Below are 128146 nucleotides of genomic sequence, written 5' to 3' on the forward strand. Positions count from 1 at the left end.
ATACAGACACAAGAGGACAGCTGTTGGGGAGATTATGTTTCAGAAGCCTGATAGGGGGGAAACTTGAGAGAAGTGGGGGAGGGTCTTCCAGGATGGAAGGCCAGCAGATGACAACAGACAGAGATCAAAGGGCCAGTTGACATGACTTTATGGCTTAAATGTGTTCCCCAAGACTCATGTTGAAACTTAATGACCCGGTGTGTTCGTTCATGTTAAGGGCTCATTTGATAGGGTGCTCGCCTAGCCTGCAGGGAGACTGGGATTCGATCTTCATCAACCAGTCGTGGTATTACAGGCCTGTAATCCTAGCCCAGGATGTAAAACCCTGGATTCCATTTCCAGCTCCACATAAAAAGATGCATGGTTGCAAAAGTGCTTTTCTTCCTTCCTTCCTTCCTTCCTTCCTTCCTTCCTTCCTTCCTCCCTTCCTTCCTTCCTCCCTTCCTTCCTTCCTTTCTTCCTCCTTCCTTTCTTCTCCTTTGCTGTGCTTAGGTGGAACCCATGATCTTGCACATGCTAGGCAAGGACTCTACTACCCTAGCTTTATGTTTTTGTTTCTTTGTAAAGAGAAATGTCAGAAAGGTAGTAGAGGTCAGAAGACAACTCTTAGGAATTGTTTCTCTCCTTCCACCAGTGGGTCCTGGGGATTGAACTTCAAAATCTCACCAATCCTCCCGTCTCAGCCTCCCAAATGGTACAATTATAGATGTGTGTCAACATACCAAACCTCATCTTTGTATACTGAGGGTCAAAAATCTGACTTAGTAAGTTCTCAGTGACTGTGTTCAATTATAAGGTAAAAGGCCATAGAACCAGCCTCTCTCTCTCTCACACACACACACACACACACTTGCTTTTTCACTCTTAAAAAAGAGAAAATATAAACTGAGTGCCATGAATTACTACTAATACTGTAACTAAGTTATTGTGTCTTGGCCAGGAGTATTTTTTTTTTTTTTAATGAATGTAAACAGAAATGATCAGAGTTCCAGTCTGGTCTACAGAGTGAGTTCCAAAACAGGTTCCAAAGCAATTCAAAAAAACCAACAAAAAAGAAAGAAACTAACAAAGAAAGGGTCAGAGAACATGTGGACATGTAGTAGTGTGTATTGAACATATATGAGCAGTACACGTATTTATTGTTTCAATATATTTTTAAAAGTAGATTCCAGTTAACTTTTAAAAAATATTTTTATTATATTATATGAGTATTTTGCTTACATGTATGTCTATGTGTGTGCCTGATGCCCTCAAAGACCAGAAGAGGGGACCTGATCACCCTGGAGCTGGAGTTACATGTGCTGAAAATCAAACCAAGCGAGTGCTCCTAACTGCTGAGCCATTTCTCCAGCCCCCTGGTTAACTTTTTTTTTTAAAGTTTGAAAGCTGAAGTCCTAGAGAAACTCTCACTGTTGGTTAAAGAAAAATGTCCACTGCGGTATCAAGAAACCTAGTCTCAAAAGAAAAACCAACAAAAAAGATAGTGCCTGGTTCCAGCTTCCACAGTCATTGCAATACACTGAGCTCTACCACCATGCAGTGGCAGGCAAGCAGAAGCTGGCCAAACCCTGGGTGACTCCATCCCTCCCTAATAAAAAGACTAAACCCTGACAGAGGAGATCCTGAGAATCCGAGATGCCATCCTATGCGCTCTTCATGCAAACCCCCGAGTCGGGCTCAAGAAGCAGTAGCTGGATGCTTCAGTCAGCTCCCCGAGTCTTCCAAACAGTGCTTGGAGAGGTGGGAGATCCATGTCTGGCAAAGAAAAGTGAGCGCCTGAGGGTACAGCAAAAGAGGGACAGGCTGTTAGGTTCTGAATATTGCCATCAAATCACATCCCTGCGCACCCGATGTAATGTGAGGAACTAGGAGAGATGGACTGGCACTGTACAACCAGCAGCTTCAGGAAAATAAGGATATTACTGTCTGCAGGGGGAAGGGAAATTCTGGTGAGTCAAAAAGGGGGAGGGGGACTGCCAAGGCTGAAAAGACTAAGAAAAAGAGGAAAGACCAGGAGGAGGAGGTGGTGATGGTGGTAGCCACTCTCAGTTCTAACCGTTATTTCTTCTTTTCTACAATTCCTCTGCACACAACTCACTAGTTTTAATGAAAAGAAACTTGAAATCAAAGACTTTTTTGTTTTTGGTTTTTGGAGACAGAGTTTCTCTGTGGCTTTGGAGCCTGTCCTGGAACTAGCTCTTGTAGACCAGGCTGGCCTCGAACTCACAGAGATCTGCCTGCCTCTGTCTCCCAAGTGCTGGGATTAAAGGCATGCACCACCACCCGGCTAAAGACTTTTTTAAATAGGTATCTTAGTTAAGGTTCCTACTGATGTGATTAAAAACAACAACAACAAAAACCCACCATGAGCAAAAGCAGCTTGAGGAGGAAAGGGTTTATTTGTCTTACACTTCTGTATCAAAGTTCACTACTGAAGGAAGGAACTCAAGTTAGGGCCAGAACTAAAGGCAGGAATGGAAGCAGAAGCCATGGAGGACACTGCTTACTGGCTCAATCCCCAGAGCCCTTATGAAACCTGCCTTCTTATACAACCCAGGACCACCCGCCCAAGCATGTGCCTTTAGTCCCAGCACCGGGAGACAGAAGCAGGCAGATCATTTGGGTGCAAGGCCCACCAGGTCTGCATAGGGAGTTCCAGACCAGCCAGGACTATAAGTGAGACCCCCGTCTTAAAAAGAAATAATAATAAAATTAGAAGCCAGATGTGGTCACACCTGTAGTCCTAGCATTCCTATGTCAAAATGGGATACAGGAACAGAAGAATTGGCCAGAAGCTCAGACACCCAGACACTCAGAAGAATCAAAGGTCAAAGGCAGCATGAGCTGTAGAGCTCCAAAGTTCCAAGCCATCCAAACTAAAATAAACAAATTAAGAAATAAAAACAACACAACAAAACCAAAACAGGTGGAGATGGGGACGGAGAAATGGCTCAGTGGTTAAGAGCACTTGCTGTTCTTGAAGAAGACCCGGGTTTGGTTCTGAGACCCACAGACCATCTATAACTGCAGTTTCAGGGATCAAACATCTTGTTCTGGCCTCCACAGGAACTGCATGCATATAGTGTTAACATAGACAAATAGCCACAAACACATCCAAACAAATAAAATAAATATCTTAAATGAATCACTGGGTAGATGTATTTATTTGTAAATAATACATTCATTGCAATAGCATTAATGTAAGATTTAAAAGCAGCCTGGAGATGGTGGTCCATGCCTTTAATCTCAGCATTTGGGAGGCAGAGGCAGACAGATATCTAAGTTCCAGACCAACCTGGTCTACAGAGCAAGTTCCAGGACAGCCAGAGCTACACAGAAAAACCCTGTCTCAAAAAGAAAAAAAAAATGTAAGCATATAAAGCTGGACATGGTAACACACTCCTTTAATCCCAGTTCTGGGACAGCCAGGACTACATAGCAGGAAAAAATAAAATAAAATCTTATAAAATAATACTCCATAGTGTTTCTAGATATACATAAAATATAAAGTATAAAAATAGATAAGGAATTGTTAAATACCCAAGGTCATAGCTGAGGATATAGGCCCTGGGTTCAATCCCTAGTACCATACTTTTTACATTTATTTTCTATTTATTTATTTAGTTTTTGGGTTTTTCTGCTTGTTTGTTTTGTTTTGTTTTTAGGACTGGATTTCTCTGTGTAGTCCTGGCTATCCTGGAAGTCCTTCTGTAAAACAGGCTGGTCTCCAACTCAGAAATCCACTTACCGCAGCCTCCAGGGTACTGAGATCAAAGATATTTGCCACATCTGGCTCACTTGTAAAATTTTTATTAGTGTGTGTGTACTCACATTCACTCGTGCAAATGTACATGATAAGTGTAAGTGTGAGTGCAGGCACACACATGCATGGAACATGTGTAGAAACCAGAGGACAACTTTTGGTTTTCTCTTCCCATCTTGAGTTTCAGGGGTCAAACTCAGGAAGTCAGTCTGGCTTTGCCAGCAAGTGCTTCACCAGCTGTGCCATCCCACAGACCTAGTATCGCCTAAAACCAAAAACACTCCATGATGAATATTCATAACAGTCAAGTGATTGACTAAAACCTTCAGTCTCAGATTAAGGAGGGGAGGGAAATGACATCAAGGTTACATCAGGCTCTTCGACTGTATAGGTCTTTTTTAGCAAGAGCTAAGTATTTCATATTAAAAATAATGGCAGGACTGGAGAGATGGGCCAGTGGTTCAGAAAGTGTATTGCTGTAGAAGACCTGAGTTCAATTCCCAGACTGTAACTTCAGACCCTGGGGAAAGGAAACCAGTCTCTTAGACATCACAGGTACATAAGTATAATTCAAAATAAGGCAAATCTTTTTTTTTTTTTTTTTTTTTTTTTTTTTTTTTGAGACAAGGTTTCGCTGTGGCTTTGGAAGCTGTTCTGGAACTAGCTCTTGTAGACCAGGCTGGCCTCGAACTCATAGAGATCCACCTGCCTCTGCCTCCAGAGTGCTGGAATTAAAGGCGTGTGCCACCACTAAAGCAAATCTTTTTAAATTAAAAATCAACGAATTTAAATAAATTATGGGCCAGAGAGACAGCTCAGCAGGTAAAAGCACTTGCCACCAAGCCTGCCAGCCTGTTTGGTCCACATGCCAAAAAGACAGACGGGACTCCTGCAAATTGTCCTCTGACCTCCGAATGTGTTCTGTGGCAAAAAGCTAGTTCCTCCTCCAAACACACACATAAGTAAATGTAAAACATGTTTTTCAAGAAAATCAAAGTGGAACATATAAAAAAAGGCAGTCTTCTTAAGCATGTGCAAAACCTAGTTTCAATTTCCCAGTATATAAGCGGCGGCAGCGGGAGGGAGGGGCGTAATAAAAAAAAGTACAAAGTGCTATGGAAATGCAAGCCATAGCTGAACTCTAATGACAAGAAATTGTGACTCCCTTTGTTATATACTCCCATAGAGTGTCACTTTCCCTGAGGCCACCGGTGGAAAGTGAGATTAGAAAACCACATGGGAAGAAAAGACTCAATACTTTCTATGAGTCAGGGGCCTTTACTGTTTGAACTTTCATCATTACATGCATTACTTAAGCGGTGGCAAAAGTAATCTAATTGTTAATTAAAACAGCAAGTGTTAAATAGGCTCTTTTTAATATAAATAGGCATATCCTAATTTCACTGCCTCCAGAGAGAAGGTCGCATTTTTCTGTAGGAAAGTTAAGGACTAAAAGATTATATAGCTTAGGCGGGAAAGGATGATCGTAGACCGGGTTCGATTCCCAGTACGGGAACAACCGAAAAGCACCCGCACGAGAAGAGCTACGTAGACTAAAAGAGCCAAACAGTGTTGTTGGGCCCCGGGGCTCCCCCAGACCCCTCGGGAAAGGCTTGGGGACTGCAGGACCCTCCCCAGAGGCGCCGTTAGGGGGCGCTCGCGAGGCGGCAGCAGGCATTCGCGCCTCTCCGTTACATGCCCCAGTAACCCCAGCGCCGGCGACCGAGAGTAACCTCGCGGTCTGGTGACGCCCCCGCACCCCCCCCGCCCCGACTCTCGCCTGCTCCTGTCTCAACCAATGGGAAGGCAGCGAGTGAGCGGACCGGACACCCGGCCGACCCACTCCTTCCCGGAGCCGTCAGGACCGAGTTGTACAGTCACCTCGCCTCGCGCTCCCGGCTGCTCCAATGGCAGCAGGGTCGCGATCGCAGGCCCCGCCCTGCCCCGGCCCGTTTCCCCTCCCCACGGGAGTCACCTTTGCCTTACAAACGCGCGGCCCCGCCCTCTTCCTACCTTGCTGCGCTAGGCCCCGCCCCCGGCTGGCTCGACCAATAATCGGGTGGGTCTAGAGGCACTGGGCGGGCCCGCAGCCAATGCGCACGCCGTGGGCGGGCCCCCGGCCGGAATTGGGGGTGAAGCCACCGCGTTCTGCCCACATTCGGGGCGCGGAGCTGGGGGTCCCCGGGGGGCGCCCGCAGTTAAGATGGCGTCTGCAGCGGACGGGGACGTGGGAGAGGCTCTGGAGCAGATGCGGGGGCTGTGGCCGGGTGTCGAGGATCTGAGCCTGAACAAGTTGGCGACGTCCCTGGGCGCGTCGGAACAGGCGCTGCGGCTCATCATCTCCATCTTCCTGGGTAAGGACCCTCCTGTCTGCCTCTGCCCCCTCGTGGAGTCCCAGGGAAATAGGCAGAATGGGGACGGGACCTGCCTGTGTGCCCCGAACCACCCGGGAGGGCTTTGGGGTGCGGTGTAGGTCCTCAAGCACACCAGCCAGCTATCGAGGGGAAGACACAAGTCTTGTCTCGAGTCTGGGGGCGCCGTACCTCTTGCCATTCTCTTTGGCCCATGTCGTGCCCTTCGGTCCCTCAGTCATCTCCCGCCTTGTCATACATATGCTGGACCGTGGCCCGGCGACCTGTGTCTATCTGTGGCTCTCTAGAGTTCGACTCTGGCCATGAGTACTGCTTATCTGTTATTAACAGCCCCCTTCATGCGCTCTTCTTGCAGTAGGCATATGCCTTCGAACTTACTATTTTAGCCCAACGGGCCTCCTCAGCCCCAAGCTCCATACTTAGGTCTTCTCAGTCTATGTGCATTGCCAACGTATATTGTATTTGCATCTCTCTTCTGTTCTGTTTCGAATATTTTCTTACACCATACTGCCCCCCCCTTAGCCACCCACCTGTCATTTAATCTGGAATATGTTCTTATACTGGGCTTGGGAAACAGGACTATAACACCCTTAGAAACTCCATGCTTGTTGTTCCAAGTGACTATTATTCATATGGTTCAAAGGATGTGATGTGTCTGAATGTATGTCACAGCAAGCTGTATTATAACTATTTTATAGGCTTTCTTTAAAGCTACATTCCTCGATGTTTTTAGCACATAGCGGTAGCATGGCATGATGAAACAGCATTAACTTTAAAGTCAAAGGAATCTGACCCACCCTTGTCACCGGTCACAAATGACAGGACCCTAGGAAAGCCATTGAATCTCTCTGCATCTGGTTTCTTGTGTATGAAATGAGGACAGCTGTGCCTAGTATAGGAGCACTGTGAAGTCTTATAACAATTGGCAAGTCAAGATCAGAGATTACAGACTCGGTTTGGTAAATTTGCGAGTAGCTGGAACTTTGGGGGAAGTACAGCTTTAACTTGAGAGAAGATTACGTGAGAGCTCTGGGAAAGATGGCGGGGGCAAGAGCAGAGGCTAACCTCTGAGCTGTAGGAAGTTTGTGATAAACTGGGTGTGGCGGCTTCTGCATCCCGGCACTGTGGTGCTGAGGCAAGAGACGAGTGAGTTTGAGCCTAGGCTAATGGTGTGAGACCCCATTTAAAAGAAGTTTGAGGTGAGATTGGGCTGGTGTGGACGGTTTTAAATCCCAGAAAGAAATATGGAATTTATCCAGGAGTCAGTAGAGACACTGACATATAATATCACCAGAGGGTGCTAACCCAATCTAGATAATGGCAGGAGCTTTAATTCATATTTAAACAACCATGGCCATTACCACTGTCATTTGCCCATTACATGTCATACCAAGATGGTCTTTCTTTCTTCTGATAAAGGTTATCTCCTTCCTTAGTAGGATCCTAAGGTTAGAGATGTGTGGGATCTTAAGTTGTGCAGTTTGCTAATACAGTGTCACTCAAACATTACCCAAATTTATCAGCATCCCACATCTCTGGCTTTATGTACCACAGCTTGGTTACTCTTTGAACCTTGCTTCTGACCCAGTTTGTTGGCAATTAAGAATGCTTATACTCATTAGGTAGGAGGTCCTCTGCTGCTTTCTTCCTAACTATGGATTGAAAGACTAAGGCAAGTAGCAACCATTTGTCAGGTCAGCCTGTTAAGTGGAACTAAGGTTGGACTTAGGACTTGAATCCATCTTTTGTATGCTGACATCAAATACTGCCTGGTGCTGCTATGTGCTGTCACAAAAATAAGCTGACTAGGAAATCATCTCCATATCCTACCCTACTTCTTTCATCTTCTGTCATTATGACGCATGATCAAAGTAATAAGTACCTGGAACATGAGCCACATTTCCAAGCCTTCTTGCCTATTCAGTCTGCCATTCCCAGGACCTCCCTTCCCATCGCCCATGTACTATTTCCTTTGGTAATTTGTAGGGTTTCTCGTTTTCTTATCAACTCTGGGCTGGTTGTTTTCTTTGCACTACCAGGGCCTAACCTAACTCATGCTAGGCAAGCGCTGTACCACTGAACTGCATTCCCAGCCAAATTACATATGTGTCTATATATGATGGTATTTCTAGGCTAAATGTATACGTGTAAATACAAATTGATATGGTTGGCCTGTACATGAAGAATATGTTTTGCCTGTAAATACATTTTCCTTATAGAGTTGTTTTTGTTAGGTTGATTGATTGGTTTGTTTTCTGTTTGGTTTTGGTTTGGTTTTTGGAAACATGGTTTCTTTGTGTAGCCCTAGCTATCCTGGAACTCCAGACTGGCCTTGAACTCACAGAGGTCCACCTGCCTCTGCCTCCCGAGTACTGAGATTAAAGGCGTGCACCATTACTGCCAGGCCCTTGTAGAGGTATTAACCTGGAATTCCAACACTTGGGAGCAGAGGCAGGGGTATCAGGAGTTTATAGTCATCATTTTCTGCACAGGAAATTTAAACCAACCTGGGCTGCATGGGACTCTGCCCCAAAGAACCGAATTTAAAACAAATTGGGACTAGAGAGGTAGCACAGAGGTTAGGAGTGTTTGCTGAGTGTCTAGAGGACCCAAATTTAGTTCCTAGCACCCACACTGTAACTGCAGCTCTATGGGATCTGGCACCCCTGGCCTCTGCCAGCACTTGCACTCACAAATACCCACACACAAGTACTGAGAATTCAAAGTAATAAAAGTTACTCTTAAACATTGGTAAGGCTGGGGAGATGGCTCAGCAGTTCCAGAGCAACTCACAACTATCTGTAACTCCAGTTCCAGGGGATCCTACACCCTCACAAAGCCGTAAATGCAGGCAAAATACCAATGTATATAAAATAAAAATGAATCACTACAATAATAAGAAAGGAACAGAGTGCTGGGGAGCTGGAACTGCATTCCAGCCCTGTTTTCTTTCTCTCCCTAAGCTCTGTGGTTTGAAGAGTTTTACAACGCTGGCTTTCTGGTCTTGCTGAAGACCTGTGATGAGAAATAATATTTTCCATGGTGTGAAAATGTATTGGAAACAAGTTTTGGGAAATGGTGTTGGCCCTTACTGCCTTATTTTTCATATCATTTATGCCTCCTACATTGAACTCATGATCTATTAATGAGTTTTAGAGAGCAATCTGAAAAGTCCTAATTCAGAGAATATAATTGGATAGAGGAAGGTAGACAGTGTTGGGAATCGAACCCAGGGCTTCACACGTGCTAAGCAAGCACTCTATCACAGGGCTACATCCCCCAGCTTGGTTTGTTGTTTTAGTTTTTGTTTTTGAAGCAGGGTCTTACTATGTATCCCTGACTCAGGCAGACCCAAACTCACCGAGATCTGCCTGTGTCTGGCTTGATTTGCTGGGATTAACTCACCACTTTATAATTTTAATATTTAGTACATAAGGCAAGAGTAAGGCTGTGTGGAGTGCTGTCTTGGAGTACTTTGAACAGCCAAAAGACTACTGATACGGACATTTGTGTTTCAAGGATGCTGAAGATGAATTTTGCTACTGGCCTGGTGCTGATAAATGCTATTGGAAAAAATACCCCTCTTTGACAACTTGGGTTTCATCATTCCGTAACATAACTTATAACACGAGTTCTTTAATAAGTTCAACAAGATGTACCTATTATGGCAAAGAGTGTTCTTGATGCCACAAGGGCAAGAGCAATGGATGCAGTGCATAATAAAGCCGTGCACACAGACATTATGGTCTGTCAGGGTAGCGAATGGGCATGAGATCAGTGTACTGACCCCAGTACAAGGCAGAAGTACAAAGCATCATGAGATTTAGAGGTGCAGTGTTTCATAAATAATGAGCTTTGGGTATTGAGGTAGGTTTCAGATGGCAAAACTTAGAAGGTACATGAACATTTTGAAGCCCTGATGCAGGAGGATCACCACTAATTCAAGGCCAGCCTGGGCTACTGAATGAGACTGTTTCACCAAAAAAAAAAAAAAGTTGATGTTTGAATTTTGAATGGGGAATTCTGTGCCTACAGCTGTAACTGGGAAGTTAATGTACCAAGGTGACTTAAAAGGAGGGGGAGAGATGGGTAGGACCGGTGGTCTGGGCTCAGTGACTTGGAGGCAAGGTGGATCCATTGAGAGGAGAAATGAAATCGCTGAGATTCGGGGAATGCAGAACTGTTTGAAAGGTGGGTTCTGAAAGTGCTTTTATCTACACGGCTGGTGTTGCCAGACTCTGCCCATCACTTCCCTGTCACTCCCTGTCCACACCCCAGTCACCAGTTCCTATCAGTGTAATCAACAAATTGTATCTCCAGTTTATCACCATCCACCCGTCATCAGAAACCGCCCACCCCCCACCCGGAGCAGCCTCCTGACTACTGTCTAATTCTCCTCTCTCCAATAGCAGCCAGACTCATCCGGTCCTGTGTGTGTCCTGCCCCGTACCACCATTCAGGGGATTCCATGCCTGTGAGCCCCTGAAAGCCTCTCCATCCTCGTTTCAAACAAGCGCATAACCTTTAGCCACCTTCAGTTCCTGCCCTTCCTGCCCTGAGCTTGTACACACTCTTACACACGGACCCTACTGGCCAGGAAGCTCTTCACTCCGTTACTCCATTTGACACCCGTCCGCCTTTTGGGTCTCACATCAGGTTGTTGCTTCTCAGGTTGTTGCTTCCTCTGAGCCGTCTTTCCCTGACTGGCATTTGGAGTCATTCATGTCCCTTGTTATATTTTCTTAGGCTGAATGAAATGTCCTTCCAACCATACATTATGACAGTGTACCCCGTAAATAGCTGTTGCCTTGGTGAATGTGTGAATGGATGACTTGGAAAAAGTGATCCCCCCTCAAAAAAGGCTGGGGCTGGTGCACACCTGTAATTCCAGCATTCAAAAACAGCATGAGTTCAAGGCCAGCTTGGGACTCTAAGCCAAGGACTGGGTTTGTAGCTCGGTGGGAGAGCAACAGTACTGGCTAAGGTGCACAAGGTCTTCAGTTCCTCCCTTAGCATCGAAGAGCAGAGCGTGACAGACAGGACCTTTCACCTTCTGTCTAGATAGTCGTTCAGTGCCCGGTTGCAATCTAGTTTGAGATTTAATTTCAATTCCAAAGAAATTGTAAAACCTGAGCATGAGTTTGGGAAAGAAGTTAAGCAGGTTCAGTCAGGGCCAGGGTTGTGGCTCAGTTTTTATGAGGCCTGAGTTTGGTCTCCAGGACTACATAAACAGGATGTGGTGGTCCACACTGTAAACCCAGCACCCAGGAGGTAGAGGACGGAGCCACAGGATCAGCCTCAGCAACCAAGCAGGTTTGAGTCCAGCCTGTGCTACTTGAGGGCCACATTGGGAGTGGGGTTAGGAGTAAGTTTGGCTTCATAATTGAATCATCTAGGAAATGATTTGCTGCAGGAAAGCTTATAAGAGGGAATCTAATCCCTTAGGTTAATGTCGATACCCCTTATCAACAACAGAAGAAACTACTGTTATCCTTTTTATTTTGTGAGATGGCATCCTACGCTGGCCTTGATCCTTCTACTTCAATCTCCCAATTGCAAGTGAACACCACCCACTGGGCTTTGCCGCTGCCAGTTATTAAGGCTTTGCTGTGTACCGACATTGTCCTAAGTGGCCCTCAGGCAGCACTGTGAAACCTGCCAGTTCTCATAAGATGACTACATCACTGTTGTGATTTCCCTTGTATAGATTAGCACCTGGGAACCAGAAAGGGTGACTGACTTAAGGTCACACTTCTCCAGCTCGTGATCGTATTGGGATTGATGGGGCCCATGTCCTCCATAACGTTTCTGTTGACTCTGGTTAACCAATGTGCAGTCGGCACATGGAATACCTCAGCATCCAGCGCTGGAGCTGGCCAAATGGAACAGATGGCCACCGCCTAGCATGGGGTTCTGCAGGCATGGTCATGGCCATAGCTTTCTTGACTGGCTGCTCAAAATTGCAGTTAGGAATAGGAATTCTTTCCTTGGAGGTTCAGGATGTGTATCACTAATTTAGTAATCTTTACCATAAAAACCAAACCATAAAACCTCGGGTTAGCTCCCCATGACCAGAATCACAGCTAGTCCTTCAGGGATAAACTCCTTTGTTCAGTGCAGTCTTTCTGGGGGTAGCATTGAGATCACAGCACAACGAGGTGGAATTTAAAATTGAGTCACATTAGCTAAACAACTGGGAGCTCTGACTATGTCACATAGTACTATAAAGTAGGGCCATGTCCTGAATGACTTTCATGGTCTATCATATTACTCGTGTGTTCCTGAACTTCATATACTGTTTCATAGCCACGGATTTCCCAGCATCTGGAGCTTGTGGCTTGAAAGTTATTTGTGAATGGCCAAGGATGACCTTGAACTCCTGGTCCTCCAGCCTCCACCTTCCAGGTGCTGGGAAGGCTACCACACCTGTCTCCGGTGTGAGCTGGTTAGATGTCCCATTGTACCCCAGGCTGGCCTGGAAGTAACCTGGTGGCCCAGGCTGGCATCTAACTCACAGGGGCCCCTGCCTCAGCCACCTGTCACACCTAACTTGCCTCTTGCTTGTTTTGTTTATTTTTAAGTCAGGGTTTCTCTGAATTGCTTTGGAGCCAGTCCTGGAACTCGCTCTGTAGACCAGTCTGGCCTCAAACTCACAGAGATCCTCCTGCCTCTGCCTCCCGAGTACCAGGATTAAAGGCGTGCACCACCAAGGCCGGGCTGCCTCTTGCTTTTTGTTTTATTTGATCCAGCCTTGCTTAATAGGCACTAGACTACGCTCACTTCATTAGGAAGGCTTTGAATTTGTTCCACTCTTGTCTCAGCCTCCAGAGTATCTGATATCGCAAGCGTGCACCACCAGGCCCCAGTTGAGTAATCTGGGGCTATTGTTTGAGACTGAGTCTTGTCTTCAGCCCAAGATGGCTACAGACTCAAAGTCCGCTTGCCTGCACCTCCAGGTGCTGGGATCACAGGCTTGACAGCACACCTGCCTTGATCTGCCTGTTCACAAGCCTTCAGGGTATGGTTGCTGCCCTAGAGCTTAAAGGTGACTGTTGAGAGTGTTTCATCATCTATTTTGTAAGACTTGATGTCTGGATTGTCTCCAGCTTTTGAAATGTCAGTGTAAACTAAGATCTTTGGCAAAACAACTCTCAGATTCTTTATGGCTTAGTATTCCTCACTGGCTAGCATGCCTTGCCATTCTTCAAATCCTCATTATGAATCATTTTGTTAAAAGATCCTGAGCATCAGTGTTGTAAACATTATCGTTACAGGAACTTCAAATGAGAGGGTTAGTTGCCAACTTCCTCATAGCAGGACTGGGCCACTGTTGCCATTTTTGCTCTTGTATCAGATCAGCCACCTTGAGCAGTATAGCATTTCTGTTCTGTTGTTTGCTTATTTGTCTTTCTGAGACAAGGTGTCTTTAACCCAAGATGGCCTGGAACTCATGTGGCCTGTAGGCTTGCCTTGAACTCAAAGCAATGCCTTATCGTTCTTCAAATCCTGGATTATTGAACCATGTCTCAACTCAAAACTTAACTGATGTTACATTTATTAAATGCAATTATGAAATTGACTTATGGCTTTAACAGGAATTAGGTCCCTGTTGCACCTGCCAAGGAAAGCAGTTTTGCTGTCGGTTCTCATACCTAAAGGGTTTAAAGTACAAGTGTGTTACAAGTGTGTAGGTGAGGAGTGTGTGTGTGTGTCTGTGTCTCTGTCTCTGTGTCTGTGTCTGTGTCTCTGTGTCTGTGTTTGTGTGTCTGTGTGAGTTCCCAGCAGATAAGAAATCAAAGACCAGGAGTTTTAAAGTGAGGACGAGTTCTCTTGTGAAACTCTTTGGAGACCATGAACCCTTATCTGTTTGTTATTTTGATACTGGATCTCATATTGTAACCCAGGCTGACCTGGAACTCACTATTTAGCTCAGGATGGCCTGGAACTCAGCTTTTCTCTTAGCTCCAGCATAAGACAATACACCTAGTCTGTAACTTGTTTATTCAGGAAGTGTCACGTGTGTCATTTCCCTCTCCTTGTTTTCAAAACATGAAAGGGTTGGTGAATAAAGCACTAGGAAAAAAAAGTAAGTAATTCCTGGTGACAGCGTTCTTTTGGCTTGAAATGCACTGTTTTTAAGATCTCACTTCCTTTCTATTCAAGTCACAGCTTTGAAGATCAGTCAGAAGAATGAGCTCTGGGCACCTTGAATGAACTGTCTATAAGAATCACAAATACAGTAATTGTTAATGATAAAGTCTTCCGGTATGTGTGTCATTGCATCATAACTAGAGGGATGCTTTGTCAGAGGTGGGCAACTAAGCCAAAATAATTATACTCAAGTTTTAATTTGGGCTCAGCACATAGTCCCTTTTGAGTTACAAAGTAGCCCTGGCTGGTGTGGAATTCATAAAGATCCACCTGCCTCTAGCTCCAGAACGCTGGGATTAAAGGCCTGTCTCACCACACCTAGCAAATAAGATAGTCTTCTCAGTTTCCAGTGATGTCCCCAGGCCAGAGCTTATGCTCTCTTGACTTGAAGAGCCTAATGGACATCTGTCGATATTGTTAACACTCCCACCACACCACACACACACACACACCACACACACACATACTCTTAAGTGGTAACCCTAAAATCATTTAGGAGTCAGACCGTGGATCAGAGTCCCCAAATCCATTTCTGGCCTCTGGCAAAGAAGAAGCTGCCAAGAGGCTGAAGGATGTTTCTGGCCTTTAGTCAAAAAAGAAACTGGTTCCATTTCTTGGGGTCTTTTTACCCTGCTAGTTCTTACCTCCTGCTCTCTTCCTCCCTTCCTCTGAAATAGTAACCCTAACTGCCAAGGGAGGTATGTGTGAGTGTGTGCATGCATGTGAGTGCCTGTATGTGTCTGTGTCAGCCAAAGGGGTGTGTCGGTCTGTCTGTGTGTCTGTCCACCAAAGGTAGGTAGGTAAGTGTGTGTGTGTTCTTGCAAGTACCCACAGAGGTCATAGGATCCTGTAGAGCTGGAATTACAGGTGCTTGTGAGCTGCTGTGTGGATGCTGGGAACTGAACTTGGATCCTCTGCAAAAGTAGCAAGGGTTCAGGGGCCACTACTCCATCCCTTCAGCCTGGACAGGAAAAGGTTGTTGCTTTTGTTTTTGTATGGTTTGGTTTGGTTTTTTTGAGACAGGGTTTCCCTGTGTAGCCCTGGCTGCCTGAAACTTACTCACTTACTTACAAGCTGGTCTGGAACTCAATTACACCTCACTTTGCTGGGACTAAAGATGTGCACCATCACACCCTGCTTGAAGAGTCTTTGCTTGAGAAGTCTTAAGTAAGCTATTTAAATGTCTCAGTCTAACTGCATGCTAAATTTAAATTAAGAATAAAAAGCCTACACCAAGCATGGTGGTCCTCGCCTTTAATCCCAGCACTTGGGAGGCAGAGGCCAGCCTGGTTTACATAGTGAATTCCAAGACAGCTAGAGCTATGTAGTGAAACCCTGTCTCAAACAAAACAAAACAAAAAATTAAAAAGCTTTTATCAATTAATTTTAGTATATGTGCTGTCGAAGTGAGCACAGCTTTTATCAATTAAAGATGTTTTCATTACCAGACACTCATATTGCTATGACATTTTGTAAGAAAACCATAAAATGAGAGGGGAGTGGGTAGCAATGTGACATTCGTGCCTTGGGAGTCAATGGCAGGCAGGATCAATGTGAATTTGAGGCTAGACTTATTTTATATACGGAGTTCCAGGCTAGCCAGGGCTACACAGTGAGACCCTATCTCAAAGCAAAGCCAGATGTGGTCCTATCTGCTACATAAAAGTTATACAAAGTGAGGCACTAGTTTTTGGAAGTAACAAAGAATTTACTATAAAAATAAAGGATTTATATACATATGCAAATCCTGTTGTTATGTTGGATCTGTGCATGCTATACTGAGAAATGACTCTCTTACAGCTATGGTGAATGCCTTCTAGATCTTGAGGTTGTCACTTTGCTATGACCACAGTTCTAAACTCAGATCAGCTGGACACCACTCTAGATTACACTCCATAAATAGGAAACAGCCGTTCCCAAGCCAGCAAGCAGAAGCCAGCTGGCACAGTGCCCCTTAAGGCTCCTGGCATACACCTTGGACAAAGTCAGACGAGACAGATGCGAGCTGGAATATGGACACAGGACCTAACCAAGTCACTGAACCATGACGGCCAGTAGAATGCTCCTTCTTGTTTTTAATCCACATTCTTTACTGAAAGGATAGTCAGTCTTATTTTGTTTGTTTATTTATTTATTGTTTTGGGGTTTTTTGAGGCAGGGTTTCTCTGTGTAGCCCTGGCTGTCCTGGAACTCACTCTGTAAACCAGGCTGGCCTCGAACTCAGAGATCCACCTGCCTCTGCCTCCTGAGTGCTGGGATTAAAGTTGGTGTGCCACCACTGCCTACAGTGAGCTTGGGTTTTCTTTTAAGACGGTATTTGCTAAGTTACCCAGGCTGACCTGGAACTTACTGTCTTGCCTAGTCTAGCCTCAAACATACAGTGATCCTCCTGTACCAATCTACCAAGTAGGCAGATATCACCAAACCTGACTGACTCCAATTTTACATTGATTGGCCGTCTGGAAAACTAGGAAATAAAAGCAAACAGGAACTCGTGGGTAGCTAATGGTGTTTAACTTGGGCTGTGTGACCCGGAAGAATAAGACCTCATGTTTTGTGCCTGAGCCACATCCCCAGTCCACGTGGGTTTGGTTTGTTTGTTTGTTGGGTTTTTTGTTTGTTTTATTGCTGTTTTGAGACAACTTTGTTAGATAGCCCAGGCTGACCCTGTGAGATTTAGACTGTACCTTCTCATCTCTGACCCCCTGCATGCTGGGAAGGCCAGCACATACTCCCAGCCATAGCATTTATTTTAAAACATACGAAGTCAAAGTCAGCATTTGTTTATGCTGTCGTATAGCAGAAGTACCAGTACTTGCCTTTCCATTCAGAACACGAAGACCCTAAGATCGTCAGGGGTCCAGGCTGTAAGTCTTTGTTGTTTTGTTTTGGGTTTGGGACCTTTCTGGTATAGGGGATTGAATGCAAAGCCTGCCTGTGCCAAACAAGAGCATGCCCTCTGTCACTGACCCACATACCCCACATTGTTTATATGGAAATGCTATTTTATTGATTTCTAAATAAAGGCTCTATACATTTTCTAAGTTTCTTCCCAAACCAAATAATAATTAAGATGCAAATATAGAAAGCAGCAAGTCATTTCTGACTGGAGTGGTCAGCAATTAACTTGATGAACTATTAATAACCCTTTTTTACATCAAAGGGCAGTGTCATGGAAATGAAAAAATAACACAAAATAGGAGAATATATTTGTAAATTGTGTATTTTGTAAGTATCCAGTATATCTGCACACACTCTTAGAACTCAATAATAGAAGAGACCCAAATGAAGAATGGGCAAAGGTTGCAGGTACAGTGGCTCACACCTGTAATTCCAGCATCCAAGAAGCTACAATAGCAGGGATACACCAATCTGAGTGCGATTGTGTGTCCAAGAAGACAAGTGAAGGTTGTTGCCAGAACTCAGGAAATTGAGCCAGGAGAACTATCTCAAGTTCTAGACCAGCCTTTGGGTACATGGTGAAAACCTGTCCAAAAAAGTAAATACATACATACATACATACATACATACATACATACATACATACAAAGGCATGTGCCTATAAATTCCAGCATTTAATGTAACCCCAGCATTTGGGAGTTAAGGCAGGAGGATTAGGTTCACTGCCATTCTCAACTAGATACCAAATTCAAGGTCAGCCTGGGGTTCACAAGACTGCCTCAAGAAGATTTTTAAGAAATGGGCAAAAGAGCCAGGAGGTGGTGGCTCACAACTTTGATCCCAGCACTCGGGAGGCAAAGGCAGGCAGATCTCTTATGTGAGTTTGAGACCAGCCTGGTGGTCTACAGAGCAAGTTCTAGGACAGGCTCCAAAGCTACACAGAGAAACCCTATCTCAGAAAACCAAACAAACAACAGGAAAAATAAAAAATAAAAAACAAAAACAGCAAAGGTTCCGATCAATACTAACTGCTGCATGAGGTGTTATACTCCTGTAATCCCAGACTTAGAACCCAAGGCAGAAAGACTAGGAGACTGAAGCCAGCCTGGCTCATACAGCGAGACTGTCTAAAACAAAAGAAGCAAACAGCCAACTTAAGCCAAATAACTTGTTTCAAAGGAATTAACAGAACACATAAAAACAGCAAGCACTTGGAGAAGCTGGACCAGTTCACACTGCTAGTAAGAATATAAAATACTAGTCTGCAGAGTTAGGCAGTTTCTCAGGAAGTTAAACAAATAGCATACAAGCTGCAAAAAGAAGTTCCAGAAGTAATTCTTACCTGTGCTGCAGGTTGAGAACCAGTTCAGTGTGTCTAGGAGTAGACTCAAGAGAACATAAAGCATCTTTTCACATAAACCAAAGTAAGTTATAATAGTTGAGAAGTGGAAACAGTCCATTAGTCTACCAACCGATGAATTAAGAAACAGTATCTTACTCATATAATAGAATTGGATTCAACCACAAGAAAGAATAAGAAAGAAATAGGATCCTGGGCTTGAGGATACCATCAAAGTGTATCTCATGCGTGAGTGTGAGTGTGTGTGTGTGTGTGTTTGTGAGTGTATGTGTGTGTGTGCACATGAATTACTCCAGAATAATTATAAAGGAATAACTTTTAAAAGAGAAGGAATGAGAATCTGGAGAGATGGCTCAGTACATAAGCTCACTAGCTGATCTTATAAAAGAGCTGGGTTCAATCCCAGCATCAATATGGTGGCTCACACCTGTCTGTAATCCAGTCTCAGAGGACCCAGTACACTCTTCTTGCCTCCACAAGCACCAGACATGCACATGGACACAGACATACGTGCAGAGAAATCGCCCATACATATAAAATACAATTTTAAAAATTACAATAGTAAAGGGGATGAGAGCTATTCGGTTGTATTTAACTTACCACATGAGGTGTGAGAAAAACTGAAAACCAGTTAATAATGATAGAATGTGTTCATGTAGTAAGAAAGAACAGTATTTGTGCTTAGTAGAATTAGATAAAACACCTAATCTCTATATACTCCGTAAATGCTGCGGGTCATGAAAGAAGAGCATTTTGTGGTAGAGATTCTCCCCTGAGGAGCCTGAACCCACACTTGTGGGTTCCAATTGCTATTGTCCTAACCCTTGTCTTAAATCTGTATTTAAAATCATTAGGAAGATCTCCAGCTCTGTCTCATTAAACAGAAGCATTTGATGAAAATAAAAATTGGGAGGGTACTGCTGGTACGTGTTAGGTGGTTTTTAATTAGACCAGTTTCAAGTTTTTTGTTTTGTTTAGTTTTGCTTTTTGGTTTTTACGCGACAGGGTTTCTCTATGTAGCCTTGGCTGTCTAGAACTCACTGTGTAGACCTGGCTGCTGTGGAGCTTACTGGGTAGGACGGTTGGCCTTGGGCTTCTTTCCTTACTATCTCCATTACTTGAGTGCTAGAATCACAGGCATGCGTCATCATGCCAGCTTAGGCAGTAGTGGGGATTGAACCCAGGGCTTTATGCATGGTAAACAAACTCTCTGCTTAATGAGTTGTAACTCTCTCACACACAAACACCTGTCTTGGAAAATATTTTTATAGAACTCAAGCTCCTGGGTTTATACTAGAAATCCTCCTGCCTCCACCTCCCTAATGCTATGATTACAGGCCTGCACCACCACACCCACCCAGCTCCTCTTTATCTATTCGTTTGTTTAGTTTTGGCTTTTTGAGGTAGATTTCTCTGTATGTCCCTGGCTGTCCTGGAACTCATTCTGTAGGCCAGGCTGGCCTCAAACTCAGAGATCTGCCTGCCTCTGCCTTTCAAATGCTGGAATTAAAGGCATGTGCCACCACCACAAGCTCTTTTTATTTTCTATTAAAAACATGCAGAGGAGAGCAAGAATCAGACAGTTCTGGCTACTTTTTCTCCTGGCAGCATCATAACTAGGCAACACGGAGCTTATTATTTTATTAGCAGAGACACCTGTTGAACAAAGGCATTTCACCTACCTTGTTTGTGTTTGCAAAAGTCCCTAGTAAAGGCAAGGACGCAGTGTTAGGGAAAGTTGAAAAGAATCCATGTGATTAATAAAACCTGGCAGTGAGACAGACCAAGCAGGCCTTAAGCAGTTCTAGCCCGGAACAGAGCAGAGAGACTGGAATGGACTTTTCCCTGGAAATCAGGGCTGTAAATAAAGAGAGCAAAGCCTTGGTTAGACTCTTTGAGAGAGAACAATAACCCTATAACCTAAGAAGCAAAATTGGGCATAAAAGCCAGACAGGGATGGTGAACATCTTTAATATCTGCACTTAGAAGGCAGAGACAGGTGGATCTCAGTGAGTTTGAGGCCAGAAGAATCAAGGCTACACATAGACACTGACCCTGTGTCAAAACAAAACAAACAAGAAACTGTTCACAAGGGCCAGAGATGGCTCATGCAGCCACTAAGAGTGCTTCTTGCTCTTCCAGGGGACCCAGGTTCAGTTCCCAGCACCCACATCGGGCAGCTCACAACTGCCTGTAAGTCCAGCTCCATGAGGATCTGGTCTCCTCGGGCATTTGCACTCATGTGAACATTCCCACACACAAACACACACAATCTTTTTAAAATGGGGTAAAGCAATTCCAAGAGGCGAGAAGGCAAAGGTGGGGACAATAAGATATGAGAGCGATGAGTAAGCCGAAGTAGACTGGCTCCTCTCAGGGCCACTGACTTGAGTTTTACACCTAAGCATGTTAATAATGAGCAAGAAGAGCAAGGGTCCCTGTGCTGTGACACTTCCCCATTCTGAGCCCGTGAGCCAGAAGTAACTGTTTATCCCCAAGTGCAGACGACTCATCCTGCTGCCTCTCCCTTCAGATTTTCTTGGGAGGTGACACCCACATCCCAGCTGGCTTCCCTGGGAGTCACATCCCTGGCAGAGTCTTCTCAGACTGGCCTTGCTAGGGCTAGTATCCTTCCCTGCCTGACCATAGATTTATTGTGTGACTTTCAACTTGTTTTGTTTTGTTTTAATGCAGGATTTTTGGTATCTGAAGATTATACATAAGAGTCTTGGGTTTTTGTTTTGTTTTTCTTTCTTTGTTTTTCTTTTTGTTTTGTTTTGTTTTGGTGGGTGGTTGCCACAGGGTTTCTCTATTTAACAGGGTTGCCTGTCCTGGAATTCGATTTGTAGACCAGGCTGGCCTCAAACTCACTAAGATTCTCCTGCCTCTGCCTCTGCCTCCCAAGTGCTGGAGTTAAAGGCATGCACCCCCTCACCCCCCCCCCCCGCTTGTTTTTTGTTTTTTAAGGAAAAGTGACATCAAGGCATGATGGCACACACTTTTAAACCCAGCCCTCAAGAGACAGAGGCTGGAGAGATGGCTCAGTGGTTAAGAGCACTGACTGTTTTTGCAGAGGACCTGGGTTCAGTTCCCAGCACCCTCACTGGGCAGCTCACAACTGTCTGAAACTGCAGCTCCAGGGGATCTGACACCCTTTGACCTCCTCCCAGACAGACAGACAGACAGGTAAATAAACACACAAATAAGTAATAATTAACATTTTAAAAACAAACTTTTTAAAATGGCTTTTTAAAAAGAATAGGCTGAAGGAAGCAGATAGATCTCTGTGAGTTCAAGGCCAGCCTGGCCTACAGAGCAAGCTCCAGGACAGCCAAGGCTGCAGAGAGAAACCCTATCTCAAAAAAACAGAGCAACAAACAAAAGCCAGACATGAAACAAAAAAATCAAGGTTTAAAAGAACACAAAATCCACTGGGAGTTGGTGACTCACACCTTTAATCCCAGCACTCAGGAGGCAGAGGTAAGCCTGGTCTACAGAGTGAGTTCCCGGACAGCCAGAGAGAGCTGTTACACAGAGAAACTCTGTCTCGAAAAACTAAAAAAATATAAATTAAAAAAACAAGGCAAGTTGATTGTGCATGTCTGCAATCCCACCATCCTGTAGACTGAGCTGGGAAGCCATCAGAGCCTAAAAACATTTCAGACATTACCCAGTTTTTAATAAGTTGGGTATCAATGTGCTTATATGAAATATTTGAACATTTATGAGTATATATCTTCAAGTTATTTAAAGTGTAATATTCTCTCACTAATGCATAGGGCTGCAGTCTGAGTGATTCCCATCAAACCTTGTGTCTGTTTCTATACATACACACCAGTGATGAAGCTTAATTGTTAAATTAGGTACAGTGAGGATCAGTAATAATAATAAAGGAGCAATTATAAAATTGTACTATGCCTTAGTTAGGGTTTTATTGCTGTGAAGAGACACCATGACTGAGGCAGCTCCTATAAAGTAAGACATTTAATTGGGGTGACTCGCTTACAGTTTTAGTTGTTCAGTCCATTATCGTCATGGCATGTGGGCAGACATGGTCCTGGAGAGGGAGCTGAGACACCCACATCTTGTAGGCCACAGCAAGTTGACTGAGACACTGGTCGACATCCTGAGCATAGGAAACCTCAAAGCCCACCCCCACAGTGACACACGCTTCCTCCAACAAACCGTGCTTCTTAGTAGTACCAGTCCCTATGAGATTACGGGGGCCAGTTACATTCAGACTGCCACACACCATAATAAAAATTGTTATACATGTAGATACATACATAGATACATATCTTACTGTACTGTAACTCTTCAGCTACCCATAGTGGCTCACACCTATAATCCAGCACTTGGGAGACTGAGGTAGAAGGACTGCCATGAGTTTGAGGCAGCCTTGGCTCCCTCAGTCAGAGCTACAGCATGAGACCAGCCTCGATAAGTAGGTGGGTGGGTAGGTAGATGGATGGATAGATAGATAGGTAGGTAAGTAGATAGGCAGATGGATGGATGGATGATAGATAGATAGGTAGGTAGGTAGGTAGAAAAACAAACTTCCGCCTTTTCACCTGAAGGGAGTGGTTTATGGCTTCTCTGGCATGTCTCAGTAGCCAGTGTCACAACTCTCACGCTTTGGTTAAATAAGATGTAGGTTACTCTTGTTTGTATACGGACACTAATGTGAATCTGCCGTGTGACATCCAAGTGTTACATGACTGATAGGTGGGTAGCATATACAGCATGGACGCCCTAGGTAAAAGGCTGGAGAGGCCATGTCAGTGTAAGGGTTATTCACACTCCTCAGAGTAATATATATAATTTGGAGATTTGTTTATTCTTGAAATTTTCCATTCAGCAAAATGTTGTGTAGCAACTGAAACCGTGGAGGGGAAAGCCTGAGATAAAGGGTTTTCTGTAATTGTACGGTGCTCTGACAAGCTTTCTTTCTTTATTATTAGTGTAGGTAGGGGTGTGCATGGCACTCCTTTGGAGGTCAGAGGACAACTCTGATGTCTGTTCTCTTGCCACCTTTGTGTGGGTTCAAGGGATCAAATTTGGGTCATCAGGTCACACTTAAGTCATACCACAAGGACTTTTACCCCTGAGCCGTCTCTGCAGCTCAAGTATTGTCATTTAATCTGCAGAATGACCTGCAAGATGCCTGGTACTTCCGTGGTTCAGAAATGAATATGGTAAGGTACAAACAAAGAATGTGAGTAGCTTTCTCAGACTGTAGATCTGAATCTTGACTGGACCACTCTGATTCCAGTGCCCAGATAATCTGGCTGGAAGCTGCTGGAAGCTGGTGTAATTTGCAAAGAATTAAAATGTGATTAAATGCCCAGATTAGTAGCGACAGGAGGGTCATTTATCTTTCCTAGGCAGATAGGGTCTTTGAGTGTCTCAAAGTCAGTCTGAATGTCATGTCACACTTCTACTAAGATGGAAAAATAACATTGTGTCAGTCCTTGTATGTTACTGTTGTAGGGAAACACTGCAGTCTAGATGGCTGGCGGGAAGACACTCTTGAGTTTGCCTTTGCTGTCTGATCAGCCTGGAAGTACTCCTGAATGAATAAGCTGGTGATGGAGAGCCTAACCCCGTGTCCGCACCCTTCTCTCATTCAGCTTTTGCTGATACTGGTCAAGCCACCAGGTTTCATTGATCAGCCATTAGCTTCCCAAGGAGAGCATTGGGCTTGAATGGAAACAGTAAATACTTTGGGGAAGTTAGGGTTAGATTGTTTTGATGGCTTGAGGAACCAAAAAAAAAAAAAGTACTTTTTATAGTTGGTTTTGTTGTTCTTGTCTGAAACTGGGTCTCATGTAGCCCCAGCTGGCCTGAAATCCTGCTCCTCTGCCTCAGCCTCCCAAGTACTGGGATTTAGAGATATACACTATCTATCCTTGGTTTTAAAAATTGTTAACATTCACAAAAATACTTTTTCTTTTCCACCATTCATTAGTTCATCTTCAAAATATCACCCTTCAGCCCCAGGTGTGGTAGGGCACGCCGGGAACCCCAACAGTCCCAGCACTAAAGAGGCAGGAGGATCGATCGGGAGTTAAAAGTTTAGGAATAATTAGCCTTGGTTCCCTTGTAAGTTTCAGCCAGCATGGGCTATATAATACCAAGATCCTGTCTCTAAAATGAGTAAATCAAAATCATCACTAAATCCCCAGCCCAGAGCTGTAGCTCAGTGGAAGAGCTAGCTGTCGGCCTAGCACACATGAGACCCAGGTTTCAATCTCCAATGCTGCAAAATAGCAATAACTTCTCCTATTCCTCTTCATTCCCAGGACGCTTGACCACTTGTCCTGGTTTCCTCAGTCCCTTGTCACTGCTATCAAAATGCTGGAGATACTCAGCCCCAGGGTAGAGAAGGGAACTGAGTACTCAATAATTAGACTAACGAAGGACAGGAAAGCACTTACGTGTTGCATTAAAACGAAGCGACTTTGTTTTGATATTGTGGGTCCTTGAGTTCCTGGGCTCAAACCATGTAGCTTCCCAACTAGCTGGGACTGCAGGCAGATGTCACCAGCACTGCGCCCACCTTAATGTTTTAAAGTGAGGAGTTAAGCAAGCATAAAAATGGGTGTTAAGCAAGCATGAAAATGGGTGTGTGTGTGCCTGTGAACAAATGCAGATTGTTATCTAAAGCCCAGAGACTGTAGCTGCAGTTTTAAAAGGGAACAGTTTGTTATATTAATGACACTGCTCCTAGGTCACTGCCAAGTTCCAAGGCATGTGGCAAGAGTTTTAGAATGAAGTCAGGTGCAGCGGATTCTAATTTGAGTCCTGCTCTATTAACTTCAGCACACCAGTTATCCCCTTTGGGGCTCAGTTTCTTATCTGTCTAATGAAGGGTTTGAGCATGATTTCCAAGGTTTCTTCAGTTCGAGGAATCTGTGACTCAGCTGAAGATTTGCAAGGTTGCTGGAGTGCGAAGGTACAGTGGCAGCTTGCCGAGACTACCAGGCAGGCTTAATCTGGTGATCACAAAGAAACTTTCTGAGCATATCCAGAGCTGAGCGACAGTAACCAAAAGGATGCCAAAGAGCCAGGCTTGGTGCCTCACTTTTCTTTTTGAGAGTGACATCTCTCTACATAGTCCTGGCTGTCCTTGAACTCACAATGTAGCACTGGGAGATCCATCTAGTGCTGGGATTAGAGGTGTGCTCCAGTTTGCCCAGTTTGGTGCCTCACATTTGTAATGCCCTCCATTCGGGAGTTAGAGGCAGGAGGATTAGGAGCTAAAAACCTGACACAGCTACATAGTGAGTTTGAAACCAGCCGGGCCATCATGAGACCCTGCCTCAAAACAAACAAAAATCAAAAGAATGTCATAAATTTCCAGCTCTGGTCTCCGTGGGCAGCTACACTTACTCCCACAGTTCTGTAATTTCCTTACGTCTTCACTCATTTATTTGTTGTGTACATGAATATATTCAAGCATTTGAGTGTCGTGGCACACACGGCGGAGTGCAGAGGACCACCTGTAGGAGTTGGTTCTCTCCTTCCACCATGCAGGCCCCAGGAATTCCACTCAGGCCCTCCGGTTACCCACTGAGCCATCTGAATGGTATCTGTGACATCTGCTGTGAATAAAGTGTGTGGGAGTTAGGGGGGGCACACAGGGTTTCTCCCCGACTGTCCTGGAACTAGCCCTGTAGACCAGGCTGGCCTCTAACTCAGAGATCCGCCTGCCTCTGCCTCCCGAGTGCTGAGATGAAAGGTGTGCACCACCACTCCCCAGATGAATAAGTTTTTCCAGGTCTGACACGGCCTTCCTTCTCACACGTGTGGGAGCCTGATTTGCTTCATTGTTTTTTTCTGGGGGCTCTTTGTTTCTTCCTCAGGCTCTTTGGCCTCCATTCCCTTAAATTAGGCATTTGCCAGCATTCAGCCTTTGGTGTGCTTTTTTTTTTTTTTTTTTTTTTTTTTTTTTGGTCTGATCTTTATGTTTATCTTTCTTCCTGGTTTTATCTATTACCAACAATACCGTGGTAGCCAGCCAATCTCCGTGTCACTCTGAGTGGCACCACCTTCTTCCTAACCCCCAACCAAGTCAAGCGACACAGGACCTTGAGATAAGGAGCTGAAATCAAGTCAGGTACAGATGAGTGTAGTGAGACTCATGGGCAGTGGGTTCCATGCTTTCAACACACATCGATCTCTGCCTTTTCTCTAAAACGGGTGAGCTTGTGTCTGCACTGTGGACTTTATCCTTTCCCATGTCTCTCCTGATCACACCTTTAAAAGAAAAAGGGCTGAGTGTCAGGTGGTGCATGGCTTGAATATCAACACCCAAAAGGCAGAGGCAAACAGATCTCTATGAGTTCGAGGCCACCTGTTCACACAGTCAGTTCTAGGACAGCCAGGGCCACACAGTGAACCCTTGTTTTTATAACAAAAAAAAAAAAAAGTAAGGAGGCTGAGCTGGGGCTGTTAGAATACCTGGGGAACACACACACAAGGCCATGGGTTCAATCCCAAGCACCACAAAAAGCAAAAGGGGGTTTGAATTGCCTATGCTGAACAGTATCCCAGGATACCACAGAAGTAAAATACCGCGTACCGTATGTGTGTGAGAGAGAGAGAGGAGAGAGGGAGAGAGAGGGAGAGATCTCCAAGTGACAAGCTCATGGGGGCCTCTGCCTCATCTAGGATTCAGAGGGGAGAATATCATGAGTTACATTGCAGGGTTCATTAGAACCGAAAAAGTCAAGACCAGGCATACCTGTAATCCTGGCACTTGGGAGGCTGGGGCATGATTACAAGTTTGAGTTCTACAGAGTTCCAGGCTAAACAAACAGCAAGATTCTGTCTCAATATATATATATATTTATATTACACACACACACACTCACACTTGGTTAAGGTGATTGGTTTGCCATGCAGTGTGTCAAGAAAACTTACAGCAGTTTAGTTAATTGGCTTTATCTTTGACTCAAAGAGCAGGGAATCCACACAGTGAGAACAAAGGTTGATTTATAAAAGGGCTGGCTGGCACTTGACTCAAGCCTGAAAACCAAGTACAGGTAAAAGCAGGGAACTTTTTCCTGAGCACCACAGAGTATACACACCACCACATGACTCACAGGTGTGCACACCACCACACAAACACTAAAGCAGATTCTTTTTAATGTAGATTGCCTGGTTTATTTAAACTGGCTGTCCGAGGCCCCTCTGCAAAAGGAGGCTGGGAGGCTAAGCCAGTCAGGGAGCTCCGGAAGTCAGAGGGTAAAGGAGCTAACTGAGCACCCAGAGCAGCCCTACTAGGGACAGCTTCACTCTAGTATCCAGGCCGCATGAAGCCTGCTCCACTCATGGCCTGTGCATAGGACCTGACACCTCCTTGTTGGTGTTGCGCTGGGCTGGATTGAACCACGAGCGTTTGGTGCTCAGCCAGCTACCCCCTGTGCTGCAGTTGCTGACCTTTTAGGAGTGACTCCAGAGTTCTCTGCACAAAGGAGCAGGAAAGCAAATGTGGAAAGGCAGCAGGTGGCTCTGCCCTGAGGTCCTGATCCAGCCCTCGAGCCACAGTTGCTCTTGTACCCTAATAACTTCTTTTTGAGATGTATTTTTATGTTGGGGAATCTGTGCATCTTCAATGCACTTCCCTGTTTCCTTGTCTTGGCCTCTTGCTCCTGGAAATGCCTTTTTCACCTCAACTCTGGCCATGATTGGTCTCGTCTCTAAACCCTATGGTATTGACATGTCCATACCATTAGCACTTGCCACAGAACATAATTGACACTTCTCTTACCTCTAAAGGCAAGCTGCAAGCTCCTTAAGAGTAAAAAGTGCAGGGCAGGGGTGGCGCACACCTTTAATCCCAGCACTCACGAGGCAGAGGCAGGAGGATCTCCTGAGTTAGAGGCCATCCTGATCTACAGAGCAAGTTCCAGGGCAGCCAAGGCTACACAGAGAAACCCTGTCTCTTGGAGGAAAGAAAAGAAAAAAAGGTGTTTCTAAGTTTGCCATATTCCTCTTAATGCTTAAAGTGATGTTAGCTACGGTGGCACACACCAAACTTTAATCCCAGCACTTGGGAGGCAGACGCAGGTGGATTTCTGAGTTTGAGGCCAGCCAAGGCTACACATTGAGGCCCTGTTTAAAAATAAAAATAAGATAAAATACCATGGGGAAGGCGCCAAGGGGCACAGGTTTTGCTGTGCAGCAGCTCAGCTTGCACCTAGCGGGTCCAAGCTATCCCCGAGCAGGCACCCACGAAAGATGACGAGTGGGTACCAAATGTGAAAGTCAAGAGCAGGGTCTAAGCCAGAGAAGACATCTGATGGGTAGACTGCGTATGGATGGGACTAGACTGTACAACTGTCTGAGATCACTGGATACGTCACTGTTCGGGCAGAGGTGACAGAGCTACAGTAGATGCTCATTTCACTCATGAGAGCACACCTCAAAACGACTGCATCCACGAAGCTTGAAGTGACAGCAGAGCAGCAGGACAAGGGTTCAGATCAATCTGTTTCCCTCTAGTGTCCCCAGATCGGCTACCAATGCAATGCCTTAACTTAGTAACACACAGCTGCAACCCAGAAACTCCTAGATCGATGTAACTCCAAGGCTGGACTTGGACTGTGCCTCCAACGTAAAAGAGAGCTGTCGGGTGCTGGACGGACGGCTCAGGGTGAAAGGACTTGGCAACCTGAGTTCAGTCCTCAAAACCTATGTAAAGGTGAAAGGAGAGAACAGATACCACAAAATTGTCCTTTGACCTCTGCACAAGCACTGTGGCACACCAGTGCCCACACGCACACTCAACGCAGTAATGATAAGAGCTATCTTAGAATGCTTGCCTAGCATCTGTGAGGCCCCAGGGTCAAACTCTGGAGCCAAGAAGGGGGAAAGGCATGGTATGATTGACAGAAAAGCACTGGGGGATGACCCTGAAGGTAAAGCGCCTGTGTGCAACCCTGACAACCTGAGCCCCATCCCTGGAACCTATGTAAAGGCCACATGATGTGGTTAGTGTGTGTAAGGAAACCGGTGCAACATAGGAAACAGCCCCTGGGGGTCAATAACTGTTGGCCAAACACACAAAATATAAATGTGGAGATGGAGAGCTGAATCCACAGCTCAGTGTGCTTGCTGCTCTTCCGTCCCTAACTCTAGTTCGAGGAGATCCTACACCCTCTACCAAACTCTGCAGGCACCAGGTACATACATGGTGTACATACATATATTCAGGCAAAACACTCTTATACATGAAATAAATCTTAAAAATTTTTATCTATGTAAAGTACAGCGGAGAGCATGTTGTCAGATATCCAAAGGCATAAAATAAAAGATGTATTATATGCAGTAGTATGTAGTGACTTGCCAAACGAGTCTTACCTTATGTGCCAGACAATTAAGTCCTAAATCCATAATACATTAAGACATGCGTTCACTGCAGTCTGAAGGACACATTTAACTGAGTTTTGAAGAATGGCCAGCATTTTGCTTTGTAGAGGTCAGAGGAGGCTGTTTCAGATAGAAAATCAGCTTTAGTTATACGACATTTCAGATAGTATGAATATCACACTAAAAATGACCAGGGAGGAGCCAGGGGATATGGGACTAAAATAGGGAAAGTTGGGACTGGTGGTTTGGCATGAAGATCATATTAAGTTGTGTGCGCATAGCAGAGTTTCCACAGAGGCAATATAGCAAACATAGGTAAGTTTGGGTGTTTTAAGAGCCAGGAAAAATTCTTCAGTGGGGTGTGGCACAATTTAGCTCTTGCCTAGCTTGTGTGAGGCCCTAGGGTCCATCGTCCCCCCCAGGGGGGTGTTCTGTGGAACTGATAGCAACAGCTGTCCAGCAACACATAGCACTTGGAATTCCATCTTCTTCCTCTCACTTGACAAACAGTGTATTTTCTTTGGCCTCCCCCATGTGATTTACTGACTGACCCAGTGGGGCCATATCATATGCCTGAAGAGTTCATAAATGGCTACTACAGGGATGGAAGACAGAACGTGTCCGATTTTAATGAAAACAGTTTGCTTCTGTTCTCTTCAAATGGAGCCTCGCGACTTTAGATGAATGAGTAACTGTACAAGAGCTACACAGGAAATAGGAACATTTTCAGTGTGACATCCCTAGTCCCAAACACACAGACCACAGTGACCAGGAAACCCAGCCTCACAGTGCTGCTGACCTGCTGTACCCTTAGTCCATGTGCCTAGCTGCAGCCCCAGGAAGAGCCACCCTGAGCCTGTGGCAGCAGCCTGACGTACAGTACACGGCACGTCCTGGACTCAGCGATCTTGTTAGACCGAGGCTTCTCATCCACGTTCTTTGGCCAAGGGTGTGCATTAGAGCCTGAGGCTTTACTTCTGAAGGCCCTCCTTAACAGTCACAAAGGAGAAAGCTGAAGTAGTACTGCCTCAGGTTCTCTGAACCCTCTGGGGTCATTGAAACCAGTTTGGTGAGATGAACCACTGGCCTGTCAAACTGAGAAGTCCCTGCTTGAGGCCCATCTTTAGGATTTTAGCAAGGTGGTGCTGAAGCTGGCTGCTCATCAGTTGCTTGCAGCTCGTTTTCAAATACACACCCTTCCCAGTTAGACTCTGATGGGCAAACAGGTATGCTGAGCTTTGATGTTCACCACTGTATCAAGTACTAGTTCCCACAAAGAAGGACTTAAGAAACAGCTTGTAGGACACCACTCTTCCTAAAAACAGTACCTCCCTGAAGGGATGACCCAGCCGCCAGGCCAAAGCCTGCTGAGTTAGTTGAGAGGCAGCCAAGGGTAAGGTTTGGTGTTTACATACCCACCATGGGCAGGGGTGGTCACAGCAACTCACCCAGCAGTTCATCCCCTGCTTCCCTTGGCAGCTTCCGCTGGCTTTGCCCTTCTCTCTTGTGGCCTTGGGGCTCTTAGTGACTCCGCTTGTTCTTTCTGTTTGCCAGGTCCTCAACTTCTCACATTTTCTCGAATCTGCAGCAGTACTTGACTGTGCCGGACTGAACAACCTGCACCCTTCCCAACTTCCCAGACCGGAAGGTAGCAAACAGGTCCCTTAAGCAGCCAGAGCCAAAGCTACCAGGCCTATATGCTAAGTCCACAAGAGCACACGCAAGACCCATGGTTCCTGTCATGTGTCTTTTCTTGGTCTTTCTAAAGCCCATGGGAAGTTAGAAATAGGGAGAGGAACTATTCTTGGCAGGCCTGTTGAAAGCTCACGAAGTGACTGTTGATCCCAGAATAGCAAGGGAAAGGACAGAAAAACTGGGAGGGAGATGCAAGAACTCAGGACACTGTGAGTCCTCTACTGTTGAAGCAACTTCCCACACGCCAGGGGGCAGAAAGTCAGCAAGACTCTGCTCTGAAATAGTGACACGTCATCAAGAAATGCTAGATTACGCTGGTGAGCCCCAGCACTCTGGAGGCTTGCTGGGGCTGGAACATGGCCTCCTCATTCAACTATTCACCAGCTTTCTGTTTTCGATGGTTTTCTTCACTACCTGAGCTTGGCTGTCCTGGAACTTGCTCTTTAGACCAGCATGTCCTTGAACTGAAATCCACCTGCCTCTGCCTTCTGAGTCCTAGGATTAAAGGCTCACTACCACACCCAGCTCTAAACTTTTCTCTAATTCCTTTTCACAAGTTGGAAGCTTAGCTTGGTGGGGTCTTGCCCTGAGATCACCATTCCATTCATTTTATCTAGAATCAGCGCCCCCCCCCCAACCCCTGGGTTTTTTTGTTTGTTTGCTTTGCTTTGCTTTTTGAGACAGGGTATTGCTTTGGAGCCTGTCCTGAAACTCTGTAGACCAGGCTGCCCTCACAAAGATCTGCCTGCCTCTGTCTCCCAAGTGCTGGGACTAAAGGCGTGCGGCCAGGCTTTTTAAAAATCTTTTTATCTCCTGGAACACTGGGTTTAGCTCCATTAAACTCCCTGGTACTCCTATTCTCCTCAAGCTATACATTTTGTATTTTTCCTTGCTCAGCTTTCTACTTTTCATTATACATCTGTATAAAGACTGGCCACTAATAGCCACATGACAGTCAATGCTAGGCTGTTTTGAAATCCTTCTGCCAAAGCTTTTATCCATATCTCTTCAATTTAGCCTCTGGAAGATCTTTTTGGACAAAGAGAAAACATAGCCACATTCTATGCCAAGCTATCACAAGAACAGTGTACACCGCTTACAAATATTCTCCTCTGAAAACTCTTGAACCAGCCCCCCACAGTTCAAATCACCCTCAGCACCGTTGCTACTAGTGTGGCCCATTAAGCCTCACTAAAGTGTCCAGTTGTTTTCCTGCTCCAGAGTCCCAAAGTGTTCTATACTCCTCCTAGCAAAAGCATGGTCTGGCCTATCACAGCAATACCCCACTCCTGGTGCGAACTTCTGTCTTAGGGTTTATTGCTGTGAAGAGGTAGCATGACCTTTGAGGACTTTTTTTTTTTTTTTTTTCTCTCTCAACATAGGGTTTCTTTGTGTGGTCCCAGCTATCCTAGAACTTGCTCTGTAGACCAGGCTGTCCTCATACTCAAGAAACCCACCTGCCTCTGCCTCCTGAGTGCTGGGATTAAAGGTGTGTGGGCTGCCACCGCCCAGTTTATTTTCATTCAAGCCACCACACTGGGGAAGCACTCTACCAACAGATAGGTATTCACCTGTGTAGTCTAGGCTGGCCTCAGACTTTAAGATTCTCCTGCCTCAGTACCTTGGGTGCTAAGATTAGTGTTAGCCACTATAGTGGAATCAGTTTTATATTGCCTCACTTAAAAAAAAAATACTTGCAGTTCAATAGGCAGTGGTGGTGCATTCCTTTAATCCCAGTACTTGGAGGACAGAGGCAGATGGATCTCTGAATTGAACGCCAGCCTGTCTAGAGTGAGTTCCATGACAACCAGGACTTTACAGAGAAACCCTGTCTCAAACAAAGCAAAAAGTTGTAGTTCTAAATTATATTTACAAAAAGAAAATTGGTTTGTGGGAGTACTGTTTTGTGTTCTCTGTTAGCATCCATACAATGTATTTCTTTTGAGTGCCAGAGAGATGGTTCAGTGGGTAAAGAGCACTTGTCAAGTAAGCATGGAGCCCTGAGTGTGACCCTGAATTCACTTACAGGGGAGACAGCGGACTCCACAAACATGGTCTGACACGGCATACGTGCATGAATGTACCCACACACATATACACACACACAATAATACGGTTTCCTTGACCCTGTTTTTCCCTCTCTGGCACCAGGCACAAGTAACCCTTTTCCTGTTTTTCTCCCATCTAGGATACCCCTTGGCTCTGTTCTACCGGCATTACCTTTTCTACAAGGACAGCTACCTCATCCATCTCTTCCATGCTTTGACAGGCCTCTCAATTGCTTATTTCAACTTTGGTAAGTGAGAGGATTGAGCAGGGACACTGCCTTAAGAAGCTAGCTGGAAAGGAATGGGCCAGAACAAAACCCCCTTGAGAGAAACTCGTAAGATTCTGAAGTTCTGATTCTTAAAGCATATATATATATATATATATATTCTTAAAGCATATATATATATAGCATATATATATATATATGGGTCAGGAGAGGTGGCTCAGCAGTTAAGAGCACTTGCTCTTCCAGAGGACTCAAGTTCAGTCCAGCATTCGTGTCAAGTGCTCAGAACCACTTGTAACTCCAGTTCCAGGGGACATGGTGTGCTCCTCTGACTACATGGGCACACACATGTATGTATGCACATAAATAAGAATAAAGATTTTCAAACATTTGGATAAATAGTCTTTTAAATAATTCAAAATAAGATACACTAATATTCTTCTCCTCTGACAACTCTTGAGCCAGGTCCCCACAGTTCAAATCATCCTTGGCACCACATATATCAAAACATCACTTGGTGTAGCTCATCAGGATGTACATTTTTATGTACCAGTTACGAAGTAAACTTTGTGTTAGGCATTGTGGCGCACACCTTTAATCCCAGCACTCAGGAGGCAGAGAGGGCCAGCTTGGTCTACATAGTGAGTTCCAGGCCAATCACGGCTACATAGAGAGACCCTGTCTCAAAAATAATAATGATAATATATTTACCATACTTAGGGACTGATGAGATGGCTCAGTAGGTAAAAGCACATGACGACCTTCTCACACGGTGGAAGATCACCAACTCCCTCTAGTTGCCCTTTGACCTCCACACTTACCATGGCATACCCACACATAAATAGACCCGTGCTGACCTCAGACAATGATGATCTTGACCCTCCTGCCTCTACTCCCCACGTGTTGGGTTGCAAGCATGGAACACCATGCCTGGTCCTTTGCAGCTGGGGATCGAAGCCAGGGCTTCCTGCTTGCTAGGCAGGCATGCTACCAACTGAGCTACATCGCCACCTCTGGCGTTGCTTTCTGTGTTCTTTTTCTGTGGTTGGGAATGTCAGGAGGAACGGGCACCAAGACCCTGAATGCTGCTCTCTTCTCTGCACCCAGGCCACCAGTTCTACCACTCCTTGCTGTGTGTTGTACTTCAGTTCCTCATCCTGCGACTCATGGGCCGCACCATCACTGCCATTCTCACTACCCTTTGCTTCCAGATGGTAAATTTTTCTCGTAGCAGCTCAGGTCACATCCGACAGAAGGTGTGGGGAGGGGCAAGGCAGGGTGGTAGCACGGTGACCTAGGAGATGTAGCCTGTGATTCCTCCTCCCAACGCACAGCAGTCTGGCTGTGGGCAGGTCGCTCATCACAGGCAGAAACTCATCCCTGGTCTCAGGACTGTGCCATCGGGTGCCTTGGTTCTCACCAGGTTTAGTCCAGCTGAGCATGAGGGCAGTCACTCAAAGGCAAGGCAGAAAACTAATTTAGAGGAGCTGAAGGAGCGAAGCATGTAATGTCCATCTGTCGCCCTAAGCAAGTCGACCCTCACTGCAGTTAAAAACATTTGTGGGTTTCGTTTATTGAGGTGGGTCTCACTATGTACCCGAGGCCAGATTCAAACTCTAGCTCAAACTGGCTTTAGTCTCTCTCAAGTGCCAGGGTTCTAGGTCTGCACCAGCAGGCCAGGCTCATAGGAACTTCCTAACGTTCTAAATGATGGGACCAGAAGAAAGGAAAATGAAGGAATACAGAGAATTCTGAGCAAGTAGAAAATTAAGAAGTTGGGCATGGTGGCATGGGCTTCGAAGGCTAAGACAGGACTATGAGCTGGAGGTCAAAGACCACCACCGAATAAAGAAAGAAAACATGGGGAGAGAAGGAAGGAAATAAAGCTTCTCCTCGCCTAGGCCTACCTTCTTGCTGGGTATTACTACACAGCCACCGGTGACTATGACATCAAGTGGACAATGCCACATTGTGTCCTGACGTTGAAGCTAATCGGTAAGTGCAAAGGTACTGCCTTCCTCCTTTACAGCTGGACCCCTCCCCCACAGAGCCAAAATAAACTCTACTCATGTTGCTGCCATGCTGGCTACAGTCTGTCCACAGACCACATCCTCATGTCTACTCCCCTCTTCCCTTCTGTCTTTGCTCAGGTCTGTGTATTGACTACTATGATGGAGGCAAAGACAGGGTAAGTATCCACTCTGGCAGAAAGGCTAAGGATTAACCAGGTTAGGAAAGGCTGTTGTCTCCCAAAGACTGGACCTGCCACCAGGGTGGCGCCTCTGCCTCACTCCCTCACCTGTGAGCTATCTTTCAGATAGCAACCGGGCAAGGAGCAACCAGGGTAACTTGTCCAGAATCCAGCTTTTGCACAAGTTCAAAGATCAAGGCCAGCAAGGCATTTGTCACAGCAACCACAGGCAGCCATTAGCTAAGCTACCCCACACATTTGCACATAAAGAAACATTTCCCCACCCTCGCCCCACAAGAGACACCTACTGCTGCCCCAGGCAGTAGGGCACAGGTTGGGAATGCTCAGGGTGGCTCTTGGTAAGATTCAAGGCAGTCCTGAACCGTGCATTCTCTTATTGGCATAGGATTCCCTGACCTCTGAGCAACAGAAATATGCCATTCGGGGTGTCCCTTCCCTGCTGGAAGTTGCTGGCTTCTCCTACTTCTATGGCGCCTTCTTGGTAGGACCGCAGTTCTCAATGAACCACTACATGAAGCTGGTGCAGGGACAGTTGACTGACGTGCCAGGGAACATACCAGACAGGTAATTCCCCTCCTGCTCAGGTCCTCTCCGTGTGGATATGGCACCCACACAGTCACTTCTGAAGTGACTTCATTTCTTAAAGGCCAGCTAGCACATTGGCCCCATCGCGAAGTGTCACGTGAGCAATGTCTCCACACTCCTCAGCTTAGACTGCCCCAGCCATTCTTGCTGACCCTCAAGTACCAATTTAAATGCCTCAGGGTTTTGCCCACCAGTTTTGCCCCTCCCTTTAAAGCCCCCTCTTACATAGGGAGACCCTGTTCAATATACAAGATGTATACTTAATCAAAGATATTGCAAAAAAGCCACTAGAATTCCTTCAGTGAACTGAGTTTAGAGGAGTTGAAATTGCTAGCTGTTCTGTACATGGCTTTTTTAGCCTTAAGCACTGAGAAGCCCAGTGCCCTGAAGGCTAAACACAAGCCCCCACACTGGCCCTCCTGCCCTCACTCCTGCAACTCAGGTTCGCAAGTAGCCAAGCACACAGAGCTTTCTGGAAACAGCTTTGGGCACAGGGACCCTGGTGCCACTGCCTGTGCTGCCACGCCCTGAAACGCTCCTTTCCGTGACTGCAGGTCAGAGGGTGAAGGGTGAGGCTCTGCTGTCTGTGACCCACTTCTTCTTTCCAGCACCATAGCTGCTCTCAAGCGCCTGAGTCTGGGCCTTGTGTACCTGGTGGGCTACACCCTGCTGAGCCCCCACATCACAGAAGACTATCTTCTCACCCAAGACTATGATGTGAGTGGCCGGCTTCCCAGTGTGACTCCTGCCTCACAGAAAGGGAGAAAGAAGCAGAGAGGGCCCTGCAGGTAGACAAGTAGGCCACGCCATCTACAGATGAGTGCCCAGGCCTTCAGCAGCAGGGACAAACCTTCGTAGGTCCAGGGCAGCGCCAGGGGTACTTTAGCACAGCCTTTGCCTTGCTTTATGCCAGGTGACTTCTTACTGGTGGCTCTGTAGCCTAGTGTTTTATTTTTAGCTGACAGACCTATGGACTTGTCTGAAGAGTTTGTGCTCGGGGATTTGGGGGGAGGGGGGAGTGATTGCTCCAGTCTCCCTGAAAAGCTCACAGCGGCTCCATATCCATTCTGGGTAGCTGACTCTGAAAATGAACACCAGCTGTGGATATATAGACTAGGTCCATCTGTACAGGCAGTATAAATGCCTGCTGTGAGTAGAGGGCAGGTGGATGTTGGTGCCTCCTGGCTGGGTATAGACAGGTAGGCACACGTTGCATGGCACACGTGCCATCAGGAACTGGTAGGAGTGAAGTTTGGGGGACAGTCCCATCCTTAATGCTCATGTGCTCTCTTCTCAAGCACCGCCCTTTCTGGTTCCGCTGCATGTACATGCTGGTCTGGGGCAAGTTCGTGCTGTACAAATACGTCACCTGTTGGCTGGTCACAGTAAGTAGGAACGATAAGTCATATTTAGACAAGCTGGGGGTGGGGGACTGAGAGGACAGTGACAAGACCCAAAGCTGCCTTTCCCCTCAGGAAGGAGTGTGCATTTTGTCAGGGCTGGGCTTTAATGGCTTTGAAGAAAATGGGAATGCAAAGTGGGATGCCTGTGCCAACATGAAAGTATGGCTCTTTGAAACAACTCCTCGATTCACCGGCACCATCGCCTCTTTCAACATCAATACCAATGCCTGGGTAGCACGGTAAGCATTGGGGGGACTGGGCCCAGACTCCTTCCTCCCTGCTAAGCTTATTCTCACTGAGGCAACTCCCTCCCCACCCCACCCCCCAAAAAAGAAAAAATTCCTCAAGCCTTGGCTGCAAATCCGGGTCTTGCCATTGTTTATGCCCTCCCTTGTAGTGCTGTTCATATAGTATCATAGTGATGCCCATCGTTGGCATAGCCTTGCACCACTACACCTTTGGTGTCAGGCACTCAGTAGGTCCTCGGTTCTACCTGCTAAAGCAGGTGGCTTGTCCCTATTTACTCATCTAAGCCTGGAATCTCTGTTGTACCTGAACTATGACAGCTTTCCTGTTAGCACCGTTTCCCATACCCTCAGTGGCCACAAGTGGGAGCCCGTCAGCACTCCACTCAGGAACCTAGAGCAGGAGTCCAAGTCTGAGGTTCATCTTTACCCACCCTCTTCTCTAGTTACATCTTCAAACGCCTCAAGTTTCTTGGAAATAAAGAACTCTCACAAGGCCTCTCCTTACTGTTCTTGGCCCTCTGGCACGGCCTACACTCAGGATACCTGATTTGCTTCCAGATGGAATTCCTCATTGTTATTGTGGAAAAGCAGGTATGTATGTCTCAAGGGTGGTAGGAAATGGGTTGGGGATAAGGACAAGACTGATGACCTCTCTCCTCCCTCCCCAGGCCACCAGCCTAATTCAGGAGAGCCCCACCCTGAGCAGCCTGGCCTCCATCACTGCCCTGCAACCCTTCTACTACTTGGTGCAACAGACCATCCACTGGCTTTTCATGGGTTATTCCATGACTGCCTTCTGTCTCTTCACATGGGACAAATGGCTTAAGGTATGAAGACCTGACTGCAGGGCTGCCAGGGTCACCAAAACCTCCAGTAGTAAGAGACAACTGTCTCACCACATTCCCACGTCTCTGTCTCTGCAGGTGTACAGATCCATCTACTTCCTTGGACATGTCTTCTTCTTGAGCCTACTATTCATATTGCCTTATATTCACAAAGCAATGGTGCCAAGAAAAGAAAAGTTAAAAAAAAGGGAATAATACATTTCCCTGGTAAGTAAATAGTCCTCAGATGATGGGCAAGGGGGCAGGGTATGACACTGGAGATTTGGGTGAATCAACATAGCTTGCCCACTAGGGAATGCTCTGTGGGACACTACTTGTTAAGAAGGGACAGGGCGCCGTTCTGGCCAGCCTTCTAAACTATTATCTTGCCCTTAGGTGACCGCGAGCTGGACTGGTGCAGAGACTACTTGTCCCCTTCTCACAGCACTCCTCACCCCAGAGCAGATGCCGGGAGCTGGAAGTCACACTCCCCACGGTGCCTCTGCTACAGCCAAGTCTTCACCGGGCCAAAGGGGAAGCTCTTGTGGGAGGAGCAGAGGGGCTGCACCCCCTTTGGACTCCCCCATGCACGTTGCCTTATCTCTTCCCTCTAGCCAGGAACTTGTTGTGTTTCTCTTCTGCCAATCTACTACGATTGTATCGTGCCGATACCGCCACCCCCCCATGGGGGGAGGGAAGGGTACAAGGCCCTGCCTGCTCCACTTTTTCTATCTTGGAACTATACCAGATAAAAATCACTTCTGTTTGTTCAGTTTTTCACTGCTAGCATCCCTGACTGCTTTCTTTCATATGTGTTCTCTGTGCTTGCCGAAGCTGAGCTCATCAAGGTCTCTCCTTGAAGGCACAACTCACGCCTATCTTCAAAGTCCAGAACACCAGAACCCAAGGGGACAGTTTACACTACCATGTACTGCTAAGTTTAAAAAGCCTCGAAACAATCAGGTTTGCAAAAAAGAAAAGCACAGTCTTTATAGGAAAAACAGAAAATTAAATAGTGTTGGCTCCCACTCTACCATCTCGGTACAGAAGATTATCTTCCAGCAGACATCGTAGGAGTCAATAGAGCAAAAGCCAAGAGTCCTGTCTGAGAGCTAGGCTCTGCCGCTCTCACACAATGCCCCACACTTCTTCAAAGGCTGTGGTAAGTTTGGCACAGGTCAGGGCAGCAGAGAGTGGATAGTTGCTGATGGACACCATCTTCTCTGTATACTCCACACTGACCTGACAAGAGAAGGAGAGCTGATCAGGCAACTCTTACCTGCAGCAAGCTCGCAGGTGAGCTAACGTCTCCCAGCAGTGCCATTCAATACCAAACTTGTGCAGACACCGGGGATTTTAGCTCTGTCTCTAGAGACATGCCAGAGTCGTTGAAGAGCACAGGCTGGGACAGGAACTCAACTGCCACTTGTTTCCCAGCTCTGTTCACACCCTGTACTTTTAACATGCTAACTGCTCATGGTACCCTGCACTGAGCTTCAGCTCCATGAAGAACCTAAGAACTGAGCCCAGACTGTACCTTGCCGTGGGCAAAGGCCCCAACCACGAAAACAATTGGGTCACTGCTGGGCACCAGGTCTCGCACGTCACTGACATCTGCCATGGCAAAGGAAGTGCCAATTTTCATACAGCCAACTGGGAAGTGGTCGGACACCGGATTCTTAATCACCTAAAGAGAGAACAAAGTCAGCCCCAGAACAGCCCCAGAGCCTACCAATAGGTTTCCCCACCTCACCTTCAGAAGCTTCTGAGGGCCATCAGCTGCTCGGACACTGAGTTTGTGTAAAAGCTGAACTAGGAAGGGGAAAAACAAGAGTTAAGGACTGGGAAGAAACCATATTCATCTGCCCAGAGCCCCCTGGAAAAACTAGGCTGTGTGTCCTTTACATCTACACTGTACAAATAATGTCAGGCTTGTCAGGCAAGCTCAGATGGCTTTATTCCTCACACAGAAGCTTAAGATAACAACAGAGCTGAATTTCCATGGATGTGGAAAAATCCCAGGGGTCTATCCTGGCAGCAGCTTGCCACAGCTGAAGGACTGAGTATGTGACACCCCCACACACACACACACCCATTTCCTCTCCATTCAGAACTTAAGTCCTAAGGCTTCTCACCCATGAGGCCACAAAAGCGGTCAAAAGTCCTAGGAATTCGAGTCTGAGGGTTCACTTCAATCAGCACATTCTTCTGTGTATGGATATAAACCTGTAGCAAGCCAGCTCGGTTCAGGGGGCTGTCCATCAGCATCAGTAAGCTCTGAGGGAGACAGCAAGCACAGGGAAGCTTGAAAAAGAAGCACTTGCTGCCTCCTGTAGACAGCTCAGAGGCTCTACCCCACAGTTACCTGGTGGGTGATGTCTGGTCTGACTTCCCCTGGGTCCCGTCCATTCTTTAACAACATGGACTTGTGCTTGTCACAGTTGAGTAGTTCATAAGTTTTGCCTACCTGAAGAACAGAGAACATGACAAGAGCAACGGAAATCCTATTATCAAGCCCTGTAGTTCTCAAAGTGTGGTCCCTGAACAATCAGCATCATGACAAATTCAAGCCCACTCTAGACCTATGCCAGAAACACTAAGAAAGGGCCAGAAAGCTTCTCAGGGGATTACCATATGGCCACATTTAGCTTTATCTGTTAGAGACAGACACAGAACCAACTACCTTATAGCCAAAAAGGAGGGGCACACTTCATACCACATGAGTTTTAAATGCCTGTGGCTATCAGGCAAGGTCACAGAAGTCCTAGAACCAGACAAGACTCATCCCAAGAGCAGTATGTATGTGCTGAGGAAAATGCCAGCTTGGGATACAGCAAGATCCTGCCTCAAACAAACCATTGAGAAAAGGCAGGTGGACTGTAGCTCAGGGCTCAGCAGGGGCCTGATTTCCTCCCCAGCACTACAAAATAAGAACACAGAAAAAGGTTGGACAAGAAATGGGAAGGTACTGGAGGACTGGGATTATACATGAAATTGCCTTGTAACCCAAGAATCCTCTCAAGCAAAGAGCCAAAAACTCCAGTGTCAGGAGAACATGACACCTGAGAAGTCTCCTGACAAGTTTACGCAAGTGAGGGCTACTCAGGGCTAGATTCTGAAATAACTGTCACTTGCAATTTCAAATCTCAAGGGACATTAGGACGGTCAGTAAGATCTAGTCTAAACATGGCTGGAGAGAGAACACAGCAGACATGGGTACTTGCCACCAAGCCAGAAGATCTGGGTTCAATTCCTGTGACTCACATGGTACAAGGAGTTGTTCTTTGACCTCCACACATGTCCAAGTACACATACACATCCCATGCAAAAAGAAGTCTATAAGCATGGCCTTTGAGATGGGTTGCTGTCAAGCCTAACCTGAGATCACTCCCATAACCCACATGGTAGGAGAACCTACCCCCTCAGGTTGTCAGTGAGTGAACACACACATGCTGGGAAATTTTTTGAAAACAGTGAAAGGCTGTGTATCACTAGACCTTTTTATTATGTCTAGAGACAAAGTAATAATACATTTGAAAATATTTGGGGGATTTTAAGTTTTGAGATTAACCAAATAGTATGAGATGAGTCAGTGGTTAAGAGATATTACTCTTACAAAGGACCCATATTTGATTTCCTAGCCCATGTCAGCGGGCTATAACTCCATCTCCACACACACAGTTACATGTGTGCTTACTATGTCTGTGCACCATGTGTATACAGTGAAAGCCAAAAGGTCTCTGGATTGCCTGGAACTAGAGTTAATATGTGAGCCACCATATGGGTACCGGGAACTGAACCTGGATTTCCAGGTTCTCTTAACTGCTGAGCCATCCATTTCTGCAGTGCCACTGAATATTTAAAAAAAAAAAAAAAAAAAAAATAGGGGCTTAGTGGTTAAGAGCACCTACTGTACTTGCTCTTGCAGAGTACCTGGTTTGGTTCCCAGTACCCACCCCACATGGCTCACAATCCTGCTCCAGTAGTACATATAGTACACATAAACTGCAGGCATACACATAAATAAAAACCTTAAAAAGAATGTCAGAGCAAGGAGGTGGTGCTGCAGCCTTTAATCCTAGCACTCGGGAGGCACAGGCAGGCAGATCTCTGTGAGTTCGAGACCAGCCTGGTCTATAACAGCCTCCAAAGCCACAGAGAAACTTTGTCTGGAAAAACAAAACAAATCAGAATAGAACAAGTGATCAAAAACTAAGGACATCCTTAATGAACCTTCTGTATGATCCAATTTCAGTCCATTAGTATGATAAAACTAAAGGTTTTGTTTTAAGATTCACTTAATTTTACATGTACACGTGTTTGGCCTGCACATACGTGTGTGTGTGTGTGTGTGTGTGTGTGTGTGTGTGTAGGTAGGATATGTGCACGCGTGAAGTGGAGAGGTTAATGTCTGGTTATCTCCCCTCTGTCGCTCTTCTGAGACAGAGTTCCTTACTGAACCTGAGCTCACCAATTCAGCTAGGCTGTCAGGCCATCGAGCCCTGTCTCTCCAATGCTGGAATTACAAATTAAGCTGTTTTTTTTTTTTTTTTCTTTTCTTTATTTATGGTTTATCTTTTTTAGTTTTTGAGGTAGGGTCTCTCTATGTAGTCTTGGCTGGCCTGGAACTTGCTTTGTAGGCTAAGCTGTCCTCAAGCTCCAGAGATCTGCTTCCCTGTCTGTCTGAAAGTGCTGGGACTAAAGGCATTCACTAGCATGCCTGGCATGGACTGGGCTTTTTTACATAGGTGCTGGGGTTGGCAAGCATTCTACTAGCTAAGCCATCTCCCCAACCCATGATGGAGCAGTTCCTCAGTCTAACCACTAATAAGAGGAAGCAGCATCACAAACTGAATGTGGGAGCTCACATCTGTAATCCCAGCATTCAAGAGGTCATCAAGTGCCAGGCCAGCAGGAGGTATAGGGTTAGACCCTGTCTCAAAGTAAAATAGAACAGCAACTGATACTCAATAATTAGATGGACATGGTGCCCCTGGCTTACAATTCTAGCACTCAGGAGGCTAAGGCAAAGGCAGAAGGATGGCAAGTTCTACACCAGTCTAAGTTAGACAAGCAGACCCTGTCTCAGAATAATGAAGTAGTAGTAGTGATACATGAGTTTGCAGAAAATCTCAACCAGCTATCTATCACCTTTGAAATACTGATGATAACCTGGCCTGAAATTCTTGTAGAATATACTTTAGTAGAAATCACTATGCAGACCTAGCTGTCCTGGAACTCACAGAGATCCATCTGCCTCTGCTTCCCAAGTACTGGGATTACAGGCATGTATCACCATGCCCAGCTATATGTTTGTCCATTTTATGTATATGGGTGTTTTACCTGCTTGCCTGCATGTATGTTTACATCACATAGGTGCAGTGACTGTGGAGGCCAAAAGAGGTCATTGGATCCTCTAGACCTGGAGTTAAGACAACTAGAAGCCACAGTGTGGGTGCTGGGAACCAAACTTAGGTCCTCTGTAAGACCAAGTGCTCCTAACCACTGACCTACCTCTCCAGCCTAGCTCCAGGCAATTTGTTTGTTTGTTTGTTTGTTCTTTGTTTTTGGAGACAGGGTTTCTCTGTATTGCTTTGGAGCCTGTCCTGGAACTCACTCTAGACCAGGCTGGCCTCGAACACACAGAGATCTGCCTGCCTCTGCCTCCTGAGTGCCGGGATTAAAGGCATTTTGACTTCTCATAAGTAGCCTGAAGTAATTTATTTCAATGACCTGACACTAACCTAAACAAACCCCTTTACTTCTTCCAACCTTTACAATTGCCTACTGACATCACAAAACTGTTATACAGATGGACTAGAACCCAGGCAATTGCTGTATCTATATTAACACTGAAGGTTTCCACATTAGCAAATTACTATTATTATGGGATTGCTAGCCTAAAATTAACACTGATAAGCAGGCAGCTATAGTGGTGTACGACTTTAATCCCAGCAACCAGAAGGCAGAGGGGAAATCTCTGTGAGTTCCAGGCCAGTCAGAGCCACATAGTGAGACCCTGTCTATAATACTAATAAGGGTGGGAGAGATGACTCAGCAGTTAAAGAGCACTGGCTGTTCTTCCAGAGGACCTGGGTTCAATCTCAGTACCCACATGGCAGCTTACAACTGCCTGTAACTCCAGCTCCAGGGGATGTGGCATCCTCACATGCAGGCAAAACACCAATGCACATAAAAACTAAATTTTAAAAAATGATGATGATGATGACAGGCAATTACTTAGGCAGGAACACAGAAATGCCTGTCATTAGGCTAGAAATAGCAATTTCTGAAGAAAATTTAAAAATCTAATTGGTCGTTTAATGAAAAAGGTTTAGATTTTCAGCCAGGTGTGACGGTGTACACCTTTAATCCCAGCTCTTGAGAGGCAGAAGCAAGCAGATCTCAGTGATCTCAATGTCAGCCTGGTCTACAAAGCTAGCTCCAAGTAAGTCTCTGTACACAGAGAAACCCAATCTTGAAAAACAAACAAAACAGGTTTTCTCACTGCAAGTTTAATAAAGTGCAAATGAAAAACAGATGGAAAAAATTCTCACCTGGGGTTATTAGGAAACACTACTTTTAAAGGACTGCCAATAGAGTTCCTGTGTGATTTAGTACACAACACTTTACAAAGCGATGGCAAGCTTGTTTTCTTATAATCACTAAATAGAGGTTAAGGACCAAAATTAAAATACAGGTCAGATCTGCAATGGTGACACTCACCTATAAATAATCCTAATATTTAGGAGGCTAAGAATAGAGTTCCAGGCCAACCTAGACTCCACATCAAGACCCTGACTCAAAACCAACTGAGGTGTGTGTGTTTTTGTATGTGTATAAATTCTGGGCCTACACACTGAACAAGTTTAGCTCTGAAAAGTAAGACACAAGAAAGACAGAATGAAGGGGCTGGAGAGATTGGGGTGGGGGCTGTTAAGAACGAGTTATCTTGCAGAGGACCCAAATTGAGTTCGCAGCGCTGACATGAGATGGCTCGCAGCAAAATGTAGACCTGCACACGTTAAGTACAAGTAAAGTAAATCTTTAAAGGGTGTGTGTGGAAACATTTCACAAGGGTTAAGACAAGGCACTGTTCATTTTACTACTCAGGGGAATGAATGATAGGTTGTAAAAAGTAAAGACGAAGGCTTATTAAGTTAAGTGACCCAGACATGTTTCAATTAAGCCGAAATACAGAACAAGCTGATAGTAGAAATCCTTTTAACAAAATAAAATGTCAAATCCTTAGATAAAAGGCTGGGGAAGTATAGGATGTGGACGATAATCCCTCCCTCACTTTACATTTTCTATCACAGCCTCCCTGATAAACGAGGGCTGGAAGGAGAGTCAAGAAGAGCAAATAAAAATATTTTCAACCGAGGATCTCAACAGCCTGAAAAACCAGGTCATCCTTCAAAAGCAAATGTCACTGCTCAGTTTTTTTCCATCCATCCTGTGTCCCCGGTCCCCACAGAATCTAACCAATCAATTTACTACTTCCACACTCTGTTCCAAACTACCTTGACTGTCTCCAGGCTGGCCCCTTCCAGCACCACAATGAGCCTTCGGCCTGCGCTCTTACTTCCTGCCCCAAGCCGGGGCCTCTTAGGCGGCGCATTATCCCAGTCCTGCTCCTGCACTGCAAAACGCCGTTCACGAGGTTGGAAACCGCCACTGGGCGCAGCCATCTTGTTAGCAGACCGGAAATTGCGCTGACGTCCTTAGGTTAGACCCTCGCGCTCCTCCTCACGGCAAACTTCCTTCCAGCTGCCATTTTGAAAGAGGGCGCTTGGAAATGGCGACAGCCGTCGTCCTGAACTACCGAAGCCTCTCTAGGAGGACACGCCTCCAAAAGAGGCGGGACTTCCGGACGCGCTTTTACTGTGCGCGACGTTCGGGTCCGCCTAGGCAAAGGGGGCGGGTTCAGAAGGAAGCGCACTTCCGGTGCCCTTTCTGCCGCGAGCACCGCGGCCCCCAATCCTCGTGTACAGGGCGAGGTCTGTAAACTGGAGTGGGCTAGAAGCTGGCGGCCACCACCTCCTGACCGCAGGTGCCGCCACTTTCCGGAGGATCAGACATGGCCCAGAACTTAAAGGACTTAGCGGGACGCCTGCCCGCCGGACCTCGGGGCATGGGCACGGCGTTGAAGCTGCTGCTGGGGGCCGGGGCCGTGGCCTATGGCGTCCGCGAGTCCGTGTTCACCGGTGAGCGACCTCCTCCCGCTGGCTGGACTTGGGGTCCGCACCCCACTGGCCTGCTCCCCAAGAGTGCGCGCCTGCCTTCTCCCTCATCCCCGACCGGTACTCTGATCAGCAGCAGCTTGCCCTGACTCCCACCCCTCCCTCTCTCCACAGTGGAAGGTGGTCACCGAGCCATCTTCTTTAACCGGATCGGCGGCGTGCAACAGGACACAATCCTGGCCGAAGGCCTTCACTTTAGGTAATGGCGGGCAGAACGCACGGGCCCTGACCCTTCACCCTTGACGGCTGTAGCGAGACTTACAACAGGATTCGGTGCTGCTTTTTCCCTTCCTCAGCCCCGCTCCTAGGACGATAGGTGCTCCGAAACTCCAGCAGTGCATAAAGGGCTGTTCTCCAAAGGGAAAAGAGAAATCTCCTTGTCTGGTCATGGGGAGGAGCAGGCCCAAAGACGAGTGGTGAGGGGAAACTGGTCAAAAGCAGTGAAAACTACAGCTTCCCAATCCCTGTCCCTGACCTCTCCTCTCCAGGATCCCCTGGTTCCAGTACCCCATCATCTATGACATTCGGGCCAGACCCCGAAAAATCTCCTCCCCCACAGGTTCCAAAGGTGAGTGTGGGCATTTGGGAGCTGCGTGCAGGTGGGGATACAAGTAAACATAAAATGAGCCTGATGAGGCCACCAGAGGCCTTGGTTTCTACATCTTCAAAAGAGCATGCCTCGTGGCTTAACACGTACATTCCAGCACTCGATGAGCTTGCACGTTTTAACGTTACTGTCTGCCTAGCATAAACTGAATCAAGAGTTGCCTTTCTTCACGGTCTTCCCTAGATCCAAGCCTTTTTCAAGGCCCTTTTCTGTTGACTTGTTGATTACTTCTGAAGTATACCTTGCTCTGGAGAGACTGCCCAGCTCTTCACTAGCTGTTTCCTTCTAGACCATACTTAGAAGCCCTGCCTCTGCCTCATTCACATGTACACACGGAGGCAAGTAGCACACAGTAGTGTGCTTTCTTTCTCTGTGCTGTTTATTCATTCGCTAAGCCTTGGAAGTAAAAACCGATAATTCTGGTTCTCGAGTCCTTAGGGTCTCGGGAGACCCACAGTTGTGGTGGTGCCCACACTGGAGGTTGCACCAAGGCTAGTAGCAAAAAAAGAAAAAGAAAAATAGAAGTCACCTGTACTAATAGAAGGCCTGTGGAGAAGGCTTCCTAGCAAACAAGGATCTTTTTCACCTGAGTTGTTGCCTCTTCCTTGTTGACATATCGTCAGAGGAGTGTTAGGCTCGGCATGGTGGGAAGCATGGGAGAAAATGCTTGGAGAAGGGGAACGTGGCCTTAACCGGTCACTACTGGCCTCACCCTCAGACCTGCAGATGGTGAACATTTCCCTGCGTGTGCTGTCTCGGCCCAATGCCCAAGAGCTCCCCAGCATGTACCAGCGCCTAGGGCTGGACTATGAGGAGCGAGTGCTGCCGTCCATCGTCAACGAGGTGCTCAAGAGCGTGGTGGCCAAGTTCAATGCCTCGCAGCTGATTACCCAGCGGGCTCAGGTCTGATTCCTATCACTCTGCATGGCAGTGGCATATCTCGCCTTGGTGCAGGGTACTGGGGGGGGGGCGTTTTATATAATAGAAGGATGGAGGGCACTATAGTTCAGTTAGTAAGTGCTTGCCTAACAGGCACAAGCCCTGGATTTAATCCCAAGCATTTAAACCAGGTGTGGGACATGCCTGTTATCCTAGCACTAAGGAAGTAGCAGCAAGAGTGTCAGATGTTTAGCGTTATCCCTGGCTGCATGGCCAGTTTGACGTGGGAAAGCTGTGCTGATTGTCACTCTGGGAAAGGAGGAGAAACAACTGTAGAACCTGATACCAGTCAGGGTTAAGTAGGAAGCATAGACGAACACAATGGCGATGTAGTCTTACCCACATCTCTAGAGGAGCCCTTTCCTTGCTTGTCAGGAAGCTAGGCAGATATGTATAGACATTTACGTGGGCTAAAGGGAAGATTAGGGGTCAGTGTGACATAGGGCAGTCATGCCACCTTCCCGGTGCTGCCTCGTCTGTCACATGAAGACACCGAACAGGGTTTTTTCTAGCAAATGCTTGAGGACTTAAGTGGTGGGTTGGCTGCCCGTACTCAGGAGCTCCGGGATTCGGATGGTTACAGCGATACTACCTTCCTTTCAGTTCTCTGATCCCCTCAAGCCGCCCCTCCCTTCCCCTCTCCACCCTTGCTCCCAGGTGTCCCTATTGATCCGAAGAGAGCTGACAGAGCGCGCCAAGGACTTCAGCCTCATCCTGGACGATGTAGCTATCACAGAGCTGAGCTTCAGCCGAGAGTACACAGCAGCTGTAGAAGCCAAGCAAGTGGGTAAGTCCCCGCAGGAGTAGATCGGTGGGCGGAGGAGCCCCGTGGGGTTGGATTCTTACCAACCCACCGCCATAACAACATTCACTTCCCACCACAGCCCAGCAAGAAGCCCAGCGGGCCCAGTTTTTGGTGGAAAAAGCAAAGCAGGAACAACGACAGAAGATCGTGCAGGCTGAGGGGGAGGCTGAGGCTGCCAAGATGATATCCTTCCGGTGCAGAGGACTTGGCCTGGTCCCTTGGACGCCCACTCCCCATCCTCCCCAATGGGCCGGCTGATGAAACTAAGGCGAATGCGACTGCCTACTGACCCTTGGCTTCTGGGGGGGGGGGCGGGGTGACTGGTGAGATCTGAAATCTTGGTGGGGGTAACTGAGGCCTGACCCCCACTGTAAGGCCAGATCGAGAGCATTTCTGGCCTTGCCCTCATGTCCGCTGCCACCAGTTTTTGGCAGCATCCTACAGGGAGGGCCCACAGCAAGTGGCCAGAGTGTGAGTAGCCATGTGAGCGCAACCTTGAATCTGACAGCCCAGAGGACTCTTCGGGGGTGGGATGGGCACTGTTGGCAGATGTAGCCCTGGCCTAGATGAACCCTTAACTCTATCTGCTTACCTTGGAGAAGCACTGAGCAAGAATCCCGGCTATATCAAGCTCCGAAAGATCCGGGCTGCCCAGAACATCTCTAAGACGGTAAGAGAAAGGCCTCGCTCTCAGGGCTGCCCATTGAGAGGGAAAGCATTCAGTTACACAGCCACACAATGGCATTAGAACCTTACTTGAGTCTTAGCTTGAACAGTTTCCTTGGGCACCTTTCCTCCCCCAGAGTAACTCCCTAGAGGTTTTGTGTTTCTGGCTATTATGAAGTGTAACACCAAGGGTGTTCTCGATGCTTGGATCTTTGTGCTAGACCAGGAGCCTCCATTACTGTACTCCGCTGGGCCGGTCACTGAGTCACAGGGACCAGACTGGAGGCCTCTGCTAACACAGGCATCCATTCCTTCTGTAGATTGCCACATCCCAGAACCGCATCTATCTCACAGCTGACAACCTTGTCCTGAATCTACAAGATGAAAGCTTTACTCGGTAAGCTGCCACTGTGCAGAGCAGAGCGCCTGCATCTGGTCCCGTGGGCTCTAGAGTCCATTCAGAAGTCACGGGGCCCTTGACAGTTTCTCTGAACACCAGTCAGAAAAGTAGGTGCTGCTTGGGAGTCCTGTGTTAAGTGACATCCTCTAGAACTGACTTTGTGAAACAAAATAGGATGTCTTGTGTAGAAGGCACGTTATTTATAAATAGTTAAGTGGAAAGTGATGACAGTATTCCACATTCTTGCCTAAGAACCTGAATGCTGCTCCGCTGGTAATGTGAGTTGGGATGTTGGGATCCTGCAGAAATCCGGCCAAAAGAGCGGTTGTCATGGGAGGAAGGGGAGACACAAGGGGCTAGAGCAGCTGGGGCTGAACTGAACTGACTAATCCTATGTCTGTTTTCTGTTTCTTGTTCACGCCGTGCCATGCTGCTTGCTGTAGGGGAAGGTAAGTGGCTGCATCCATGTTGTGGGATCCTGGGGGGGCCACCTGCTCCCTGGACCTGCCTCTATTACCTCCCCTCCCCACACTGAGACCTTCATTTGGGAAGAGGGGATAGTTTGGCACGTTCTGCATTCACACATCAGAAATGTTTTCCCTTTGTTCTACAGTGACAGCCTCATTAAGGCCAAGAAATGAGTTGTGGCCATCAAGAACTCCACCAACGGAGAGAGTAGATGCATTTCTCATCCAGTTTTGAGGAGCCAGCTAGTGAGGTCAAGCACACCCCACCCTGACCCAAGCATCATGTGATGGATTTGGTTCCTCTGTACTTGCCCTCTTGGATTAAGGAAGACTGAAGACCAACCCTTTCAGAGGGTTTTCCTCCTCCCTATATTGACCTGGGAGATGGGGTGGGGGGAGACAGTGTGATTTCTCAGTGATTTCCTACATTGTTGCCCCTCCCCCAGAATGGGGGAGATAACCACCATCCCAGAAATTCTCAATAAAATTTTTATTACTTAAACAGAAGTCAAGGTTTTGTATCTGAGTGGGTCAGATAGGGTGGGTGCACTCTGGGTCTCTGCCAGCAGAGGGCACAAACAGTCTGGGCTGTAGAGTTCCGGCTGTTTGTTAGGTCCTCAGAGCCTACTGGCTCCAAAACAGGACCTAAGCTGGGAGCAGCAGACCTCAGCCAAGGGCTGCACCCTCCATGTCTACAAACGAACCCGCTGATTTAATGATATCTTGTTCAAAGCTGGAGCAGCTGTGGTTTTGCTGAGCCTAACTAAAAATCTGATGACCCCCGACGGGAGCTGCTTCCCCGGTAACCAGCTCTGGGTAGCTATGGGTAGCTATGGGGAGATCGTGTGTGTTCTCCCGAGGGCTTCGGGGTTCCAAGGCCCAGTGGGCTACCCGTGCTGTTCCTTAGTCACCATAGTCACCAGGTACGATGAGCTATTTGCTTGTAGGGTTATCCCTAGGGAGGTGGGTTTTCCACCCCATGAGCCCAACTAAACAACCTATTTTTCCACAGATGATTCTCATTCTGAAGACAGTACATTGAGTACTGGAAAATTAAGCCATTACTCATACCCGTAGCTCACTAGAAGCTTTGACATCGTTTTCCCTTCTGGGTAGATAAGTGTGTGAAATAGAAGAGGTGAGCCTTGAATGGGCTAGAGGGTGCGGTAAAGCTTCAGCTCCCTGGGTTCTGGAAGGAAGTGGGTGGATCTCTCCTGAGGTCTAGGCAGCCTAAGACAGGCCAATATCCATAGACATTAACGTTCCCAGGCGAAAAGACAATGGAAATACCTAGAGTCCAAACAGTTTCCAAATCTTGCCGATCCGCAGGCAGCAGCCATTTTGTCTTTCCCATTGTTCCCCCTTGCCAAGTGAGTCACACATACACACCCCATCCAGAAGGTTAAAGGTCAGAGGTTGTTGGTCTGGTGGCCTCCGTGGTCTTCAAGGCTCCAAGAAGGTCACTGCTGATGGAAACGGACCCGGGGGCCATCTTTACCAGACAGTGTTAGGAGCTTCATACGTCAACCATCCAACACTGCACTGGAAGATGGACCCAAAGCCGGCCACATAAAACCAGACTACAGCTTAGCAAGTGCTAGGGCCAAGAGCTGCTGGATGGCTGACAGCGGCCCCGAGTGGTAGACAATCCCAAGGCCAAGGTCGGCTTCAGGTAGGTTCTGGATCTACCAGATGACAAATCACACTGGGTTGGAGGAGGGGCTGGGGCCATTGTGTCCCTCCAGTGGGCGAGCGGCCAACCCGAGAGCCACTTCTGCAGAACCCTTAACGCAGGAGAAGGGGCTTTCAAGCGTGTGCGGGGGAGGAAGGAGTTCGCTACCGGATTGGGGCCAGGGGCCTGAAGCAATGGACGACGCTGACACAAGGACAGGGGCCTCCATCATTACCCGGCAGTATTAGAGACTCCCAACCAGCACCCAAACACTGCTGGGTAAGACGAGGGCCCCTACCCAACCAGTCCACCTCCAAGAGCAGTCCGGCGACACCCAAGCACCCTGGGAGAAGCTGCAGATCTCTGGCTCCCATCCCCCACCCTCGCGTCTTTTGGGACACTTCCGGGTGAGCCTTGCCGATCACCACCTAGCGTACCCTGAGTTGCCCCCCACTGAGGTCAAAATCAGCTGTAGCAACCCTTCCTCGCCCCTCTGCTGTCTGCCTGAGAGCCAGTCCCCTACCCCTCCACAGCCCGTCCCTGCCCCCAGCACACACCAGTTCACTGCGCTCTACAGGTCCCAGCGCAGCCCCAGGACCCCGATCGGTGGCCTTTACCTGGCACCAGACCTCCCTGACCCTCAGAGTGGTGCAGAAGAAAGGAACAGGTATCGAGGCCCCGGATTCAACCGCCTAGAGCCAGCCGGGCCTCCTCTCTTCCTCTTCCTTCTCCACCTGCCGGGCAGCACTGGCGCCTCACCTGGGCCCCGCCCGCCTACTGCCCTGCGCACAGGTGTGTCCTCCAGCCATAGGCTGCCCCTCTCCGCCTTAACTCCTTCCCTCCCAGCACCAGCCCTGGGCACCTCCTCTTGAGACCTGGCCATCCCGCCAGGCCTCCCGCCCTTTCTGGCGGCCTTTCTTCTCCTGCCTAGTCTTTTCCCTGTTTCTAAAGGAATAAAGGGAGAGGCCATCTTTGGATCCTTCCAGTGGCTCTCTCCCCAAGCTAAAAGTCCTCTTCTCTGAGGTCTCCAGTCCTGCCCTCAGGCCGAGTCAGAGGAGCTCCCGAGGTCAGTGTGGGGTCAGCGAGGCAGGCATTGGTCTGGGTCCCTCTCCAGTGCTAAGCCAGAGTTGAACAACCCCTTAGGAACCGGGAAAGACGGAAGCCCCGCCAGACCTGTGGCTCACCTAGCCTCTGCAGCATGCCTCCAGGTTTTACCTTGATGTTGAAGTGTCCGTCCCGGCCAAAAGGCCCCAGCCCCCACCCAGTGAGGAAAGCTGGAACCCGCTCGCTCGAGCCCTGCATTTGCTATGCCCCCATTCCCACTACTCCCCACCCCCACCAGAACCCACCTCTCTGCAGAGCCTTCTCAGTTGGCCCTCGAAGAATTAGCCCAGGGCAGTTAGAGGAACAGGACCTGCCTTTCTCCTGTGTGGTTCTGTGTTGCTGGGAGAGGGGCCCTGCGCAAGCAGGTGATGGCCCCACCCATGCACCCCCTGGAGGGCCATATCTCCAGGGAGCTATCGTGTTGCTCACGCCCAGAGCTGTCCCTTTCCTTTTTGTTCTCCATATTTTTCCCGTTGTAATTATTTTTGTGAACTAATTTGGGCTTGGTCTCCTAGACGGCTTCTGAGTTCCAGTGGGATAAGCTAAGGTGTCACCCTCAACTGCTCCCAGCACTACCCTAGGACCCATGACACAGCAGGCCTCAGGCCAATGTGCTATCCTTCGCTTTTCCCATGGTGGCCGGAGCCGGCCCTTCCCAAGGTACAGCTGGCACACTCAACTGACCAAGAGATTCAAGTCATATATAAAGAACCCAACTCTAGACAAAAGGAAAGGAAGGGGGACAAAATAATACAATGAATGACCTTCAGTGACCAAGAAGGTGGGGTCCTCAGCAGGGGGATGCCCCCCTCCTCCTTCCCCCTACTGTGTACGTTGGGAACTGCAGATCTGGGGAAGCTAGGCTAGATCAGTCCCTCCTAAGAATCTTCCTAGTTGTTGGATCTAGCAACTAACAACAGGTTGTATGGCAAATCTTTCTGGGGTGGACCCTGCTGAGTCTGTACAGTAAGAGGACATGGACTCTGAATGCCAGTGGTCCTGGAATGTTGATCTCCTGTGCCTCAGTTTTCTCCAATGTAAAAGCAGGATAATAAAGGTACCCAAAGAGCCAGGGGTATAGCTCAGGGACAGAGCTGTTCACTCCCCGGCCTGTGGGAGGCCTTGAGCATTGTCCCCAGTACCGTGAAAAAATAAATAGAACAGAAACTGAAGTACCTAGGAGTAATTAATTCTAGAGTCTTTTAAATAGTTCCTGGGCCTGTTGCCAGTGTGTAATGTAGCAGCGGCCATTATTATTGGCACTCACTGTCACCATAACTTCACTACAGAGCCAAGGCGGGCAGATGATTCCAGATCACACTATGCTGTAGAAAGGCTGAAGCACTTGCCAAGCATATAGGAGACCTAGGTTCTATCCCCAGCATGAGTGAGAGAGAGAGAGAGAGAACACAGAGCAATCTAAGCCTTAGGAACACCACAGGCCGCTGTGTGAAGCAGCATCCAGAACCAAGTCTCTCTGACCCACAAGGCTGAGCTTCTATACAGTCACACATAACATCCCGGTCCCACCCTTCCCAGAGTCCCTGGATGCATGGGGCACACAGAGTTGGAGGCAGCACACAGTGGTGGTCTAGGGGCTTTATTTACAAGAATAGAAGTCTGGCTTTGTCTGGGGACTTGCTGGGCTATATACAAGTTCAGAGGACCACAGCCATTTAAATACACGAGGATGGGGTGCTCCTAGAGTCTGGTGCATGTGGGCCACAGGTCTTGATCTGCCCAGTGGAGGCCTCTGTGGGATCGAGGCTGATGCTGATGCTGCAGATAGAAGAGAGGAAGTGGGTCAGAGGGTATCTGGGGCCTGGGGAGGGGATACAAGCCGATGTATCACCCTGGCAGGGCAGTGTGAGATTGTGGCCACCCCATGCATGGGAGAACTGGGGTGGTGGGAAGTGGAGCAGGGAGGGAAGGGGCCATGCAGAAGGGGCCTCACTCACCACGGCCACCTGCAGCTGGGTGCCCAGCTCACTTCCTCTTGAGGGAGCCTTTGCTCTTCTCCTTGTCTGCTGACCGCTGCTTCTTCACTTTCTCTTCCTTCTTGCTCTTGCTGTGCACGTTTTCATACACCTCCTCCTTGTTTCTGGGCGTGGGGGGTGGGGCAGCAGGGGGTGGGGGGAAGGCACTTGGAGACTGCTGACCCCATTACTAGCAGCCACTCTCCACACTCAACCGTCCCTTACTGAAGCCAGGAAAGTGAGATAACCTGCTCACTGTCCATTCACTGGACCCAAAGCTCCCAGGGGCAGAGACTGCACTCACACCAGTGCACAGCGGGCCCACACATGGTAGCAATGTGCACTTCAGAAAACACTTAAGAACAGAGGTAGTAGGAAGAAGGTTGCCCTCGAACCAGGGTCCCTCCAACCTCCACATTAGCCCACTCCAGAAAGGACAGTTAAGGCTGGGCAGGAGGAGGGGAGGGCAAGCAGGGCCACTCACTTGGAAGAGGTACGGGAGGCCTTGGCATGGGCAGTCTTCATGGCAGGGGGGTAGGTGATATTCCCATACTCCGACTCCTGGCCCTTCCGGGACTGTGGGCAAAGGTGTGGTGGGAAGATGGTGGCACCAGCAGGACTGGGTGTCGCCCACTCTCCCCGCCACCCATCGGCCCCACTCTGGACACACTTGTATGATCTCCAGTTTCTTCTTGGTGGTTTCAATGAACTGGGCGATCGCCACATAAATGAACTTGTACTGTGCCTCCGTCTGCACCATGCCAGAGCGCTGAGCCCGCACCATCTGGATGGTCTTCTGGATGTCAATGTCACAGTCTAGCCCTGGACAAAGGTGGCAGTGGGACTTCAGGGTAGGCCAAGGCCAGGGGATTGCTTGTCCCTCCCCCACACCCGCCGTCATTCCCCAGGATCCTCACCCTTGGTGGAGATACTCTCCATGAGCATGTCAATGACAATGATGGTGCCTGTTCGGCCAATGCCAGCGCTGAAGAGAGAAGGCACCACCATCAGAGGCCCTGCCCTGGAAATGGGGAGCCCAGGGGTAACCCCAGCTCTAGGCAAAGCATAAAGAACCTAACGCTCCAGTCTCAAGGGTTGGTAATGCATACAGGTCATTAGGCCAGCAAAGAGGGGGTATCTCATCTCTGTACCCATTCTGCCCCTGTCACAGGATGGACAAGCAGGTGTCTGTTTTGGAGGTACAGATACCATTTACCTCCTTCCCAGCATTTGCCCCCCATTTCTACTTCTACTCCTCATTCTTCCGATCGACGGCTATCCTCATCCCTTGGAAAAACAGAACTTTTGTTTTTGCCATTGTCCTGCCTGCTCCTTGGGCCATTCCAGCCTTCAAGAGTTACATTTGAGTGGAGCTATGGTAACACAAACCTTTAATCCCAGCACTCAGGAAGCAGGGTCAGGCAGATCTCTATGAGTTCAAGGCCAACGGGGTCTATAGAACTAGCTCCGGGACAAACAAAGCTACACAAAGAAACCCTGTCTCAAAAAACCAAAACCAAACCAAACAAACAAAAAGTTACATTTGAAGCTAAGCAGTGAGGCACACGCCTTTAATGCCAGCATTTGGGAAGCAGAGGCAGGTGGATCACTGTGAGTCTACAGAGTGAGTTCCAGGGCCAAGGCTATACAACACAGTGAAATCCTGTCTCAAAAAACAAAACAAGAGTTGCATTTGGAGCCAGGCATGGTAGCATATGATTTTAATCCCTGCACTCAGTTGGCCAGCCCAGTCTACACAGAAAGACAAACAAATTACTTTTGGAATGGGTGTGATGGCTCGGTGACCATCATGCAAGCAAACATGGGAACCTGATATCAGATCCCCAGTGCACACAAAAAGGCCAGGCACAGTGGCCATGTAACCCCCTTACCAGGAAGTTAAGTTGGCTCATTGGCCAGCCAACCAAACTAAAGTGATAAGCTCCAGGTTCAGAGAAGGACCCTGTCTCAAAATATAAGGTGGAGAGCCTGATGTGTTAACTCCAGTACCAAGGAGGCAGACAGAAGTCAACCTCTGTGAATTTGAAACCAACCTGGCCTACCTAGCAAGTTTCAGGCCACTGAGCCACATAGGATAGGACACATATACACACATACACTATTGACAGATAGACAGTCAGACTGATAGATGGATACAGATATAGATACATAGATGGAAGAGAACCATATAAAAATACTAGGACCTCTGGCCTCCACAGACATGCCCACACATGTGCATACACCACACACAGTTACATTGTACTTAGGGTATGCCTTGGTGGTAAAGCATGTGTTTAGCATACTTAAGGCCCCGGGGTCCCACCCCCAGAACCACACACACAGAAAGAGAGAGAGAGAGAGAGAGAAAGAGAGAGAGAGAGAGAGAGAGGTGCCATTTGGCCTCTCTCTATGGAGCTTCATTTCTATTTTCTTTAACACAGCAAAAATGTAAGGGCTGGCCCAGGACACATGCAGTGGAGACAGTACAGTAGCATGCTCCCTTTTCCCACCTCCCTCCCCCTCCCTGAACTCCCCACCCCTTGAGCAAACAGATGATGCAGACCCCAGATCTGCCTACAGTCCAGTTCATGGCGCTGGTACCACAAGTTGAGATGTCTAATTTCAAACCCAGATTGTCAAAAATAAACCCCACACCACTTCCTCCCTGTAATTTCTAAATAAAGGCCATGGGGATTTCAAGAAGTGTGTGAATGGGGGAGGGGTAGCAGAAAGGTAGTTCTTGGGGATGAGCTGTCCCGGAGATGGTAGAGTGCAGAGTTTGGCCCCCAAGACAGTATGGGGATACTCCGAGATTAGCTGTAAGACAGTTGTGAGTGGAGAAAGGAGGAAGTCTGAAGCCTGGGGCTATAGGGACAGAAGAGGAACGGAACAAAATTGGTTCCTGTTTCCCCAGGCCATACATTAAAAGCATCAGGCATCAATGGTGTCCACACAGAAACACACACACTGACATACACACACAGATATACATATACATATATCCATACATACCCAAGACACACAGATATACACATATGCACACATATACACATACACACAAAAGCACAGACAGAGATATACACATATACATAGAGACATACACAAGTATAAAGACACAGATAAAACACATACACAGAAACTTTTTTTTTTTTTTTTTTTTTTTTTTTTTGGTTTTCCGAGACAGTGTTTCTCTGTGGCTTTGGAGGCTGTCCTGGACAGCCAGGCAGAAACTTTAATTTTAAGACAAGGTCTTATGCCTGGTGTAGTGGCACATGCCTTTAATCCCAGCACTTAGGAAGCAGGGCCAGCTAGATCCCTGTGAGTTCGAGTCCAACCTGTTTAGAGTTTAAGAGAGCCGGGGCTGTTACACAGAGACGTCCTGTCTAAAAAAGGAAGGAAGAAGAGAAACGATCTTATGTGGCCTAGAACTCATGATCCTCCTGTCTGTTTCCCAAATGCTAGACTATAGGTTTAGCCACCATGCCCAGCAATGAGCAGTGAGAGGAGAAACCCAAGGACTCACAACCTGGTCCACCCACCCACAGGCCTGGAGTAGTGAGGGAGCCCGGAAGAAACTGGGGGTCAGGGGAGGCATTCTGTGAGTCCCTATCCGTGCTGCTGACAGTGCTGGTCACTGCTGTTGTGTCGAGATAGGGGGTTGCCTGTATGAATGTCTGTACACTACGTCCATGGTCCATGCGGTACCCCTGTAGGTTATAGGGGGTGCTGAATCCCCGGGGACTGAAGTTATAGAAGGTTATACATCACTGTGTAGGTGCTGGGAATCAAGCTGGCTCTCTGAAGCTCCAGCTGCCGTATTTTTACACTACCTCCGAGTTACACCTCTCACCTGCAATGCACAATGATAGGCCCTGCATGAGGTAAGCGTTCCTGTCGCTGGTTGATCTGGTCCAAGAAGCTGAGGACACCCCCAGGCTCACTGGGGACCCCATGGTCAGGCCAGCTCAGGTACTGGTAGTGCCATATCTCCCGAACCAGGTCCCCCTAGGCCAAGGACAGAGTCAGTGCCCGCTGCTTCCACACAATCCCCTTGTCCTACCCACCCAAACTACAGAACCAATCCAAGGAGAGGCTCCTGGGGTGTCCAGGGACACTCACATTGTCCAGTGGGGAGATCTGTAAAGTGCGAAGTTTGTATTCTGCTGTGTCATGCTCTCCACAGTTGGTTACAGAGTAGAGCCCATAGACTCGCTGAGTGCCCACCTCTGGCCAGTATGGGACACATTTGTTCTGAAAAGAGAGATGGGAAGGGGTAAAGCATAGAGCAGGGCCCTGGGGCTTCCTGGGACCCAAGGCATAGTGAATTCTTTTTTTTTTTGCACATGTGCATAGGTGCAAACGTGGGGATGGGGGATGGTATGATGTGGAGGCTTAAGAACGAAGCTGGAGTCCTTCTCCACTCCCCTTCCACCTTACTCATTGAGGCAGGGTATCTCAGTCAAACCCAGAGCTCACTAATATGGCAAGTCTTGCTAGCCAACTTGCTCTGGGGATCCCCTGTGTCCCCCTCCCAAAGCTGGAATTGTGAGTAAGCCCCACTGCCCATCCAGAATGTACAAGAGTTCCTAACGACCCGGACTCCATTCCTCCTGCTTTTCCACAAACACTTGCCAACTGAGGCTTCTCCCCACCTCTCACCAGACTTTTCCTAAAGATGGATGAGCCCGCTCAAAATCAAACCTGGGATCTGGCCTCAAGCTAACTACCACTAGATAAGACCTGATCAGCCATCTAACCGCATAATCTATCCAGTGACCACTGACGCTGTACCTGCCGAGCTGTGGTTCAAACTTAAGTGGACAGTTCAGCGAGAGCTCATGTGCTTAGCATGTACAAAAGCTAGGAGTTACATCCCCAGCGCTACAAAACCCAGAAGACCAAGTCAGACACTGTCCGTGTCCTAGGACAAGGGGTGATACATAGACAGGTGACACAGGCAGACAACGCATGTCTCAGGAGCAGGGGGGTAGGGAAGGAGCCAATTCTCCCACAGGGCTATGGAGGCAATACAGGATAGCCTGTGAGGCATGCGGTCCAGGAGAGCCATTTCCTAGCAAAAACCGTCCAGTGCCTTCAGAAGCCTGACACACAGACCAGCAGAGGCATGAGGGTTGGAAGGAAGCCACCAGGCTTGCAGGGACAGCTCTTTATTCCAGAAGCATGGGAGCCATGGGAGGGTTTTCAGAGAGAGCAGCTGAAAACCTCCCACTGCAAAGGGGCTGACATTAAAGACTTCTGTGGTGCTGAATCAAACCCGGTTCCCATACTGGGCAAGTGCAATGCCACTGGGCTATATCATCACTCTGGAGCATCTGGAGCTCAGGAGGGCCAGGTGTCCGCGAGTCACAGTGTATTCTGGAGGCTTTATCTCAGGCCTCAGTTTCCTAACAGGCACTGGGCCTTTGTCACTGAGGTGTGTATATGTATGTACATCTATAAAATTAGATTTCTGTGTGAGTATACACGCATAGGTACACATGTACCACACAGCATGCATGCGACAGTCAGAGAACTTTTGCAGAAGTTGGTTCTCTCCTACCTGGGTCCCAGGAATTGAACTCATGATGTCACGCTTGGCTGCAAGCACACGGCTTGTGAGCCATCTCACAAGCCCCTGCTCTTACTCTTGTATGGTAGTTAACAAAGACTGAGGAGGAAAATGTAGGGGTCAGGAAGGTGAGGCTTTGCCCTACCCGGCCTTTCTCCACCTCCCGGGTGGTCATGACGATGATGCGGGTGTTCTCCTGCCAGGTCATCTGCCAGAAGTCATTGACTGTGGCCTCCAGACAGCCCTGGCTGGCGATGTAGGTCTTAGAGTTCTCATCTGGACCTAGCAGCTGGTTCTAGATGAAGCACAGAGAGACCCACCCCAGGCCTGAATCGCTGGCCATAGGATGTGTCTGTACCACCATCACCCCTACCCAAGATTTTTCCCAGAAGCACTGCACCCATGGACCCAAGACACAGGGACATGCGTGCCCCACGTGGCTCACCCCACTTACCCTGACGTAGTTGGCATTGATGTAGTCAGACCCAGGGATGTTACTGTCCCGTCCCTGCAGGATCACTCGGCTGTGGTCAACTGGCGTGGGGAGAGAAAAACAGCTTGGGCCACACCCTGGGGCAGACCCTTCCCAAGCTAACAACTGTTAGTGTCTCCAAAGCCATGGACTCATAGAGGATACGACAGCAGGCAGGGACAAACATGTCTGGATGTCTGGGGTGGGGGCGGAGGTTTCGTGGGCAGAGGGTGGCGGATTACTGCCTGGTGGCTGTGGAGATCTTGGAAAGTGAAGAGGTTTCCTGGAGGAGGGGAGCTCTGCGGGGCAGTGAGGGGCGGAGCTTCTGAGGAGAGGATGAGATGGGTAGGGATGGACCGAGTTTCTGCAGAGGCTGAGGTGGGGTAGAGGGTCTGCGGGGCAGTGAGGGGCGGAGCTTCTGAGGAAAGGGTGGGGTGGGGTAGGGGTGGCGGGGCAGTGAGGGGCAGAGCCGCGGTGCTCACAGGGAAGGATGTTCTTGTAGCGGTTCTTGCTCTTGTTCTCCGGCCGCTGCCCTTCCAGGCGCTGGTGCAAGTTCTTTACCTCCTGTTTTTGCAGACTCTGAAATGTGAAAGAATTGAGCCCCCGCCCCGGGGCAGGCACATCCACGGGTGGAAAGGTCATGGGTCACAGATCAGAGCCATGTCAGAGGCACATAAAGAGGGCAAGGTGACCCAGTCCCACTGTCCCCAGAACACACCTCGAACTCCTCCCAGAAGCCGGCCTTGGCTGTGTCCTCTGACTCCTGCTTCTTGTTAAGTTCCAACACCCGGTTCTCGATGTCGGCAGCATTCACCCGAGTAGCATAGTAAGGCTGGGGTGACAGAGGGCAGGAAGTCAGTGTCTGAGAGACCTCAGAAGTCCACATCTCTGACGGCTCAGGGGAAAGGAAGGGCCCCTCACCTGCCGCAGGTACACAAAGGCACCTGAGGCCTCCTCAATCCCAGTCTTCCTGAAGTGCTCCACCAGGTCTGTGAGGCTGTCGAAGGTCTCTGAGCCACCCACAGTATAGCGTCCACCCTGAAGGACATCGAGTAGGGCCACCCCTCAGGACTGAGTCCCCCTCTTCACACCCCAGTCTTAAATCCAACCCAAGAAGACCCGCCCACTGAAGTTCCAGGGAGAGGCCTTCCCCACAGCTCAGCTGACTTACCTCACACATAACCTTGATGTGAGTGACCTTGAGTGGAGAACCTGGACCAGCTTTGGGCTGGTCATTGAGCACAGACAGCACGAAATCACCAGGCTGGCTGAGACTCTCACGCACAAGAAATGTCCAGGGTTCGCCCTTGGCCTGAAGCAGTGTCTCTGCCTGCCCTCCAGACATGTGGCCATGGTACCACCTGGGGATATTGAAAAGATGGTGGCCAGGCCCCTCACACCTGCTGCCTGCCAGGTGTGAGATACATGCAAGCTTTGAAATCCACCAGGACATTTAGATCCATTACAAAAATGCTGGGAGGAAAAAGCCAGGCTTGGAGCTAGAATCCCAGCTCTCCAGGAAACAGGGGACTCTAGTAAATTTGAGGGCAGCAGGCTCTACGTAGTGGCATGCACCTTTAATCCCAACACTCAGATAGAAGCAGGCAGATCTACAGAGTGAGTTCCAGGGCAGCCAGGGATAAACAGCAAAACCCTGTCTCACAAAACAAACAAACAAAAAAGACCCACCTGCTTTATTTCTATAAGTAAATAGATGGGTTATGACGGCTCACTTCTATTTTGGTTTTTTGATTTTGTTTTTTGTTTGTTTTGAAGATATCATTCGTTTCTCTGTGTAGCCTTCGCTCACATTTATAATCCCAGCATTCAGAGGGCTTCAATGAGGCTGGCTATGGTAACTTTTAGGCCAGCTTGAGCTACAGAAAAAAGATCCCATCTCAAAAACAAACAACCAGCATGGTGACACATACCTGTAATTCCAGCCCTGGGTTGGCAAAAATATGGATAACTGTAAGCATGAGGCTAGCCTGGTCTACATAGAGAATTCCAAGCCAACCTGAGCTACAGAGTAAAATCCTGTCTCAAAAAGAAAGAGCAGAGCCAGGCGTTGGTGGGACAGCCTTTAATCCCAGCACTCGGAGGCAGAGTCAGGCAGAGCTCTGGGAGTTTGAGGACAGCCTGGTCTACAAAGTGAGTTGAGAGAAGGAAGGAAGGAAGGAAGAAAGGAAGGAAGGAAGGAAAGGACTTTGGGTGAGATGGCTGAGGGTAAAAATTTTTGCTCTCAGCCTCACAACCTAAGTTTGATCTCCAGGACCCACATAGTAGAGAGAGATAACCAACTCTGACAGGTTGTCTTCTGATCTCTATGTGCACACATAAGTGATATTACAAAAATCTTTTAAACAATAAAACAAGACAAAAGCTGAGAGATGGCTATTTTCCCTACTTTACAATGAGAAAATGGAGGTAGAGCGCTTGCATACCGGTCCTAGGGCCTAGACTGATAAGCGAAAAGGCTCCACAGAGCTCACAGCATGGAGACTGAGGCTACAGCTCAGTAGGACATGTAAGACCCTGGGTTCTGTCCCCAGCACTGAAATAAAGAAAGGGGGATGGAGGAGGAATGGAGGGGAGAAAAAGGAAGGGGGGGTGTTCTAACAAAACCCCAGAGCCTCTTCCGACTGTTTACGACAAACAGGCAAGCAAAACCCAGAACATTTGGAGGGACAAAAAGAACTGTCCCCATGAAATGCAGACTTGGACTGGGTTAAAGGAGGAACAGTAAAATGTAGGTGGACCCAAAGTACAGAAGGCAGTGGCTGCTGGAGGAGGCAGAAGCTGGGAAGGACCAATGGAAAACTCCTGTGATGAGGGGCACAAACACTGAGGTGGGTAGTCTCAGGGTTCCGGGGAGCCCAGGATGGTGTGACTCAAGGGGCTCTGAGGGGCTGTAGGGCAGAAAACAGAACTAAGGACCTTTCCGTGAAGCACCCCTTCCCAGGAGGAAACTGTAGCCCCACAATGCCTAGCCTCACAGGAAACCACGTGATGGAAAAAATACAAAACTCCTTCTGGGGAGAGAGTGAGAAGTGAGGTTTCCTCAGCTCAGGGACAGGGGGGGGCAGCATTTTCCAACCGCAAGGATTGGGGTGTGGGGAGTGGGGGCTCAGTCCCGGTCCTTCTCAACTCTGCCCAGAGGACACCATAGCTCAGGGCCCTTCAGAGGCTCCTACCCCAACTCAGGTGTCCTGGGCTACCCCAGCCTACCTCGGGGACAGACAGGCCAGGGTCCTCAAGCAATGTGAGGGGGCTTAGCTCCTTCCCTCAGGGGACAGGATGAGGAAGTCTCCATGCAAATGAACTGACCACAGGCAGAGTTCACCACTGAGGGGACAAATGCAAATTTCCAAGAAGAGGTGGGGCAAGGACACAAGGAGAGTTGGGCCTTGGCTTCCCCACACCCTAGGGTTAGGGATAAAGCTGCCCTTCTTAGTTGGTCATCCGAGCGCCTCTTGGAGTCATCCAAACCCCCCTCGGTGGCGTGTCACCCATGTAGTGCTGCTAGCTTCTTTCTCCATCCTGTCCTACCCTGCTCCTACCTCCTCCCTATCACAGTGAACATACCAGCTACAATTCTGCTATGTCTCCATAGTCCGTCTCCTCTAACAGAGCAGATCCTGGCTTGACAGCAACAAGGGAAGACAAGGAGGTAAAGGCGCATCCGAGAGGCCCAACCACCTTGAGTGTTGCAGGTAGGAGGGGGAAGGAGCGAGCATGAGGTGAGGGGTGCCCTCCCATTCTATTCACCGCCAGAAGAGGAAAATCTTCAAGGAAGTATAGACCACCTTCTTCATGTTGGCTGCAAAGGGCTCTCCAGAGATGGCCTTTTCCCCCAATCTTTCAAGTTCTACCTTTTTTTTTGTTTCAGTTCTTTAGGTCAGGGTTTCATGTAGCCCAGGCTGGCCTCAAAACTGCTGTGAAGTTGAGGATGGACTTGAACTGGTCTTCCTGCCTATGATTGCACTCATATGCTACCACACCAGGTTTATGCAGCACAGAGAAGCAAACCCAAGGCTAAATGCAAGCTATGCAAAGCATTTTACCAACTGACCCACAGGCCTTAGGCCTCCAGTTCTAAGTTTTAATCAGTGACGACCAAAAATATTGGAAAAAAAAAAAAAAGACTACAAACTGCGGGTAAGTAGCTCAGTGGCAAAAGCACACACCCAACAAGCCCAAGGTCCAGGGTTCAGGACCCAGCAGAGGGTCTGGAGTCGGGGGAGGTCAAGGCTCAGAATCATTTCAACTGTAAGTGCCACAAACACAGACGTCCATGAGAACCCTTACTGTTACTCCACTGCCCGGTACAGCTGAGATGAGTTGCAGTATAATGAAGGACTTCTATGTGCCTCTCCTTGCGCATGCTCTGTGGAGACCACATGAGAACAGCCAGCCCAGGTATGGAGGCCACATCCTTGCAGCTCTAGGGAGGGCTACCCTGAGTGTTTCCTGGAGCCAGGTAAGCCTGGGCCCTTACCCCTCTATAGCTGTGACCAATACCAATGACTTTGCCTCATCCAAACTCTGCAACCCATCCTCACAGTGTTGCTGAGATAAAGCCCTGAGTAGCCCAATTACAGTGGATCTTCAAGACCTTCCTAACATAGGCACCTAAGAGAGCCAGACCCTGGAGAGCTGGGGGAGGGCAAGAGTCCCATAGAAGGAAGAGCTTTCTAGCAATAGGGCCAACCTGATGGGAAAACACCAGCCACAGGAGTGGCCTCACTGTCACTCTCAGGACTAGGCTGCTAGACAGCAGGAACCCTGCAGAAAGGGTGGAGTGGGGAAGGGATGGGCAGAGCTTCTGAGGAGAGGATGAGATGGGAGCGCTTCCCTTGCTTCCTCGGAGGGACAGGGCATGGGCTAGTCATGGGAGTCAGCAGGTATAGAGGAAAGCAGCTCAGAGCTCTGAGATAGGACAGGGGAGGAAGAGCAGGGATGAGGGACCGACTGTGAGCATGTCACCCGGACCAGGTACTCCCGTCCTTTACACCGACCTCAAGGGAGAGGGTCAGCCTGCAATGTGCATGCCTCACCTCTCACTGGTGGGGTCCGAGCAGTTCAGTGGGTACTTGAGGTGGATGATGGTGCCATCTCGGTCCTGAAGGATACCCTGTTGCTGAGTGTAATACTCCACCAGCTCTGTCAATGTTGCAAACTTCTCCCCTCCATACAGGTCATAGAAGTCCCCAGAGTTCTGAATCCGAATATGGGTCACCTGGTCATCCACCCTGCAAGGCACCAGGAAGTGAGGCCGCAGGTACGGGAGCCGGCCGAGGGGCCTGAATGCAAAAGCACACAGGGCTGGGGTAGACACAGATAGTCATGGGGACACACTAGGTCTACAGGCAGGAACGCAAGGGAAGCAATGCAGCAAGAGAAGCCAAGGCAACCTAGGGAACGGAAGATCGCTCAGGACCCATGAGATGAACTGGGAGGACCACTCACCTGACTGAGAGGGAGAAGTCACCCTGGTTCTTGCGACTGGGCCGAGCCAGGAAGCTCCCAGGGACTCCCCGGCCCTTGAGCAGGGTCTCTGCATCAGGCCCACTGAGGTCCCGATGAAACCACCTGAGGGCGCACAGGGCGGTGAGGTGACATCCCCCGGGCGCCAGGTCACTCTTCACTCCTACCTCCCAGGGGCCCCGGGCCCTTACCTCACCATCCTGGGGCTCTTGCTGAATTGGCTGCAGAGAACGTGGAGGAAACAGCCTGTCTGGACAGGTGGGAAAGCTCTAGGGTTGAGCCTCAAGCAAGGCTCTCAGAGCCTAAGCCTCCTACAACCCCAACCTGCTGTCCCGCTGCCAGGCTACCACTCTGCTGGCCTGGGGCAGCCAGCGGGGCGGAGACAGGAAGGGGCGCGGCCGACCCCTTGGGGGAACTCACTTGTACTTCTCTTTTCAGAGCAAGGGAAGAGAAGCAGAAGGGTGGCAGGGTGGGGGAGGGCCCGCTTCCCACTGTCTCTGAGCAAAGGCGCAGGAGCATGGCACTGAACATATCAAGAGATAAGGACACATGTGTATGCCCCTCAGCCCCTCCAGGCCAAGGTTCACACGTGTGACTCCTCATGGCCATTAGGTCATCCCTTCCTCCTCCACCAGCTGCTTCTACTCAGCATTCTTTGGCACAATCTAATAATAATCGCTTGCAGTGACACTGTCATTTAATGGAGTGTTGCCACATGCCAGACTCATTGCTACAGTGTCATTTGCCTGCCTCCTATGAGTTATACCTCACCACAGCCTCATTACCCAGGCACTATCTTTATACCCGCTTTACAGACAAGGAAATTGAGGCTCACTCAGGGAGTTTGAGGAATTGCCCCCAGGCCTTACACTTAGTAAATTGCCCAATTCAGACCTAAATTGTTTAGCTTCAAATCCAATGATTTGTAAAGTCTGCCTGCCAGCCCTCAGGACCCAAATTTGGAACAGTAGTCAATAAATTCCTTGTCCAGAGGAGACACTATCACAGCAGAGAGCCCCCCACAAGACTACCTCAGGCAACAATGTCAATTGCGGGCCTCTTCTATGTTCAGAGACTGTTTACAGACCTCTTTCTTCTATTCTGACTCTGAGCCGGGTGTGTGTGTGTGTGTGTGTGTGTGTGTGTGTGTGTGTGTGTGTGTGTGTCCTGGAAGTTAGGGTTGGTGACAATGGAAGATGCTCACAGGGATGGTAACTTTAGGAGCTCTCAGCCCAAAGTCTTATGATGGCCTGTGTATGTAATCCTCAGTATAAATTAAAAAAGAAGAAATCAAATACTACCAAACCAAGACCAGGGGGAAAATAACCAGCCCAACAGAGGAGTCAAAAAACTCCTATGGGTGTCTTCCTTTGGGAGAACAACAGGCTGCTGAAGAACAAAGCAGGACAGGGTGGCTCCTTCTGGGGGGGGGGGTTATTTTCTTGGGTATTTTGGTTGGTTAGTTTTGGTATTTTTGCCATACTGGGATTACAACCCAGGCCCTAGGCATGCATGGTGGTGCATGCCTTTAATTCTAGTACTTGGGAGGGAGAGGCAGGTAGATGTCTGAGTTTGAGACCAGCCTGGACTACATAGGGATTTCCAGGACATCCAGTGCTATACAGTGAGACTCTTTCAAAAAAGAAAGAAGAGCCCTGTCCCTCCGTTATGCAGGCAGCATCACTAAGGCAAACCCTCACCTTATTCCTTCTTCTTATTCACTTGATTCATTTTTCTATTTCTGCAGCCCTAGGGATTGAACCTAGGACCTCAAATATGCTAGGCAAATGCTCTACCACTGAACCACACCCTCAGCTCTCTCTCTTTTTATGTTTTATTTTGAGACAGGGTATATCACCAAGTTGCGCAGACTAATCTGGAAATCATTCTGTAGCCTTGAACTTGCAATCCTCCTGCCTCAGTGTCTCTGGTAGCTGGGGGGATAAGCATCATCACCACATCTGGCCCCCTTACACCTTTTTTCAAAACTGTAAGATTTGTGAGGTGTAGCTCAGGGGTAGCTTGCATAAGGCCCTAGAGTCCATCTCTGCACCAAACTCATTAAAGTCATGAATAAGTGAATAGTTAGTTGTATGCTTAACATGTATTCATAGCATATATGTTATCTCTCAAAAATAGGAAAAATAAAAGGATATGAAAACCAACAGGTGCTAACTTAGACTGTAGAGAGCCCTGGGTTTCACAGTCTTGCTAGGTGCAATGGCACACATCCGTAATTCCAGCACTTGGAAGACAGAGGCAAGAGGATAAGTACAAGTTTATAGCCAGCCTGGGCTTCATAAAGAGTTCCGGGCCAGCACAGCAAGACCGTGTTTAGAAAAAAACAAACAAACAAACAAACACCAACCCTCTATGACAAGTCTTTTATCATTCTTGAAGACATCATGTATCCCTTGACCTACCTCTCCCTCCCTTTCTCTTCTTGCTAACAGCATTGGGAATTTACATGCTGGAATACATACTGTGAAAGATCCGGAACTCTCATGGACTAAGCTCATCCCAAGGGTCAGGAAGATCACATGCAAAGTAGGTTCCAGCACAGGGGGATCCACCAGCAACCTGGCTTGTCCCCATCCCAACCTTCAGAGTCCAACCCAGAGAAGTATCCAGAGAGAAAACTCATTAGTACACTTACATAACATGGTTACATGGATGCTCCCTGGTCTGCTCCTGCATGCAGATGAGTAAGCATACCTTATATAGAGGCACAATTCACATGCACCCCATCATGTGTCCATCTATATAGATACCTCGCTGGGGGCAGATCCCAACACAACAGGGACACAGGAAGTTCCAGGTACCTGTTTGGCACCACACTGACTGCACCAGATCTAGGACTCTTCATTCCAAAGTTAAGCCCACTTGCTTCAAAAGAGCTTACCAGGCTCCTAATGCCCTGGTCCTTCAAGTGTATTTAAAGTGTCAAGCCGGAAAATGAGACACTCCAATAAGATGGATCACCCCTGCTATCCTCTGGCAGGAAAATAATGGCAGTCCCCCAGAAGCAAGGCACAGAGCCCTGGAGTTGGAGGAACATTAGGACAACATACCACAGTCATCCTATCTGAGCCCTTGGCCAACTAGGACATAGAGATTTTGTGTTTGCTTTAAGCAGGCTCAAGGAGGCTGATAGTCCTAAATGCAAGTGCCTGGTATCTAGAAGAGACAGAAATTCCTTTGAGAAACAAGGGATGAAAGAAGACCTCAAAATCAATGGTGATTCAAGGAAGACAGGCCCTGGGTACCAAAGACAAGATGCAACAATCTTATATAGTAACTGGACTTCTCTGAGCCTTGGTATCCCCGCCTAATAAATGAGTTCAACAAGATTTCCTAAATTCAGACCTAAAAATCGAACAAAGCAACCAGGTGTGGTGGGTCATACCTATAATCCCACTATTCAGGAGGCTGAAGCCTGGGACAAAAGACCAAGTGTGATGGCTCATGCCAGCCCTTGGGAGGCCATACTCATTATGTAACTAACTGCTAAGTGGTATGGTTTCATGTCATCAGCTGTAATGTTTTAAAACGGTTTCTGCCTGCTGCTTTTGCCTCTGTGGAGTTGGCCAACTACAGACAAAAACCTATGCTTCTATGGACAGGTACAGACCTTTCTCCCTTGCCATAATTTCCTCAATAATACAGTATGATGTTTGCATAGCATTTACATTGAACTAGATAGGTACTCGGAGAGGATTTAAAATATGCATTACTTAGTACATGTGGAGGCTCCATGCAAATGCACCTGTACAGTTCAGTGTCTTCTGGGCACCCTGGAATCAATCCAGCATGGGCACCAGCAGATGATGATCTTACTGTGTTCTATTCTATTTTATTCACGTTTGTTTTTTACTTAGTGTGAAAGGGATCCAACTCCAGTTTTTATGCTAGTCAAGTATTCTACCACTGACCATAACCCTATTCTTTGTTTCTATTATTTATTTATTCAGACAGGATCTTACTTTGTGGTTCAGGCTAGCCTGGAACTCAGGACCCTCCCACCTCAGCCTCCCTAGTATTGTCACACACCACTGTACCCTACCCGGCTGAGACAACTGTATTATTGTTAATGTTCATGACGATACTGTTTACTTGTTACTATCCCAATTTTAGAAACAAAAGCAAAAACTCAGACATGTTAAGTAACTTGCCCAGAGTCACAAGCTTTGAGTGAGTCGTGAGTGGGAAGGTGAAAAAAAACTTAAAGCCGTCTGTGGCCAGAGAGTTGTCTGCCACAACACTGCTATAGCAGGCCTAAAGCAGATGGCTGGCACAGCAAAGCATGCTGGGAGATGAAGGAGCAGGTCATCCCCACAGGCAGCTGGACCATGACACAGAGGTGGCATGCATAACATGCACTTGGGTTGCTCAGTGTAAGGCCATCAATGCAGCTGAGCCTAAGTATTCAAGGGGCTGGACCCCAGAGACAGCCGCCTTCAAGTCCAGGCTGAAGAATCAAGCACAGGTTCTGTACTGGCAGATGCCTTGCCAAGTCAGCTGGAAAGACCCAGTGCCAGCCTCGGGGCTGAAAGTGACAAGACACACACTGGAAGAAGACAGCAAACAGAAAGGCTCACCAGTATGAGAAGCAAAAGTCAGCAGGACTCTGGCACAAGCAATCCACAAAGTTACCAGCACTGCCTGAGTGGGTTTCCACTCAGTAGGCTGCCTGGGATGAGCACCTGCTCTTCTGGGTTCACACTTGTTATTTCTGCTGATCACAATATGGCTGTCTCTGTCTCATCACCAGGTCTGAGCTCAAATGTCACCTCATCAGGAAGCCCTCCTGTGGCCTTCCAGTTATACCTCCAGCAAACATCACCTGCTGGCACCTTCTTCATTTCTTTTCCTGGGTGTTCAAACTTCAGTCATCTGAAGCAACCCTAGTTATGACCTGTTGATTCATTGTCATCTCTGGCTGGAAGGCCAGCTCTCTAAACAGAGATCATGTCTGCCTCGTACAGGAGTGTGTACCGTTGTTGTAAGTGGCGCCTGCCCACCATGATGGCCACCATTTATTATCTTAGTTTGCTCCCTTTGGGGGGTCAGAAGGAAGGGGGAATTTGCCTAGGAGTGGGAGAGCTTCCTCCAATGTGCCGTCTGAGGTAAGAACTACCCAGTGGGGACAGGTCCTAGGCAGGAGGCAGAAGCAGGGGTTAAAAACGAAAAAAGATAAATACTCTTCAGGGTGGGGGGTGTTAGAAGAAAAAGGAGGCAGAGGAATATGAATGAGCCTGGGGGTCTTGGCTCTTGTGAGAAGGGAAGCTAACAGGGACAGGAAGCTGACCCAGGACTGGGGTGATGGTGGTGACTGTTTATGGCGGCATACTTGTTGAGAGTGTGAACAATGCCCGTTTGCCCAAACTAACAGAGTCTGTGGGACACAGGTGGCACAGGGGACTTACCCTCGGGACAGCATCTCCCTGGAGGAGTGGGGGAAGTCACAGGCAAAGGGCGATGGGGGCGGGGCCAATCGAGTAGCACAGCTGTTCAGGGATCCAGACAAGACCTTCAGGAAGAATATTCTGGTTCGCAGCCACTTCCTCCTCCAGTCTGTCAAACCTACAGCACTTAGAGGACGAGCCCCTGGCCTACAGGTCTCCGAGGGAAGGACCTGTGGGGCGGGGCTGGCCGGAGACCGGCCACCTCAGCCAAATTCCCCAGAGGCCCGAGGCGGCCCAGCAGGCTTCGGGCCTGGCGGGCCGACTTCTCTTGGGAGGGGAGGAGCCACCTGCTCTCCTACCTGGAGCTCAAACTGACAGAGCAGCAGGAGGGCGGGTAGGGGCAAAGCCCAGGAAGTAACTCTAGCCAAGGGACCGCCCCCAGCAGAGTACCTCTCTCACACTGGAAAGCGGAGGGACCGAAGGAAAAGCCTCGTAGGAGGTGCCACCACCTTTGTGAACAAATATCCCAGAATGTCAAGAGGCCCGTTTAGCCTCCTGCCTGGGAGGAAAGGTGGAAAGGCCCTCTCCAGAGCAAGGCTGGTCCCAGCAAAGGCGAAAGGAGGCCAAAGGTCAGAGGCAGTCGCTAGGAACAAGAGGGGGTAGCCAGGACTACAAATGACTGACACCAAAGTTTAGTCACAAGCACATTTATTATTCTCTGGGGCACAGGGTCTTCTTCCCTAGCAGTGGTGCACAGACAAGGACAAATCAGGAGGCAGCCACACTGCTTCCGGAAGCTGGCCCATGGGGTGGCAGTGTCATGGGTGGCAGGAACAGGGCCTTTAGCTTGCCGGACAGGCTGGCAATCTCAGGATCCTGGGCTTCATAAGACTTGACTAGGCGGGCAAACTTAAGGACGCCTGCAAGAGGGAGCAAGGACACCTGCTGGGGACCAGCATGCCAAGGCAGGGACGGGGGTGGGGGACGGGGGGGGCGGGGTTTCCCTGTAGTAGTAGAAGCCATGCAGCCATCTTCAAAAGACAGGTCACACTGCTGTCCCACAGGGCTTCAACCAACCCCACCCCAGTTTTCACTAGGCACAACTGGAGACAATATGGAAAAATTCCTAACGCATCCAGGCGTGGTGGTACACGACTTTGATCCCAGCACTTGAAAGGCAGAGGCAGGTGGCTCTCTGAATCTGAATTCGAGGCCAACTTGGTCTACAAAGCCAATTCTAAGGTCAGCCAGGGCTACACAGAGAAACCGTGTCTCAAAAAAAGAAAAAAGAAAAAAAAAGAAAAAAGAAAGAAGTCCTGAAGCAGACTTGTTTTTTTGTTTGTTTGTTTTTTGTTTTGTTTTGTTTTTTTTCCACTCAGGTGAACCATGCTAGTTGCTTTGTCTCAAGAAGCCTAAATATAAATGAGACCCCAGGTCTACAAGTAGTCCCTTGTAGCTAGGCCAGATCAATCAATCAACACATGGCCTTGGGAAGAGAGCGCTCAATCTCCAACACCAAACCAATTAACTAGAACGCCTTGCAGGAACTGCAGAAGCCTGTTGTCAGGCAGACAAGAGTCCAGGTCACTCAAGCCTACTCAGTATCCCCTAGTCAGAAGGCTGATAAAGGATGGTCTCAGGTCCAAGGCCAGTCTGGGACCTTAGTGAGACCCTGACTCAAAGGAAGCTGAGTAGAAATGGCTCAGTGGTGGAGAGCTTGTCTAACATAAGGCCTTGGGTAATTCAAGATCCAGTACTTTAAAGAGAAAGGGGGAGGGAAAAAACGCTCTGGATAGGCCCTGAGCTCTGAGTGCCAATGTTTGATGTGACTGCCGCCCAGTGGCGAGAAAGAGGTCGACGACTCGGGGGCCACTGATCATGAGCCCCACCCCTAATCCATCCCATCGCCATTCCATGTGGGACCCACCTTCCCCGTCGCAACTAAAGCCATAGGCTTTAATAACCTCCTGCTGGATCTGTGTGGCTACTGGCAGCACGAATTGCAGCATCTTCCCCATATCGTTGCAAGCATTGTCTCTGGCCTCGTCCATGCGCACGGCGTTCTCTGGGGCCGAGAACGCTTGAATCACTTCCGCTAAAACCACTGAAAGACGGGAGCATCCCAGCGAGGTCCGTGGAGCATGGCGGGCGAACCCACAGGAAGAAGGGAAGAAGCAGAGTTAGTGGATCGAGGAGGACAGCAACTCGACAAGCTCGTCCTCCCAACCCTTCGTCATAATGGGCAAGGATCCCGCTTGGAGACAGGGGAGCACAGCTCCCTCCCCTAAAGGCTGCCCACGCCCAGACTAGGCTCCTCACCCTTGGCCTGCTCTGCGCTCAGGGCCGCGGGCTGGGCCGAGGCGGACGCCATAGAATGCCAGTTGCAACTTGACTAATAAATAGGAACGGATCCGGAGAAAGCAGACGCCAGCAGCCTCCTAGCGCGGCAGCCGGAGCAGTGCAGGCGGAAGGGAAGACGGATCACGCAGAGCGGAAGTCTCTGAGCGTGGACCCAGCACTCACGCACTTCCTACAGTGAGGACGAGCCCATAAGCCACTAAGACAAAACTACCACTGTTTTATAGACCATTGGGTTGGGAGGGGTTTTCCGACAAAAGCCAGAAAACCTGCTAGACAAATTCTAAAAGAGCTGTAACACTCACGAGCATCGTGTGCGACGAGCGCGGGAAGGACACAAACTCCACTTTCAGTGAGGGTGAGATCACCGTACCAGTTTCTCCACCACCCACTAATATGCGGGTAATAAAACACACTTTTCTCACTCAATTCGGTAACTAATATTCCAGAGGACTAACTATAACCGGTCGTTTCTTGAGTTTGTAACCGTTTGATAGAGGGATATGCAAATTACACAGTGCTGATTGGCTGGAAACAGCCAATCACAGCCCCTTCGTTGTTATGAGTGAAAACAGGGCTTCTCAATAATAAAAGCTTGGAGTGAAAGCCGATGTGGCCCAATGCCTTGTATTTTCATCCTTACAGGCTCTTGCCACCCATCCCTTTCTCAAACTGCAAGGGTAATCCGGAAAGTCGTGTGCTTCTGTGACGCTAGCACAAAACTTGAGAGGCTGGAGAACAAGTTCAAGGCCAGCCTGGGCTACAAGACCCTGCCTCATTAAAAATGCAAAGATGGCTCACCCTGCCTGGCAATTCTCGACTGCATGTAACTCAAACTACAGGGGATCCCACACCCTGTTCTGGTCTCTGTTGGGCCCTTGCATTCATGGGCACAGACATGAACCCGTATGTATAATAAAAATAAATCTTAAAAAAGTCAGCAATACCAATCTTATTGACCTACTGAAGTTATGCAAATCCAACTGTTTCAAAACCATTTATCAAACCACGCTATGGAAAGGGAATCAGATCTTGGAAACTCTGTTTCTGGAGCATGCTGATGGCACATTAGATGAGTGATAGTGCTTCCTGGATCCCAGTAGTTTTCTAGATTGTTCATGCTCACTGTGGGCCTGCTCTTGCTCTCAATGGCTTCAGCTGCCTTACCTTCCCAATTGTGAGAGAAATCAGAGGCACCCCCTAAGCATAGCTGAGGACCCACAATCAAGACAACCCCATCCCTTCCCACCCCTCAAGATAATCAGACCCCTGCCTTAGCCACCCCCACCAGACCCACAGCCCCGCAAAAACAAGTCACAGACATATTCCTGGGGAACTGTGAGGATGTTTTTGTTTGGTTGGTTTTGGTCAGGATGTTTTTTAAAGAGCATCATATAGATATTTATATATATAAATTATTAATGTGGGACAGGCAAGGGGCACACATCGCCGAGGGGGGTGCACACACGGGGATGGGGCAGGGGCAGCACACAATGCTACGCAAAACAGCCACATCTAACAGATGAAATAATCACACCAACGGGTTAGGGGAGGAGCAGTGACCACCAAGGATTGGGCATAGAGGAGAAGAAAAGCAGGGGATAAGGAAGAGGGACCTGGTCCATGATACTGTGCACTTTCTGTCCCCACCCTTGCCATTTCCCACCTCTGCACACAACCCCGGGGCCTTGACCTCGTCTGTCCCTTCTTCCCTCCCTCCCTCTGCCCAGCTGCAGAAGCTCTGCAAGCAGGCAGCACCCTCTCCTCGGCTTGGGGGGGGGGAGTTAAAGGTTGGGGGAGTCTTCCAAGGTCTGGATGAAAGAGCAGTGGGTGCTCTCTGGATCGCAGGTTCTACAGCGGCTTGTCGCTTTCCTTCTTCAGGTGACTAGACAAGAGGCAAGGCATGGGAGAGATGAGACTGAGAAAGGAGGGTCCCCCTCCATAGGGCCTGGTACCCTGTTGTACCATACCCATACCCCGCCTCCCCGCGCTCTGGGGGCAACCTGTAGTACCTGTAGTAGTCTTCCTGGGCAGGCAGGGGCACGCTGTGCAGCGGGTGATGGGCATGCAGCCACTGTTGCTGCTCCAGCGCCAAGCGCTGCAGCTCAGCTGACTGTGCGTGCATGGCCTGCAGCTGGTGGGCTGCTGACATTGGAGCAGAAAGGGAGGCTGGCAGGTCCCGGTAAGGGGCAGCTACGAGAAGAAAAGACGGGAGCATGTGATGGACGGATAGGAACAGTCGGCCACTTCAGAGACAGAGGAGACTAAGGCTACAATGCCGTTACATCACCGACCCTACAATCTGCCAGGGGTGGAATGGAACTGAAGCCCAACCTCTTTGCCTGGTCCTAGAGCGTGCACCTCTCTCTATTGGAAGGACCTCAGCCTGTCTCCCTATTACAGCTCACCTTGGCTCTCTTCGAACCCCATTAGGTCCACCTCTACACCCTAAGCCCTCGGCTCTGGCCTGCCTGCACTTCAGCGTCTCCATCCTTACCAAAGAGCTGGTGGCGAAGAACTTCGTTCTCGTGCAGAGGGTGAGGAAGAAGGGGGTTAGGGAGGGTCCCGGCTGGGTAGGGGATCCGGGTGAGGTGAGACCCTGAGGCCAGCGGGTCAATGAGAGGGTGCACCGAGGCGGAGGCTGGAGGGCAGAGAAAGGAACGTCACCAGGAGGCAGGGTAAGGGACAACTATGCACTGGAGTGGAGGGATTTAGCCTGTGAAGACACAGCCAAGGGATCCAAAGCAGGACGAAGCCAGAATGCAAGAGCTAGAGGTCCTCTGGGAGAGAAAGAAGAAATTGCTGGAGAGAGACACGGATGACTGAAGACAGATTACAGTTAGCAGAGAGGTCTGCGGGGGGAGGGGGGAACAGAATGGAGTACTCTGAAGAGACGAAGGATAGGTTTAGAAAACTAATTTTTAAGTTTAAGAAGTGAGACAGGGGAAAAAGATAGACAGGTGGGGTGAATATGAGCAGAATTCAATGTATGAAAATGCCAAAAGCCAGTTGCATACTTACTAAATAAATAAATAAATAAATGTTCTAACTAGGGAGGAGGGAGAGAAGAAACAAGGAACTCAAAATGAAAGAGTCTACGGCCAACCAGGCCATAAGAGCTACAGTAAAACAGTGAGTGAAGCTCATTATTGCCTATGGCACCAAAACCAAACTTACATGGGCTTTTTCCTAAAAAGGGTCTAAATCTACAGATGGGCAGAAACACAGTAGGGTCCTAGATGTAAGGAAAGGGTATGCTGACAACAAAGGTACAAGAACATTGGTATGTGAGGGGCTCAGAGAAGGCAGAGAAGGAGGCGGCCCTCCAAAAGGGTCCCGCTTGGTCTGTTATCAAAGGTAGAAGGCTGGGCTATGAAGAGCGCACGAGACAGCGCGGAAGCAAAGATGGGAACAGTAATCTCAGGAGAGGGTGACTGATGCCAGACAGGAAAGGAGGTTCTGGTCAGAAACGGAAGAACGTTACGGGATGTGGCAGAACGCAGTTGAGGGCAAGGTAAAAGGGCGCCTTACCTGCGTGGATGGCGTCCTGTTGGTGCAGGTGAAGGTGAGAGTGGATATGAGAATGCTGGTGGTGATGGGGAGTCACGTTGAGCATCTGCAGCCTGGCCAGTGGGTCATTGCCCAGGGCTGCCACCCTTTCTGCATGCTGCCTTTCAGCTGCCAGCCGCTCCGCGTAAGACATATCAGGACGCAGGGCTGGCCCAGCTGCCAGCGCTAGCCGTTCTCGCTCCAGGGGCCCCAGGCTCGGATGAAACGGGAAAGGATGCAGGCCAGGTGGCCCAGGCTGGAGAGCCAGGCCCCCGTGTCGGGGGAAGGGATCCAGGCCTGGCCCGGGGACCCCATGTAGGGGTTCTAGCTCACTTGGCTTCACCTCAAAGCCGGGCTTGAGCCGGTCACGGAGGTCACGTTCACGGGCTTCCCGCTCCCTTTCTCGGGCAGCTGGGTCGCTGCTGTACAGGGCTGGGACATTGTAACCCAGAAGCCCCGGGTCCACTGCCCCCAAGGGCACGTAGAATGGGTGGTTGCGATTGCCAGGAGACATGACGTGAGGTCGGGCGTATTCACTGAGAGTGCGCAGGGCTGGAGTATCAGGACCCAGGTAAGGGGGCACTGTAGCCACAGCGCTGCCAGGCTCAAAGGGAGGCCGATGGGGCACTGGACCCAGAGATGGGCACTCCACCGGAGCACGGCCCTCCTGGGCCAACTTCTGTAGAATGCAGGAAGCAGCGGGGTCAGAGTTGCAGTTACGGAAAGCTACCGACCCCAGGCTGCCCGACGGGTCTCAGTGGTGGAAAGCCAAAATGCCTCACCCCACTCCCAGCTTTCTTTTCCTCCTGCCTGGAAGCCTGAGCTTTCTGGGCTGCAGCGGCTCCTCCCCTCCGCCAGGTGGCGAAGCGACCGGAGTGGCGAAGCCCGGGACCGGGAGAGGCGCGCGGCGCACCTTGTGACGCACTCACCACACTGCGCTCCAGCTCGCGCTCTTTCTCGCGCTCGCGCTCCTTCTCGCGCTCCCGTTCGCGCTCGCGCTCCTTTTCTTCGCGCGCGCGCTGCTCGGCCTCGCGCCGCACCTTCTCCACCAGGTCCGCGCGCTTCTTGGCCAGCTTGGATCCTTCCAGCGGCACGAAGTACAGGTCGCTGCGCGCGCACGAGTTGAAGCCACGGTCCAGGTGCTTGTTGAACCTGCCGGGCGCAGAGCTGTGAGCTCCAAGGCAGCACCCCACCCCACCCCACCCCACCCCACCCCGGCTTGTGTCCCGAGAGCAGCCCACCACCAGCTTGTGTCCCTAACTGTAATAGCACGGCGATCGGGAACGCAAGGGCCCTGTCGCCCTCCGCTTCCAGACCCACCCGCACCCACGGCCACGGCCGCTCACCTGGCTGACTGGCTGGCGTGGCTGGGCACGTCTACCACCTTGGGAGGGGGTGAGGGGCTTCGGGCTGGGGGCACCGGGCTCTCCGGGGTCTCATACTCTTCAGCTGGCTCCTGTTTGATCTGCGTGGCAGTCAGGGGCGGCCCTGCAGCTGGGGCCGCGGGTGGTGGAGGCAGAGACGACAAGCTCGAAGGCCCCGTGGGTGGCAGGGGCCCTGGCCCCACGGTGGGCGAACCTGGCTTGAAGGTCCCTGGGCCTGCTGGCGGAGAGGTGCCCCGAAAGCCAGGTGGGGTCCCTGTTCTGAAGGAGGGTGGTGACCCCGGTTTGTATCCAGGCGGGGTGGTGGTCTTGTAGGACCCTGGGGATGGGGCTCTCTTGCTGTACTGAGGGGGCCCAGGTGGTGAGGCCGTCTTGTAGCCTGCTGGCGAGGAAGCCACGGTGGCGATGACAGTAGAAAGAGTAGCTGAGGAGGTGGTGACTGGAGGAACTGGTGGGAAGGGGTAGGATGCCCCTTGGGGACCCTGGGATGAGGAGGGGTGTGAACAAGAGTAAGAGGCTTGAGAGGAAGAGCCGGAGGAGTTGGAAGAGGAGGAAACCGGGGGGCCATTGGGACCTGCTTGGCTGTAGGACACCTGGCCATGAGGTGGAGGCAGGTGTGCTGGCCCTGCTGGGTAGGGCCTCAAAGACCCCAGGGAGGGTGACATGTTGTAAGGGTGTGCGTGATGGGAGCTACTGCTCTCTAGGGGGTGAGGATATGCTCCAGGTGGAGGGGGCCCAGAGTTTCCATGCTGCTGCTGCTGCTGCTGTTGCTGCTGGTGGTGATGGTGATGTGTGGGGGCTGGTGGGTGGGCTGTGGATTGGCCCCCAGTGGGAGGGTAAGGGCCTGGATGGGTGTTGTTATTGGCCAAGAGGCGGCCATAGGGAGGAGGGGGTGGACCCTGGCTCCACACAGCCTGGGATGGGAGAGAGGGCTGGGTATACTTGGGTGGCTGATTAGAGACAGACATGCTTGTTGGTGGAGGGAAAGAATGAGGATAACTGGGCAGAGCCTGGGATGCTGGGTACTGGGAGGCAGACGACGAGGAGGAACTAGAAGCTGCTGCAGAGCTACTGGAGGATGAATATGGGTACCGCATCGGGGGCCCAGGGGCAGAGGAGGAAGAAGCTGGGGGCAAAGGGTGGGGTGAGGGAGCCAGAGTTGGACCCTTCTCTGGGCCAGGAGGAAGTCCACTCATGCCCTGACCCATGGCATGGGGAGAGGGCAGATGCCCAGGGATTGACTGAGCTCCCATGCCAGGAGGAGAGGCTGAGGCATTGTTGAGGGGTCTCAGGGCAGGTGGAGGAGGCAGGTTTGGTGTCACATGGGGGAAAGTGGCCGGTGGTGGGGCAGAAGGTAAGTTCCCACCACCCACTGGAGCACTAGGCGTTTTTGTTGGAGGGGCACCACTGGCCCCAGAGCTTGGGATTGGGATTGGGGTAGTGGGTGGGGGGTGCTGCTTGCCTCCACTAGGAGCACACACTGAAGAGGCAGCTGCTCCCCCTTTGGGGCCCATAGGGGGTCCAGTTAAAACACCTCCACCAGCATTCCCAGGGTAGAGCTGTGGGTGCGGGGGAGGGGCTCCAGGAGGTGGGCCCTGGAATAATCGAGATGAGGGTGGCTCCATTGGAGCATGATATCCAGTAGGTGTCACAGAAGGATGGGGTTCAAATCCAGGCTCTGGCTGTCGGGGAGTGCTATCTGGCGGCGGAGGGGAAGGAGGAAAGAGTGGAGGTGGGTGGTAGGGGCGGGCTGGGCCCTGGGACAGGCCAGAAGATGAATCGGAGTCATTCTCCACACTTCCAGGGCTATAGATGCTGGGGGATGTGCTTCGGTTGTCCTGATCTATATCCCTAGGGTCACTGCTGCCGTCGTCGTTAATGCTGCGCCCATCCAAGCTGTCCAGATCCGAGGGAGACTGTGGTCGAGGGAGCTCCTGTTGTCAGGGAAGAGGGTTCATTTCCCCTTCCTTTCCTGTCTTCCCAGGGTCCAAACCTCTCCCACAAGCATTCCCGAATGTGGCACTGTTGTGATGGCGATACTTGCTCAAGGCCACCTTCGGCCATCTAGCTTCTCCCTTGCCCACACCTCAGCTGCTTCCTAATAGCTTATTTCCTTCCTTGTCAACCCTAGTTCTTCTCAAGGATCCATCTCCAACACTGCCCCTTCACAATCAGCTGCAGACCCTTCCTGCCTTCATCTCATGTGTACCCTACTCTCATCTCTAGTCTCTTTTAGCTATCCCCAAATGGTAAGTTTCCTTCCTTCCTTGCTTGCTGACCTCCAACTCACCACGTAGCACAGGATGACCTTGAGGTTTTTTTTGTTTGTTTTTTGTTTTTTTTTTGGACAGGGTTTTTCTGTGTAGCCCTGGCTGTCCTAGAACTTGCTCTGTAGACCAGACTGTCCTGGAACTCACAGAGATCTGCCTGCTCATGCATTCCAAGTGCTGGGATTAAAGGCATGTGCCACCACTGCCTCGCTGACCTTGAATTTTTGTTAATCTTATTGTCTCCACCTTCTGAATGCTAGGATAAGAGACGTGTACCATCATATCCCGTTTTATATTTTATTAAGTGCTTGGACTCTGCACCAGGTACCAGGCAAGCACTTTCCCTAGTGAACTACATTACCAGCCCCTTTTCTGCATCCTTTTAACATACTTGTCCCTTCTACAAAGGAGGCTACCCTTCCGGTCCCCTTTGGCCCTGTCTTGTCACTTACTGTCCCAACTACAGTCTCAGGAGCTGTCTACCATATTATAGACAGGACCACACCAAATAAGCACCGAACAGGACTTTTATATCTAAGCAGAGACCAAAGTAGGAACGGTGCACAAAAGTTTAGAGAAAGAACAGTCAGAAAAGGTCACGGCAGCCACAGGTCTCTTACCTCAGTTTTGGTCTTTTTGGGTGCATTTGTCTCCTCGCTTTCACTCTCTGAGACCTCCTCAGTGCGGCCCTGCTTGCTGGCCTTTGGGGCAGAAGTTTCCTCTACTCGGGCCTTCTGTTAGGGAGAGAGAACATGCTTGTCTTCGTCTCTTAAGCCCCTGCCAGTTACTCTCTGCCTCTCTGCCAGACCTGAAGTGTCCCCCCCCTCCCCGCCCCCAATATCCCTTCAGCTGCGGTGCTGTGGCATCCTGTGGGGACCGGAGGAGGAATACCTTGGCTGTCTGCCTGGATTTCTCAGCTTTGCCATCACTGCTGGATGTGCTGACCCCTCCAGGGGAGGCCCGGCCCCTCGATCTCAGCTCTTCCCGGGGCCCGGGGGCCTCTTTCTTCCGTCCACTCCTCATTGACATCTGAGAGAGGATGGAGGTGGGCAGCGTTACATTGCACCTACTTCTAGGCTATACATTGTTTCTTTTCTCCGAAGTGTTATATGTTGCACCTAACTTTAAGCTATATATTGTTTCAGTTCTCTGCTTTAGTCCCGTCCTCCTAGCTTCCCTGCCCCTGCCCTTGACCTGCCATACTGTTTACCATAACTTCTACTCACTGAGTCTTTATTCTGTCGTGTCTTCATTCTTCAGGCTGTGGAGACCCCATTCTCCTCTGCCTGGGCAGCTGAATGCAGAATCTTGTTTGCTGAACCCCAAGTTCCCCACTGCTGTGGTCTGGGAAGCTGGAAGCAGTTGTAGGCACGTAGTACTCTAAGGGTGTTCTCAATGAAATCTGTTAGGAGAAAACCATCATGTTGTAGCAGAACAGCAAGGGCCTGAGTAAGAAGAAGAGCTGGGTCAAGAGGCATAGACACAAGAGGCTTGCTCCATGGGCTGCATCGGCCAAGTGACAGAGACTACCGCAATATAATCTCATTCACCTCTAGGGAAGGCAGAAAATTCAGAGGTGCCTGTGAACCCCAACCTAACAGCAGGATTTTACCCTTTACAAGTCCTAAAAAGAGTATCTGTGGCCTGGTGTGGTGGGTGCCTATAGTGCCAGCACTCAGAAAGCTATAGCATGGGCATCACATGTTCAAGGCCAGCCTGAACTAAATAGCAAACCCCTGTCCCAAAAACCAAAACAGTAACAGCTAAACGTCTGCATACTCATTAATTCCAGAGCCTTCAAAATTCAAAGGAAGCACAAAGACAGGAGGCTGAAGTGTTAGTTTACTGAGTTTCTTCTTTGTGTCAAGTCCTTTATATACAATTTCCTGTAACATCTCCCAACACACTCTAAAGTGGGATTAATAAGCAGGGGAACTGAGGCTCAAAGATGGTGGCTTCGACCTGCCCCACCTTCCACAGGGAAGAACCAACAACAACGTCAGAAGCAAGCCCTCTGCAATCTGCCTTCAAAGGCCATGCTCACACACGCACTCTTCTAACTCCTCAGAAGTTGGAGAGAATTCTAAGAAGCCTAGACCAGTCTCAGATAACAATCATGTTTCACATCAGACAACATAAGAGTGTCCCATCCTACAACACTGAGCAGCACAGCCTCACCAGCTTCAACCCCAAATTGAGGTATCTTCAAGCCTGCGGAACATTCTAGACAGCCTCATGAGGGTCCATCCTCTAGTTGTTGGCCTTTTCCACTTGCAGAGTTTTTGTTCAGAGACTCAGCCACCCTGAACTGACAATATCTGGGAAGAAAAATTCCACAAAGTTCCAAACAAAATTTGAATCCATTACATTGCCACCCCCTGGTTCAATCTACAAGGATGGCATGTGGACACGACCTGCTGTAGCATCCCACCTTTTCACAAGCCCTAGGTCCCTTTCGAGCTTTCACTGTCCACCTTCTCTTATGTGGCATATACCCTCAGCTTCGAATAGATTATCAAATATTTACATGGAATTGGTTATGTGCATGATCTACAGGTGATCTAAAAATCATGGAAGACCATGTGCAGCTATGAACAGCATCTTTCCATACAAGGGACTTGAGTCTCGGTTAATTTTGATGTCTGTGGAGGGTACTGGAACAAGACTCCAGATGTCAAGTGATGGCTGTATTGGTTTTTCCTGTGTCAAAGCTTTCACAGTAACCAGATTTAAATTACACTGATGAGTGATTGAGGGGAAGGTATGTACCAGCTATGATTTATGCATGGAGGTCAGAGGACAACCTATGAGTCATTTCTTCCCTCTCACTGTGTGGGACCTAGGGATCAAATCCAGTTGTCAGGCTTTGTGTAAGTGCCTCTACTCAGCCATCTCACCGACCCAACTCAATATATATATTTTTTTTAATTTTATTTTATATACATTGATCTGTCTGCATTCATGTCTGTGTGTGGGTGTCGGATCTCTTGGAACTATAATTACAAACAGTTGTGAACTTTCATGTGGATGCTGGGAATTGAACCTGGGTCCTTCCAAGAACAGCCAGAGGGCTCTTAACAGCTGAACCATCTCTCCAGCTCCCTCAAAAGTTTTCAATACTACAAAAAAAGACAAAATGTCAGCAAATATACAATACAGACTTAGATTTTTTTTTAAGCCTGTTCTCTCACTTGGCATGAACAGCCTATATACCTGTATCTAGCAGTACAAACAGGGATATTGTCATCTACCCCAGACATTTCCATCTGTCCTTCAACTCCTGATCTTCCACACCCCAGGGTGCTGGGATTAAAGGCTTCCATGGTGCTGTGCACTGAACCCAGGGTCTCAAGCATTCAGGCAAGTACACTGGACTGTATTTCTAGCCTTGTATTTGTTTATGTTCTTGCTAAGAGTCAAACCATTCCATAATACTACCCATAACTTTTTAAATTTAATTTTATATATATGAATGTTTTGCCTGAATATACATTCAGTATCATGTGTGTCCGGTCCCTGTGGAGGTCAGAAGCAGACAACAGACAGCCTGGAACTAGAGTTAGTATGGGGCAAACTATCACGTGGGTGCTGAGACTAAAACCTGGGTCCTCTGCATGAGACACAAGTACTCTGAACCACTGAGTCATCTCTCCAGCATTTTCTCTTGTCTGTTTCTCTATCTCTCTGTGTCTTTCTGTCTCTGACAGGGTTTCACTATGTAGACCAGGCTGGCCTTGAACTCACAGACATCTGTTTGCCTCTGCCCCTAAGTGTTAGGATTAAAAGTGTGTGCCACTATGCCTAGCCTGTGATATAAGTAAAAGTGCTATTGTCATAATTTTCCTTTTTATATTTTCTATTGATGTCATGTACACACACATATGGGGTCTGTTGTTGTCTTTATTTGAGACAGAGTCACACTATGCATACTGTATCAGCCTTAAACTAAACTCAGGAGCCTTCTGTCTCAGCTTCCTGGCACTGGGTTAGTAAGTGAGCACCTCACCCAGCCAAGTGAACTATTATTGTCAATGACCTTTAAGCCAAATGAATGTCATTGGTCCATTTAGCTATTGTTTTATTTTGTTTGGAGGTTAGGAAGTGCTGGAATTACAGGTATATCCCAGGCTCCGCAGGTACTTTGAATTAACTGATATTAACCCTGGTGAGAACACACTGAATTTACCCACCCATTTTGAGTTGGGAGGTGCAGGTACATGACATATCTCCATGTATTTTCTCCAAAGAATACAGTACTTACTTTTTGCCCAATCCCACTGAACCATACTGAGGCAGGCAATGAGGAATGAGTGAGTCTAACATTTCCAGGAAACTTAGTAACTTATACTTAAGGGGCACAAAATAGATGGGACAGAGCCCCAAGTCTAAACTTTCAACTGATGCTTTGCCCAGGAAACAAGTTTACTACAACTACAGCTAAAACCACATTTCTTAAAATTGTTTTGTGGACTGGCTTTAAAATACTGTATATTACCAGGCATCTGTAATTCTATCACTTGGGAGGTGAAGGCAAGAGGACTAGCCACCTTCAACAAATAGCAAGTTCAAGACCAGCCAGTTCCATGAAATCCTGTCTCAAAAAATAAGACTTCAAATGGAAAAAGAGGGGGAATAAACAAATGCCCAAAGAACAGTATCAAACAGAAGAAAGGGAGAAAATAATGCTTACTATAATGACAATCAAGAATACTCCCTGTGGCTGGTATCTGTCAGCCCTCTGAGAACAAGGTGCCTATTTCTTCCCATCACAGAACTTGTTTACCAAGTCAGTTGGGATCCTGAAGGATCCAAAAGGTCAAAAAAAAATCCGAAGTTCCTAGGAGAACAGAGCAATCACTGTGTGCCCTTCTTACCTTTTTGAATCAGCTGAAATCAGATAGAATTTACAATGACTAGCTCTGGAAGAGAAAACTGGCCTCAATGGGGCAATCATTCCTGGGATGAGGAGTGGCAGAGGTAGGGTTGGATTGAGACTGAGGTGGGATCATAGGTTAAGTGAACTGGGGTGGTGCTCTAACATCAGACTGACCAAGTGGTACTTCATTCTGCCTAGAAGGCTGTGGCTGATTAATTCTTACAGAGCATCTACCATGTACAACAGCAAGCATTTTGCCTCCGTTACATTATTGCAAGAGGAAAGCAAGGAAGACAGAACTCAGAAGGCTGAGAAATCGGAAGCATCCCTAAATAAGCAGAGGAAAGGAAATTAAGAGGGACTAGGAATGCAGATCAGTGGTTGGAGCGCTGGCTTAGCATGGATGAAACCCTGGGTTAGATCCCAACACCGTTTAAAACAGGGTGTGGCCATCGCCTGCATTCTCAGGACTTCAGAGGTAGGGGCAAGGGGACCACAAGTTCAAGGTCATCTTGTGTAGTGAGTTCAAGCCAAGCCAGCCTGGGCTATAGAAGACCATCTCAAAGTAAATAAATAAATACATAAATAAATAAAAACAGAGATTCCTACCAAACCAATGACCTGAGTCAAACCATGGGACCCACATGGTGGGAGAAGAGAACCTGAAACTCAACACCAAGTTACCTTCTGACCTCCACATGTGCACCAAAGCACATGCCCAAAATAAATGTCATTAAAATGTCCTCAAAGAAAGAAATTAAAGAACAAATATAACAAGAATGTCAGAAAATGACCACGTCACAGGCTCCCTGGCAAGAGCTTACAGAGTATATTTATTTCAGGGTCACTGACTAGCCTCCATCATCCAGCCCTGCCTGCCAACTTAACAATCAGTTGAAAATGACTGAGCTATCCGTGAAGCACAGAAAGCAGATAATGCACTCGCCTAAGTCTTGTTAGAACCCAGGACCACGGAGGCCGCTTCATCACACAATGAAGGTGAGGCTCAAAGACCAGGGAAGCGACTCGCCCAAGGTCATAGAGGTACAGCCAGAGCACACCCTGGCCTCCCGTTCAAGAGCACCCTGTTCTGCTCAAGGCTGTTCCATACCCCTTCCCCCTGGGCCACCCTCACCTGAGACAGGCATGGAGAGCCATGCTGTTTCTATAAGTTCAGGAAAGTAAAAGGTCAAAGGTTAGTTGAATGGAGGGGTCATCCTTGGAAAGGACAAAGAGAGATCCAAAGAGTTAAAGCAGTGCAAAGAATCAACCATTTACAAAACATAAGGTTGGTAGAGGTCAAAAGAAATTTCCCAAGATGATACAATTGTGGGTTTTTGTTTTTGTTTTAATTTTGTTTCTGGAGTTCAAGAACCCATGCTAGGAAATAACACTACCACTGAGCTACCCCCAGCCCATGACCATATAGTTTGAATAACAGTATTTTCATCTTCCCACCATACCCAGGTAAAGGCTTGCAAGAATGACCTGCAAGCAACAGGGCTACCTGTTCCATCAGACTGGTGGGGGTGAAAGGTTGCACGCCTTAGGAAATCCGTACTTGGGGCGACACCAGAAACATCTCCCAGAACACCTACCAAGAGCCTCTAAGACACCGCAGCTACAGGCTGAGACCCAATCTACACACTGAACCCCACCTACAGGACTTCCCACTGGATCACTGCCATGGCAACAGAATGGGTGAAAAAAGGTGCCCCTCAAGAGACCATCCCAGGGGTCCAGCTGGCAGCCACTATTACCACCTCAGTTGCCAAAGCAACTCCGATCTTCTTACAGCACCCTCAGGGAAGGGAGCGTTAGGGTAACCTGCCCCAGGCACAAAGGGACATCTCTGAGATCAAAGCAGTAATGAAGGCCTCCCAGATAGAGCTCAGCCGTGGGGCAGCCAATGCTCTGGGGATGAGGGTGGAGGTCATGATTCCTTGGAATGCCTACACGATTGCCCAATTCTCTCTTCTTTCCCGGCCTCCCAACCTTTCTAATTCTCCCTTCTAGTATCCCTGCCATTCTTATTAGTGTTAGGAGGGCTCACACTGCCAAGCCTCAGTGCCCCCTTCACGAAGTAACTAGGTCTGGGATTAGGAAAACAGGGTCAGAGGTGACCTGGAGCGGGGAAAAGAAAACTGAGTCACAAAAGATACGGCCTTCCCATTTCCACCCCAGGCTTCTCAAAGATCGGCCTCTCCTGGTCCTTCTCCATTCCCCCAGGTTCAATCCCCTCTCTCGGCAGCTACAATCCTGTCCCTACCACCTACCACACCCCTTTCCCGGTTCCCACTTCCCTTCTGTTCCTAATACCCGCAAGCCTGGGTTTTGGAACCCGGGTTCTGGGCCTGTGGGGCTTCTGGAGCCTTCACGCCCCACCTCGCTGCCATCTCTGCGATCCGTCCTGCCTTCTCCGCGAACCGCCCGCACAGCATCCCCCGTTTTACCTCCGCCAAGTCTTCACCTCGGCGTTCCTCCCCTTTCGGCTCTGGTCCTGGCGACGCTCGGCCCCGTCAGCCCTCCTCCCCCCCCCTCCCGAGCTCGCGACTCCCGGGCCCGCGTCCCTCCTCCGGGCGGCCCCACCCCCTGAGCCCCCAGCCTCGGGCCCGGCCGTGCCCGCAGTGAGGGAACGCGACCGGGAAAATAACAAATGGAGGCGGCGGCGGGAGGGGGGCCCGGGAGGGATGGGGGCAGGGAGCCGAGGGCCGACTCGGGGCGGCCCGGGAGGGCGGCAGCGGATCTTACCTGCGAGCGGCTCGGGACGGCTGGCTGGCTGCGAGTGCAGTCGGGCTCCGGCGCCTCCCGGGGACGGCGGCGGCCACTCCCCGCCCCTCCTCTCTGCGCGGTTTCAGTCGCCGCGGCGGCGGCGGCGGCGGCGGCCCCGGCCCCCCCGGAGGGCGGCCCCCATGCCTCGCTCCCCGCGCAGCCCCGATCGGCTTCTCGCGCTCCCCGCCCGCCCGTCCGCCCGCCCGCCCCGAACGCGCCGCCCGCCCCCGCCGCGCCGCCCGCCTCCGCCCGCACTCGCGGCCCCGGCGAGGCCCGCGACCCCCGGCCCTGCAGCCGCTCGTGCCGCGCGCCCCTAGCCCGCCCCGAGGCCAGCCGCCCCGAAACGCGTCCTGGCCCGAGGCCCCGGCCCGGCGCGGGGCTGCGGGCGGACGGGCTGGGCGGCGCGTCCGGCGACTCGCACAGGAAAGCGGACGGCGGAGGGAGGGCGCTCGGGAGAGGGGGATGGGAGCAGGAGGAAGAGGGAGAAGGAGGGAGCGCGGAGGAACGGAGGAGAGAGGGGCCCGGAGGAGACGCGAGGGAGGGAGCGCGCAGCAGTCGGGGGGCGGGAGGGGGGGCGGAGGATCGGGGAAGGGGAGGCGCCGGGCGAGTTTGGCCGCAGCCGGCCGGGGCGCGAAGGGAGAGGGCCTCGCGGCGCAGAGCGTGGGGAGCTCGCGGGCCCCGAGCGCGAGAGGGCTGGGTGGGAGGGGCTGTGGACTCTGAGAGCAGACGTGGGGAGGCTGCAGAAGTTTGGGGACAAGGGGCTGTGGCGGGGCGAAGGGGGAGGAGTTTGAGGGGGCACTGAAGTAGAGACTGGGATAATGGGGCTCTATGGGGAAGATGGAGAGGAAGGGCCACATAGCCTTAGACTGGAGGTGTTTAGGGGCTGCTTCGGAGACAAGACGATGGAAGTTTGGAGACCTGGAAGGAAAAGGATGAAAAGATGAAGACAGACTAAGAGGACGGTGTTTCTGGAAGAGATAAGAGTTTAAGGGGTGATTGGTGTTGAAAAGAATGCAAACCACAAGAATTCGGGAGCGATGAAGGGAAGCTGGGGGGGGGGGTTATAGATGCCCCTGTGGGAGCAAAGGCATGAGAGGTCTCAGAAGAGATTTTAAAAGGTGGGAGCAGATGCCTGTTCTAGAGGGAGACTGGGGTTTGGGGTGTGTTGATGAAACCAAGGTGGGGACTTTCAATAGAACTAAGAACTGTTTCCTTTGGCAAATAAATTGGAGGAGAATGGATTAGGACTGGAGGAAAACACGAGATAACTAGGGCCTTCGTGGCATCATGGAGGAAGGGCTGGTGATGCGATGGAAAAGGGAAACACCACGGAGAAGTGACAGAATGTGGGCGGCAGACCTTGCCGTGTAAGAGGTAACTGAGGGACAGCACTTCACATTTGGGCCCTTCCTTTGCTAACGGATCCGTTTTCCTCCTCAAGTCTGTTTGAAGTCATTACTACTAAACATCTTCGGTCATGGTCACAGAAGGGATGGAGTGGAAAGGACCTATCCACACCCTTAGGTGCCCTGATTGCCTCTAACAATTGTCAGTCCCCACCACAGACCACAGCGTGATGCCCCTAACTCTCCTGTCAGTGTGTCAGTCGAGTCCAGTCTGCAGCCGCGAAGCCGGCACCCCCCATTGGTCCACCCGTGTCTTCTTCTGGCTCCCTGTCTGGCCCCACACCAAGCAGCAACATCTCTCAGGACAAAGGACACTAGAGACAGGGTGATTTTTTGGCAGCTGAAATTGGGAAGGCTGGAGAAAGGGAGGGAGGCAGGCTGGGCGCCTGGAAGAACTGGAACTGGAGCCTGGATTTGGAACCCTTAGCAGTTCGCCAGGTTTGGGGAGGGAGTAGGGCATTTGTGGGGCCAGTCTAGCTGCAAACCAAGCGGGTGGAGTAGGGGCACTGGATGGGCAGACTACTTTTGGGGAAGGAAGGGGAAAGGCTGGCCTGGCATCAACTCAGAAGATTTTGTGTCACCATTCCTTAGGCCATATTCAGCCAAGTTCTTGAACTTACCCCAAAGCTCTCAACAGATTCCCAAACACTGGGGAAACAGATTCCCACCATCAACCCACTCTGCAGGGACTCACTTTACCCTCATGTCCAGCTTCTTGTCCCCTTCCCGTGCCTCCCAGAGACCAGGCCAGCTCCGTCTTCCTGTGCCTGGCACTTCTTTTCCTCTAAGCACCAGGACAGCCTCTACTCCTTCTCTCCACCAATTTTGCTCTGAGACTCCTCCCTCCTCCCTCTCCCCATAGCGTTTCCTCTAGTTTCCCACTGGGCCTGGCCCTGGCCCTTTCCAAATCTTTTCTAGACTGAGCAGCTTTTCTCCTTGTTTAACCACCAAGGCAAACGCCAACATGGCAACTTATCTAAGTCTAAAAGAAAATAGTTTAGGCCTTGGATAAGGACGGGGAATGAGACCAGGAAAAGAAGCCAGCACTACCCCTCGTGCGTGGTACCCAAGGCCAGGCTCATAGCTTGGCTGCTGGGAGGATCACATCACCCCACCCCCATCCTTCACCCCAGCTCCTTCTCTGGCCCCAGCCCCCCACAATCCACTGGTCTCCAGGCAACGGCACAAAAGGAAAGTAGAGAGGGGCCTCGGAGGCCCAAGCAGAGCTAGCTGTAACCCAATCCAACCCAGTACCTGGAGGGGTAGGAGTGCCTGTCACAGAGACACCTAGCTGGGATGAAGGGAAGAAAAGGCCGGGTTAGCAAAGGCGGCTGCAGCTACAACGGCCCTGGCCAGTCTGGGAGTTTCTAAGAAAAGTGTTTTGAGTCCCAGGGGAGACATACTGGGGCGCTAGGAGAGAAGGGAAAGATGGGATGGTTACATAGAAATTAAGAGGTACAGGGAAGGAGAGAGAGCAAGAGGGTCTTGGAACTGAAAAGAGCTGAAGGATCCAGGAAGGAGGGCAATGAGATGTGGCCCCCACCCTTTCACCAGCCCTAGAAGGGGAAGGGAGCCTGGGGGAGCCTGGGACCAGAGGATGACAGAGGAGGGTAGAGGGTGCAACCTTGAAACTCTTCCCACTCCAAACTCACCTTGGCATTTAGTAATGGTGTCCTGCAGAACTTGGGCTCCCTCTAGTGGCCACAGCTACCCATGGGCAGATGCTGCCTGCTTTGTACCCAAAGCATAACCAGCCATCAGAAAAGAGGGTTTGACCCTCAGGGTGGTCCCTAGCCTGAGTGGTTCAACACCACCTCCCACCGGAGCTGAAAAGTTAGAGGGCCTCTAGCCACACACTGATGACTTTGTCACAGTCAGGCCATCCCGGAGGGAGGCCGTTGAGCCCTTCAGGTGTTGCATCCAGTTTACTGAAGCACTCAGATTCCTCAGCCCCCCCACCCCATACCATTCTTCCCTCCCCTTCCTCCTCTCTGTAGTCCAAAGAAGTCGGTTGCCATGAAGTCCTGTCTCATTCAAAGCCATCCAACATTCTGTTGAGGAGGCCCAGTACAGGAACTTTTAGTTTTCAGTCTACCATTTTGTTCCTTCTTCGGTCAAAGATGTTGGGAACCAGAAATACTTTACTCTTCACCTCAGATACACACTATCCCTGACACTTGAGGGAATCTTGACCAAAGGTTAAAAATCTTTAGTTCATAAAAGGAAGGAAGGAAAGAAGGAGGAAGGAAGGAAGGAAAGGAGGAAGGAAGGAAGGAAAGGAGGAAGGAAGGAAGGAAAGAAGGAGGAAGGAAGGAAAAAAGAAGGTAAAATCAGATTTCTGAGTTTGAGGTTAGCCTGACCTACAGAGCGAGTTCCAGGACAGCCAGGACTATGCAGAAACCCTGTCTCAAACAAACGAAAAAGCAAAACAAAAGAAGGCAAAGTCACCATGGCCTCCACCTAGTCAGCAATGCTACATACAGACTTGGTCATATGTCTGGTGGCTTTTTCCTTTTTGTGTCCTCCCCAGATCTGCTATGTATTTCCACCAATATCGGTCCTTTGTCTTCCCTTCTCTCCTATGGAGCAGAGAGTAACACTCCTCAGACACAGGGGTGCACTGTGATTCAGACTTTAATGGCGGAGTTCATTTCAAAGCCACAGAGGCAGTGGCGACTGTGGGACATGGCGTGGGGAGGGAGACAGTGCTCTAGTGCAGCTGGAGAGAGGCCTAGGGCCAGGGGAGAGAGCTGTGGGTGGGGGAAACCCTCCAGGCACACAGCAGCGACACTCTGTGAAGTTCCAAAAGTCAGTTAGTGCACTAAATGAAATAATCACTAAGGCTCTTTTCTGTTACCCTTCCCGTGCAGCCACATGAAAATACAGATGCCGAGCCCTGTCAAGTTATGCCAGTTTTGGACTATCATTATGGGGAGTTGACTGACTGACAAGCTGAACAACAAATAAATAAATAAATAAATAAATAAACAAACACACACACACACGCTAAAGCCTTACCAAACATGATCACACATTCAGCACTCCCCAAACACCAGCTCTCTGCATAGTTCATGGCTTATACACAACATGGAAAACAGCAAAGCATGTGTACCACATGGCCCCATTCTGAACACCTCAGCGCACCAGCCTGAAGCTCCTGTCACACATCGATGACTCTTCTGTGGACCCCCTCCTAATCTTCATTCCCATTTCCAGGTTTGGTTTTGTTTAAGAGAAGAGAGAATCAACGGGAAGTGAGAAGAATGGAATCCCAAAACCTGGGACCCAGAGAGGGGGAGCAGACACAGCAAGGGGTTGTGACAGCCATGAGCAGCCAGAGCAGGTGAGCTGAGGTGTTCTGGGTGACTTTGGGCTCAAGGTATCAGGGTGAACTATGGCAGGTCAGGACTGCAAGAAGGAGGGTTCGGGAGGATGAGATGGAGGGTCCAGTCTTCAGGCAAGCAGAGGGATCACAGCACACTGGGATTTCGGAAATTATGTCCCGCGAAGCGAGCTTCATCCCCCAGCTCTTCTTCAATTCTGAGAGATGATCCAGAAGGGTAGCAGTCAGGGGAGCAGGAGGGATCTGCTTTCTCTCTGGGTCCCTCAAGGCTCCTCCTTTGAGGACTGCCCCCGGGGTGAACATTCCCTGGCTTTAGTGTGACCTTAGCAATCTGTCAATCAGACAGCCCACTAAGCATAAGTATTTTCTTTTCTTGGCATCAACTCCTATCCAGGACCTGGATGCTAGAGACGGAATGACAGCCTAATGGGGTGCTTAGTCCCAGGTTTGGGTTCTTGTCCTTCAGGGACCCTCCTCACCTCATGAGCTGGTTGTACTTCGCCAAGCGTTCAGACCTGCATGGGGCGCCAGTCTTGATCTGAAACATTCCGGAGGATATGCAGCTTAAAGATTTCCTTCACCCTCAAACAATGCTACCCCCAGTCCCATTTTTAAATTTTGAAACAGTTTCGTTAAGGCTAGCCTTGAACTCCTGAGCCTTCTGCCTTTATTTCCCAAGGCATGTACCACCAAGTCCAGGTCATCTGTCTGTTTGTTTATTTATTTTGTTCTTTCAAGACAGGTTTCTCTGTGTAGCCCTGACCGTCCTAGAACTCACTCTGTAGATCAGGCTGGCCTTGAACTTGAGATCCTCCTGCCTCTGCCTCCTGAGCACTGGGGCTAAAAGCATGCATTATCATACCCTACTTTTTTTTTTTTAATGGAACCCAGGACCTTGCACATGCTAGCTCTGCAACTGAGCTAAACCTCCATCCCTGAAGCTTCTACTCTGCATTTGTGTTAATTAGTTCATTGTTAAAAACCCATAGTCTATTCATTCTGTGTCAGTTTATATGGCACAGTGTCTGCTCATGCCATGGTGTGTATGTGGAGGTCAGAGGACAACTGGCGGGAGTTGGTTCTCTCCTTCCAATGAGGGAGTCCCAGGAATCAAGCTGTCAGCCAGGCCTGGCACCAGGTACCTTACCGCTGAGTCATCTCACCAGCTCAAAACTTCTACCCTTTTTACTCTTGTTTCTTTGTAAGACAGAATTTCTCTGTATACTCCTGACTGTTCTGCAACTCACTATATAGACCAGGCTGGCCTCTAACTCACAGAGATCCATCTGCCTCCCCAGTGCTGGGGATTAAAGGTGCAGGATGCCAATGCCTGGCAAAATGTCTACTCTTGAAGCTTCTCTGACTCTGGATCTTCTGTCAGGAGAGTAACCCCACTCACCTGGCCTGTGCACAGTCCCACTACCAGGTCAGCAATGAATGTGTCCTCTGTTTCTCCAGAGCGATGACTCACCATAACCCCCCAGCCATTCTCCTGGGCCAGCTTGCACCTGCAGGACACACCAGCACTGACCTCCGCCCCGAGGCAAGGTATTCCCTCCCGGCCCGGCCCTGGGCTTGGTCTATGTCAAGAAACACCTGTGGGAGAGTGACTAAGCAGGAAGTGGGGACAGAGCATGCAGTACAGAGAATAGAAGCCAGAGGGTCGTGAAAGGTACCCAACTTTCATCAACATCAACTTTCAGCAGAGTCAGGTTAGGAGGACTTGGGAGGGGAGCCCTGAAGGACAAGGGCCAGGTGGGAGAAGGGCCGGAAGCCACTCACGCTTGGATGGCTTCTGTGACTGAGCCAATCTGATTGACCTTGAGCAGCAAGCAGTTGCAGGCCTTTTCCTCCACTGCCCGCTCGATACGCTTCGGGTTGGTCACTGTCAGGTCATCACCCACTATCTGGATGCCCACATTGGCTGTGAACTTGGACCAAGCTGCCCAATCATCCTGGTCAAAGGGGTCCTCAATGGAGACCACTGGAGAGCGAGTGGACAGGGACTGTTGATGCTTCTTGAGCTCTGGAGGGACACCCTCGCCCTCCTCTGACTTGCCATAGCAAAGCCTCCTCATCCGTGTCCCCCACCTTCCCAAACAATCCTGCTTGGATTCCCATCACTTCATACGAGTTTCAGTAACCAGGGAACTGACCTTCTTCACACCCTCTCTTAGTTCTTCTAGTCTTCCTGCCTGGAAGTCCTTTCTCATTACTAGTCTAACTCTTTCCTTCTCAACTCGTATCTATTTTACTTTGTCTCCAGAAGGTGAAGCCGATGGCCTCCACAGAGTGGGGACAGCAGTCCTTGGTAGACAAGGAGACTAACTCAGTGATCCTTTCCAGGCAACAGTGCCAACCTCACTCAGAATCTACCTTCATCAAAGATCACCCCTTTTCTTGCATCCATCCATGTCTCCCCACCCCTGCTCCTTCCAGAGCCCTCCCTAGGACCCAGAAGCTCTTGGAGCCCAGGTTCTGAAACAGATGGAGGAGACCCTTCACAGCTACCTGACACTCAAAGCACGGCTCTGTAGGAACCGCCTTCCCCTTCTCCCTACTTCTCACCTAGCACCAGACTGCACTCCATAAAGTCCACAGTTGTCCTACAGGGTCCCTGCCTATTTCTCTTCTCCCCCTTTCCTATCTCCCATCTCCCTAGCTCTCACCAGGATAGTTCCGAACAAAATCCTGGTACAGTGCCCCGAGCTGGTCCCCACTGATGTATCGGGAAGGGTCAGCGGGAGACTTGAAATCCAAGTCATATTTGCCATCACGATAAAACTCGGAGGCAGCAACGTCCATGCCAATCACGATCTTTTCTGTGTAGCCAGCCTTGTCGATGGCTTCCTTCACCAGCTCCAAGGCTGGAAACAAACACAGTGAAATCATAAGTAGGAGAAAACGGTAGGAAGGAAAGAGGGATCATGAGTAGAAAGAAAGGACTGGAGAGTAGGTGTGGCTAAGGCCTGGGGAGAGGCTATGTAGGGAGTCAGAGGAGTGGGATTCTGTTACTAGCGTTGGTCCCCCTCCCCCAAGACCCTCCCCTACACTCCCACTCCAACACACCTCATCCCGGTGCTGGGTCTTGAACCTAGGCCTCATTCATTTGAGGCAAATTCTGTGCCCCTGAGCTGCATCCCCACCCCTTTTTACATGTTGAGAAAGGGTCTCACTAAGTTGTCCAAGCTGGTCTTGAACTCACTCTGTAGCTTAGGCATACCTTGAACTTTCAATTTTCCTTCCTCAAACTCTAAGTAGTTGGGATTATAGGTCTGCCCCACCAAGCCTGGTTAGCAGCGTGTGTGTGTGTGTGTTTGTGTGTGTGTGTGTGTGTGTGTGTGTGTGTGTGCTTTAAAATTCATTTATTTTTGTTTTATGTGTATTAACTATTTTGCCTTCATATATGTATTTGCTCCATGTCCATGCTGGTGCCCAGATGCCAGAAGAGTGTTAGATTCCCTCGAGTCACATGGGTGTGGAAAACCAAACCTAAGTCCCCTGCAAGAGCAGCCAGTGTTTGTAACTGCCAAGCCACCTGTCCAGCCCCTAAGAGCGGTTTTCTTTAGTGTGGTATCATATTAGCATTTTACATATATTATCTCACTTAGTTCTCAAAGATCTTTGTAAAACTTGGGTTATTCCTTTTTGTTTTGTTTTGATTCTGGTTCTCACCATGTAGCCCTAGCTTACCTGGGACTCTCTGGGAAGTCCAGGTTGGCCTTAAACTCAGGGATGTACCTGCCTCTACCTGGAATTAAGGGTGTGCATCTCCATGCCCTGCTCAAATGCTTGGATTTTTTTGTTTTGTTTTCCTGGGTTTTTATTTGTTTGTTTTTGGTTTTTGAGACAGGGTTTCTCTGTGTAACCCTGGCTGTCCTGGAACTCACTCTATAGACCAGGTTGGTCTTGAACTCACAGAGATCAGCCTGCCTCTGCCTCCCAAATGCTGAGATTAAAGCTGTGTGCTACCACTGCCTGGCAAATGTTTGGCCCTTAAAAAGACCATTTCTGCATCTTTATTATCATTACTATTTTCTTTCCTTCTTTTTAGACATGGTTTTATGTAGCCCAGTATGGCTTCAAGCTCATAGCAACCCTTATGTCTCAGCCTCTCAAGTGTTGGGGATTCCAGCCAATAAGTTTTCAATGTTCAAATAAATGCAAATAATCTGATTCCAGAGCAGAGTCTGTGCATGCATGTGTACCAATATGTATGCATTTACGTGTGTGTGTTTGCATGTGTGAATTTTTGTGTGGTGTGGTGGCCTCAGCCAGGCTGAGCAGGCGCACTACTTAAGCCATACCTCCTAGTACCTTCACTGTTAACCACTCCCTTTACCCCCTGAGCCATACCTGCCAATACCTTCACTGTTAACCTTTACGGTCCCTCTTCTGCAGCACAGAGAATGCAGTAAACCTGGACACCTTCTGAGAGGCTGGGATGGGGGTCTCACTGATGTGTAATTACCTCCTAAAGCATGGTATATGTCATCTAACTAAGTCTGTGGCGTTATAGGATGAAATGGACCTTACCCAGACCACTTCCCAATATTCTCACCAGTTCCAGCAAGGACCTATGCTAACAGACTAGGCTGGGCAGGTAAAAGATTGACAGCCAAGGTCTATATGTGAAATCAGGCTTCCTGGAGTCCAGCCTAAGGGCCGGTACCTCTTGAGACTTTCAGAAGTTCAAGGACCTTCCACCAGTACCCCTGAGTACCCGTGTGTGCCACCTTTCCCAGTGTGAGGCTCAGAGCTGGAGTGAGGGCTCCGGGCCTCACCTTCACTGTTCTCCAGGATATTGGGAGCAAAGCCACCTTCATCCCCCACATTAGTGGCATCCTTGCCATACTTGTCCTTGATGACCCCCTTGAGTGTGTGGTACACCTCTGCCCCAAGTCGCATGGCATCCCGGAAGCTCTCAGCACCCACTGGGAGGATCATGAACTCCTGCATGGCCAACTTGTTCCCAGCATGGGAGCCACCGTTGATCACATTAAAAGCCTGAGGAGTCACAGATGGTCAGAGTCAGAGTCACAGAAGAACTAAAGAGCCTTGCCCCTGGGATGGGGTCCCAGGGTCCCCCAAATGCCAGTCTCAGGTCTCACATCCCCATCCATTCTCTTTAGCTGCCCGATCACCTTCTTCCCCTCATCCCTCACCAGACTGCATGCTCCCTCCTCCTCTGAAGAGGTTAGGCTCACCGGCACAGGCAGGATGAGGTCCGAGTTCCCAGCCAGTTGAGCAATGTGGCGATAGAGGGGCAAGTCCCTCTCAGCTGCCCCAGCCTTACACACAGCCAGAGACACACCCAGGATGGCATTGGCCCCAAACTTGGCTGGGAGAGTACAGAGGAAGGCACTGAGCAAAAATGTCTCTCCCTCTCTCAGCCCTTGCCCCACCTAACGCTCCCTAGAAAAGCTCGTAAATGAGACTTCCCAACCCCCGCCCTCCAACCTCATTCATCTTCTACCAATAGTGGGGTTAGGGAAGGAGATGATGAAGGAGAAGACCTCACCTCTCCCTAAACATCCCCTGGACTACCCCATGCCAACTCCTGTCTCTCTGTCTAATGTCACTCCTACCCTCTGCAGTGGCTCTGGGTGAGGGAGGAGGATGTCCTCTGACACTGTGTCCCCAGCCAGCCCCTTCAGTTCCCTGTGCTGTCCTATTCTGCCCAGCCCAGCCCCTGCTTACATTTGTTCTCAGTCCCATCCAACTCTAGCATCAGGTTGTCCAGTTTCTCTTGGTCCACCACGGAGAGACCCTGTGGGCAGAGCCCCCATTACCCAGAGCCTAGATGGAGGTTGGGCCCTAAGACAGAGGGTCCCCTCATTCACACACAGTCTTCCATGTGAGTAGGGTACCACTAGATCCCCGTGACAGTGGCCTGCCCTGACAATTTTAGGGACCTTGAGCTCCTGCAGGGGCAGCAAGCAGTATTTCCCCACCTTCCCTTTGTAACCACAATTCCTAAACTGTGGGCTTTTTTGCATCCCCTTGTCCCTCCCTGGATCCAAGATTTTTTTTCTAGGAGCGTGGTCTAGCAGCCCCTCCCCCCCCCCAGGAAAGAGCGGGCCTCACTGAGCTGACAAGGGCTGGTGCGATGGTGGTGTTGATGTGGTCCACTGCCTTCAGGACACCTAGAGAGAGGAAGAAGGCCGGGTCAGTCCAGGAGGAGGTGGGGAGGGAAGGAAGGGGAAGGCATCTAGGGGATGGGGCATGCTAGGAGAGGGATGCCATCACCTTTGCCTAGGTAACGCTGTTTGTCCCCATCCCTTAGCTCCAGGGCCTCATAGATGCCAGTGGAGGCCCCACTGGGGACTGCAGCCCGGAACAGGCCTGGAAAAAGACACAGTGAGGGAGGGCACTAAACTCCTACGTGGTGTTACGTACGTGCAGACTTCTCCCCATACTGTTCCCTAACACCACTCGGAGACTCACACACACTCACGTACACTGTGCCAGATGTACAAGCAGGGCCCCCTCATCCGCCCATCTGGGGCCTCACAGGCACATGTGGGAGGCCACAGAAACAAAGCTATGCTAGGCAGAGCATGCGTGCTCCTGGGCTCTCATAGGCACACAGACAGAGAGGCAGGGCCTTTCTCATTCTGAACTAGAACACAGACCCATCTCTAGCCTGGCTCCACAAGTCAAGGAAATTTGGACTCCACAATCCAGCTTTTGGAACCTGGCCTAGCACCCCTTGGCCCCTGGGCATGAAGAAAAACCTCTGAAACCTGCCAGACCCACCATAAGGGAAGTGGGGGCTGTGGAAAGCCCATGCCCCGCCCATCACCTTTGGCAGTATAGAGATCCACCTCCACGGTGGGATTCCCGCGGGAGTCCAAGATCTCTCGGGCCCAGATCTTCTCTATAGACATGATGATGGTTGGGATCTCCTTGGGTGGAAGTGAAGGAAGGAGAAAGATCAGAGGCTTGGAAGGGTGGAGCCTGAGGCCAGTGGGAGGGGCCAGAGGCTGGGAGGGCCGGGAAAGAGGTTACTGCAGTGGGTAGGGGGTGGGGAGGAGCAGGCTGCAGTCAGCCACTCTGTAGAAGGGGTGTTCCCTCCCCCACGGAGAGAGGGAAAGGTCAATGCAGTGAGGAAGGGGAGGTCACTGCAGTAGGGGCGGGGTACGTCTCATGATAAGACGCGAGAACCCCGCAGGGAAGAGGGGAGCGGTACGGCCCGGCCCGCGATTCCTTTGCCCCTCGGCAGCTTCTCCGACAGTGGGGTTCCCCTAGACTTCCCCAAGCGGGATGGCTGCCAGGCGGCATTTTTTCCTTGGATCTTGGAACAGGAAGAAGAGGGGATGTCTGAACAAGCGGAGCCCCAACTTGACAGTTCCCATACATAGGGTCTATAAAACACTCCGGGGTGGTCACCTCTCTCCCAAATATGAATTCCTCCTCTTTTCTAAAGAGGAGTCTGGAGACAGCATCCTGGGGACAGGTTCCAGTCCCTAGAGGCTGCAGTGGGGAATGGTGAGGTAGTCCAGGCTGGACCTATCGTCTTCCCTACCCCCAAATAAATTCCCCACACTTCTCATCCCTCCCCCATGCATCGGAGAAAAGGAAATGTGAAAGGAGAGGGGCAAAGAGAAGGAAGGAGGCAGAGAAGGGCGAGTCTAGAGCAAGTCTGAGGCAGCCAAGGAAGGGTGAGAAAAGGCATCTCCCCAGTCGCAAAGCAAAAAGGACGTGCCAGGAAAACACGCGCGGCCCGCCGAGACATCGAACTTAAGAAACAAATTGGCAGGACCCTAGACGAAGACCGGCGTGGGGAGAGGGGCAGGCGAGGGTGGGACCGTGCAGTTAGAGAAGCGAGTGCAGAGACCTGGAATCTAAACCTGGAGGAGGTAAGCGCCAGAAAGCCGGGAGCTGCCCGGGAAGGCCCGGGATGGAGGGTGCTGGGGAAGGCAGGTGACAGGCAGGTATGCAGCGTCACCGGCCCGGCGCGCCAAGCCCAGGACGGCGGGGAGTGAACGCGGCAAGGAGCGAGTAAGGGGGATGCGGCCCGATACGGGCCTCACCTCGAGGGCTGCAGACTCAGCCGGTGGCGGTGGCGGCGGCGGTGATGACGGCGGCGGCGCAGAGAGAGCAGGAGTGGCGGCGGCTGCGGCTCCCAGCGCGGGCGGGGGGGGGATGGGGGCGGGCAGGGGGCGGTGCCTATAGAGGCGGGCGCATGTGACCCGGAGCCCCCGATGAGTCAAGAGCTGCAGGCGGAGACGCACGTACGAGCGCGGGGGGTGGCGGGGAACCGAACCGGTGGGGGAGGGGCCGGGGCGGTCCAGGACCAGAATGGGGACCCCGTGGGCGCACTGGCACTCACATAACCCATGTCCAGCCAACTCGAGGGAAGCAGGCGCCGCCTCACTCAGTACTGCGGCAGGTACTGACCCACGCTGATGGATAAGCAGCACATCACGGGGGATCATGAACTCGGTCAGACGCAAGAATATCAAAATCCCTTTTTATTTGAAACCCGAACTGTCCCATCACAGCCCCCCTCCTCAGCTCCTTTCTCCAGACAACCCCTACTAGCATCCTGGTTGGCCCGACCTGCTTGTGGGCTGTCCTCAATCTAGACTCCAGACAGAGCCTAGGAGTTTAGGCCCACAAACTAAGCCACACAAAGATGACCACCAAAGAGCCTGGGCCTTGAGATATGATGGATTTCCAGCATGCCCTGATTCCTATCACGGGGCTATGAATGTGGTGGGCCCCCGCTGGAGTCTCATCAATTCTTGAGGCCAGTGTCAATGGTCTCCTGGAAGAAGAGAACAGAAGAGTAGCTGTAGCCCACTCATAATGCCCGTGTCCCAAGGCTCCTCAGTCTCCACCCCACCCTCCACCAGTGTCCTGTTATTTTTAGGTTTAGACTTTTAGTGCAGGATCTTTTCCCTGGCCCAACTGCATCCTCCAGATACCACGAGCCCCCCCACACACACACAGCTCCTTCATGACCCCGACCTATCCCTTTATAACCATCTCTGCTTGATATGCCTGCACATCAGCCCTTCTGCCTGACAATCCAATTCACCCCACTTTTCTGCTCTCTTTTGTCTTTTACCAGTTCTTCGCGGGCCTCTTCTTCTCTTTCCTTCATACCTAAGATACCTCCGGCCCCTAAGTCCTGTCTCTGCTAAGGGTTCTCCTGGCCTCTTCTGTGTGCACAGCCTTTGAATTCCGGCAGCTGCCTTCCCAGCATCTGGCATCCATCTCCCTTACTGTCGGTGTAGGCTGGAGGAGCAGCTAAACCGATGGCGTGTATGGTTCCATGTCATGCTCTGCATCCATCTCCTGTTCCTGCTCCTCCTTCAGCCTCTGACGGATCTCCTCAGCCTCAGCCCGGTCCTCATCCTCAAAGAACTCTTTGTCCAGGCGTTCCAGGTGTACCATCTGGACCAGCGCCTCCTGGCGGTAGTCGGTCTCGTCTGCACACGGGTTGTCCAACATCACCAAGGCCCGCAGTTTAGGCAGGTCGCGCAGTCTGGCCATCTCCCCCAGGTCACTAATCATGTTACTCCTATGGATGAGGTCACGAGAGCTTAAGTCAGGATCATGGGCTTTGATTGCTAGCTAGGAACCGGGCTTTCTCCTTAAAAACATCCGACTGAGCCCTAAAAGCAGTGACTGTTGAGGATTGGTCTGCCAAGTGTGGCCAGACTTGGCCTGATGCAATTCCCTATCCCCGCCTCTACCTTCAAGGAATCCCTAGTTGCCAGCCTCTGCTCTGTGATGTGTCACCTTAAAATTTTGGAGCAGCAAAGTTAGGCCTCATCCTCTCTTGTATTTGGAGAAGAAGGCAAGCATCCCTTATTGGAGCAGACATTTTCTGTGTCAGCCATATCACACCAGAGGTTATAAGGATCAGGTCAGCAGGGAAGGAGCTCGTGCATAAGTGTGGGGTGCTGTGGAGTTGGGGTGTTGTGTGGATGCTTGCTTCAGTAAGGAAGCCAGAACTAGGGATGGATTTGGTATCCCAACTGAGTAAAAAGGTCAGTCCTCTAAGGCGGACTTCTGAGACTGTATGGGATGGCATGCTCCTGTCTTTCAAACATTTATGAAATCATTTTTAAGTATGCCAGATTAATCTTAATATTGTGGGCCTCGAAGAACATTTCTTACTTTGAGCTCTATTGCATTTTATTAGCCTTTGTACATATTTCACATGCATGAGTCCCTGGGTTTGATTGAGAAAAGCACAAATAAATAGATAGATAGATAGATAGATAGATAAACAATTGTCCATCAGAAAAGAGGTGCTAAGAGAAAAATCCCTCTGACCCTATGTGTGTCCACTCATCTTCCCTCCTCTTCATCCCTTCCTTGTGTGTATGTGGGAGGTGTGACACAGAGTCTGCTATGCAGCCTAGGCTATCCTCAATTCACTGAAACCCTCTAGGATTATAGACATGAGCCGCCGTGTCCCATTGTTTTTATTGCTCTCATTGCTTTGGTTTGGCTTTGCTGTTGTTTATTTTTTGAGTGTCTTGTTTTGTTTGTCTCACTTTGTACCCTGACTAGCACAGAACTACTCACTATTTTGGCCTGGCTACCACCTTGAACTTGTAGCATCCTCCTGCCTCCAAGGGCTAGGATTGTGGGTATGTGCTACCACATCCGGCCTTGAGTTTTTCTTCTTTCTTTTTTGATTTTTCAAATCAGGGTTTCTCTGTGTAGCCCTGGCTGTCCCAAAACTTGCTCCGTAGTCCAGGGCAGCCTCAAACTCAGAGATCTGCCTGCCTCTGCCTCCCGACTGCTGGGGTCAAAGGCATGCACCACCACTGCTCTGCTATATCTTATGTTTAATATCACTTAAGGGTTGTCATGTACAGGTAGTGTCCAGTTCAGGAAGAAAGAGACAAGAAATGGAAAGGGTAATTGGGGCCTAGGAGAGAGAGAAGGACATTTATGTAGGATACAGACAGGAAAATGGCATTGGAGTCAGACTGTGAATTGCTTAAAAACAGCAACATAGTGGTGAATACCTATCTCAGCTACCCAGGAAACCTGATAGAGATTGGGGCTAGCATGGGTAACGTAGCAAGACCCCCATGTTTAAAAATTAAAAAAAAAAAGCCCAAGTGGAACCAAGACCTAACTATAATGCATAAACTAACTTCATGGAGCCCATTCTCTATGGAGAGATAACTTGCTCAACCTAGACTTGGGGTGGGTCACATTGGTCCTGCCTCAACAAGGTGATAGGACAGACTTAGTTGACATCCTAGGGGAGGCCTTACCTTCTCTGAGGAGTAGATGGGAGGTGGGATGGAGGGAAGGAAGGGAGAGCAGGAGGAGAGGAGGGAGGGGGAACTGGAATTGGATTGTAAAAAATAAATTAAAAAAAAAAAGAAAAAAAAGAAGAAGAAGCCCAGCGCCATGAGACACATCTTTAAACCCTCGGAGGCAGCGGCAGGGGGATCTTTGAGTTCAAGGCCAGAGAAACCCTGTCCAAACAAACAAACAAAAACAAAAAAAGGAAAAACAGGGAGCATGTATTTCTGATTCTTTTAGATATTTCTAAAACACAGCATAAGCCTTACTAAATACAGTATGTTCTTATTCATTATGGATTGAATTAACATAAGGACTCAGGGCTCTCAAGAAGATCTTTGTGTTGCTCTTTGAATTAAATACAGAAGAAAGAAAGCAGAGTGCAAGACTCGGAAGGAGAACAAGGTAAGGACTCAGCCCTGGGTTGCTGGGAGAGGGCCACTGACTCAGAAGCTGCTCTGGTGATGGGGAGGTGCAAGGTGGGCCTTAGAGAGGATGCACCCTGTACCTCAAGTTCAGGTACTGCAGTGACTTCATCTCCTTGGAGAAGCCGTCCAGAGTTTCAATCTGGTTGTCTCGGAGGTGCAATGTGGTCAGTTCGCTGAGGTTTTCCAGGCCTTCTATCTTCTTCAGAGTGTTTTGAGCCTGCACCCCAGCATGCAATACATTAACTCAGAGAGGGGAGCAGAAAGAAGGAAGTGGGAAAGGGATGACAAAGCAAAGAAGAAATCCAAGTAGAGAGGGAGGAATGGAGGAGAGTAGGGACAGATAAGAGAGTGAGGCATAAAGGACAAAGAAGACCAAAACTAGGTGTGGTGGCCCACCCCCAAAATCCTAGTATTCTGGAGGCAGGAAGATTGTAGCCTGGGCTGCTTAGTGAGTCTCCAGGCATGGCTGGACTATAGTGTGACACCTGTTTCAAATACCATCCCCCAAAGACAGACAAAGACAGGATCAGCAGGATTGCTCCATGAGCCAAGCCTGACAACCTGTTTCCTTCCCCAGTACCCACCCGCTGGAAAGACAACTAACTCCTGCAAGTCATCTCTGACACCACCTGCATGCTGTGTTGTGCATCCCCACCCCCACCCCAAGAAGTCACTGTAAAGTAATGTTAACTTGAAAAGAGAAAGCAGTCTAAAGACTACATTTCCCAGGAGTATGAAAAAAAAAATGATGATGGTGATGATAAAAATAATAAAAAAAAGTATGCCACTGGAAACACATAATAGTTTCTAGGCTAGTGAGACAGTTTGGTGGTAGCACACTCCTATAGTGTGTGCAAAGGCACTGGTTTCAATCCCTAATACAAAAAAAAAAAAAAAAAGGAAAGAAAAAAAGGTAGACCAAAAGAAGGGGAAGAGAAGAAGCTGCCACTACAACAAATGGTCAGCTGTATTCTGCTGCTAATGACCCCATCAAGGCCATCTCTGATTACAGAAGGGCTGCTTGAACCTGCCCTTGGCCCAGGAGCCCCATTCACTCACCAAGGACTGGCTGTAGTACCAGTCCAGAAAGCAGCCTGTCCAGCCTAAAGGGACAGACACTTAGAGGCTAGTATGACAGTGTACAGCTATGACCCCAGTTACATAAGGAGTTCGGACCGGTGTAGGCTACACAGGGAGACCCTGTTCAGAAGCAAAGCAAACCTGAGGTCAGAGCAATGGCTCTGTTAAGAGAGCCTGCTGCTGTTTCAGAAGACCCAGGTTCAGTTCCCAGCACCCACATGGCAGCTCACAACCATCTGTGACTGCAGTTCCAGGGGATCTGACCTTTCTGATCCCCAGGGGCACCAGGCACACACAAGGCACTATACATACATACATACATACATACATACATACATACATACATACATACGGACAAAACACTCAGACATAAAAATAAATATTCTTCAGAAGTAAAGTATGCCAGGCATTGGTGACACACGCCGTTAGTCCCAGCACTCAGGAGGCAGAGGCAGATGGATCTCTGTGAGTTGGAGGCCAGCATGGTCTACAGAACTAGTTCCAGGACAGGCTCCAAAGTAATACAGAGAAACCCTGTCTCGGGGGGGGGGGGGAAGTAAAGTAATAAAACAAAAGGAGACATTGTGGCACACCTTGTAAATCCCAGCACTTGAGAGACTGAGGCAAGTGGATTGCTGTGAGTTCTAGGCCTGCCAGGAATACATGCTATGGCTCTTTAAAAAACAAATAGACAAAACACAGGACATGGAGATGGCTCAGTCAGTAAAATCCTTGGCATGCAAGCATTAGGACGCATGTTCCTGTCCCCAGCACTCACTTAAAAAGCCAAGCTTGGGGGTTGGGGGTGTACTGTCTGCAATGCCCAATATTGGGGTAGAGACAGGCAGATCCCTGGAGCCCATTGGCCAGGCAGCTAATTCATCAGGAGCTTGGGTTTTGTGAGAGACCCTGTCTTAGAACACAAGGTAGAAAGCCATCGAGGAGGTTGCTTGATGTCCACCTCAGGCTTCCACACACAACACAGCTGCACACTTGCACACACCTGTGTGCACATACAGACAGAAACATGCAAAATAAAAACAGTAGAGTATAGCTGGGCAGTGGTGGCCCATGCTTTTAATTCAATCACTTGGGAGGCAGAGGCAGTCAGATCAATGAGTTTGAGGCCTGGTCTACAGAGAAAGTTCCAGGACAGCTAGGGCTACACAAAGAAACCCTGTCCCCCAAAAAACAAAACCAAAACTATAGTTAATTATAATGGTTCATACTGGAATCCTGGCACTTGGGAGTTAGAGGCAGGAAGACCAGGAGGAGTTTAAGGTAATCCTCAACTACATAGTCATTTCGGGGCTATATAAGACCCTGTCTCAGGCCAGGTGGTACAAGCCTTTAATCTCAACACTTGGGAGGCAGAGGAAGGTGGATCTCTGAGTTCCAGGCCAGCCTGGTCTATAGAGCAAGTTCCACAACAGCCAAGACTATACAGAAACCCTGCCTTGACACCCCCCCACCTCCAAAAACTCTATCTCAATAAATAAATAAATAAATAAATAAATACTAAATAAATATTTAAGTGGCCTCCTTAGCCTGCTTTCCATACCTGAATAGCACATTTTGCAACAACCTGTACAACCTGTATTAAAACATTCTGCATTTTCCACACACTGTGTGTTGTAGTCCTGCTAGATTGAAAGCCTATATTTCTTACTCCCTCTCCCTTATGCTCTCCCTTTCCTTCTAAGAGTCAGAGTCTTATTCTGTAGTCCAGACCGGCCTCTAATTCTCAGCAGCCCCTCCTTACTCAGCCTCCCAAGTACTAGGAGTGTAAATGTGAGCCTGTCTTGTCTTAACCACATTTGCACGGCATTGGACACCATGCAAAGGGTCGTGGTGGAGCTAGCAGCTGAGCCATCTGCAAGCCAGGGCTGTGCCCCCTTCCCTGCACCACCCTAGGACCCAGTGCACTACCAGGAAGAGGTTCTTCAGCTTAGGAAGGTTGATTCCCAGTGTGGTCTCTATCTGGTTCCCCCGAAGCTCCAGGGTGTGCAGGCTAGTCAGTCTTTCAGGGTCCAGCCCAGTCACTTGGCGGATGCGGTTCCCTGCAGAAGAGGAGGGAGTCAGACACTCAAAGGTCCGTTCGTTCGGGTTGTTCAGTGTTAGAAATCTTGCCCCACCCCTGTCCCCCTCTAACTCTAAGGCAGGGTAGAAAGGGAGGAGGAACAACCCCAGAATAACATCTTTGGAGCCCCAAGGCAAGTGGCAGAAAGGGTTTGTCTGTCTGACTTTGAGAATGAATTAGTGATACCTGAGCAATGCACTCCTTCCCCCCTGAACAATGACTTCCTTCCCTCCATGCACATTTTTGGTCAAATGATGTTTTCCCAGTCAGTTTGAAATTGTCATCTGTGCTGGGCTTAGGAGCCTGAAGTGGCAGACTACAAATCTAAGTATTCCTGGACTACTATTGGGTGAGTGAGTTCAAGCCAAACGTGGGAAACTTATGAGACCCCCCCTCTCTGTTTTTGTTTGTTTGTTTGGTTTTTTGAGACATGGAGCCTATCCTTTCCTGGCACTCATCTCAAAGTTAAAAGTAAGTCGGGGCTGGAGAGATGGTTCAGTGGCTCAGAGCACTGACTGCTCTTCCAGAGGTTCTGAGTTCAATTCCCAGCAACCAAATAATGGCTCACAACCATTTGTAATAGGATCCAATGCTGTCTTCTAGTGTGTAGGTGTACACAGAGACAAAGCACTCATACATAAAATGCATAAACCATGGAAATAAAAAGTTATAACCGAACTGGGGACATGGTTAGTGGGAGAGCGCACTAGATTCAACCCTTTGTAACACGCACACAGAAAAAGAAAGAGAGAGGGGGGCAGAGATTGTCACCTGTGCCTCTCACAGTGGCATTTCCCCAACCTATTTTTCTATAGAATTTATATCCTTTTTGAGCTGTGTTTTCTGTTTTATTTTTTAGACAGGGTCCCACTCTGTCGGCCAAGCTGACCTGTAACTCCCTATGAAGCCCAGACTGGCCTTGAACTCTAACAATCTTGCTTTAGCCTCCAGCATATACGAATTAGAGTTGCCAGCCACCAAGCCTGGCTTATATTTACTTAATATGATCATCGTTAATTGTCCAGCACCCTAAACCAGAATGGACTCTATGTAAGAATAGAGATTTTTGGTTTTGCTCATTGCTGTATCTCTAGCATGAAGAACTGGCATAAAGAATATTATATGGAGAGGCTGGAGAGATGGCTCAGTGGTTAAGAGCACTGGGTGCTCTTCCAGAGGACCTGGGTTCAATTCCCAGCAACCACATTAGACAGATCACAAGACACTTTCTTCTGGTTTCCACAGACACCTGCACATACTCACACACATGTAATTAAAAATAATATTATAGTGAACTATAATAAGTACCTTTTTTTGGCCAGCCCTCATATAAGTATAGGCAAGTCTTTAATACTGAATTGTATCCCCAGTCCTGCACGTATTTTAACAAATAAATGAATAAATTCATAGATAGCTGTGTAGCTCAGCCGAATCCTATACTATGGTGATATTTTAAACAAAAAAGGGGAAATGTGGTGATATTTTGTTTATGATGTAACAAAGCTTGCCCAAAGATCACAGAAGCAAAGTGGCCAGCCACTAGAGAGTTCTTACCTCTACCAATGCTCAGATCAAAGGGACGATCCTGCCCTCAGACTGCATCTGTCTCCACCAAACCTCAGACTGCACTGAGCTCCTGTCTCCCCCCACTGTAATATACTATACCTCCTACTTGTGTCAGCCCCATGCTAGGGAGGAAAGTTCTATGTATCTCTTCCCAAGGACCCACCTTTGAGATCCAGGTTTACTAGACGGGGATGAAAGATGCCTTCAGTGTCCGCGATCTGGTTGTAGGAAAAACTGGCGATCTGCAGGTAGGGCAGTTCGTTCATCCGAGCACTCCGAAGCTGGTTACCATCAGCCTTGAGCCACAGTAGGTGGGTGAGAGAGTTGAGTGGTGACAGGTCTGTAAGGTGATTCTCAGAAATATCCACATAGCGGAGGTGGATGTAGGAGTGCAACAGGTAGATGTCTGTGAGGTCCCTAGGACATGGCAGGGGGAAGAGCCACCAGAAAGCATAAGAACCCAGCAAGAACTGGAAAAGGTGCTCAACATAGGGCAACAGAGACAGCTTATAATGGGGTGACAGAGTGGGAGGGGAAGAGGCAGCAGGTGGAGTTTTGTTTTTGTTTTTCAGTGCAGAGATGAAAACCAGTGTGTTGTACATGCTAGACAAACCTTCATGTGGAGTCTCTGCCTAGCTTGGAGATGTAGCTTGGGGTGGGGGAAGCTTGTCTAGCATGTGCAAAGCATAACCAGAACATGGACAGTGAGGGCATCTTTTCATCCTTCTCTTCCCATTAGATCAGATGAGAGAGACCCAGGAATGAGAGAGGGGAGGCTTGTGATGCTCCAGTTTCTCAGTCCTCACCTGTCTTTAGCCTCCAGCTTAATGTAAGCATGAGCCAGTCCATTGCCAGTCTTGCAAAGTAATGACAGCCCTTCCTTCATCATAGCCTCCGTGAGGGGTGTGGGCAGCCACTGCAAGAAGGGAGCAGTAAAGGCCTCTCTTTACAGCTCCCCTCTAGCCCCCCAGTTCCAGGACCCCTCCTCCAGGCACTCACTTCCTCGGAGACTTCCTCCCCCTCCTTCCTGTAATCATCCCACTCCTCAATCTCCTTGTCATCATCCTCCTTTTCCAGGTCATCCTGGTCTGGCTCAATGTCATCCAGATCATCTTCATCCGACATCTTTCTCCCCTCTGCCCTCTTGAGTCAGATGAAATTCAGTCCTGGTGCTGAGAAAGGAGGTCTTAAGTTCCCATCCCCACCAAACCCTCCAGTCCCTCGCCTCCATTTCTGGGAACTCTGTACAGACCCATCACTTTTAACTCCCAGCCTCTTGTTAACTCCCTTCCGGACACCTTCCCATACTCCCGGACCTTTCCTGCCTTCACAAAGGCTCCAACTTTGCCCCAGCAACACAGTGTCCCTGACTCCTGAATTCCCTTTGATAGATGGAGTTCCCACCAACTCCTCCTCCCCTCCCTTACCTACACCTCACCTCCAGGTTCCCTTCCACCCCCAACCCCTGCTCTATTCATTGCTTCTAATGCGATAATTCGCTGTTTTAACACCGTTGCACACACGCACAGTTTCCAACCCTCCAATCCAATTCGCCTTCGGAGGGAGGCGTAGGCCCTGGTTCTTTTCTTTAGAAGTAGTTATGGAGAGGATCTTGGTGCTGAGAGGCCAGGACTGATTTTTGGAAGACGCAACGAACCGGGGTGGGGGTGGGGTAGTCCGGGCTGTATACTGTTGTTATGGCAACGGGGGCGGGGACGCTTGGCTTTGCAGCCAGCTACCGTTACGAACCCAGAGTAACCCAACCGTAAAGCACAAACCCCAACGCCCCCTACAGCCTCCTTCGGTGGGTAGTTCATTGGTTGCCAAGTTACGAGGCCAAATTCCCAATCCCACGAACCTGGAGGAGTCAAGAGTGTCACGCGGTTAATTGTCCAAGGACATAAAACAATGGTCCACTTATAACAGCCTTGCAGAGAGGTGGGAGGGAGGCGGGGCTGGCCATTATGTCCTTAAAGGGACCAGATGTCCGATGCAAAGGTATTGTGTTTTAAGACTATCCCTGAAGCAAAGGGGGTTTGGATGAGTGGTGAATGATATCTGTTGCTGCTCAGGTTCTGCTCATTAGTTATTTTTTGGTAGGCCTTGAAAAGTGGGTGGGTGGCCTGACAGAACAGAAGCCCAGGCTGGGCTATCTTAAGACGGGCTTGCCATGTTGAAGAGATGGCTCAGCAATTAAGAGCGGTGTCTGCCCTTTCCGGATTCTCAGCACCCACATCGTTTCCCACACCAACTGTAACTCCGTCTCCAGAGAGATCTGATGCCCTCTTCCGATTTCCAAGTGCACCAGGCACGCATGTGGAGCACATACGTATATGCAGGCAAATGCTCATACTCATACAAAAATAAAATTAATAAATCTAAAAAAATATTGAAGGCCCGGCTCGGAGTCTTGGCAGATCTGCAGCTTGCTAGCATTTGTCTATGATTCTATAGAATAAACTATCCTTAACAATTGGTGGGAGTCTGCTGAGTCCCTTTGGGCTTTTTGCTGTTGCTCTGTTTTGGTTTGTTTTGAGACAGTCTTTCTAGGTAGTCCAGGCTGTTTTCAAAACTTCAAGTCACTCCTCCTTTCTCAGCCTCTCAAGTGCTGGAATTACAGGTGTATGGTACCATGCCCAGATAATACTATCTTGTGGAATCTAAGGAAAATAGGACAATTAGGTATTACAAGAAGATATGGCACTATTTATCTTGTTACAGGTTTTAGATAAAATGCAAATCAGAGGCTAGAGAAAGGGCTCCGTGGTTAAGGGTCCCTATGCTCCTGCAGGAGACTCAGATTTGAGTTTCAACATCCACAAAAGGTGGCTCGCTGTCCTCTGTCACTCCATCTCCAGGGGATCCAATGTTTCTGGCCTCCGTGTCCATACTCCCCCCCCCCAATACACATATACATAGCTAAATCTTTTATTAATTCTTAATTTTTATTGTTTGTTTTTATAGCTAAATCTTTTTAAAGATAGCCAAGGGGTCTGATGCTGTGTGGGCTGAAAGTCAGAGTGGGATCAGTCTAGATTGGAGAACAAAATCGACAAATTTGTCCATCTGGTGTCAATGAACTAACTGGGGCTTTAGGGACCCCAGGAACTTCAAAGTATAAACACTAGGTTCCAAATAGCTCTATCAACATAGCTGTGTGTCTGGTTAAGTCGTCAAAGCTTATATTATCTTAAAATATATTGCTGAATTATGCATAAGGGCACAAAGATGTAAACAGTAGCTGTCTGGAAATTGAATCAGGCAGGTGTTCCAGGCTAGCTTGGACTACCGCAGAATGAAAAGCCTCAAACACCTCAAAGGAACAGAGAATTTTCAAAAAACACTATAAATGTTTCTTCACTTGGTTGACCCTAGGTAAGGAAACTCCTGCTCCTACTCTCAGCGTTCTCAGTTCTGAGATTGTTGGGAATGAAAAATGACACTGTGAGATGGGGTGTCACTCCGTAGGCCAGGATAGCCTGGAATTCACTGTGTAGCCCAGGCTGGTCTCCAACTCATAGCAATCCTGCCTCATCCTCCAAAGAGCTAGAATGAGAGGTAAAAGAGTAAATGTAAAGTACTCTGAAAGCTGGAAGTGTCTTGCAGACAGAAGTGACTGTATTAAGGCAGCTGTGTGACATAGTTTTGTAACCACAGCACTTTGTTGCTTTTTGGTTTTGTTTTATTTTGTGTTTATTTTTTGTTTTTGTTTTTGTGTTTCAAGACAGGGTTTCTCTGTGGCTTTGGAGGAGGCTGTCCTGGAACTAGCTCTTATAGACCAACTTACAGAGATCTGTCTGCCTCTGCCTCCCAAGTGTACCAGGCCTTTTCTTTCGGACCACCAACCAGCTCCCAAATCATGATCCAGAGACTTCTTATTCGTTTTGAATGCTCTGCCGAGCTTCTGTTCCTCTCTGGCTAGCTTTAGCTTAAATTAACCTGTTTCTCTTTACTACCTTTTGCCTCAGGGCTTTTTACGGTTCTTCTGTTATCTTACTTTCACTGCTGATAGTGTCTGCTGCTTGACAGCTGCCTGACTTCTTGCCCCAGGCGTGTCCCTGTTCTCTCTCTCTCTCTCTCTCTCTCTCTCTCTCTCTCTCTCTCTCTCTCTCTCTCTCTCTCTCTCTCCCCTCCTTGTTCCTCCCCACTGCTAGAGTCTAGAGTCCTCTTCCTTTTTAGTCTCTCTGCCCTCAGGCTCCATCTATCCTTTCTCTGCCTAGCTATTGACCATTCAGCTCTTTATTAGATCAATCAGGTTCCTTAGGCAAGCAAGGTGAAACAAATACAACACATCTTTACATAAACAAATGTAGCATAAACAAAAGTAACACATCTTTACAATGGTTAACAAAGGCAGCAAAAACAAATGTAACACACTTTCACATTGTTCTTTTGTTACAGTTACAAGAATAAAAGGTGGAGAAGGGGTGGGGGCCGTCCCGGGTGAGAGTCCCAAGTGAGTGGGGTCCCAAGGTAAGGGAGAGCATAGCAGGTTGCATAGCTGGTGAGGGTGACCGAGGCGGGAGGGAATAACACACCAGGCAGATAGAACTTAAATGAATTTATTTAGAAAGGGGAGTGAGGGAGAAGGGAACAGACATAGAGGCACCGGGAACAGGAGAGGAGGGGGGTAGCTGGTGGCCAACCGAAAGCAGGAGAGAGCAAAAGAGAGCGTAAGTGGGCAGGGGTCTGACTTTTAAAGGGGTCCTTTACACCTGCCTGCAGACTAGTACTCATGGGACCCTGGGCTGACCAGAGTACTGCCTGAGTGCATTCTGCCAGGTGACAGGGGCAGGCCAGCGCAATGCCTTAATCCTTACAAACATGGTTTTAAATAATACTTTGCAGCATAAACAAATGTAACATCTTTGCCTAGTTAAAATATTTTTCCACAACATTGAGGCAGGAAGATTGCTATAAATTCAAAACAAGTCTAGACTACCCAGTAAGGTTAAGGTTAGCCTTGTCAAGAGTACAAGAAAGGAGACATAGTCCCATTCTGCCACCTTCAACAGTCTAAGGAATTCCCTTAATCCTTAGGGACACAGGAACCACAGGTCAATCCTGGATTCATGGCTTCAACAGGGAAAGTAACCTTAGACTATTCCATGAAATCTCAACAGTATGACTGCTTAAATTAAACAAGAATCAAACGATGGTAACACCAGTCGATATGCCAAAGTGGATGAGGAACATCTCACGCAGCCCCACCCCCGGATGAAGGACCTAGAGAGAACTAGTCTCCTCCAGGGATGAATCTCATAAAAGGAGGTCACTAAGTAGCCAGCTTCTGAAACATTCAAATACCAGGAACATTAAACAGACCCAGCAGGTTGTATTTATATATTTATTTGCATATAAATGTATATATAGCAGCAATGCTTAGAAAAAGAGGCCATAGGAGAGATGGAAGGAGGAGCTAGAAATTGTATAATTATATTTTAATAAAATAAAAATTAAGTTAAAAATTTTCAGGGTTAGATAGTATGAAAGAGTTGGATTTTTTTATTATTATTATTATTATTATTATTATTATTATTATTGAAAGATATTGGAGGTGGGGAGTAGCTGGAAAGATGGCTCAGTAGTTAATCGCACTGGATATTCTTCTAGAGGACCCAGGCTTGATTCCCAGCACCCACATGACAACTCACAACCATCTGCAGCTCCAGTTCCAGGAGATCCAATTCCTTCCTCTTGCCTCCTTAGGTACCAGGCACACATATGGTACACATACAAATATATATGCAGGTAAAATGTCTATACACATAAAAAAAATCCGTAAAAGATATTTGGGGGCTGGAAAGATGGCGCAGTGGATAAAGTGCTTGTCAGGCAAGAATGAGGACCTGAGTTCAGATCCCTAACACCCATGTTAAAACCAAAAGTCAATCTGTAACCCCAGCACTGGGGATGTAGAGGCAGGCAGATCTCTGTGAGTTCCAGGCCACTCTGTCTACAGAGCTAGTTCAAGGACAGGCTTCAAAGCAATACATAGAAACCCTGTCTCAAAAAACAAAACAAAACATAAAAGAGTTGCTGGGCCATAGGTCTCTTCACAGCAATAGAAACCTTAACTAAGACACCATTTCTCCATAATTTCCCCATCTCTCTACCCTGCTCAGACAGGGTTGCATAGCAAGACCCTGTCTTAAAACATCAACAAAGAGATTACTTCACTGGAGAAGGGAAAGACCCATGTGCTAAGATGCAATCAATGGATAAGGGTATGACTTTTAACTGAGAGGAAACTGGCAGACATATTAGATGCCTCTTTCAGTGTACTTTTGTTAGACTCTTACTCTTGGCCAGGTTTCAAGATCTAAGATCTAAGGACCCAGGGACTGACTGGTCTAGTGCAGTCTCTGCCTTTTCAAGGGATTTAGTGTTGAGGTTAAACTCCATGCAATCCAGTACAATGAAACAGGTGCCGGCAGAATTCGGCTTTTACTGAGTGGCAGGAGAGTTTTACTATTGTTTTTTTCCACACTAGAGGTGGACTCCAGGGTCCTAAGCATGCTAAGCAAGCATTCTACCACTGAGCCACACCCTAAGCCGAACGAGATGATTTTACAGTATTTGTATATATACAATATTATATATTTGGAGCAGCTTCCAGACGGAAGATGTACCTGTATCACAGGCATGAAAAAAGAGCTAAGTGTCTGCTGCAGGAAAGCAGGTGGTTCTCCTGGCTGGAACAGTGGGTGCAGTGCGGGGGTGTGTGCAATGGGAGGGGAGACAGAGCTAGGTCCCAGCGAGGAACTTGGACTGTGTCCTGGAAGCTGTGGGGAGCCACTAAAGGTTTTGTTTTGTGTTTCGTTGGCAAGGGCTATATCTACACTATGCAATCAGAGCTAGATTCTCTATCGTGCTTGATAGCCTTCCCCCAGTGGCTGGTCTAGTCAGAATATACTTCAATTACAACGGCTTTCATTTATAATCCTGGCACTTGGAAGACTGAGGCAGGAGGATTGCTTCAAGTTCTAGGCCATTTGGTTTGGGCTATATACTGAGATCATATCTCAAAGAACAGACCAAACGGGGCTAGAGAGATGGCTCAGCAGTTAAGAGCATTGATTGCTCTTCCAGAGGACCTGGGTTCAATTCCCAGGACCCACATGGCAGCTCACAACTGTCTGTAACTCCAAGATCTGACACTCTCACATAAACATACATGCAGGCACAACACCAATGTACATAAAATAAAATTTTTTAAAAATACTTATTTATTATACAGTGTTCTGTCTACATGCTTTCCCTGCAGGCCAGAAGAGGGCACTAGATCTCATTACAGATGGCTGTGAGCCACCATGTGGTTGCTGGGAATTGAACTCAGGACCTTTGGAAGAGCAGGCAGTGCTCTTAACCACTGAGCCATCTCTCCAGCCCCTAAAATAAAATTTTTAAAAAGAGAAAATCTATTAAAAACAAGCCAGGCAGTGGTGGCACATGCCTTTAATCCTAGCTCTTGGGAGGCAGAAGCAGGCGGATCTTTGTGAGTTCAAGGCCAGCCTGGTCTACAGAGCGAGTTCCAGGACAGCCAGGACCACACAGAGAAACCCTGTCTGAGAAATAAAAAAACAAAAAACATGATCTCCATTTCTGTGTGTCACAATCTGAGAGTGGCTTTGTGTAGCATGAATTCTAATTGGTATTAATAATAAAAACTCAGAGTCAGCTATTGGGGGTGAAAGCCGAAAGATCAGAGAAGCAAAGCATCCAGCCGCTAGAGAGTTCTGACCTCTACTAATGGTCAGACCAAAGGGACAATCCTGTCCTCAGACTGCTGCCTCAGGCTGCCCTGAGCGCCTGTCTCCTCCTACCTTACATTCCTCTCTCTCTGCCCAGCCATATCCCTTCCTGTCCACTTCCTGAGTGCTGGAATTAAAGGCATGTCACTCCAAGTGCTGGATCACCTTTGTATCAGCTGCTTCTCTTTTAGACTGAATCAGTTTTGCGTAACCCTCTGATTGAACTAACAGTGATCCATCTGCCTCTGTCTCCCGAGTGCTGGGATCAAAGGTGTGTGCCACCACTGCCTGGCCTCTATGGCTAACTAATGTGGCTAGCTCTGCACTTTGATCCTCAGTCAAGCTTCATGTGTTAGATCATAAACAGAACATCACTACAGCTTTGTTGGGTAGCCATCAGACTGTCAGCTGGAGCTGCAGTTGTTTGGACTCGCTTCCAAGATGGCACACTCATACAGCTTTTGTCAAGACAGTCCATTACTTCTGGCCTTCTCTCTAGATGCAGAGTATCTTCAGACTATGACAGTGTGTTCACACAGACCCAATGCCCCAAGAAAGAGAAGATGAGAAGTCATTCTGCTTCTTATAACTTCATCTGCAGGGTTGGAATGTAACTCAATAGTTAGAATGCTTACCTGGAAGGTATAAACCCCTGGGTTCAATGCTAACACCCCTAAACTTGTCCTAAACATGCTGTAATCCCAACACTTAGGAAGTAGAGGCAGAGGGATAAGAAGTTCCAGGTCATCCTTGACTACATAGATTCTGAGGCCAGTCTGTAATACACAAGACCCTGTCTCAAAACAAAAACAAACAAACCCAAAAACCAAAAAACAAAACCAACCAACAAACATGCTGTCTGGAGGTGCAGGTCTGTAATCCTTGGGAAGTGAGAAGGGAGCCTGGGGTACAGTCTGGACCTTAGTGAGACCCTGTCCCCAAATAAGGTAGCAGGCAGGGCAGTGGTAGTGCACGTCTTTAATCACAGCACTTGGGAGGCAGAGGCAGGGGATCTCTGTGAGTTTGAGGCCAGCCTGGTCTACAGAGCTACATAGACAAACCCTGTCTTGACCCACCACCTCAAAGAAAGAAAGAAAGAATGGAAGAAAGAAAGGAAGGAAGGAAGGAAGGAAGGAAGGAAGAAAGAAGGGCTGGGTGTGGTGGTGCACACATTTAATCCTAACACTAAGAAGGCAAAACGGGCAGATCTTTATTAGTCTGAGGCCAGCTTGGTCTACACAATGAGCTCCAGACCAGCCAGCACTACATAGAGAAACCCTGTCTAAATAAATATCAAAATCACTCACGCATGCACATACACACAAAACAAACCAGAAAGCCTGGCCTGGTGCTGAATGCCTTTAATGGAGGCAGAGGCAGGTGGATCTCTGTGAGTTCAAGGCCAGCCTGGTCTACAGAGCTAGTTCCAGGACAGCCAGTGTTTCCAGTGTCTGGAAAACCAATAATAATAATAATAATAATAATAATAATAGAAACAGAAAAATAGAGCTTTTAAGTTGCTCGCTATTGGGCTGGGGAGATAACTGAAATGAAGTGCTTGCCTTGCAACAGGAAGTCCAGAGTTCAGTTCCCAGGACCCATATACAATGCACAGCATGGTGGTGTAGGCTTATAATTCCAATACCAGGGAGGCAGAAATAGGAGGATCCCTGGGCCAACAATGCTAGCCTGATTGGTGAGCCCCAGACCAATAAGAGATCTGGTCTCAGAAAAGGTGAAGTAGCTAGCATCTGTGGATGATACCTAAGGATGTCCTCTGGCCTGAACATGCTTACGCATAACTGTTTACCCCATACCTTTGTACACACAGACATACACACATTTAAAAAAATCACGTTATGCTTTATTTTTAGAAGTGTCTCACTAAGTCTTGCCTCTATTCAAGAGAGAGTTAGGCTTTCCTTTCTTTAGAAGAAAGGATTCATTACTGAATGTGATTAAAGAGACAGCAACACAGAGGAAGCCCTCAGAGTTGCACCAAGGACCCATCAACATGTCTGAGGGCCTGAGGAGGGATGTCCTTCTGTATATTTGTTTCTCTTATTGGTTGATGAATAAAACACTGTTTGGCCAATAGCCAGTAGAGGCAGGAAGATAGGCGGGACTAGGAGACAAGGAGAATTCTGGGAAAGGTAGGCAGAGAGAGACCGTGGGGATGCCATGCAGAGACCTGGAAGACAGGGCATGCCAGGCATTCTCTGGTAAGATAAGGCCATGTCGATATCCATAGATTAGTAGTTATGGGTTAATAATTAAAACGGAGCTAGCCAATAGAAGCCCTGGCCATCGGCCAACAGTTTTATAATTAATATAATATCTGTGTGTTTATTTAGGGCTGAAGAGGCAGCGGGACCTGATGGGACAAGAAATTACAGCAGCAGGAGCATTTGTACAGGAGAATATTTAATCTGTTTTCTGGAGACCTGTGGATTGGCCATGTGTAGGGCTTTGTTTTTTTAAGGGTCTCATGTACCTGAAGTTGGTCTCAAGTTGACTACACATTTGCTATGTAGCTGAGGATAACCTTGAACTTTATTTTGTTTTAGTTACTTACTTTTTACATGTATGATTGTTTGCTTGCTTGCATATATACACACATGTACCACATGTGTGCCTGGTGCCTAAGGAGGTCATGCGAGGGCATTGGATCACCCGGAACTGGAGCTATTGGTGGCTGTGAGCCACCAAATGGGTGCTGGAAACCAAACCCTGGTCCTCTGCAAGAGCAGGAAGTGCTCTTAGCCATCTCTCTAGCCCTGGCTGTCCTAGAACTCCCTTTGTAGACCAGGCTGGCCTTGAACTCACAGAGATCCATTTGCCTCTGCCTCCCAAGTGCTGGAACCAAAGGCGTGCATCACCACTGCTGGGCTAACCTTGAACTTTTGATCTTTCTGCTTCCACCTGGCCTGGTATTACAGACATTAGTCAGCATGCCCAGTTGCCTGTCTAGATCTTTTTTTTTTTAATTTTAAAAAATTATTTATTTGTTTTTTATCTTATTGCCTGCATGCGTGTCTGTGTGAGGGTGTCAGATCTTGGAGTTACAGACAGTTGTGAACTGCCATATGGGTGCTGGGATTGAACCCAAGTCCTTTGGAAGAGCAGTCGGTGCTCTTAACCACTGAGCCATGTCTCTAGCTCCCTGTCTAGGTCTTTAATCTCACAATCTTCATTGTGGACTTGACCTGACCAATGTGAACCCTGGCCATGGTGCCCTGGGGCTTCCCAAAGTTACTCTGTATATCTGGCTCCCTTTTGGTAGTGGTGCTAGGGGATCATAAGTCAAAGCTGACCTCATACAGCTGGTCCTCCAGCCTCCACCTCATATGCACTGGGATTACAGATATGCAGCACCACACCCAGATGCCTGCCTATGTTCTCTAGACTGGGAACAGCATGAGATTAAAGTCTCACTGGAAAGTACGTTGATGTACCTGTCTGCAAACCATGGATTATTGTAAGAACTTTGTATTTCTACTAGCCACAGAGCTATCAGTACTTAACAACAAAGTGTGTGTGTGTGTGTGTGTGTGTGTGTGTGTGTGTGTGTGTGTTTCTCACTTTTTATTAAATGCTTGCATGCATGCCTGCAGGCCAACAGAAGGTACCAAATCGTATCATAGTTGGTTGTGAGCCACCATGTGGTTGCTAAGAATTGAACTCAGGACATCTGGAAGAGCAGCCAGTGCTAATTAATTACTGACCCATCACTCCAACTCCCTATTTCTCACTTCTTTTTTAACCTGCATGTAGGTCTATGCACCACATATATGTGCCTGCTGTCTGTAGAGGTCAGAAGTGGGGTTAGATTCCCTGGGACTGGAGTTATAGTTGAGAACCATCATGTGGGTGTTAGGCATTGAATTAGGGTCCTCTGCTAGAGCAGCCAGTTCTCTTAACCACTGAGCCATAGCTCTCAACCATCCTCCACACACTATTTCTAACTTTCTATGTTCAGATTATATGTGACAGGTGGTGATGTACAACACTTGTGGGTTGTTTATTTTTGTTTGATGTCCTGGAACTCACTATGTAGACCAGGCTGACCTTAAATTTACAGAGATCCACCTGCTTCTGCCTCCCAAGTGCTGGATGGTGCGTGCCACCACTGCCTAGCATGTGGTGATAACATATTTGTAATCCCAGAACTTTGGAGGCAGAGGCAAGATTGCCACAAGATGTAGGTCACACTAGACTATACAGTATTAGGTCAGACAGAGCTACATAGCAAGACCCTGTCTCAAAAATACAACAACAAAAAACATTTAATATTTACCTGGGCATGGCGGTGTTTGTCTGTAATCCTAGACTTGGGAGGCTGAGACAAGAGGATAAAGAGTTTGAGTTTATCTGGGTGGTGGTGGTGGTGGTAGTGGTGGTGGTGGTGCACACCTTTAATCCCAGCAATTAGTAGGCACAAGCAGGTGGATCTCTGAGTTTGAGGCCAGCCTGGTCTACAGAGTGAGTTCCAAGACAGCCAAGGCTACACAGAGAAACCACGTCTTGAAAAACAAACAAACAAAAAAGAATTTGAATGTATGGGCTGGAAGGACGGCTCGGAGATCAAGGGTTGTGCTGCTCTGCAGAACCAAGTTTGACTCTCAGCCCCCATGTCAGGTGGCTCACAACTCCAGCTCCAGGGAGCTATGCACACACACACACACACACACACACACACACACACACGTAATTAAAAACAACAAGTCTTTAAAAATGTTTTCTTTAAATATACTAATTACTTATTTTACGCATACTTTGCCTATAGTATGTCTGTGTATTGCATGTGTCGTTAGTACCTGAGGAGGTCAGAAGAGAGCATCAGATTACCTGGAACTGTAGTTACAGATGGTTGTGAGCCATCATGTGGATGCTGGGAATGGAACCCCAAACACTTGGACAAGAGCAACAAGTACTCTTTTAACTGCCAAGTCATTCTCTTCAACCCCTCACAGAGATGATTTGAGGGAGCTTCGCATGGTGGTGTATGCCTTTGATCCCAGCATTTGAGAGGCAGAAGCAGGCAGATCTCTGTGAGTTGAAGGATGGCCTAGTCTATATAGTGAGTTCTAGGACAACCAGGGCTATGTAAAAAGACTCTAGTCTCAAAATTCCCAAACTTAATTAAGTAAATAGTCTGAAGCTAGTCTACGCTGGTCAAAAATCCCAAAATTAATTTTTTAAATATTTTTTATATTTATTATTTTTTCTTATTTTACATATCGATCCCAGTTCCCTCTCCCTCCCATGCCATCCAACACTCCCTCCCATCCATTCCACCCCCCCCCACTCCACAGGGAGGATGATGCCTTCTAGGAGGGATCATCAAAATCTGTCAAGTCATTTGGAGTAGGGTCTAGGCCCTCCTCCCCTGCCTCCATGGGGAATATGCTCCCAAAGTCCTTTCATGTACCAGGAAAAATCCCCAAATTTAATTAATTAATTAATTAATTAATAGTTTTGAGCTAGTCTGCATTATATAATCAGACCCTGTTTGTTTGTTTGTTTGTTTATTTGTTTGTTTATTGGTTTTTCATGACAGGGTTTCTCTGTGGCTCTTTGGATGCTGTCCTGGAACTAGCTCTTGTAGACCAGGCTGGTCTTGAACTCACAAAGATCCACCTGCCTCTGCCTCCAGAGTGCTGGGATTAAAGGCGTGCACCACCCCCACCAGGCCCAGAACCTGTTTATAAGTAGATAAATACACAAAGTATCTGAAGGTCTGAATGAGAATGGCCCCCATAGGCCCATGTATTGACTGCTTGGTTCTAGTTGGTGGAATTGTTTGAGAAGTAGGAGGTGTAGGCTTGTTGGAGGAGATACATCATTGGGGTGGACCTTGAGGTTTAAAAGCTCATGTCATTCCCAGTCAGCTCTTTCTGTCCCTGCTTGCTGCTGACTTGTGCTTGAGAATCAAGATGTAAATTCTCCAGTTTCTGCTTCAGGGTCACGCCTACCTGCCTGCCTGCTCCCAGCCCTGTGGTCATAGACTCTGGAACCCCGCGTCTCCGGTTAAACACTTTCTTCTATAAGCTGCCTTTGTCATGGCATCTGCACAGCAACAGAACAGTAACTAAGGCAAAGTGTTAACATCACGCTCCACAAAAAGAACAGAAACTCGTTTTTTAAAACACTTTCCGGTTTGTGTGTGTGGTGTAAAAATGGCTAATTCAAAACTGTAATTGACCATGGAGAGGGTAGAATATCTGATAACATATTGTGACAGCATTTTCACTATATAGAAACAATGAAGGCAAATCACCTCAAAAACACAGACGATAAGCCGGGAGGTGGTGGTGCATGCCTTTAATGTCAGCACTTAAAAGGCAGAGGTAGTGGACCTCTGTGAGTTCAAGGAACTGGTCTACAGAGCCAGTTCCAGGATAGCCAGGGTTATACAGAGAAAACCTGTCTCAAAAAATAGAGATTATATTAAAATTTTTATTGTTAATTGGGGCCCTGGCTGCTCTTGCAGGCTGGACTCTACCACCCATCCTTAATATGACCAGTAATAAAGAAAGGCAGGGAAAGCTTTATTTCAATGTTGCCACATTGGGAAGAGTAATACAAAGGTTCAGGTTAATCTTTGAGGTTCTGACAAGGGCATTAAAGACAGAACACTAAGTGTGCATGGTCAAAATAAATTCTCTGCTTAGACACTTCTGCAAGGTGGTGTGACAACTTGGCAGAAAGGCTGACATCTTCCTGGGAAACAATTCCTCCTCTGGTTGGCACCAGGCTTCATCCTTTTCTCTCTTTTTATCAATAGACATAAGGACACTGATAGATACCAGGGACACAAACAAACAATGTCAGGGGGCCCTGAGGCCTCATGTGAGGACACAGTGATGTGGTGGCTCTTCAGAAGCCCAGGAGAAGCTCTTAGAAGAAACACATCGATTTCTTGTGTGAAGTTTTATAAGGGCGTCGAGTATTTGAGCAGGTGAACATGTCTCTGCCTTCAGAGACCAGAACACATGGGATCTGACCTCTAGTCCTCATGATTACGAAGCAAGCACTCTTAACTGCTGAGCCATCTCTCCAGCCAAAAGTGTGTGCTGGCATTTTCTTCCTTCCTTCCTTCCTTCCTTCTTTTCCTTTTCTGTTTTCTTTCCTTTTTATATTTTTATATTTTCTATTTATTTATTTATTTGGTGACACGGTTTCTCTGTGTAGTCCTGGGTGCCCTAGAACTTGCCTGCCCCTGCCTCCTGAGTGCTGGGATTAAAGATGTGTACCACCACTACCCAGTGCTATTCATTTTTTAACCACAGAATTCTGCCACTGATGAGACCAGAGAAGGGGAATGTTAGTGGAGACAAGACACTGGGCAAAGGCATCCTAACACTATACACAAGTACCAAGGAGGCTAGATTTAAGCAATGTTTCATTGATTTTTCTGTTGGTTTGTAACTTTGTGTGTGTTGGAGATCACTTGGCACAATGCACATGCATGTGTGGGGGTGTGGACTCTCTTTTCACTATGGAGGGTCCAAGAATCCAACTTAAGTGGCAGGCTTACTGGCATGTTGCTAACCACTAAACAACCTCAATTGCCCTTAACATGCTATATCATCTGTTGTTCTTTTCTGACAAGGTGTTTTTATGTAGCCCAGACAATACCCATAGCCATCCTCCTTGGGCCTCTAGACTGCTGAGATTACAGATGTGCTACCACACCACTTTTTTTTTTTTTTTTAAGGGTGTTTTGTAACAGTTTCCTCTGAGATGGAAACATTCTATCTAGCAAGGAAGCTCCTTGGATAAGAATGTAAACAAACTCAAAAGAGCTTCAGGAAATCCCTGAAACTGACCAGATTCACTAGGCCCCTCCTTGCCTATAAAAGCTGATCATGCTCCTCAGATGCAGAAAAAAAAGATGAACTACAAAGAGGACCCCTGAGTCTTCCAGCCTGCTGCCTGGATGAGGTTTAGACCAATGGAGGATCTGGGAAGGACATGCTCCAACCTGTTGAGCTGCCTGCAAGCCATGCAGTGTACCCCAGGTTCCCAGTTTTGTGAGCTGTCACCAGTGCTGGGCTGGGCTTTGGTGGTGCAGCTGTCTCGGAGTCATGTCTGCTCTTGTAACCCCTCCCCCATACTCCTGTATGTAACCCCCAATAAAACACATCAGTTCACTAAATTGGATTTTGATGGTATTCATATGTTGGTCTGTCGTAGGTTCCCTATCTAGAGTAAGTAGATGTGTGTGTTGCATCTCCCCAGGAATAGTTTATCACACAAGGACAGGGGGATACTAGAGACCGAACTAGAGCCTTGCTTATGCTAGTGAGTGTGCCGTACCAGTGAGTTACAAGGGTGCTGTCTGTCTGCCTCTCTTCCTCTCTCTCACTATATAGTTGCAGCTGTCCAGAAACTTGCTGTATGGGCCAGACTGGCTCTGAATGCACTGGAATCTTCTTGCCTCTGCCTCCCGAGTGTTGGGATTAAATGTGTGTACTACAGCACCAGGTCCTGCTCTCTTTATTTTGAGCCAGTGTCTCAGTAGAATGCCAGACTGTAGCCCAGACTCTATTCTCCTAGGATTGCATATCCGCACCGGAGTTGGCCTTTAAAGTGGTTCATTTGTTTAATTATTTTTACAAATGTATTTGCTTTACCTACATTTATGTTTGTATACCATATATGTAAAAGGGACCTCGAAGTCAGCACAAGACACCCAACACCAAGTTCTGAGCACAAAGGAGATTTATTTGCCTCAGGAGCCCCTTCAGTATGTATGTACCTAGTGCTCACTGAGGCCAGAAGGGGACATCAGATCCCCCGAACCGGGGTTGCAGATGGCTGTGAGCTGCCACATGGGTACTGGGAATCAAACCCTGGTCCTCTGGAAGAACAGCCAATAATGCTCTTAGCTGCTAGGCCATCTTTCCAGCCACTCTGGCAAGCTTTGAAAAAGTAATCACTGAGAGGCTGGAGAGATGGCTCAGAGGTTAAGTACACTAGCTGGTCTTCCAGAGGGCCTGAATTCAATTCCCAG

At 48.7% G+C, this 128146-nt stretch overlaps 8 protein-coding genes and 2 non-coding genes across 14 annotated transcripts; 3 read left to right on the top strand and 7 right to left on the bottom strand.

Annotated features, from left to right (window-relative positions):
- The first annotated feature begins 5851 nt into the window (after positions 1 to 5851).
- Positions 5852 to 39945, top strand: Lpcat3 (lysophosphatidylcholine acyltransferase 3). The gene is made up of 13 exons (XM_051173276.1): positions 5852 to 6117; positions 33807 to 33914; positions 35001 to 35107; positions 35795 to 35888; positions 36044 to 36081; positions 36491 to 36669; positions 37299 to 37407; positions 37989 to 38075; positions 38166 to 38332; positions 38785 to 38932; positions 39010 to 39168; positions 39265 to 39393; positions 39562 to 39945. The coding sequence occupies exons 1-12, from the start codon at positions 5967 to 5969 to the stop codon at positions 39379 to 39381; spliced, it is 1464 nt and encodes a 487-aa protein (XP_051029233.1). The 5' UTR covers positions 5852 to 5966; the 3' UTR covers positions 39382 to 39393; positions 39562 to 39945.
- Positions 39946 to 40091: 146 nt separating this feature from the next.
- Positions 40092 to 46877, bottom strand: Emg1 (EMG1 N1-specific pseudouridine methyltransferase). The gene is made up of 6 exons (XM_051173282.1): positions 46689 to 46877; positions 41531 to 41632; positions 41301 to 41442; positions 40919 to 40977; positions 40703 to 40852; positions 40092 to 40407 (listed from the first exon to the last, which is right to left on the bottom strand). The coding sequence occupies exons 1-6, from the start codon at positions 46854 to 46856 to the stop codon at positions 40294 to 40296; spliced, it is 735 nt and encodes a 244-aa protein (XP_051029239.1). The 5' UTR covers positions 46857 to 46877; the 3' UTR covers positions 40092 to 40293.
- A 209-nt stretch (positions 46878 to 47086) lies between these two features.
- Phb2 (prohibitin 2) lies at positions 47087 to 50860 on the top strand. The gene is made up of 8 exons (XM_051173281.1): positions 47087 to 47372; positions 47523 to 47607; positions 47897 to 47976; positions 48734 to 48918; positions 49612 to 49741; positions 49839 to 49942; positions 50352 to 50429; positions 50746 to 50860. The coding sequence occupies exons 1-8, from the start codon at positions 47246 to 47248 to the stop codon at positions 50824 to 50826; spliced, it is 870 nt and encodes a 289-aa protein (XP_051029238.1). The 5' UTR covers positions 47087 to 47245; the 3' UTR covers positions 50827 to 50860.
- Positions 50010 to 50266, top strand: LOC127213067 (small nucleolar RNA U89). The gene has a single exon (XR_007833615.1). It is a non-coding gene; the product is annotated as a small nucleolar RNA U89 (small nucleolar RNA).
- Positions 50861 to 55652: 4792 nt separating the features above from the next.
- On the bottom strand, positions 55653 to 73211 carry Ptpn6 (protein tyrosine phosphatase non-receptor type 6). Of its 2 annotated transcripts, none has more exons than XM_051173273.1 (16): positions 72999 to 73211; positions 67555 to 67677; positions 67143 to 67337; positions 63257 to 63446; positions 63007 to 63123; positions 62804 to 62917; positions 62568 to 62664; positions 62068 to 62147; positions 61759 to 61908; positions 60164 to 60295; positions 59895 to 60049; positions 56962 to 57029; positions 56715 to 56866; positions 56529 to 56620; positions 56027 to 56169; positions 55653 to 55847 (listed from the first exon to the last, which is right to left on the bottom strand). In XM_051173273.1, the coding sequence occupies exons 1-15, from the start codon at positions 73010 to 73012 to the stop codon at positions 56055 to 56057; spliced, it is 1794 nt and encodes a 597-aa protein (XP_051029230.1). In that variant the 5' UTR covers positions 73013 to 73211; the 3' UTR covers positions 55653 to 55847; positions 56027 to 56054. The 2 variants fall into 2 exon arrangements, with proteins under 2 accessions (XP_051029230.1, XP_051029232.1); XM_051173275.1 differs by lacking the exon at positions 72999 to 73211 and adding an exon at positions 67764 to 67939.
- Positions 73212 to 73668: 457 nt separating this feature from the next.
- Positions 73669 to 75381, bottom strand: CUNH12orf57 (chromosome unknown C12orf57 homolog). The gene is made up of 3 exons (XM_051173283.1): positions 75297 to 75381; positions 74905 to 75081; positions 73669 to 73897 (listed from the first exon to the last, which is right to left on the bottom strand). The coding sequence occupies exons 1-3, from the start codon at positions 75346 to 75348 to the stop codon at positions 73746 to 73748; spliced, it is 381 nt and encodes a 126-aa protein (XP_051029240.1). The 5' UTR covers positions 75349 to 75381; the 3' UTR covers positions 73669 to 73745.
- A 195-nt stretch (positions 75382 to 75576) lies between these two features.
- LOC127213064 (U7 small nuclear RNA) lies at positions 75577 to 75638 on the bottom strand. The gene has a single exon (XR_007833612.1). It is a non-coding gene; the product is annotated as a U7 small nuclear RNA (small nuclear RNA).
- A 1022-nt stretch (positions 75639 to 76660) lies between these two features.
- On the bottom strand, positions 76661 to 90353 carry Atn1 (atrophin 1). 3 transcript variants are annotated; one of them, XM_051173272.1, is made up of 10 exons: positions 90164 to 90353; positions 83763 to 83938; positions 83428 to 83565; positions 83157 to 83270; positions 80231 to 82200; positions 79814 to 80036; positions 78867 to 79563; positions 77833 to 77976; positions 77348 to 77528; positions 76661 to 77220 (listed from the first exon to the last, which is right to left on the bottom strand). In XM_051173272.1, the coding sequence occupies exons 2-10, from the start codon at positions 83787 to 83789 to the stop codon at positions 77187 to 77189; spliced, it is 3528 nt and encodes a 1175-aa protein (XP_051029229.1). In that variant the 5' UTR covers positions 83790 to 83938; positions 90164 to 90353; the 3' UTR covers positions 76661 to 77186. The 3 variants fall into 3 exon arrangements, with proteins under 3 accessions (XP_051029229.1, XP_051029227.1, XP_051029228.1); XM_051173270.1 differs by having other exon boundaries at positions 80231 to 82203; XM_051173271.1 differs by lacking the exon at positions 90164 to 90353 and adding an exon at positions 89866 to 90005 and having other exon boundaries at positions 80231 to 82203.
- A 4517-nt stretch (positions 90354 to 94870) lies between these two features.
- Positions 94871 to 103080, bottom strand: Eno2 (enolase 2). Its single transcript, XM_051173277.1, has 12 exons — positions 102970 to 103080; positions 101739 to 101841; positions 101183 to 101278; positions 101021 to 101079; positions 100634 to 100703; positions 100141 to 100274; positions 99718 to 99940; positions 97603 to 97800; positions 96716 to 96917; positions 96333 to 96441; positions 95413 to 95471; positions 94871 to 95130 (listed from the first exon to the last, which is right to left on the bottom strand). Exons 2-12 carry the CDS (start codon positions 101821 to 101823, stop codon positions 95061 to 95063), a joined length of 1305 nt encoding a protein of 434 aa, XP_051029234.1. The 5' UTR covers positions 101824 to 101841; positions 102970 to 103080; the 3' UTR covers positions 94871 to 95060.
- A 315-nt stretch (positions 103081 to 103395) lies between these two features.
- On the bottom strand, positions 103396 to 113240 carry Lrrc23 (leucine rich repeat containing 23). Of its 2 annotated transcripts, none has more exons than XM_051173278.1 (8): positions 112911 to 113240; positions 112373 to 112545; positions 112180 to 112289; positions 111537 to 111790; positions 109657 to 109787; positions 106728 to 106864; positions 104168 to 104465; positions 103396 to 103706 (listed from the first exon to the last, which is right to left on the bottom strand). In XM_051173278.1, exons 2-7 carry the CDS (start codon positions 112496 to 112498, stop codon positions 104192 to 104194), a joined length of 1032 nt encoding a protein of 343 aa, XP_051029235.1. In that variant the 5' UTR covers positions 112499 to 112545; positions 112911 to 113240; the 3' UTR covers positions 103396 to 103706; positions 104168 to 104191. The 2 variants fall into 2 exon arrangements, with proteins under 2 accessions (XP_051029235.1, XP_051029236.1); XM_051173279.1 differs by having other exon boundaries at positions 112901 to 113240.
- Positions 113241 to 128146: the final 14906 nt, after the last annotated feature.

The sequence above is a fragment of the Phodopus roborovskii genome, unplaced genomic scaffold, assembly GCF_943737965.1.
Source record: "Phodopus roborovskii unplaced genomic scaffold, PHOROB, whole genome shotgun sequence".
In the NCBI taxonomy this organism is placed as follows: domain Eukaryota; kingdom Metazoa; phylum Chordata; class Mammalia; order Rodentia; family Cricetidae; genus Phodopus; species Phodopus roborovskii.

What these genes read in the sequence shown, in the direction of transcription:
- Ptpn6 (XM_051173273.1), bottom strand. An exon ending in GCTTCTGGGAGGAGTTCGAG is followed by an intron (nt 62,665 to 62,803) that starts GTGTGTTCTGGG and finishes TTCACATTTCAG; the next exon opens with AGTCTGCAAAAACAGGAGGT. An exon ending in CCTATCATTGTGCATTGCAG is followed by an intron (nt 57,030 to 59,894) that starts GTGAGAGGTGTA and finishes TTCTCTCTTCAG; the next exon opens with CGCTGGCATTGGCCGAACAG.
- Atn1 (XM_051173270.1), bottom strand. Translation starts at nt 83,789, where the DNA reads ATGAAGACACGACAGAATAAAGACTCA. An exon ending in CACGACAGAATAAAGACTCA is followed by an intron (nt 83,566 to 83,762) that starts GTGAGTAGAAGT and finishes ATCCTCTCTCAG; the next exon opens with ATGTCAATGAGGAGTGGACG. An exon ending in GCCCAGGAAGACTACTACAG is followed by an intron (nt 77,221 to 77,347) that starts GTACTACAGGTT and finishes CCTCTTGTCTAG; the next exon opens with TCACCTGAAGAAGGAAAGCG.
- Lpcat3 (XM_051173276.1), top strand. Translation starts at nt 5,967, where the DNA reads ATGGCGTCTGCAGCGGACGGGGACGTGGGAGAGGCTCTGGAGCAGATG. An exon ending in CTACCCTTTGCTTCCAGATG is followed by an intron (nt 35,108 to 35,794) that starts GTAAATTTTTCT and finishes CTCCTCGCCTAG; the next exon opens with GCCTACCTTCTTGCTGGGTA. An exon ending in CATGGGACAAATGGCTTAAG is followed by an intron (nt 39,169 to 39,264) that starts GTATGAAGACCT and finishes CTGTCTCTGCAG; the next exon opens with GTGTACAGATCCATCTACTT.
- Emg1 (XM_051173282.1), bottom strand. Translation starts at nt 46,856, where the DNA reads ATGGCTGCGCCCAGTGGCGGTTTCCAACCTCGTGAACGGCGTTTTGCA. An exon ending in GCCCTCAGAAGCTTCTGAAG is followed by an intron (nt 40,853 to 40,918) that starts GTGAGGTGGGGA and finishes TTCTCTCTTTAG; the next exon opens with GTGATTAAGAATCCGGTGTC. An exon ending in GGGCCTTTGCCCACGGCAAG is followed by an intron (nt 40,408 to 40,702) that starts GTACAGTCTGGG and finishes TTCTCTTGTCAG; the next exon opens with GTCAGTGTGGAGTATACAGA.
- Eno2 (XM_051173277.1), bottom strand. Translation starts at nt 101,823, where the DNA reads ATGTCTATAGAGAAGATCTGGGCCCGAGAGATCTTGGACTCCCGCGGG. An exon ending in ACAGCGTTACCTAGGCAAAG is followed by an intron (nt 101,080 to 101,182) that starts GTGATGGCATCC and finishes TCCTCTCTCTAG; the next exon opens with GTGTCCTGAAGGCAGTGGAC. An exon ending in GGATGGGACTGAGAACAAAT is followed by an intron (nt 100,275 to 100,633) that starts GTAAGCAGGGGC and finishes GTACTCTCCCAG; the next exon opens with CCAAGTTTGGGGCCAATGCC.
- Phb2 (XM_051173281.1), top strand. Translation starts at nt 47,246, where the DNA reads ATGGCCCAGAACTTAAAGGACTTAGCGGGACGCCTGCCCGCCGGACCT. An exon ending in CCGCGAGTCCGTGTTCACCG is followed by an intron (nt 47,373 to 47,522) that starts GTGAGCGACCTC and finishes CTCTCTCCACAG; the next exon opens with TGGAAGGTGGTCACCGAGCC. An exon ending in TGTAGAAGCCAAGCAAGTGG is followed by an intron (nt 49,742 to 49,838) that starts GTAAGTCCCCGC and finishes TTCCCACCACAG; the next exon opens with CCCAGCAAGAAGCCCAGCGG.
- CUNH12orf57 (XM_051173283.1), bottom strand. Translation starts at nt 75,348, where the DNA reads ATGGCGTCCGCCTCGGCCCAGCCCGCGGCCCTGAGCGCAGAGCAGGCC. An exon ending in GAGCGCAGAGCAGGCCAAGG is followed by an intron (nt 75,082 to 75,296) that starts GTGAGGAGCCTA and finishes CCCGTCTTTCAG; the next exon opens with TGGTTTTAGCGGAAGTGATT. An exon ending in CTTTAGTTGCGACGGGGAAG is followed by an intron (nt 73,898 to 74,904) that starts GTGGGTCCCACA and finishes TCCCTCTTGCAG; the next exon opens with GCGTCCTTAAGTTTGCCCGC.
- Lrrc23 (XM_051173278.1), bottom strand. Translation starts at nt 112,498, where the DNA reads ATGTCGGATGAAGATGATCTGGATGACATTGAGCCAGACCAGGATGAC. An exon ending in AAGCTGGAGGCTAAAGACAG is followed by an intron (nt 111,791 to 112,179) that starts GTGAGGACTGAG and finishes GCCATGTCCTAG; the next exon opens with GGACCTCACAGACATCTACC. An exon ending in AGTAAACCTGGATCTCAAAG is followed by an intron (nt 109,788 to 111,536) that starts GTGGGTCCTTGG and finishes CCTCTTCTGCAG; the next exon opens with GGAACCGCATCCGCCAAGTG.